This window comes from Mixophyes fleayi, chromosome 5 (assembly GCF_038048845.1).
Source record: "Mixophyes fleayi isolate aMixFle1 chromosome 5, aMixFle1.hap1, whole genome shotgun sequence".
In the NCBI taxonomy this organism is placed as follows: domain Eukaryota; kingdom Metazoa; phylum Chordata; class Amphibia; order Anura; family Limnodynastidae; genus Mixophyes; species Mixophyes fleayi.
Window position 1 is genome coordinate 279,727,305 of NC_134406.1, and position 144,179 is coordinate 279,871,483.

Sequence of the window (144,179 nt, forward strand, 5' to 3'; positions counted from 1 at the left end):
TGTTCTTACCTGTTTTTCACTGTCCCCACTATCTCACTGTTCTGTTACTCTCTCTCCCTACTATGCCTCCCCGCTCTCACTCCATACCCATACTCTCCCCCCGCCCTACCTCTCCCGCTCCTCCCCGCCATCCCCCGCGCGCTGCTCACCTTGCTAACTTCATCCCCATTTCCCCCCTCTCCTCTCCCCCTTTCTTCTGTGCCCTCTGGAATGCCAGATCCGTCCGCAACAAGCTGACTGCTATCCACGACCTCTTTCTATTCAACTCCTTTAACCTTCTTGCCGTTACTGAAACCTGGCTCTCCGATTCTGATACTACTTCCCCCGCTGCCCTCTCCTATGGTGGCCTCTCTTTCACCCACTCCGCCAGGCCTGGTGCCCGCCCTGGCGGTGGAGTTGGCCTCCTCCTCTCCTCCACCTGTACTTTTCGTGTCATTCCCCCTGAACCCTCCCTCTCCTTCTCCTCTTTTGAAGCTCACTCCATCCGCCTCTTCTACCCCATCCATCTCTGCGTCACTGTCATCTACCGCCCCCCTGGCCCCACCTCCCTCTTCCTTGACAACTTTGCTAGCTGGCTTCCTCACTACCTCTCCTCCGATCTCCCCTCGATCATTCTCGGTGACTTTAATATCCCCATCGACAACCCCACCTACCCTGCTTCCAGCAAACTGCTCAACCTCACTTCCTCCCTTGGTCTCACCCAATGGACCTCCTCCTCTACCCACTGCCTAGGTCACTCCCTTGATCTTGTCTTCTCCTACCTATGTAATCTCTCCGACTTCTCCATCTCTCCCTTTCCTCTATCTGACCACCATCTTCTCTCCTTCTCTCTCTCCTCTTCTCCTGCTCCCCTCCCCCTGCCCAAACCTACTCTGTCCATACGCAACCTCGATGCTCTTGACTCTGCCTCTCTGTCCTCCTCTCTCGATACCCTCCTTTCTCCCCTTTCCTCCCAGGCCTGCCCCAACCAGGCGGTCTCCCTCTACAATCACACCCTCACCTCCGCTCTGGACGCGGTCGCCCCTGCCCACTCTGTCCACCCCCGCTGCTCCAAACCCCAACCTTGGCACTCCAAATTTACCCGCTTTCTCCAAAAATGCTCCCGTTCCGCCGAACGTCACTGGAGAAAATCCCGCTCCCTGGCTGACTTCCTTCACTTTAAATTCATCCTTTCATCCTACAGCTCTGCCCTCTCACTCGCTAAACAATCTTTCTTTAAATCCCTCATCTCTTCCCAGTCCTCTAGCCCCCGCCGCCTCTTTGCCACCTTCAGCACTCTCTTGGCCCCCTCCCCTCCCCCCACCCCCTCCTCCCTGACTGCCTCTGATTTCGCCTCCTTCTTCTCCTCTAAAATCGAGGCCATCCGACTTGAAATCTCCTCCTCCACTCTCTCTTCCACCCCTCCCACTCTTCTGTCCTCCCCCCTCAACCACCTTCCCCTTCACTCCTTCCGTCCCACCACCGGCGAGGAAGTCCACTCTCTCATTTTATCCTCCCCCCCCACTACCTGCCCCCTGGATCCCATCCCCTCCCACCTTCTTCGCTCCCTTTTCCCCACCACCTGCTCCCACCTCGCTCACCTCTTTAATCTCTCCCACTCCACTGGCATCTTCCCCTCCTCCTTCAAACATGCTCTCGTATCCCCCATTCTTAAGAAACCTAATCTCGACCCCACTTCTCTCTCGAACTATCGCCCCATATCTCTTCTCCCTTTTGCCTCCAAAATTCTCGAGAGGCTCGTCTACAGCCGTCTCACCTCCTACCTTTCTGAATACTCCCTCCTTGATCCTCTCCAGTCTGGTTTCCGCCCCCTCCACTCCACTGAAACTGCCCTGGCTAAAGTCACCAATGACCTCCTCTCTGCAAAAGCCAGGGGCCACTTCTCCCTTCTCATCCTCCTTGACCTCTCTGCAGCCTTTGACACCGTTGACCACCCCCTCCTCCTTCACACCCTCCAGTCTTTCGGCCTCTCCGGCCCAGTCCTGTCCTGGTTCACCTCTTACCTTACTCACCGTTCCTTCTCTGTCACCACCTCTGGGTCTCTCTCCCCCCATCCACCCTTCCAGTCGGGGTCCCTCAGGGCTCTGTTCTGGGACCCTTACTCTTCTCTCTATACACCTCCTCCCTGGGTGAACTCATCAGCTCCTTCGGCTTCAGCTACCACCTTTACGCTGACGACACTCAACTATACCTCTCCTCTCCTGATCTCTCTCCCTCCCTCCTCTCTAGGGTGTCCGCCTGCCTCTCTGCCATCTCCTCCTGGATGTCCTCTCGATTCCTCAAACTTAACCTTGCCAAAACTGAGCTCATAGTTTTTCCTCCCTCTCATATCCCATCCCCCTCTGACCTCTCCATCACTGTCGACAACACCTCTATCTCCCCTGTCCCCCAACTTCGCTGCCTTGGTGTCATCCTCGACTCCTCTCTCTCCTTTGGCCCCCACATCCTCTCTCTTGCTAAATCCTGCCGCTTCCAGCTGCGCAACATCGCTCGCATCCGGCCCTTCCTCTCCCAAGATGCCACCAAATGCCTTATCCACTCTCTGATCATCTCCCGCCTGGACTACTGCAACCTCCTCCTCACTGGCCTCCCCCACTCTCATCTCGATCCCCTTCGATCCGTCCTTAACGCTGCAGCTAGGCTTATTTTCCTCTCTCGCCGCTCCTCTTTTGTCTCCCCCCTCTACCTAGCCCTTCACTGGCTCCCATTCCCCTTCAGAATCCTCTTTAAGCTCCTCACACTCACCTACAAGGCCCTCGCCAACTCCACTGCGCCCTACATCTCCACCCTCCTCTCTATTCATGCTCCATCCCGCCCTCTCCGTTCTGCCTCTGACCGTCGCCTCTCTTCCCCCCTTATAACCTCCTCCCACGCGCGTATCCAAACCTTCGCCCGCGCTGCCCCCCTCCACTGGAACAAGCTCCCTCCCTCCATCAGAACTTCCCCTAATCTGTCCAGCTTCAAACGGGCCCTAAAAACCCACCTTTTTCTTAAAGCCTTTCTGTCTCCCACTTAACTTCCTACCTTATCTTCTTCCTCTGTCCCGCTACTCTCCCTCTCTCCTGCGTCTCTCTGTCTGTCCACCCCTCCCCTTAGATTGTACGCTCCTCTGAGCAGGGCCATCTCTCCTACTGTTTCCACCACTTCTAACTCTGCTCTCCAGCTACTTAGCCCTCCTCCTCGAGGGTCCTCCACCCCACGTCCACTCTCGCTCCCTCCTCCCCCCTGGGGGTCTCCCTGTCTTCCGCGCCCTCCTTCTTGGCCCCCGTCGTTTGCGGATCCTCCCTCCCCCTTCCCCGCCCTCTCTAGCTGTGCATTGAGCGTACTGAGTTGCTGTGTTTACTGTACTGTGCTGTCTCCCATTGTATTGTGATTTTGTTTGTCTCTGTACGGCGCTGCGGATGCCTTGTGGCGCCTTATAAATAAATATTAATAATAATAATAATATTGTTCAAGTGTAACACTGTACTGTATATAATCATAGCTGCACACACCCTGGCCTTCAGTCAACTCTGACACAGTATTCTAACAGATATACTGTCCACTGGGTCCCGTGGGTGTGCAGCGTGCGCAAGCGATTGCATTGGTATGTACTTATCTTTTGGTATTGGCTGTGCTGTACTGTACTTTATCATAATATAATAATGTATTGAATTGTTGATTATTTACATCTGTTAAAATAAACCACCATGTGCTTTGGAAACACATACAATTGATTGGGCAATGCTTATTTTAAAACGATAGAATTACTTTAATAATTGGGGGCTCGTGAGTTTAGGAGTTACGTTATCGGCAGGTATGCAACGCTCACGGTATTCGGTTCCTCAACAAAGGGTGGATTGACGGACGCGTCGCATGGCAGGAAAGAACGTAATGTGTTCAAGACCTGTGGTTCACTTTGTGTTGAGAGACCGAATGTCCGTTGTTGCATAGACTGAAGGAACGCTAATTGGAATCTAGGGACAAGAAAGAAAAATGTTTCTTTTTATTGTTGTTTTACGTTTTAAAGTGTATTGCATTGCTGAGCGTATGTGTATTTCCTGCTGTGCGTACGCGAACGTCTGGTAGATTTGCCACGTGGTTAAACAATCGTCTTGATAGTTAGTATATGTGCATAGTATAATTACTTGTGAAAACCTCCGAGACATTATTACTGTTGTTGTGAACTTTCAATTTTCTGCGCAGAAAAGGTGTATAGTGTGTGATTTTGTAACGTAGATACACTGTTATTATTCATTGTACTCAGTTGCTGTCTGACTAGGCGGATTGCCCAACTGAAGGACGGTATACAGGGCAGGTATACCGAATGCAAAAACCGAGTTTTCGCAAAGCACTACCAATAGATCGCAAGGTTTGCTAATAATTAGTATTGGTAGGCTGTGCGATCTAACCGCATGACAACCATCAGTGCGAATTGGTGAAGCAGCTAGGAGGAATTATGTTGGAAAGGCTGGTTGATTGTATCGACTTTGTTCTCCCAGTTATAATAAACTCAGCAGATTTTTGTGGTTGAGCCAGGGTATCAAGGAGCTGATAGCCCTTGGGGCCCACAGTGATATTTCTGTATTAGGGATCCTCGCCTGGTGCGAGAAAAGCGAGTGAACGCGGCTAAAGGAAATACGTTCACCGAGCATTACAGATCTCTAGTGGTGATTGTAGCAACAGAGTTGAAATTGCAACATGGGTGCTAAGCATACGCTAGAGATGGCCATTGTACTGCCTAAGGAAGGTCTTATTGAGTCAGCGGGATTTCCCATGTGTGAAAAATATGGTGCATACGCAACTGTGTATTGTGACACGTGGGTCGAAATGACCAAAGATTGTGATAGGCCTTTCGCAACAACAGGGAGTCTTAATGCAGAGGTACTAAATACCGTAAAAGATAAAGTACGGTTGATTAAGTCAACGAAAGTGAGAAATGCACATAATCATTGTTTAAAATCGTGGCAAATAGAAGGTAACACGTGGCAGAGCAGAGAACGCACAGCGGAAGTGAGTGTAGCGAAAAACGCGTGTTCAGCGGAAGTAAGCGTACCGGAAACAAGCATTCCGGAATGTGCGTTGCAAAGTGTGGCGAACTGAGCGCAAACACGCCCCCGACAAATTCGGTCGGGGCGGGAAGTACAGCCAATACCAAAAATGTAAAAACTGTAACTAGTAACTTGTATGTTGTTTTAAGTAATGTTAAAAGTAATGTTTCAGGACAAAGAAGAGGGACGGTCCCACCAGCAGGGGCAGCGGCTGAAAGTGGTGAGAATAATGAAAAGGTTAACACAGGGGGAGACATCCATTGTACTGCAGCAGCAATTTCAGCAACTGGTTCAGAACATAGTCATTTGGTAGCCGTACATCCTGTCTGCACTACAACAGTTCCCAATGGGAAAGCGGACAGAGATGTTGACGTTCCCTTAAAACATGTAGCAAAGCATGATACATGCCCTAGGTCTGAACCATTTTCAATTTTGTCTGATTTCCCTGATCCTAGGAAAGATTTGACCAAATGTCAGCAGTTTATTAGATATTATGGTAATGTGTACGAGCCAACTAAAAACGATTGGCGAGTATTATTGAAGACCTGTCTTCCTCTCAATACTGATATACAAAAGTTCATTAAGGATTGTATGTTGGAGGAGGATGAATCCTTAACCGAAAATGATAATCAGGACAATATTAGACAAATAATCAAACGGTTGGCCATATATTTTCCAGTGATAGTGGACTGGAGTAAAATTTTTTACTATCAAGCAAAAAGATAGTCAAAAAGCAACAGACTATTTTTGCAGGGCTCTAATAGCGATGGCCAAATATACTGGGGTATCAGACATAAAAGATAGTGTACCCTACAGAGAGGTTGCTGTTAAAGTTCTAATGGATGGCCTCAGGGAAAACTTGAAAAGAAGGGTGCAAACTTCATTACCATACTGGAGAGGAAGTACTGTAAGTGTTCTCAGGGAGTCAGCTATAAGACATGATAAAAATATAGGTAAAGAGGAAAAAGCACTAAGTGATAGGGTAATGATGGTAAGTATCCCAGCATTAGAGGGATTGCACACACGACCACAGTGTAATAACACCTGGGTTAAGGAAAAGAAACAACATGAGTTGAGGAAGTGTTTTCAATGCAATAAAATAGGACACCTAGCAAAAGATTGTGCAGACATGACAAGGACGTGTTTTTACTGTCTTAAGAAGGGACACAGGAGTAGGAACTGTGTAGAGAAAAAAAAAAAAAAGGATACCTGGGTTGGGAACCACATAGACACCCACAAAGGAGGCGTACACAAGTTTCAGATGTTCCCCAACAATTGATTGCACACCCCATAGCCATTAATACTTTGGGGGAGAACTATAACCAACTCTAGAGTTCAGGTCAGACATTGCAGTCCTACAACCAGGGGGGTTTTAATCTATGGTAAGTATTAGTGTGTACTTTTAGGAAGAAACTGAGTTTAAAAAGTAATCTTTGTTGATTTTGTTTGTTTGTTTTATGTTGTCAAATGCTTGTTTTCCTAATCGCTGGCCGATGGTAAAGAATGAGAATGCTTGGTTTGTTTGTTGTTTAAAGATAACTATCTTGTCTTTTCTTCACAGATAAAGGCAGACAAAAGAAGTATAGACTAGTGTTTAAAAGGGGTGAGATAGAGAAATAGAAGAATTACTCTTGAAAGACTAATTAACAATAGACAAATGGAACACTCTTTGTTTTAGGCTGCAGTGTCTCATGATAATTTGTTTGGCTGAGAATCATTATCCAACAATGAAGTATATACATACTTTGCTCCAAAATATCGTTTATGTATCTCAGATGAGTCATCAACAGTTAATTTTTACATTTCTCTATTATAAGTTAGGAAAGTCCGTTGAAAAGGTATGTAGTCAATGAGATACCGAGTTCTTAATGAACAAATGACGGATGACACTGGATTGCACGGTTAAGACCCCCTAGTCATTCTTGGGAGGGATCATAGTTAAATGAATATAGCCATTTCCCCATAGAGTCAGAGTCCAATCCAGCTGTCATTTTGTTGTAAAAATCTCCCTTTCTGCATGTATGTTTGTATTCAAATCTTTATATCCCCATCATTCATTGCTTTCCTATTTCTCATTCTTTACACAAACGCTAGTACCTCTCTCTCTCTCTCTCTCTGCTCTGGTAGACATAAAATCAGACACAGTCTCAACAATGGGGCTAAAACATATTTTTATTTTTTACATAAGACAAATTCAGAGATACACACACTAGATTGACATGAGTTACAGAAACAGTCAGGGGTTTTGTGTTCATGTGTATAGAAACTGCTGATTTTAAGCAGAAAGGTTCTGTTGTGGAAATATGATTCATGTTTTATAGATTGCATATCTGTTTTGTGTTTTTTTTGTTTTATGATTCGTGCCTCCTGTACAAAAATGTGCCTTTATATGGAGGCACAAAGGGTGGATAGGAGATTGCTGGAGGTTAGGCATACAGATATGCATCTCTGTATAGAACATTGGAGTAGGATTTATACCACAAGATACGACATAATGTGAAACCCTAGAAAATGTAGAATTTTCATGTTTTATATTTTTTTCACTGTTAGACAGGCATGTACTAGATACTGTTATATTTGAAGAAAGTGTTATAGAAATAGACCCCTTTGCCTTTCCCACTTAGTCAAGTAGCTAAATGTGAGGTACTGAGAATGACATGTGAGTTGGCAGAGGGAAAATCGATTGGTATACATTGGTCTTCAGCATTTTTCTAGTCTAGGGGCGATGTTGAGGTGACTGAGAAATCGTTTTATAGCAATACCAGCACATGATTAGGACACTACATAGAGGACTTTATACAGTGACACAGTTACCAACTGAAGTAGCTGCTAGTAAAGTCCACACTTACACACACGACCATACATGGTTGTCACACCAGGGCGAACATAGCTGTCAAATAGACAGCAGGGTTTTATGTGACAGTAACAAATCTATGTTTTGTTTTGTTTTTCGTTGTATTGTTTTAGTTCTAAAATGTGAACACACACATGCACGCATACACATATTGGTTAATATATAAAGATTTGTGTTACCTGAGGAATAAACTGTCTGGACGGTGAAGAGATGTGGTGAGGAGTCTGGCGGACTCTGGAAAGATGGACAAGGTAGACCAATAGAGCCATCCCATATCCCTCCTGCTGATGGGTTTTCCTCCAGGTAAAACAAATACAAGTCATCCAATTACCACCATGCAGGATCCTCAAGTATACACTGGTGTACCAATGAAATATGTCTGGGTAAAGGTGTATTGAAATGTGTCTAATGTATTACTGCGTCATATCATCATCATCATCATCATTTATTTATATAGCGCCACTAATTCCGCAGCGCTGTACAGAGAACTCATTCACATCAGTCCCTGCCCCATTGGAGCTTACAGTCTAAATTCCCTACTATAGACACACACTCACACACAGACAGACAGAAAGACAGACAGAGAGAGAGAGAGACTAGGGTCAATTTTTTTTTTTTGATTGCAGCCAATTAACCTACCAGTATGTTTTTGGAGTGTAGGAGGAAACCAGAGCACCCGGAGGAAACCTACGCAAACACAGGGAGAACATACAAACTCCACACAGATAAGGCCATGGTTGGGAATCGAACTCATGACCCCAGTGCTGTGAGGCAGACGTGCTAACCACTACGCCACTGTGCCACTACTCAAAACTTTTGTTATTCAATGTGATAGTCCTAGAGTTATAATAGATGATAGGGGTATTCATGTTATTAATAATAGATGTATAATGTATGAGTAGTGGTAACAAATCACATACTTTCAATTAGCCATAAACCAGTGTGAACATAAAGTAACGGTACTCGGTAGAACGAATTGAATAGATTAAGAGTTGGAACTTGATTGAAGTGACTGATAGCTTCGGCCACTAGTCTTTTCCCGCTACCAAAAGATCACTCCTGGGCAGACTCCTAACCTGTCAGTTTTTGAAATGTTCTTGACCCCTCGTGAGAAGAGATTGTAACTGGGAGGCTAGGTTAGATCTTGAGAGAAGGTAAATAGTGAGACAGCAACAAAGAACGTTTAAAACACTGTTTCCTGAAAAGTCACACTAACTGTCAGGATGTTGGATCGGGAGAGTAAGTTGTGGAGCAGAAATTTCTTAAGCTTAGGTTATTTGACAGACAGGTACCAGGTGTAGGCTACCAGCATCACGGCTTCAAGGGTAGCAGAGACACACTGGTGCCCATTCCACCTACTGCAGAGGGGCCAACACTCAGAGAAGGGTCCAAGGGCACTCATGAGTCTGTACTGGAAGGCCTCGAATGCAGTTAGTAGCACCTGAGCCAAAGGCTAAGATTGTTGTCCAGCATGAAGTTGTAGTTTTTCCTGTTTTGTGTTCTCTCATTTCATTCTCTTCTCAGGGCGGTTAATTCTTTTGATTATTAGCAGGTGACAGAGACTGGTTCAGGTAATGATAAGGAGATATTGGGTAGGAAGAAGTTAGTAGCATAATCAGTCCAGCCAATTACTCTATTCAATTCAGGGGTAAAGGAAAATTTAGAAACCTTGGAGCTTGGAGAAAGTGCGAGGGGCTATTGTCTGAGTAGCATTACGTCTGTAAGTACGGCGACCCCATGGTTAAAAAAGAGATACACCCAGCGATGCCAGTCCAGTAATATTCGGACTTGAGCAGGCATCCTTGAGAATGATTATCATTCTTGGGAGGGTAAGGTTTTAGACCAAACAAAGTGCTGGGCGTGCTCACACGTGCCTCAGTGATTATATCAAGTAGGATTAGTTCTCTTTCCACTAAGTATTCTTGAAGTACCTAAACTATAGGCGGGAGGTCACTAAGGGAAAAAGTAGGACACCTAGGTCCCTTAGTCTGAAGTCTCCCAATGCTTTGCAAGCCGATCACTGTTAAATCTGAGTATTGAGAGACTGGGAAGAACGAACAGACAATAGCCCGCCCACAAGTGTTGATGAAAAGAACTGATGACATTATTAGAAGTGTGTATATTAACGCAGGCTGAAGGAGATTGCATATGACATTATTGATAGACATAGGATGATGCTATTGATGAACATTTAAACAACAAGTGTTTAAATGTATTCTGAGCTTAAAGACATGCGTTGGACAGAAGAACCTGTTAAACTTGAAGAACTGTAGTAGAGAATTCTGTATAGCTGATACATGTTCTATTGTACCTTGTACCTTTCCAAATAATGTATTAAGTGTTTTATTGTACCCTTGAAGGGCATGCAAAAGGTTATCTCCAAGCTCCAGAAGTGTACGGTTTATAGTAAAAGAAGAAATCGTTTAGAGGATTGAGACTCTCTCTTACGATAACTTGTTTAGATCTACAAACAGCGTGGTCATACACCAAGGGGGATTTGTATTACATAACAATGAAATGTGGTACTGAGATCCTGCATATAACATCTTTAAGGTGATAGTTTATTATACTATCAAAGGGTGGACTGTTGAAGTCGTATAATTGGATGAACGAAAGTATATTGGTTTAATATTGTTTAGTCATACAAATGCGATCCGTACGCCACGTGTTACGTGGCGTGGTGCATTCGCACGGTAAAATACGCACGCACACACTCGCATTACAACATTTAGTTATTTATATAATTTCATATTGGTTCTGTTACACTGTAATTCAGGAGCAGATAGTATTTGGTTTATTATTAGTCTATATATATATATATATATATATATATATATATAGTGATTATATGTACATTGTAGTGTTATTAAAGGTTTAGGTTATAGGAAAGGTGTCATGCCTGATATCATATTGATCCCCTAATCATCAGCAGCTGTCCGGTGCAGTCGGCGAAGAGATCGCACATTGCATACTTTAGTTATTGATATTAGGGAATAATCCTTTGTATGATGCTGGCTATGAAAGGAGCAGACCCCCTGGAGAGACGACCCCCACCTTTGGATTCCTTAGATTGAATCAACCTATGATCTGTTTACACTGGACCCACCCAACGTCTGGACCTATAGAAACAATCTACGTCATCTCTATTGTTCAAGTGTAACACTGTACTGTATATAATCATAGCTGCACACACTGGCCCTCAGTCAACTCTGACACAGTATTTTAACAGATATACTGTCCACCGGGTCCCGTGGGTGCGCAGCGTGCGCAAGCGATTGCATTGGTATGTACTTATCTTTTGGTATTGGCTGAGCTGTACTGTACTTTATCATAATATAAAAATGTATTGAATTGTTGATTATTTACATCTATTAAAATAAACCACCATATGCTTTGGAAACACATACAATTGATTGGGCAATGCTTATTTTAAAACGATAGAATTACTTTAATAGTCTAGTGGTACTGCTATATTACAAAGTTCACTGATTCAGCAGTATAAGTCCATTGGTACTGCTATATTACAAAGTTCACTGATTCAGCAGTATAAGTCTAGTGGTACTGCTATATTACAAAGTTCACTGATTCAGCAGTATAAGTCCATTGGTACTGCTATATTACAAAGTTCACTGATTCTGCAGTATAAGTCCATTGGTACTGCTATATTACAAAGTTCACTGATTCTGCAGTATAAGTCCAGTGGTACTGCAATATTACAAAGTTCACTGATTCAGCAGTATAAGTACAGTGGTACTGCTATGTTACTGGCAGGAAAAAAAAGGCAGTTTGGAAGCCCCTGTACAAACTGGCTCTATTTTACCTGAGTTGACCAACCCTCCAGTGTGTACTCAGAAAGAGTTTTTAGTGCAGCGGGGAACCTGGTCAGTGAGTGGCGAAGGAGGTTGTTTCCTCAGAACGTTGAAAAAATGATGTTCATAAAAATGAATTATCAAATCCTCAATCAAGTACAGCACTGCCCTCCATATAGTACAGAGGGACCTGTGGTTGTGGAGTCCAGCGGGGATGAATTGATAATGTGTGAGGAGGAGGAAGTACACACTGTAGGGGGAGAGGAATCAGAGGTTGAGGATGAGGACGACATCTTGCCTCAGTAGAGCCTGTTTAGTTTGTACAGGGAGAGATGAATAGCTTTTTTGGTGTGGGGGCCCAAACAAACCAATCATTTCAGCCACAGTTGTTTGGTAGGCCCTGTCGCTGAAATGATTGGTTTGTTAAAGTATGCATGTCCTATTTCAACAACATTAGGGTGGGTGGGAGGGCCCAAGGACAATTCCATCTTGCAACTCTTTTTTTGCCATTATGTGACCATTCAACAGTCGTTTGCCATGAGCACAAAGTAAAACAAAATTAAAACAAATTCAACAAATTAAACCAAAAGTAAAATGCACTGTCATAATCAAAAACAAGAGGTATTGACGTGCTTGAACTACTGTATTGTTTATAACTTATAAATACTACACTTGAAAGCTTGAGCCTTTATATGAAAAAGTCACTCTTCATTGCACAAATATTTGCAACAGGGACAATTTTTTGGTTAGCAAAGTCAACAAATAACACTTCGACGCTGTCTGTCTTTCACATACTTGATGGGATCTCAATGATGAATGCTCTGTACCATGGTCGTCTAAAACAAGAGTTATTGACATGCTATAACTACTGTCGTTTTTATAAATTATAAACACTACACTTGCAAGTTGGAGGGGGTATTGTGGCCCTGGTACCAAATTGGGTACCGGGGCCACTCTACTATGCAGTCCAGATAGAGGCGTATCAGATATTAAACAACCTTGACTGTTGCTGCCAAATCATAAATTAATGGAAATGACCTGTCATCGTCAAAAACAAGAGGTATTGACACGCTCGAACTACACTCTGTATATGCTGCAGAGGATGTAGTAGCAAGCAGCTGTGCAGTGGAATTCAGACCATTTGAAGGCGGAGGTATTGTGGCCCCGGTACCCAGGCCCGCGCTACCATTAGGCAGAGTTAGGCAGCTGCCTAGGGCGCCGGACCTTTGAGGGCGCCTCCCGCCCCCTAACCAATGAAAGCATAAAATAACATTTTAAAAAATATGAAGTTACACAGATGCCGGCACTGCTTTGCTGGGTTTCGCGCCGGCGCCATTATTCAGGCGCACTTCACCTGGAGGATGATACGATGTCGCTGCCGGCGGTTGGGTGTGTCCGGCAGTTCTCACTGTGATTGGCTGTATTTCGTACTGTCAGGGCATTGGTGACCTGTGATTGGCCTGTAAACTTGCCGCTCATGACCCCTCTGATCTCAGCGCGGCCGTTCAATCAGCGATCAATTCCGGAGGTGTCACGGAGCAGGGGCAGCTTTGTCAGCTGCTGCAACATAGTGTGTGTGGATAGTGTGAGCTGAAACTATTGCAGGAGCGGCAGCAGGTGCGCGTATGACAGGCACTGTGGGGAGGGGAGGTAAAGAGTCTCTCTCGGCATGTACTTAATCTGAAGGGGGAACAGGGGTCATCCAGCACCACATGATTTGCTAGGCTCCCCGCTCTGACACTCATCTGCATTTCTCCTCTGCTGGACGGTAGTGCTAAGCACCTCTCCTCCTTGCTCCTGCACATGATGCTGGCAGCCAGGGAATGAAAGTAAGTATGTATTTGTAAACAATGGAGTATCAGGCTTTTCAGTATGTTTAGTCCTTCTTACCCTCTGTCCTGTCAGTTCCATTCATTCTTTCCGCCCTTCCCCTTGCCTTTCTACCCTTCCCCTGATTTTGCCAGCCTCTCTGCTCTACCCTCATCTGCACCACCCACTCTGCCCTTTCCCCATCTGTGCCAGCTTCTCTGCCCTTACCCTGTCTGCGCCACCCCCTCCTCTGTGTGTGCCAGCCTCTCCTTCTACTGTCTGTGCCCCATCTGTCTCTCCTTTTACTGTCTGTGCCCCATCTGTCTCCCCTTCTCCTGCCTGTGCCAGTTTCTCCCCTTCCTCTTTCTGTGCCAGTCTCCGTCCCTCTGTCTCCTCATCTGGGCCTCTGGGGGGTGGTATTGGAGTAATGTGTGGGGAGAATAGTGGGGCACTTGCCAGCTTATTGCTATATGTTATATTTTTTATTTTAAATCTAACATTTGGAAACCCACCTCTAGATATCCAGTGTTTGCCCCTGGGACAGCGTTCTGCATCAGACATCGGCGCATCTGGACTGCAGACTTACCTGCCAACCAGGAGGAGGTAAGAGTTATTATATGTTTTTACAAAAGTCAAGTGTTTGAGGAAGTGGATATTGGAGGAGGGCGGTTGGTTGAAGCTTTGCCTAGGGCGCAGAGAATCCTTGCACCGGCCCTGCCGGTACCAAATTGTGTACCGGGACCACTGCACTATGCAGTCCAGAAAGCTACCTAGGTGAAACGTTTTGTACTAAAAACAATATTGTGAGGTGTGAGGTGTTCAGAATAGACTGGGAATTAGTGGAAATGATTGTTATTGAATGTTATTGAGGTTACTAATAGCGTAGGAGTGAAAATAAACCAAAAAAACTTGATTTGAACACTTTTTATATTTTTTTCAAAATAAATCCGAATCCAAAACCTTAAATCCGAACCAAAATCTTTCGTCAGGTGTTTTGCGAAACAAATCCGAACCCAAAACCTCAAGCAAATCCGAATCCAAAACACAAAACACGAGACACCAAAAGTGGCCGGTGCACATCCCTAGTTAAAACATGTTCATTCTGGGTTGACCGTGTGCAGGGCCGGTGCAAGCGTCCTCAGTGCCCTAGGCAGCTGCCTAATGCTGCCTAATGGTAGCGCCGGGCCTGACCGTGTGCAGGGCCGGTGCAAGGGTCCTCAGCGCCCTAGGCAGCTGCCTAATGCTGCCTAATGGTAGCGCCGGGCCTGACCGTGTGCAGGGCCGGTGCAAGGGTCCTCAGCGCCCTAGGCAGCTGCCTAATGCTGCCTAATGGTAGCGCCGGGCCTGACCGTGTGCCAACAGGCTAAGACTTGTTCAACTTGTTTTGAATTTAGTTTTGTTTCTTAATATCTGAACTATACAAATTCTAGATATTCTATTATTAACCCTATTTTTACAACCCTAATTTTAGAACCTATTCATCAAAGTGTGTTTAATAATCAATATGTGGCCAGTACACATACAATTCAAAATAAACCCTTAAATGCGTCCACTGAGGACGTTTGACGTTTAAAGTTTATGTGGCAGCATAATGCTGACAACATTTATCATCGCCAACTTGAATGAAGTTTATACATGAAAAAAAAATGTTCCTCTACTCCACCAAAAATGTTCCCAGCACCAGTCCTCAAAGCCATTGATAAAAACTATCAATGAATTACATTCTGTCAATCATGTTCACTCTGATTGTATATCACAGTGGGTGCAACCCTACTATACAGAACATTAATATGAGTGTGATGCTGATAGGCACCATGTCAGTAGCATTGTGACTCCTCAAGGCTTGGCCGGTTCCAGGATTTTCTTATCGCTTTACAAATGGATTACAAGTAAGTAAGAAGAAAGAAAAGGACCTCTCCCTGGATTTATTTGAGAGAGGTCACTTTTTGAGGAGCTGATTTGCCCAGGGAGTTCAGCTCTGTACTGATTAGGCTAGGGCTGGTTGAGTTTATGGTGGGGGGACCCCATGCTAGCCTAGAGCTGGTAGCCTGGGGTACTCCACGCTGTTTGTCGCAACCAGCCCAGGCCATTAGTGCTGGTGCAGGGTGGAGGGGAATTGGACATATAACTTTTTTGTTTCAAATATTTATGTAAACAGTTATTTAACACTATAAAGGTCTGTGCTGATGATGACTAGCAGCAGCGCACATCTTGCACCAGGGAACGAGCACCTGAACAGGAAAGCCTTCTGATGATCGTATGAGTGGCTGTGTTGATCTCTAAGTACACAGCAAGTATGTGAGCACTCCTTATGTCCACCTACCCTACATCGAAAGGCCCCATCCCACACCTACCCCGCCAATTAACATGTAAGGAGGCACAGCTCAGAGATATGCAAATAGAGTAATATGGACACAAGGATACAAAAGAGATTATTTTACCCTTAAAACAAGGCCTTGCATCAAACTCTGAATGACCCCCCTCCTAATGTGTGTGTTTAATGTTGCTATAAACAATTTTGTATTTGATGAATGAAATAATGAAATGAAGAACACAAATATAACATAACAATGAATGCACATGTACCTACGTGGTGTATTGAGAATTATGTGCAGATGAAGATAAAAATACTCTTTACACCTTGGTTTCATAGAGATAAAAGGCTGATCCCATGAAAGCTACAAAAGTCAATCATCCATGCTTCTGTTCCATGTAATTTTCGATGCATATGTCAAATAAGGCAAATCAAAGCAGCATTTAAACTCCTCAATAAAGTTTTCCACTTTAATCTTGCTCCACAAACTTAAAAGCGATTATTTTGAAGTTTAACTTCTGTCAAGCTAAAACTCTATAAAATGAGCTTCTCTCTCTCAGTGACTAAATTCAGCAATTACCCGATCCAGAGATTTCAGGTTACATCAATACATCAATGATGTTCGTTTTGGTTCTAGGAGGAACCTGACAATTCTGTGAGTTTTTCTTCTTATGCCTGAAGCTATCACACAGACACACCTATCTCCTCCCATCCAAGCATCTTATAAACCAAAGTGTCTCATCATTGATGCTCTGGAGTTGGACTGCTGAGACTGATAAGGTGAAATCCAGCAGCAGATAACAGGTACGAGAAGGGGACTTGCTTTTGTGCTTATATATATATATGTGAAGTGAGACCCTCAAAGGGTGTGATGAATTCTATAGGCTATGTTTAGACAATGTGTACAAATACGTGAAGAAGTTAAGTGAGCTGTGTGTTGATGTAGGTAGACACATTTGCAATGACTGATGTACATAACCAATCATAAAAATGTTGAGTGTGTACAGGATTGTTAGAGGGTATTGTTTAAAGTTTTACTGAGAGCAAAGAAAATGCCTTGTTAGCGATATATAGTGTAAGAGAAAAGAGTACTCTGTACTGAAATAGTGGAGAGACATGTTTGGGGAGTTAAATGATAGACACGGGAATATATTGACAAAATGAAGATAGTGCAGCAACAAAAGATGAAGGTGATACATGTTATCTATACACTGGGTAGAGTATGTTAGAAAGCACAACAGGACTATGGTTTTCATGCACAATTTAGGGACTGGTAGAGCATTACTGTAAAACATATTTTAGGAATGGTGTTCCCTTAAATTGCCTTTTCAGAAAGTAGTAAGTAAAAAAATCAATTTGCTAGTTTTCAAGTATTTTGTATTTTACAACATAAACAATGTTTTCTGGGCATTTAGATTCAGAGGTCAATTAATTCACATTGTTGAAGTTGTGAGCAGAGAGAAGACCCTGGGGTTGTGGAAAATGCCCGTTTATAGGGTTACGTATTAAATCCAGTAAGAAACAATTTGCATCCCTGATAAAACAGTTCAATGAGGAACAATGGGAGCAGATACCAAATGGTTTTTTTTGTGGATGTCGGGTTAGGGTACAATTTCCTTAGGCCAAGTAATATTGTTTTATTATTTATATTTGCCGCTGGAAATTAAAATATAGAATTGGTATTGGCAATACTACCACCTTCTGTGACTCATGAATATTTATGTACATACATTTATTTAGTTCGATTTCAATATATAATTTTTATTTTACTTAAAATAATACTTTTACTTTTCACTTCTGGAAAGAGAAGTAACTAATTGAAATGTGTTATTGTTCAGAGGTGTTGTTGTAATACTAAAGGTTGCATGTAAGATACCACCCATACACAGTGATATGTTTCATATTTGTTTACATCAAAATATTTACAACCACAATCTCATTCAGATCTGATTTCTTTCATTAATAGATGAAATTCCTTCCCACAATGCATTTCCTTCTACCTTATACTTCTCAAACTATCTGTAAAACAGACCTTCCCAGTACAATGATACTTCTGTGAACGCAACATATTATGCTGAAAATATCGTCCCTGTATTATGACATCAACATATGTTTGTAATAAGATTATTGCTGCTGAGTAAAATATGATATTTTTACATTTGAAAGCGGATTTCATTTTGAATATTTACTATTAATGCTACAATATTAATAATGTAATACTATCATGTTAAAAAATGACACAGGGGAGATAATATGAACTAAATGTCTAGGTTACCCCAATTAAAGCTTTTTTGGTATCTACAGTATATTGCAAGATAATAGTTCAGCCTGCTCAGGGGCAGATTGGGATCTTAAAGTGACCCTGGAAAAAAATCTGAATGTGGTCTCATATAGGCTGAACCAACTTAATGGTAGTGGGACCAATACAAAGTAGGCGGATTAAGCACACCATTAATCTTCCACACATCGATTTTAGGCAAGGCCAATGCAATACGCAATGGTCGGCAGAGTAGCAGCAGGTGGAGCCTATCACGGTTGGCAGAGCTAGTACATAAGAGACAAATCATTGCAATGGTGGGTGGAGCAGACACAAGAAGGCAGAGTCAGCACACCAGTGGGTGGAGTACATGCATAGGTTATGTGAGCAGAGCAAATGAATCCAGCAGCAGGGAGTTCCCAGGGTTAGCTTCCATTTCATAGTAGTAGTTTGGTCTCCCACCGGTTCAAAAGTTTCCATAGAAGTATAAATAAAAAAAATTAAAAAAACACATTGCCTCTGCCTAAGATGAAAAAAACCAGCATTGAAAATGGCTCAAAACCTAGATAAATACCAAAACAGTGAGCGGAAAATAAAAATAACAATACCATTTATTAAAATACATATCATAAATATACTTATAAAATGCACAATGTATTTGAAAACAAGGCTTACAGATGATAATAAATATATACCAAATTGCACTGGGAATCGCGTTACTGACAATTGCGACGGTGACATTTCTGTTTTTAAAGCTGCAATGCAAGGACCCGCTGCCTTTATAATTTAATCTAAGGGTTAGGGTCAGGTATAGGGATAACATTAGGGTTAGGGTTACAGGTTGTACATAATATTAGGGTTAGGTTTAGGATTAGGGTCAGGGATAGGGATAACATTAGGGTTAGGGTTACAGGTTGTCCATAATATTAGGGTTAGGGTTAGGGTTAGGGTTAGGGATAGGGATAACATTAGGGTTAGGGTTACAGGTTGTCCATAATATTAGGGTTATTGTTAGGGTTAGGGTTAGGGATAGGGATAACATTAGGGTTAGGGTTACAGGTTGTACATAATATTAGGGTTAGGTTTAGGATTAGGGTTAGGGATAGGGATAACATTAGGGTTAGGGTTACAGGTTGTACATAATATTAGGGTTAGGGTTAGGGTCAGGGATAGGGATAACATTAGGGTTAGGGTTACAGGTTGTACATATTATTAGGGTTAGGTTTAGGATTAGGGTTAGGGATAGGGATAACATTAGGGTTAGGGTTACAGGTTGTACATAATATTAGGGTTAGGGTTAGGGTCAGGGATAGGGATAACATTAGGGTTAGGGTTACAGGTTGTACATAATATTAGGGTTAGGGTTAGGGTTAGGGTTAGGGTTAGAGATAACATTAGGGTTAGGGTTACAGGTTGTCCATAATATTAGGGTTATTGTTAGGATTACAGGTTGTACATAATAGTTACGGCAGGTTCTTGCATTGCCGCTTTAAAACCAGAAATCTCACTGTCGCAATTGTCAGTGATGCGAATCCAAATGGCCGGCATTGATATCTGTGTGGGTGTGTTCTGGTAAGTCTATACATTGACCATGTCGGCTTTATCGTAATAGGTAATTTTTTGTAAGTAGGTAGTGTCGTTATTATCATTATCGAAAAATACTACCCCACCCCAATGCAGAGAGCATTCCTATAACCACCATACATTATAGAGAGAATTCCTATGACCGCCATACAATATAGAGATAATTCCTATGATCACCATAGAATACAGACAGCATTCCTATGACCACCATACATTATAGAGAGAATTCCTATGACCGCCATACAATATAGAGAGCATTCCTATGACAGCCATACAATACAGAGAGCATTCCTATGACCACCATAGAATACAGAGAGCATTCCTATGACCACCATAGAATACAGAGAGCATTTCTATGACGGTCATACAATACAGAGAGCATTCCTATGACCACCATAGAATACAGAGAGCATTCCTATGACCACCATACAATAGAAGACACTTTGCACAAAAACATAATAGCGATCCAAAACATTTAAAATTCATGGCTTTGGAAAAAGTAACATTAAATTCAAGGGGAGGAAATTTACAATGTAAACTCTCTCAACGAGAGATGTTTTGGATTTTTCAATTAGGCACCATGACTCCCTCCAGTCTCAATGAGAACTATGAGTTAGGCCCCTTTTTATAACTGTATTACAACTTATAATTTCTGATTTTAGTGTTACTATACTAGTTTAGATGTGGATTAATGGCATATTCTAGTTTGTTTATGCTAATTATATTGTGGCTCCTCCTTTTGCATCTAGTAGAAAACATCTTTTTGGTGATATAGTATATAATATACTTTTTGTTTTTAGATGAGGATGGAAGTCAGATACTATGTTGATGTGTAATCCCTCCCATTAATTGCATCCTTGCACATTGTCTATCACATAGTTTTTTTTTCTATACTTAATGGTTATGGAATTCACTCCTATGTACTAGTGAGTGAATATGGGGTATATTTTACCATGGTTACATTTGTAATTACATAAGTTTTATAGCCTTGTTTTCGAATTATTAAAATCGTATTTATTATAATGTTGGTGAAACCCATGTAATATAGTTGGGTTTACATACATATTTTTCACAATTTTTATGTTTTTGTGTCACTTTTATATATGTATCATAATTTGTGATATCTATCTAGTAGCAAACATGCTGCAGTGGTTATGTATATTGTGTCTACAGTGCACATTTTGAGATGTATGTACCTGTCAAGGTTGAAAAAGTTAATTTGACGCAATCGCTGTGATTAGCAGTAATAGTCCAAGGTGATGCCACCACTTTGTATGAGTAATGAATGTCTGCCATCACCATAGATATCTATCTAGCGCCGATTGGGCGCCATTATACTGTACATGTAGATTCCTTGTTTGTACTAACTGGATACAAGTTTTTTTGATATATGTCTTTGTCAATATCAATAAAGTTGTTTTGACGCATGCGCCGTGATGGGCGGCATCTGTGCATGCGCCAAGATGGCGCCTTTGCTTTATATAAGGCTGGAAACATACGCTTTACATATCTATGATTATTTTGCTCCTGAGGAAGTCCCGTTTTTACCGAGACGAAACGCGTCGAGCCTACCCTATCAGTGCTTATCTGCAATTCTTGTAAGTGCATCGTTTACTCTTTTTTTAATAAAGTGCTATTGTATTTTTATACCATACCTTTCTTATCATTTTCGCCGCCAATGAATGAGGCTGGGATGGAAACATTATACATTTGACCTATAAAGAAGCAACTACATGCCGCTACCTTGAGACCATCTGGTACGCAGTTTATAATCTTATAGATGGTTGTTTCACATTGGTGTCCCATATATTATACTCATCTTCACTCTGGCTTATGTGTTCCTTCACGCTAAGGAAGTCCAGTACTAGTAGGTGGTATATATATCCACAAGTGGTGTGGTTTCTACTTGACAATACTACTCTATGTTGCCTTTTTTTCTGGATTGTCCGATATTTCGAACAACTGGGAGGAACAGCCCATGAGGAGGATCTCCCATCTCTGACTAGACGACCTATTATTACCTCACGGTACGCAACACATTACATCTATTTATATCATACAATTGATAATACACATTGAGGCGCCCCGCCTGTCTTCTGTTGCAGTGTTTCCCTTTCCGGACTAACCATCTGGCTACAGGTCATCGTGGCTGCCGCTCATACTTGAGCTAACTACATATTTGGAACTTTTCCTTTGGATACTGCATCTTCAATTGATATATTTATATCATTGTTATTACATTGTGGTTACTAGCGCCAATATATATATCAATCTGTTGGTTTTATATATATATATATATATATATATATATATATATATATACAAGTTAACCCGTGCATGATACTCATGCATTTTTTGTCAAATAATGTCAGTATACCAAATTTCAGGTCATTCGGATGAGCCCTTTGTGAGAAAATAGTTTTTTTTCCACAGACACACACTAACACACGCCGCTACACATGCAGGGGCGGATCTAGACAATGTTTGTTCCCCGGGGGGATGTTAGGGCGGGGCGATTTAGGCCCCGCCCCCTTTCCGACTTCTGAGGCTGCCGGGGGCTGCACAGTATGTGCAGGTCCGCTCGGCAGTGACAGGCAGGGACAGTGTGTTTAAAACACAATCAGAGCAGCCGGGCAGCACACTGTCACTGCCAAACGGACCTGCACATACTGTGCAGCCGTCGGCAGCAAACCCCTGCTAGGGGGGGGGGGGGGCGATTGCCCTGATCGCACCTCCCTGGATCCGCCCCAGTACACATGTGTGTTCATGAGGTAAAATTACCTCACGAAAATGAGTTTGACCCCTCAACTCGTCAATAATGTCAGTATACCAAATTTCAGCCCTTTTTGAGGGGTTTTTTCCACACACACTAAGAATTTAGTAGGTCACCCCCGGCAACCACCAACCACTCCCAACTGTCACTTCTTCTTCAAGAAATATATAGGTCAGTGTATAACTCTGCCCAGCAGGTGGCGCTGCAGCTAGGTTGTTTTTTTTTCACACACACACAGACAGACTAACACACGCCACTAGACATTTATATTATAGATATATATATATATATATATATATATATATATATATTGTAACAAAAGGAGACATTTAGCTGGCAATATGCAGAGAAAGCAGGGAAGTAGAGTAAAACATTTGTGCAGTAATGCACCTAGATTGAATGTAAAGACCTATGTATGAAAAGCAATAGTTTAAATTTGGTTTAACTTACATGACTTGAAATCCTTCCTCTCAGCAAACATACAGGGTGTGTCTGTTTGAATTACAGAGCCAGTGATGGGCGTTTCCTTTTAAAGAGAAGGTGTGTGTGTCACCTGTCCATCAAGCTAAGGCTGGGGGAGGAGTATCAGGTATAAAAGCTTGTTTATATCATTTGTGCACTGAGATCAACGCTGGGTAAGCTGGCTGGTCTTGAGAGAGCTGAGCTATGTCTAGCTAGCGTTTAGGGTCTCCAAGTATTGCTGTGAAATCTGTACGGTGTCAAAACATTTACCATCCTGACAATAAAACTACATAAAAAGGAAGAAGTTGTTCGCGTGTGCTTCAGCAGTAGCGGGCTCTTGCCACAAGTGGTGTCAGAAGTGGGATGCTCCGGGAAGCAAGTTTCCGCTACCCAACCCGCGCAGACGTCAACATAGAGGAAGTACTGAGAACCCTCGTGAATGTAGCCGCTGCGCAGCAAGAACAGCAAGCTCAGATGCTACGAGTTGCCGAGGCACATGTGGAAAACACAAGGCTCTTAAGAGAAGAGTTAAGTCAGGTGAGACATGACAGAAATGAACCACTTGGTCCTGTTCTCCAGAAAATGTCGCCAGGTGATGACATAGAAGCATATCTGGTGTCCTTTGAGAGACTTGCAAAAAGGGCAAATGGCCTCCTAAAGATTGGGCTGAGAGACTGGCGCCATATCTGACTGGTGAAGCTCAGTGAGCTTATATGGATCTAGATGAGGAACGGGCCTCTGATTATCTGTGTCTAAAGTCTGAGATATTGGCTCGCATTGGAGTTTCCGGGCCAGGCCGAGCCCAGCGCTATCACCAATGGCGCTATGTTAAAGAAAAACCGGTCAGAGCACAAGTGGCTGAGCTTTCTAAAATTTTAAAGAAATGGCTGCAGCCTGAGGAGAATTCGCCTTCTCGGATTATTGAAGTTCTGGCGATAGATCACTGCATCCGAGGTCTGAACCGCGATTTGCAAAGGTGGGTTCTGCAATCAGACCCACAAATTTATGAAGAGCTTGCCACCGTGGTAGAAAGGTTTTGTGCGCTACAGCAAATGACTAAAGAACCTGCATTTGTGCCAAAGCCGCTGCCACGCCAAAAGCCAGGTTAGACAATCCTTGCTACAGAGCCCAATGGCATAACTGCTACGGACAGAGGGCCAGGTGCAAAGCTGTCTAATCTGAAGTGTTTTGAATGCAGAGTGCCCTAAACTAACCCATGGACTGTTCCGTGGCACATATTGGGCCTGCTTTTCCAAGCTGTTTTACCATGAGTCCCACATCAGGAAGTCCTTGTTTGTTCCGGGGGACTGTGCTAATCAACCAGAACCTTGTTCTGGCCTTGGTTGACTCGGGGAGTGAACTCTCATTGGTTTCCAGCTCTACCTTACCCGAAACCATAACTTCTCGGTTGCCCAAGGTGAAGGTTCTTTGCGTACATGGCACGACAGAGGAGTATGAAAGAACAATACTACCAGTCACACTCAAAGACAAAACTGTTATGGTGATAGCTGCCATAGCACCTAAACTCCTATATCCACTCATTTTGGGGCGAGACTTCCCACTGTTTAATGATGTCCTCGGTGAGCGGATCCGGCCGGACATGCCAGCAACTGATGCAACGGTCGGAAGCCCGGTCTTAAAGGAACCGCCTAAAGATCCACAACATCTGGACATCGATCTTTGGGAACCGCCAAACCGGAATGCCATCCTGGGAGTCACAGCAGGAGTTCCACAAAAGCATCCACCTGCGGGGAAACATGGACAGTCCAAACTAGCATTGGTCGGTGATGTCGCAGATGAGACCACCCCGCCTGTCAATGAGGATACGGACTGGTCCGCAATACCAATTTTGTTTCCTCTGCAGGACTTTGCTCGAGACCAACTTAATGATGCCACTTTGGAACATGCCTTTAAAAGTGTGACTGAGGTAAATGGGGTAGCGAAAGCCGCCCAGCCTGCAGAAGGTATACCATATTTTATTGTTAAAAATAATTTCCTGTATAGAGTTGCTAATGTGCAGGGGGAAAAAGTAGAACAATTAATGGTTCCTCAGGTCCATGTAACCCTAGTGTTAAAAGCAGCACACACACATGTCTGTGGGGGACAACTAGGGGAGGATAAAACACGGGAACGAGTTCTGCTTAGGTTTTACTGGCCCGGGGCACACATGGCCGTGAAAAAGTATTGCCGGTCCTGTCCCATTTGTCAGAGAACCTGTCCCAAACCCTTGCACAGGGCACCTCTCATTCCAATACCAATAGTACAAGTTCCCTTTGAACGGATAGCTATGGACCTTGTGGGGCCACTGGAAAAATCCGCACGTGGGCACCAATATAAACTAGTGGTGCTTGACTATGCAACCAGGTATCCAGAGGCAATTCCCCTAGGAAACATAAAGTCCAACACCATAGCTAGAGAACTTGTATTGATGTTTACACGCTTGGGAATACCCAAAGAAATTCTCACAGATCAGGGTACTCCATTCATGTCTAAACTGATGAAGGACATGTGCCAGTTTCTAGGGGTTAAGGCACTTCATACCTCTGTATACCATCCACAAACAGATGGCTTGGTGGAACGCTTTAACCGCACTTTAAAGCACATGCTCAGGAAAGCAGTGGCTCAAGAGAAAAAAGATTGGGACACTCTTATTCCCTATTTGATGTTTGCCATCCGTGAGGTACCTCAAGCTTCAACAGGGTTTAGTCCCTTTGAGTTATTGTTTGGGAGACAGCCCAGGGGTATCTTGGATATGTTAAAAGAAGGGTGGGAGCAGCAAGGTCCCAGGGAGCCAAATCTAGTACAATTTGTGTCCCAAATGTATGAGAGGCTAGGAAAGATAGGGCCCATTGTGCAGCAACATGTAAAAGAGGCTCAGGAACGACAGAGAAAAAGTTATGATAAAAGTGCTGTTGTTCGATCTTTCAAGCCTGGTGACAAGGTCCTAGTCCTGGTTCCCACCCAGGAAAGCAAATTTTTCGCCCATTGGCAGGGTCCATATGAAGTTCTAGAGGCTGTCGGTCCTGTCAATTACAGAGTCCGCCAGTTAGGTAGGAGAAGGGAGGAGCAAATATACCATGTTAACCTCCTTAAACCTTGGCATGATGAGGAAACCTCTCCTCAGGTAGTGAGTACTGCCATTGAAAAGTCTGAAGTGCCCATAGAGCCAGCTTTGTCCATTCAGCAGAGACAACAGACTGAAGAAATAATTCGCCGGAACAGGGATGTCTTCTCTTCCATTCCTGGGCGCACTACCTTAATCGAACACGACATTGTCACTGCGCCAGGAGTCATTGTAAAGCAGAAGCCGTATCGTATTCCCGAAGCCAGATGGGTGGACGTGAGAAAGGAGGTCGAGAAAATGCTCCAGTTAGATGTGAATGAAGAGTCCCCTAGTGAGTGGAATAGTCCCATTGTGCTTTTCCTGAAACCCAATGGGACAATTAGGTTCTGCAATGACTTTAGGCGCCTAAACAGTATGTCGCAGTTTGATGCCTATCCAATGCCACGTGTGGATGAACTAGTGAAAAATCTTGCTGGTAGCAATTATTTGACAACCCTTGATCTAACAAAGGGTTATTGGCAAGTTCCCCTGACTTCCACGGCCAAGCCAAAGACTGCTTTTTCCACCCCTGATGGTCTCTATCAATATAAAGTCCTACCCTTTGGATTGCATGGGGCACCTGCCACCTTCCAAAGGACCATGAATAAATTGCTACGACCTCACACAGCTTATGCAGCCGCTTACCTGGACGATATAGTGATTTATACCCCAGACTAGGGATCACATTTAGCCAAAGTTGAGGCGGTCTTAGCTTCATTAAGGTCAGCAGGGTTAACAGGTAACCCAGAGAAATGTGCCATAGCCATGAGAGAAGCCAAATATTTGGGGTACGTTGTTGGTCGAGGGCATGCCAAATCGCAGCTAGACAAAGTGGAGGCAGTCAAAAATTGGGCAAGACCGGAGAAAAAGTCACAGTTAAGAACCTTTTTAGGCTTAGTAGGTTACTACAGGCGGTTTGTAAGCCACTTCACCGCTAGAGCTGCTCCACTAACGGACATGTTAAAAAAAGGTTGACCAGATAGATTAACCTGGTCTGACTCTGCAGAAACCGCCTGGTCTGATCTTCGGTTAGCTCTTTGTTCCTCCCCAGTTCTACAAGCACCGGATTTTACCCGGAGGTTCTTCCTCCAAACTGATGCTTCTGGTGTTGGCTCAGGTGCAGTCCTGTCACAGGAGAAGAATGGAGTAGAAAATCCTGTCCTGTACCTAAGCCGTAAGTTGCTTCCAAGGGAACAAAAATATGCCACTGTGGAGAAAGAATGTCTCACCATAAAATGCGCTACAGAAGCTCTGCGCTATTATCTCCTAGGCAGAGAGTTCACCTTAATAACAGACCATGCACCATTGAGATGGATGCAGAACAACCGGGAGGTAAATGCCAAGGTAACCCGCTGGTTCTTGGCACTGCAACCTTTAAAGTTCTCAGTAGAACATAGACCCGGGATTCTACACAAAAATGCAGATCCGTTGTCACGAAAATATGCGCTCCTCGCGAAGTCCGCGTCCCGCTACTTGGAGACGCTAGGGGGAGGGATATGTAACAAAAGGAGGCATTTAGCTGCCAATATGCAGAGAAAGCAGGGAAGTAGAGTAAAACATTTGTGCAGTAATGCACCTAGATTGAATGCCTATGTATGAAAGGCAATTGTTTAAATTTGGTTTAACTTACATGACTTGAAATCCTTCCTCTCAGCAAACAGACAGGTTGTGTCTGTTTGAATTACAGAGCCAGTGATGGGCGTTTCCTTTTAAAGAGAAGGTGGGTGTGTCACCTGTCCATCAAGCTAAGGCTGGGGGAGGAGTATCAGGTATAAAAGCTTGTTTATATCATTTGTGCACTAAGATCAACGCTGGGTAAGCTGGCTGGTCTTGAGAGAGCTGAGCTATGTCTAGCTAGCGTTTAGGGTCTCCAAGTATTGCTGTGGAATCTGTATGGTGTCAAAACATTTACCATCCTAACAATAAAACTACATAAAAAGGAAGAAGTTGTGCGCATGTGCTTCAGCAGTAGCAGGCACTTGCCACAATATATATAAATGTATTTATTTTATATCTGAAATAAAGATAGAAATTCCAACTGGTGGCCTTCAAGCAGCCTCATCAGGCCACTGGCCTACTGGAAAAGTCCCGGTAGGGTCTAAGGTCAATCTGCCTCTGAGCCTAGTGCACCACCTAACCCTAATATGCTTGGTGCATCCCTAACTCTATGGGCTTGCTTCATTAGCGATCTTATCTTGTGCGTAAGTTGTGAATAGTATTTTAAGTAGAAATGTACACTGCGCTCAGATTCCAAGTTCCAAGAGAATACTACAGCAGCATTGGGACCAAGGTTTCCTTCTTGAATATTCCAATAAACTATAATTGCCAAACTGCACTCATAGTACACTTCTATTCAAATTGAGACAAAATGTACCAAATGAAAGGAAACAATATAAGCAACCTAAAAATGCTAATATAAAATTGTAATATTGTATTAAAATATATGGAAATTGGGCAATCCTAGAGAAGTGTTCTTACAACCAAAAACAGGACGCCCAGTGAAAAAGTCCAGTGACACAAGTAGACAGCGTCAATCAACATATGAATTGCAAGTCCCGGAATTCAGCATGGAATATGAAATGTGACGGAAGTCCAAAGACCACACTGTGAAGGCGGTGTCAAGAATCGGCAACGTTCAATAATCCTCAATAGTAGATATAGTCAATTATATGTTTTCCATTTATGTCAATAAATCCTGAGGCTGAAGCTCCCAACAACTTAGTAGAGACTAAAAAATGTTCTCAAAATGGTAGCATAGTAAATTCATGTAGTATATTCAACAGGTCTTGAAGATCGCAGTTCAGGTGCCCATTATCCACATGTGTTTAGCAGAGTCTTTTCTAGCCAACCCTATTTCACTGGGCGCCCTTTTTTGGTTGCATGAACGCTTCTCTAGGATTACCCCATTTCCATATATTTTAATACAATATTACAATTTTATATTTGCATTTTAGGTTGCTTATATTGTTTCCTTTCATTTGGTACATTTTGTCTCAATTTGAATAGACGTGTACTACAAGCGCAGTTGGGAAATTATAGTTTATTGGAATAGTATTTTATAAAAAAACAGGAAGTAAGAAAGTAACAATTCAACAAGGATCAGAAGTCCAGATACGAACAAAGATGAATCCCTGGAGATAAGAACAACTACAGAAATTAAGAAGTTCTTAACTCAGATTACAAACATTTTCTTACTGAAAGATATATCCGTATTATGGAACGGGAAAAGTGGGAGGTGCGAAGGGTTTGTTTACAAATGTTACAACACAATCTAGAGTGTATCGTGTTGAATTGTTGTTACCTAATTATTTGCATTAGCATTTATATAATTATATTACCTTGGACAAATGTATTTAAAGTGTTATTGCTAATATTAATTGCAAACACACACACCGGTCAGGGAAGGGCTAGAATGCTTTCATCACAGGGTAGGGAGGGGGATGAAAAAGCCCTCAGATTCCTAGGGAATGCTGTGGAAAGACCACCTTATTCACTGCACTCATAAGAAGGGGAAAATGTTAAAGTTGTACCTGCTACCCCCCTCTCAAACTTCATTATTACTAAAAATATATGGGAGTTAAGATCAGCACGTTACCTTAGTGGTTAGCACTTCTGTCTCACAACACTGGTGTCATGAGTGCAAATACCAAACATAACCTTAGCGTCTGTTTGCTGCTTATGGGCCTGAATCATTAAGGAAAGGAACACAAGATTAGCTTTGTCCACACCAGTGGATGTTTTTAATTAGCAAGGGGTAGTGTTCGGCTATTATTTAGCACATAAGGAAAGTAATGGATTTTTTCATGTAACATACAAACACTTGATAGCTTGATTTTTACTGTGACATTCAAAGTTGATCTATGACACGCTCTACCACAATTATAAATCTGTCCTCATATTTTAGATGTACCTCTCCAAATGAAGGGGGGGTTAATTTGGAAGGAACAGGCTCCTTTGAGGCTAATGCAACTATTGTCTGCCAAACCTTTTCTTCATCTTCCGCATTTATGTTATGTAGGTCAGCTTCCCTAAAAAACAATGCAGCCAACACTTGTGCACCAGGGTGGCTTAATGGCTACCACTTCTACATTACAGCACTGGGGTCAATTTTCTACCATGGCCTTATCTGTGTTCACTTTTTGGGCCTGAACAAGGGAAATCAATTTAACAAAAATAAACTTTGAACCATGCCCAAACCATGTTGTGACCCACGAAGAATAAAGCTTAATGTATGTGATTCATGTGTGATCATTATTTGCCAAAGTAACAAGAAGACGTGTTTTATAATTATGAAAAAAAAGGGGAAGGAGGGGAAAGGCGCCTAATAGTGCAGTATTGTTAAAACACCTTTATTTCAGTCAAAAAAATGTTGGCTAATGTGCGCACCAGATGATGGTAGGTATAGGTATATATCAAGTGATCAATCCCTCAGGTATACTTGAGATTCTTTGGAGATTTCTTGTCTCATAAAAAACAAATAGAGATCGATAATTGTGCAGTATCAGAGACTATAGGGAACCCAGCACCACACCATGCACTCCACATCTGTGCGTACCAGATAGAGAATAAAACTTGCTTATCGATATCTTTCAATGTTGTTCAGTCATCTTTAATATTCTTTACCACTTTCAAACAAAGCAAACAAGCCACATATGGTGTAGTATTTCCAAACAATTATACACTTTAATAACATACATAAATGCACTCACAATGTCACAGGTAAAATCAGCTTATCTGTATAAGTAGTTGTAAGCCAGAAGCCACCCTCTCTGTAACGGACTTACCCCGCCGCTCCAGAAGCCGCACTTCCGCATCCCAGACCACGTGACCGCACCCGGATGCGGTCACATGACCTCAACCTAGAGGCGGGGATTTTGAATCCCTGTCAGCATAAAAACCTCACTCTGACACTCGCTGAGTGTCAGAGCAACACTTACCTGTTCCTGGCTCCTGTGCTTCGTGGATTGCTGTGTCTTCCAGTCTCCTGTGTCTTCCTGTGTGCTGATCTCTGCCTGTTTGACTCCTCTGGCTCTCCTATCCCTGTGTACCGACCTGGCTTGCTGACCATTCCTCTGTTCTTGTGACCCGTGTACCTAACCTGGCTTGTTGACTCCGAGTTGCCTCCTGATTCTGCCTTCCTCCATTCCTGTGTACCGAACCGGCTTGTCTGACTCCGCAACCTCCGCTCCACTCCTCTGTACTACATCTTGGGGCGAACCTGAGGACCGCGACCTGCGACTCCTGGCAGCGAAGCCAGCCCCGCCTTGCGGCGGTTCTTGGTGAACACCGGGGAGATCGTTAGACTCCGCACCTCAGGTAAGCCAGCGCTAATCAAGATTAGTAGTAGAAGTATCCAGAATCTGTTACACTCTCGTCCAGCATCCCCACAGTTCCAGAGGAAGGATACAAAGATGTTCCACAATTTATCCAACAACTCTGGAGTGTCTTAAATAATTCCGCAGTTGTTCTCTAGATCTCAACGCTTTTCGTCTATATCTTAAGACTTCATCAGGAGATAAATCCCAAGTATACCCGAGGGATTGGTCACTTGATATATACCTACCATCATCTGGTGCGCACATTAGCTAACATTTTTTTGACTGGAATAAAGGTGTTTTAACAATACTGCACTATTAGGCGCCTATCCCCTCCTTCACCTTTTTTTTCATGTAGATTTCCAGACTAACCATCTGGAATTTGGAATAAGGCGGCTGCTTGTATATGTGGAGTGCATTAATAGAAAATTGTAAACTTTTTTTTTACCGGATTAATGAGTAAAGCACCACGTTGTATTTATCTCTGTGTACATGTTTTATAATTGCATTAAAAATATTAAACTCACATTTTATTTTTTTAATAAACAAAATTAAATTACAAAAACATGTTAAAAACAAATAACAAAACAAACCCAAATTAATTGATATTTTTTTATTTTTTTATTATATTTATAAATTTTTTCGATGAGCAAACCCACCGATGGTGGGTTCCCCTCCCCAGTTCTGGTGTCTTCTGTAGCTGTTAAAAACAAGGAAAAAAAACACAATTAGCATGCTTACATTATTTATCATACATTAATTACTTCTTGGGGTGCTGTTTGACGGAATCAACTTAGGTGTAAAGTTTGTGGTAAATTTATTCTGTCTGCAAAGGCTAATGGGATGCTGAACACATTAGTAGCCAGAGGACTAATACTTTTTGGTGGCATATAAATATATATCTCCAACGAGTTTCATCTCGTTGGAGATGTATCTCCCTGCAGGCATACTATCCATGGACTCGGCCAACACCTGCAGCTCAAATGCTTTACTTTCCAATAATATGCTCTATGATTGGTTCTCAGAGCACGTGTGGGCGAGCTCACGTCACTCACGGATCTCTTCCACACCTGTGTGCAAAATGTCTGCCTGTCATTCATTCATCGTATCCTAGCAAAGGGGGGGGGCAATCGATGGGAAATGTACTCAACTATTCGCAATTACAGGCACTTGATAGCAGGAACCTGTAATTACAGGCACTAGATTTATAAGTGTGGTAGTTCTTGTCCTAACTGAGTTGTAAATATAAGTGTAGAAATTAAGTTTAAAATTTTGGTGCCACTACCAGAAAAAGCAGACAGTAATTTACTTATGTTTAAAATTACAGACATATATTTTAAAACATTACTTTGTGAAATGGTTTTGCTAAGGTTCAAAGTTACAAATTTATTGGGACATAATTTCCTTTAGGAATCTGGTCCTCCTATCCTCATCACAAACCTACTGAGGAATTAATTTTTATGCAATACAGAGGGTATAGTGGTGTTATTGACATTGAGGGAGATTGGATGCCAGTTGGTGACTCTGGCATGAGTGACAATAGCTCCGTTTAGAACATGTTGAGCTTTAGGTACCGTTGTGACATCCATGGGGCACATGCTGAAAGACGGTGGTTTACAACAGATATTACTGAAAGAAATAGGTCAGGGAAAGCAATGTACATTTGGATGTCCTCAGCATAGAGGTGGTATTGGAGGCCAAATGAGCAAATTAGTACCCCAAGAGAAGAGGTGCACAATATTAAAGTACAACATTTAGAAGAAAAAAAAGCCTTGTGGAAACCACAATAGATAGTGGGATTGGAGGGGAGAATGTGCCATAGGTGGATACACTACAGGAGCGGTTCGAGAGGTAGGAAGTGAACCAGTAAATAACTCTGTCTAGATGGACAATGGAGTGAAGGATGTGTAGGCGTAGAGGGTATTAAACAGTATCCAAAGCAGCAGAGAGTTACAGGAGAATGAGTATTGAGAATTTAAAATATTAATATTTATATATAAACACATTTTCAGTTATCAAGTAAAACACATATTAAAAACAAACTGTAAATACAAAATCCTTTATGAAAAAAAAAGCAAAAAAATAACATCAAAGACAAACATATGGATGTTGTTTTTTCCCCCCATGGTTAGAGGTGTTGCAAGACAGGTCATTCTGGAACCCATAATTGCTGTCTTCTTTATCTGTTTAAAATATTATAGAAAAATAGATCAACATTAGGCCATTTTGAAATATAATATTACTTGACTGTGTGTACTTTGTACACACCTGTACTTTCCATTTCTAAAATCCACAATTTCTGATGCCTTAACTGTAACACAGGTCCCCCAATAACCTAAAAGGACTAACTATAGATACTTACATGCTTACAAAGGCAACTCCTTCATGTCCTGATCCTCCTCCATGAGATGATCCTGGCCGCACCTCCTTTGTGCTCCAGCTGACAGCTGGGTCATAAGGTCTGTTAGAATAAATTACACACATTTAGCTATTTACTAAAATGTCTGTTTCTCACTTATCCAAAAAATGAAAGATAATGTAAGGTATCTCCATTTGAACACATTGACAAATCAGTTCCTTAAAATCAATAAAGAGACACAACACTTACTTGATGTACTTCACCTGGGCAGGGACGAACATTCACATAATGAGTCGGGTATATGATTAACATAGACTATGGTTGATTGCTGAATAATTTCCAGGTGAGGCAGACATCTCCCAGCTAAGGCCTGGTAGTTCATCAATGAAAGCCTTTACTTTGGTCTTTTTTTCAGCTTAGCTCTAACAGTCAAACTTCAACATTATTTTTCTAAGTGCTATGGCTAGAAATCTCACGTCTGATAATCTCAGCAGGGGCAGAAGCAAACCCTTAGAGCCCGATTAGAAAATATTTGCAGATTTCAAAAGTAAAAAATGTGTTCAGTAAAATCTGTCTGGTGCATGCATTTGTATATGTTTAGAAAAATTAGACATGCCTTAACTTTCATCACCAAACAACAATTCTATTTTTAGGATCTTATAGAATTTAAAAAGTGTGCTATAAACCATATTAGAAAAAGATTTTACCTTGCAAATCAGTATGGAACCTGAAGTGGCCTGCCTCTACAGTTTCAGGAGAGCTGGGAATCTGTTTGATAAACATGTAACATGGGTAAGTGGCAAAACATATAAGATTCATCTTGAGATATTAGATTGAAAAGCTTCACAACACGCCCCAACACACACACACACACACACACACACGGGTTAAAGTTTATAATACAAACAACACACACATTAAAATGCACATTATATATGAAAATAGAGATGCACTGTTATTTTGAAACATAAAATATCTTACAGATACTAACTTTTAAAGTGTCTATAAAAGAGTACAAGCAAATATAACTCTCAATACAAATAAAAGTCCACTTTACAAATCCACACCCGTAAACTCCACTTTAGACTTCTAACTAACTTCAAGTGTGCATTTTATAGTGGATTGTAATGAGACAAGTGTATGCAGGTGTATGGGCCACTGTGGTATCAGATAACGAGATCTGATGCTGGGTCTATGCAACGCTGTTTACGGGTATCTCTTTGTAAAATTTATACTGATAAAATATGTTTACGTTTATTTCTGATTGCAATTTATTCTGAGTTGCATTTGCATAGACTTTTTTATTTTAAATAAAAATAAAAAAACATGATTCGTGTCGGTAATTAAGAAGGTGTGTGCAATTGTTGATTTAATTGCTCATTAACACTTTAGGTTTCCACTAGTGCCTGTGTTGTGTTGTATGTTTGTTTTGAGCACATAAAACAATCAAACAACATTTGTTTCATATGTGATTACATCATTATCATTTATTTATATAGCGCCACTAATTCCGCAGCGCTGTACAGAGAACTCATTTACATCAGTCCCTGCCTCATTGGAGCTTACAGTCTAAATTCCCTAATATAGACACACACAGACACAGACAGACAGAGGGGGAGACAGACAGCCAGAGGGGGAGACAAACAGACAGACAGAGGGGGAGACAGGCAGAGGGAGAGACACTAGGGTCAATTTTGATAGCAGCCAATTAACCTACCAGTATGTTTTTGGAGTGTGGGAGGAAACCGGAGCACCCAGAGGAAACCCACGTAAACACAGGGAGAATATACAAACTCCACACAGATAAGGCCATGGTCGGGAATCGAACTCATGACCCCAGTGCTGTGAGGCAGAAGTGCTAACCACTAGGCCACTAGCACCGGTCCTAGATCATGTGTAGCCATGGTGTATTGTTGTGCTTGTCGTTGTAGTCTGTATAATGTATGTCTTTTCCATCTGAATGTTGCCTTAGTGGATAGAAAATCCACCTTCCAACAGTAGGGTCATGAGTTCAAATCCTGAGTCACCCCCACATCTGTGTGCAGTTTGTATTTCCCCATGTTTCTGTATGTCACTTATAGAAGACTATGCTAGGATTTGTTTTTTCTTGCCTTTGTTTATACTGAGTATTGTATAATCTAAGTTTATTTATGCTTGCGAATTATTAGCCATAGAATTAGCATCCACAGTTATTTCCAATACAAAATTACAGAAAAAGCACTGTATATATATATATATATATATATATACAGTGCTTTTTTTGTAAAAAAAAAAAAAAAAAAGGTGGTGGAACTCACATCTTGTTAATATTTTATGATTTTTTTTATATTCATGTCTTAACATACCTTTATTGTATTATATGTATTGTATGTCCCCCTTCAGCTTTCATCCTGTGCCAGTGCCCCTAATAATTTTTATGTCCCCTTTCCGTTTTCATCCTGTGTCAGTGCCCCTAATAATTTTTTGGTCCCCCTTTAGTTTTCATCCTGTGTCAGTGCCCCTAATAATTATTTACCTGTGTCAGTGCCCCTAATAATTTTTTGGTCCCCCTTCAGTTTTCATCCTGTTCCAGTGCCCCTAATCATTTTTTGGTCCCCCTTGAGTTTTTATGCTGTGCCCTGGGCCTGCCCCTCTCATGCTGGCCTTTTTCCTTCTTCTTGTCACCATTTATTTTTCTGACCACTTTCTTTTAAACGCCGCCCCATTTTTCCTCTAACTTACCTTGCTTTCTATTGCCTCCTTTCTCCTCTTCACTTCTTTTCAGTTTTCTTTTCTGTCACGGCGCTCTTCTTCTTGTTGATTGCTCCTCACAGCTCCGTGAATGACTGTCGGGCGCGACGTGCGTGATGACATCACGCCCGACAGCCATTGGAAATAGAGAAGGGAGGAGGGCGCGGCCGCGCCGGCCAGATGGTATTGTTTACTTTTTTTTTTTTTATTGTGTGTGTTAAAGGCCGACGGAGAAGCCGCCGCAAAGCCAAAAAAAAAGGTCCAGGAACGCCGTTCCCAGCGTTCAATGGGAAAAAAAGCACTGTATATATATATATATATATATATATATATATATATATATATATATGTATATATATAAAATATCAGGCATGGTGTATGATGTTACAACCCCTTAATCTACTTCATACCTGAACTGCACTTTTCAGCCATGTTGTTATCAGGAAGTATCAGTGAGGTATCTATAACATATCCTTGGAAAAGTACTTCAGGGGTTAAATTGAACCTCCACAGGGAACACTCAGATGTCTAGTGAATTAAGATATCATTGTTATTTCTGTTTTCTATCCATTGTTCACTAGTGAGCTCTACAGCCAGCCAGGAGCCAGACCCAGTAGGTGTCACCTGATTGAAGACACCTGGGAAGGTAGGGAAGGGGGCTGTATAGTGTAAGCAGCTCACCAATCAAGACCTTTTCCAACTTCACTGGGCAGACAGATCCCAAAGGGGGATTTGGAGGTGATAAAAGAGGCTACCCGGGAAGCTGGACTTGTGTGATTAACTTTTGGCCAAGAGGTGATGCTCTGCCAGAGAGTTGCTGGGGATCATATCTCACTGGATTTATTTGAACTAATTTCCTCACTTGTTAGACCTGCTATCGTTAAGGAGCCGTGCTGCAGAATAAATCATCCTTCTATTTTTCCTCTAATACCGTGTCTGAGTGATTTGGGAACCACGTATCTTCATAATATATATTTATATATAATATATATATATATATATATATATATAAAAAAATATTCTGAGTGAAGTGTATTAAGATGTATATTGTGCATATTTAGTTGTGAGAAGGGGTATTTTAAACAAACAATGCTTTTTCAACAGTTTAGTGTTGTTATTCAGTGCTGCTGCTATAGCCTTTTTGGACTTAAACATGACCCTGAGCTTCTTTAAGTGTTAAGCATGAATTTAAGAAAAACGCTAAGTACTTCTTCTTATCGATCTGACGGATCACAAGGTAAATGCCTACTCTTTTTAAGTCTCTACGATCTCCGCCGATTCCCCACCCTTTCCCAACCCTTTTATCTTAAAAGGTCGGAGAGCTTTTAAAGTAAAGTTAAGAAGGATTTTGATCTTAACATAAGAAAAACTTAACTTAAGTGACATATTTTAGTTCTTATCTCCCTGTTCTGTGCATGTGCAGAGTGGATGTTCATATTATCCACACAAAATCGGCAGAAAAGAACGCTAATGGATCAGGCCCTTAGTGATGCCCTTCGGGCTTTGTAATGCACCTACGGTTTTCCAAAAGTTTATCAATAAGTTCTTCAGGGACATCCTGTAACATTTCGTGGTCATCTATTTGGATGATAGTCTCATATTATCACCTGACGTTGCCTCTCATTGCGAACATGTATCTACTGTTCTTCAGCGCCTCCGGCAACATCGATTGTTCTGTATACTAGAAAAATGTGTTTTTGAAAAGAACCAGCTTCCTTTTCTTGTCTTTATAGTGTATTGCTCTGGGCTTCAAATGGATCCTGAGAAACTCAAGCCCATCTTAGACTGGCCCCAACCCGTCGGTCTCAAAGTTGTCCAGTGATTTTTAGGATTCGCCAATTATTATAGACAATTTATTAGGGGATTCTCTTCTGTGGTTGCTCCAATAACCGCTTTAACCAACTAGTCTGCAATTTCTAACATTGGCCATCCGAAGCTGTTAAGGCTTTTGGCTTACTCAAAGAGGGATTTACCTCTGCTCCTATTCTACGACAACCAGATACCACCCTGCCTTTCTACCTAGAAGTAGATGCATCCTCTGTCAGAGTTGGCGTTGTGTTCTTAGAAATCCTCCTCTGGGAAATTGTTTCTGTGTGGATTTTCACTTGGAGGCTGACACTGCAGAGAGGAATTATGATATTGTATCTACAGAGCTTCTTGCAATTAAGTTAGCACTGGAAGAGTGGAGACATCTTTTAGAAGGAGCTCAATTCCCTGTGACAATCTACACAGATCATTAGAGACTTTTATATATATATTCAATCAGCGAACTGCTTGAACCCAGGGCAGGCTAGATGGTGTTTATTTTTCTCCCACTTCAATATCTGCATCACCTTCAGACCAGGATAAAAAAAAAAAAAAGTAGATGCTCTCTCCCGCTCATTTGACTCTACTGATTTGGAGGAACAAGATAAGCATACACCCATTCTAAATCCTGAATGTATTAAAGCAACTACATCCACGGACTTGGAAATTCCTCATGGGAAGACCTTTATACCTTCCCACCTACATGGTAAACTACTCAACTCATTTTGCCAGCCACGCTGGTATTAAGAAGATCAAGGAGTTAATATCCCGTAGCTACTGGTGGCTTTCCCTGCAGTCCGAGGTTGAGGAGTATGTTTCTGCTTGTCCGGTCTGTACTCAGAATAAGGTCCCCAGACAGTCTCCTTATGGCCTGTTGCATCATCTTCTCATTCCTGATCATCCCTGGAGCCATCTATTGATGGATTTCATTATTGACGTACCTCCTTTTAAAGGATGTTCTGTTTGAGTTGTCATGGATTGTCTCTCTTGTGCTGCTCACTTTGTACCGTTAAAAGGCTCTCCATCAGCTTCTACATTGGCTCAATAAATTATCAAGGAGATTTTCCGGTTACACAGATGTCCTGATGAGATTATTTCTGACTGTGGGACAAAATTTGCAGCCAGCTTTTGGAAAGCTTTCTGCTGCGCTTTTGGGATCAAGCTAAAATTCTCTTCCGCCTATCATCCCCAAATCAATGATCTTACTGAGAGGACTAATCAAAAATTGGAGAAGTTCCTCAGATGTTATATTTCTGCTAAACAGGACAACTGGGTCGACTTATTACCTTAGTCAGAGTTCGTCCATAGTAACCTGCATCACGAGTCCACTTCAGTTTCTCCTTTCTTTGCTCTCCAAGGCTTTCATCCGAAACTTCCTCCATTTTTGGGTCTTCCAGCCTGGGGAGTTCCTGCTGTGGCTCTCCTTCTCCAACACTTCTCCTCTCGATGGTCAAAAGTTCAGCAAAATGTAATCCTTGCTTCCAATTCCGTCAAGAAATTTTTTCACAAGAAGACCCGTCCTACCCCCTTACTTACCCCTGGAGACAACGTTTGGTTGTCCACTTGGAACCTTAGCCTTCAAGTAGCTTCCAGAAAATTTGTTTCACGTTTTATTGAACCCTTCAAAATCCTGGAAGTTATCAAGCCTGCGGCATTTAGGTTAAAATTAACCCCTACCTTAAGCATTCCCAAAGTATTTCCCGTTTCTCTTTTGAAACTGTTGGTCATTAATAAATTTTCCTCCACTTGGAAACCTCCTTTGGCTGTCTCTGTAAAAGACCAACAATAATACAAAATTATTGAGATTTTTAACTGTATCTCGCAAGGTTCTCTTCAAGTCTTGGTTGACTGGAAAGGATATGGCCCAGAAACACGCTCCTGGATTCCTGCTAGAGACCTTCATGCTCCTGACTTTCTGAAGCGTTTTCACAAGAGGTTTACTAACAAACCCTTTAGGGTGTCCAGAGTCCAGCCGTGGGAGGGATACTGTGAGGAACTTACCTGTTTCACGCTCCTGATCACAGGAATTTCTTTTATACTTCCTGCTTGTTGCTGCTATCATGTGACTTTGGGCGGGGATTTTGAAACTCCCTGCACTATATAAGATCACTCTGACACACTGTCTGTGTCAGAGCAACAGTTGGAGGGATCCGGCAAACCTCCTCCACGAGATCTCCTGGAGCATCTTATCGGTCGGGTAGAGGAGCAAGAGAAGACAGGTTGCTAACCTCTGCTTCTGGCTCCTGCTGTGCTTTCTGGTTCTCGACTCCTAGTGAATTCCTGGCTTGTCTGACTACATTTCCTGGATTAACCCTTCTTTCTTCAGTGTGTATCTGACCCAGCTTGTTTACTGACCTCGCTTTCTGGATTGTCATTGGTACCACATATTTCAGTGTGTATCCAACCCAGCTTGTTCACTAACCTCACTTTCTGGATTGTCCTTGGCACCGTGTACCTCAGAGTGTACCCTACCCGGCTTGGTATATTGACCACGACCTCTGTACCTGCCTGTGTTTATCCAACTTCATCTGACTATCTACCCTCTATCACAGGGGTGGGCAAACCTGTCCTCAAGGGCCATATCCAGTTCATGTTTTTAGGATTTCTTTAATCATGTACAGCTGAGTTAATCTATTTGGCTGGGTCAGTAATTATCCCACTTGTTTCTACAGACAGAAATCCTAAAAACATGAACTGGATATGGCCCTTGAGGACAGGTTTGCCCACCCCTGCTCTATCACATCAGCGGGTTACCCTGAGTGCCAAGACCTGCGGACTCCCAGCAGCAAAGTCCATCCTGCCTTGTGGCGGTTCTCGGTGAAGGCCGGGGGGCGGGGTCAGTTAGACTCCACGCCTCAGCAAGGCCTGCGCCGATCCTGATTGATAGTTGCCCTCAGTGATTGTACATAAATGATTTACACAGCACAGAGAGAACCCTCCTTGTGATAATTATAAGTAAATTGATATATACTCAAAGGGGGGTGCACTCACACATTAATAATCACAATTACAATGAAAAAAGAAGGGCAAAGGAAAATGTGTATCACTGAGGCACGCATTGGATAACTACATTTTAAATAAAAAATATCAATCTTTATTTGTATGCATTAAAATATTGCTGAATAGAAACTCTTTATTCATTTTCAAGCTTATAGCAAAATATTTAAATATTGATGAGTGAAAATAAACAAATTAAATTATACTGATAGTTAAAATGGAAGAAAAAAGCTGCCAACCACACCACTGTCGCAGATTATTGCTATATCTCACTTGAACCAAATAATCATCTGCTAATTTGTGATAATGCTAAAGCTTAATTAACAACCACCACTGGAATATATATTTGTATGTCTTAATTTAGTATATATAAATTTATTGTATCTATTTCATTGGTTGCTGTAAAAGGATAACCAAACAGATTCAAGTAATAGGTCAGCAAGAGTAATATCTATATAGGTAAATCATTTATAACATTCCATTTGTGCTTCTCCTCCTTATCACAGTAGCCCTATGAAATATCAAAAACCACTCCTATATTAAAAGATATATTTTCTCTATGATCTCAGTGGCCCTTTATTCCACTATGCGCTACTCCTGTTTAATAAAAAGCATAGGGTCTGATCACACCGCGATGTAATGTGTCTTGCATTGACAAAATCTTAAACTTAGAAAGAGATCGGTTTCCCTATATATATCATTCCCCCAAAGTGAGGCACACTGGTCCAGGAGCATATTACCCTACCACTGACCTAAACTACATTGTTTTTATCATTTTAAAGCTATAGTATACATTAGAATTTGCAGAGTGGCAACGTGCGTGGCAAGCCAAGGGCAGACTCTGACAGGACTTTATAGTGGAAACCCCACATTCTTCTGCGATGTCATGATGGTCTTGATGGTAGTCCATTACCTGGTGGCAGCTCATTGTGGGGTCCATGCATACTGAGTCCTTGTCTTACTATCTCATCATTTGCCCTTCTGTTCCACTAAACTTGGAGCATCCCTGTCTCCAACTCCATAATACCGAAATTGATTGGAACAGTTAAGAGATTGTTCGTTGGGATTCGTCCTGCTCCTCAACCTGTTTGACCCTGCCCATACGGTTGCTTCAGTCTTTCTGGGGATGTATTCTCCAAAAAGGCCCCTACATTGTGATTATGATTGCACAATAGAAGTGTCCCAGGCTCCAAACTGCCCAAGTGGAGATTGTGTTCTCTCTCAGTACCTGAAACACGGGCCATGGAAGAGTATGTGAAGGAGCATCTCCAAAAGGGCTTTGTTAGTTCCCTGTTTTTCAACCAATCCAATATAAAATTCTTATACTAACATACAAGGCCGTCAACAAGATTGCACCAACATACATCTCCTTACTTGTCTCAAAATATCTCCTAAATCGACACCTCTGTTCTGCACAAGATCTGTATCTAACTTCCACTCTGATCACATCCTACCATACCCATTTTGTGGAATTCCCTCCATCGCACAATAAGTCTTTCCTCTTGTCTTCAAATCTTCAAGCGTTCTCTGAAAACCCACCTCTTCATTCAAGCTTATGATATTCCTCAACCTGCATCTTAATCTCCCTTGGTTACCCTATTACCACCCTCCATACAGCTAGCACAAAACAACAACCCACTGACCAACATAGTTGTTTGACTGATCACACAACCCACTCAATACTTTTTACCTTTGCATTCTAGCTGGACCAATGTGCAGTATGATGTAGCACGTGCCCTTGTGTTTTAAACTCCCATTGTCCCATAGATTGTAAGCTTGCGAGCTGGACCCTCTTACCACTGTGTATGTATGTATTACCCAGTATTGATTATTAGCGTTTGTTCCCGATTGTAAAGCGCTACGGAATTGCTGGCACTATATAAATTAATAAATGATGATGATGATAATTATGTTAGGCCTTCTATGTTCCCTGTAGGAGCCGAATTCTTCTTTGTGTCCAAGAAGAACTCTGCGACCCTGCATAGACTTTCGTAGGTTAAATAAAATCACCATTAAAAACACCTACCCACTTCCGCTCATATCAGTTCTGTCTGATCAGTTTAGGGGTGCCACAGTGTTCACCAAGCTTGACCAACACGGAGCATACAAGTTTGCAAGCATTAGAGAGGGTGACGAATGGAAAACCGCTTTTAACACCAGTCAGGACTTTACGAGTACCTGGTTATACCCTTTGGCCTATGTAATTCTCCTGCACTTTTCCAGGACATAATCAATGATGTACTCCATGAATTCCTGGGTCATTTCGTTGTGGTAAACCTGGATGATATTCTGATTTATTCACAGTCCTTGGCTCAATACTGCCTTCATGTCAAACAAATCCTCTTAAAGCTCTGAGAGCACCAACCTTTCGTTAAGATGGAAATAAGGGAGTTTGAAGTCTAGAAGGTCTCTTTTCTAGGATATGTGATTTCTGCCACTGGGCTTCCTATGGACACTAGTAAGGTTCAGGCTATCTTTGATTGGGTGCGCCCAACCAATCTGAAGGCCATCCAAAGATTCTTGGGCTTTACAAAACTATTACCGGAGATTTATCCATACTGTCTCAAATCTGATGGCACAATAACTGCCTTAACCCGAAAGGGAGCTGATATTGCTAACTGAACCCTGATGCTATCGCTTCCTTCGAGGCTTCAAAGGCTACTTTCATCTCTGCTCCCATCCTGAGAAACCCTAATCCAAACTTACTTTTTGTGTTGGAAGTAGATGCCTCCGATATTAGCGTAGCTGCCATATTGTCTCAGAAGGACCCCTATGACCACAAGTGTCTACTTCTTGCGCAAATTCTCTTCAGCCGAGGCCAACTACTATATGGGCATCTGTGATCTTCTGCCAATAAAATGAGCTTTTGAAGAATGGCGTCACTAGTTAGGAAGGGCAGTGCATACCATCTCTGTCATTATGGATCATAATAATTTGTTATTCATTGAATTTTCTAAATGCCTGAACTCTAGGCAGGCATGCTGGGCATTGTTTTTCACCCGCTTCAGGTTCACCATTTTCTATTGACCTGGTTCTTAGAACATCAAAACCAATGCACTTTTCCGAAGTTTTGTTTTTATGCCATTCTCCAATGGCTGAACCTCTTCCCATCATTCAATCTTCTATAATTTATGCCGGGTTAGCCCAAGATCTCGGGGTACCTCTTTAACGATTCCAAAAACTGGCACCACCAGTGACCCGTAAAGGCAGGTTTTTTGTTCCAGTCCATCTCAGAAAGGCAGTACTACCTGACGCCCATGAAAGTAAAATCACTGGACATCCAGGTATTTCCAAGACCACTGAGATCCTTTCACGCTCCATCTGGTGGCCGTCCTTGTCTTCCGATGTGAAAGAAGTTACCCTCCGGGTCAACTTATGCCCTTGCTTAGTCCATAAAACCTTTGTCACATCTTTCAAGGAATGCTATAGTAGATCTACCTTGCTTATCTGGTCACAACACCATCTGGGGGGTTTAGAAAATTGGTCCACTTCGTTCCACTGACTAAGCTACCTAATGCTAAAACCTTAGTTTCACTGTTCAGCCGGCATATTTTTCATGTCCACGACCTGCCTGAAGAAATTGTCTCTGACTGTGGCTCTCAATTCCTCGCTCAGTTTTAGAGATCTTTCTCAACACTCCTTGGCATCAACATCAGCCTAACATCTGCATACCATCCGCAGTCAAATGGATAGACAGTAAGGGTTAACCAGTTCTTGGAACAATTTCTTTGGTTAGATATCTCCAAATTTTAAGACAATTGGTCGTCCTTGTTCCCGTGGGCTGAATTCGCCTATAATAATTCCTGCCATTCCTCTACCCACATGTCTCCATTCTTTTGTAATTTCAGCTTTTATTCCAGTGCTAATTCTCTTTCTTCCATTTCTCCTTCTGTTCTTCCTGGTATACATTCTACAGCCTCTTGCCTCAGTTATTTGGAAGAAGGCCCACTCTGTCTTGCTCCAGGCCTCTTTTCAATCGTCATCACAGGAATTTCTACCTCAAAATAGGTGACGAAATCTGGCTTTCCACCCACAACATTAGGCTCAGACAGCCCTGTAAGAAACATAGGCCTAGATTCATTGGACTCTTTTCCATTATAAAAAAGGTCAACCCCGTTGCCTTCAGGCTAAAACTTCCTCCTTTCTTGAAAATTTTAAACACGTTCCATTGTTCTCTGAAACCTATTGTCTCTTCTAGCAAGCTCAAATTTCACAGATCGCGAAGACCGCAGCAAGTCAATGTGGATGGGCACCACGAATTTCTTGTGGAGAAGATTCTTGACTCATAGTAACATAGTAACATAGTAACATAGTTGAAACACCTTTCCGCTAAAAATTTGTCTAACCCTTTCTTAAACATATCTATTGAATCTGCCATCACAACCTTCCCTGGCAATGAATTCCATATCTTGACTGCCCTTACTGTAAAGAACCCCTTCCTTTGCTGGTTGTGAAATTTCCTCTCCTCTAACCTTAGGGGGTGACCACATGTCCTGTGCATGGTCCTTGGGGTAAAAGTTCCCATGAAAGTTCTCTGTATTGACCCCTAATGTATTTGTAAATAGTAATCATATCTCCCCTTAGACGCCTCTTTTCTAAAGTAAACATGCCTATACTGGCTAACTTTTCCTCATAACTTAATGACTCCATACCCTTTATCAATTTTGTCGCCCTTCTCTGAACCCTTTCTAGTTCCAAATTATCTTTTTTATAGAGTGGTGCCCAGAACTATACTACATATTCAAGATGAGGTCTTACCAACGATTTATACAGTGGCAAAATTACACTGTCTTCCCTTGCATCTATGCCCCTTTTTATGCATGGCAATACTTTGTTTGTCCTTGCAGCTGCTGCTTGACATTGAGCACTATTGCTAAGTCTACTATCTACGAGCACTCCCAAATCCTTTTCCATTATAGATTCTCCTAAATTAATTCTATTTAATTTATAGATTGCGTTCTTGTTTTTGATCCCTGAATGCATAACCTTACATTTATCTGTGTTAAACCTCATATTCCATTTGGCCGCCCAATCCTCCAGTTTATTTAAGTCCCTCTGTAGAGAAGCTACATCTTGCTCTGATTTTATTACCTTACAGAGTTTAGTGTCATCTGCAAAAATAGAAACTTTACTCTCTAAACCATCACCAAGGTCATTAATAAATATATTAAAAAGGAGTGGCCCCAGCACTGAACCTTGAGGTACTCCACTTAAGACTTTTGACCAATTAGAAAATGTTTCATTTATCACAACTCTCTGTTCCCTATTCTCTAACCAGTTTTCGATCCAAGTACAAATGTTGATTCCTAGACCCAGTTCCCTTATTTTGTAAACCAACCTCTTGTGTGGCACTGTATCAAAGGCCTTTGCAAAATCTAAGTAGACCACATCTACTGTGCTGCCCTGGTCTAAGTTCCCACTAACGTCCTCGTAGAAACTAATTAGATTAGTTTGACAGGACCTATCCCTCACAAATCCCTGCTGATTCCCACTAATAATCTTATTGCGTACTAAGTAATCCTGAATACTATCCCTTATTATACCTTCCAGTAGTTTCCCCACAATTGATGTCAGGCTTACAGGTCTATAATTCTCTAGTTGTGATCTCGTCCCCTTTTTAAACAACGGCACCACATCTGCTATTCGCCAATCCCTTGGTACTGAGCCTGATGAGATTGAATCTCTGAAAATTAAGAATAGCGGTCTAGCTATTTCTGAGTTTAACTCCATAAGGACCCTTGGGTGTATGCCATCTGGACCTGGAGCTTTATTTATCTTAATATTCTTCATTCGCCTTTGGACTTCTTCCTCTGACAACCAAGTATTAATTAATGGCATGGTTTCATTTCCATTTTTATGTATTACTCCTGCCATTTGTTCCTCTCTGGTAAATACTGAAGAAAAGAAAGTGTTTAATACCTCTGCTTTTTCCTTAGTATCATTTATCAATTCACCCATCTCACTTCTTAGGGGTCCTATATTATATTTTTTAATCCTTTTGCCATTTATATACTTAAAAAACCTTTTGGGGTGTTATGCACGTTTTGTCGCTATCCAATAACGATTGTCGAATCTCGATTTTGTGTTTCCAACGCACAAATATTTATTCTCAAAAAGTAGCAGAATAATTCAAGCAAAATAATAGTAAGTACAGCCGTTACTTATCACAGACGCTCTGGATCCAGGAACAGTCATTCAGTCCTGAAGTCTGTGGACAAGATGTCTGAACACTACATGAAAAGCTCCTGCTTATATGCAAACAGAAATACAGTGAAACAATGCAGATGGTATGGCTTGCTTCTATTGGTCCAAACTTCAGGAAGGTCCAGGGGGTTGCAGATCATAGGCTGGTTTAATCTAAGGAATCCAAAAGTGGGGGTCATCTCTCCAGGGGATGAGCTCTGTTCTTCCCGCCAAAACTCCAATTACAACCAGTCCATTAGCATTTTACAGTCAGCATCATATTAAAGGTTTATTCCCTAACATCAATAACTAGAGTATGCAATGTGCGATCTCCTCGCCGAATGCACAGGACAGCTGCTGATGTAAAGGGGATCAATATGATATCAGACACGACACATTTCCTTTAACCTGAACCATATGTATCACTAATATGCATATAACTTATAATATTACATATAAACACTACTATATTTTGACATAAATAACTATGTGTTGCGACTACGATTAATGTGTACTATTTACAAATGTGTGTGTTTGTACGAATGTATATATTATTATTATTATTATTATTATTATTATTATTATTAATTTTTATTTATAGGGCGCCACAAAGTATCCGTAGCGCCGTACAAGGACAAACAATGGCACAGTACAAGGTGAAACAGCACAGTACAAGTAATAGTAAGCACTATAAGTCTGGGGGCTCAGGCACAGCATGCATGAAAGAGAGGGAGGGAGGGGAAAAGTGAGTATAGGCAGGTAACTATGGCCCAAGAGGGTGGGCACGGATGACAGGTTAAGAGTCACTGAGGGGAGCGAAGAGAAGCGAGAGGAGATAGAGGGCAGATGGACTGAGAGGAGGTGAGCTGAGTAGCTGGAGAGCGCAGTTAAAAGTGATGGAAACAGAAGGTAGCAGAGCCCTGCTCAAAGGAGCGAACAATCTAAAGGGAGGGGAAGACAGACAGACACATGGATGAGATGGAGAGACGGGAGAAACGGAGACGGAGTCGAGGAAGGGGGAGAAGGGAAGAAGGGATGAGAAAGAGAGGTAGCCGACCGGTGGGAGTTTAGGCATGAGACTGGAAGGCTTTAAGGAAAAGGTGTGTTTTTAATGTTCGTTTGAAAGAGGACAGATTAGGGGAAGTTCTGATGGAGCGGGGGAGCTTGTTCCTATGGAGGGGAGCGGCGCGGGAGAAGTCTTGGATACGTGCATGAGAGGAGGTAATCAGAGGGGAAGAGAGGCGACGATCGTTGGACGATCGCAGTGAGCGGGAGGGAGTGTGAATAGAGATAAGGTTAGAGATGTAGGGAGCAGTGGAGTTGGCGAGGGCCTTGTAAGTCAGAGTGAGGAGCTTGAAAAGGATTCTGTAGGGGAAGGGGAGCCAGTGAAGGGCTCGGTAGAGTGGGAATACAGAGGTGGAACGGCAAGAGAGGAAAATAAGCCTAGCAGCGGCGCTAAGTACAGATCTAAGGGGAGCGAGATGAGAGAGGGGGAGGCCGATAAGGAGAAGGTTGCAGTAGTCCAAGCGGGAGATAATCAGAGAGTGGACGAGAGATTTGGTGGCATCCTGGGAGAGGAAGGGCCGAATGCGGGCAATGTTGCGAAGCTGGAAACGGCAGGATTTGGCGAGAGAGTGAATGTGAGGGGCAAAGGAGAGAGAGGAGTTGAGGATGACACCTAGGCAGCAGAGTTGGGGAACAGGGGAGATAGATGAGTTGTCAACAGTGATGGAGAGGTCAGAGGGGAAAGAGGTACGAGAGGGAGGAAAGACAATGAGTTCAGTTTTAGCAAGATTGAGTTTAAGAAATCTAGAGGACATCCAGGAGGAGATGGCAGAGAGGCATGCGGATACCCTGGAAAGAAGGGAGGGAGAGAGATCAGGAGAGGAAAGGTAGAGTTGAGTGTCATCAGCATAAAGGGGGTACTTGAGGCCGAAGGAGCTGATGAGTGCACCCAGAGAAGAGGTGTATAGTGAGAATAGTAAGGGTCCAAGGACAGAGCCCTGAGGGACCCCGACTGGAAGGGAGGAAGAAGGGGAGAGAGAATCAGAGGTGGAAACAGAGAAGGAACGGTCGGCAAGGTAAGAGGTGAACCAGGAGAGGACGGTACCGGATATAAAAGTGTAAAAACTGTTATTGCCACGTGTTGCGGCTGGATACGCCCTTCCACGCCTTAGCATGCTCCATGCAAAATTTCAGACAACGACAATCAAGTTTGCTGGATATTAATTGAAATGACTTTATCCAATTTGCTGACTTTGACATGGGTTCGTCTTACTTTCTTTTGCAACGTGCCTTTCATTTTCTAATTTAACCAATCTAATTTCCTTTTTGCATGTTTTATTACATTCCTTGTACCTACGGAAGGACCCCTCTGACCCTTCAGACTTAAACAATTTAAATGCACGCTTCTTCCATTGCATTTCTTCCCTTACCCTTTTTATTTAGCCACATTGGTTTAGATTTAATTCTTTTACATTTATTTCCCATAGGAATGAACTTGTACGTGTATGTTTCCAACAACATTTTAAAGACAGCCCACTTTTCTTCCGTATTTTTTACTTCAAAGGCTTTGTCCCAGTCTATTCTCTTTATAGACTCCAAGTGTCCAGTGTAATTTGTTGGTGCATCAGTAGGGCTACGGCCCGGAGGAGCGTTCTTGGGTTCCGCAAAGGCACCTAAATGCTGACAAACTCATCAAGGAGTTAGAAAGTTTCCCAGAAAACCAGGATGTCAGGGTTCCTTAACTCCTCCTCAGGGAGGAGGGTGTACAATTTTGAGTTGCCGCTGCCACGGCTAATCTTCTGCTTGTAGGGTCTAACCCTAACCCTGGTTGTTACCCTGACAGATGGGACGACACTTCCGGGTTCCACATCCTGGCTGTTACCAGGGCACCAGCTGGGTCATTTGTGGCATGGCTAATCTGACAGCCGGGCACTCGTGCACCTGTCCGTTAATTAATCACAGCTCTAGGAGGCTGATTGCTATTCCCTGCATGGCCACTCTCTGATTGGCTAGTTCATGTATTTAAGGCAGGGAGGGCTTAGCCTTTCTGCCGGTTATAGCTTAAGTATGCTGCACAGACTGCTGACCTGCTCTGTCCTGTGGATACCTTGCTGTTCTTCACCTGTTTACCTGTTGTGAACTTTTGGCTTGTTTCTTGGACCCTGCTTGAACACCTGTGCCCCTTGACCTCTGCCTGTTTCTTGGAAATTCTGTGTCTGCACCCTGCCCTGACCCAGGGGCAGATCCAGAACTTAATTGTACCGGGGGCGATTTAGGGGGGGCGATTTAACCCCGCCCCCTTTTTGACACCTAAGGCTGCCAACGGCTGCACACTATGTGCAGGTCCGTTCGTCAGAGAGAGTTAGGGAGAGAGTCCTGCCCGGCAGCTCTGATTGTGTCAATCAGAGCAGTTGGGCAGGACTCTCTCCCTAACTCTCTCTGCCGAACGGACCTGCACATAGTGTGCAGCCGCCGGCAGCAAGCCCCTGCTAGGGGGGGCGATCGCCTCGATCGTCCCCCCCTGGATCCGCCACTGCCCTGACCTTTGGCCTATCCCTGGTTTCTGCCTCCACTATTCCGGTTTTCTCAACAATGCGCTATGGTTAAACTGATAAGCTTCTACTACCTTAGAATTTAAGTTGTGGGGGCATTTAAATGCCTCCAAACAATATCAGTTCTACGGGACAGGGAGCTACTAAAGGTGAAGATCTCTATTAGCTAGTTCTAAAAGCTTATCGAATTAGCCGTAGTCCCAACATTTGTAAAATGTAAAAAAGTTTTTCCTGAAATAATGAAAAGGATGGTGTAGTGTTGTGAACCTACGTTTGCTTTTTCCTACATTTGCCGAAACAGCAAAGAGAAGCTATTTTACTGCCTATTGAAGGTTTTAATATCTGGTAATGCAGGATCTATGTTTAGGGTATCTTTCCGTGTTAGAAGTATAGGCAGTGTTTTAAGAGAGTATTACAATTTGGTAAATAAGACAATTTTTTTTAAAAGTTTGCTCTTCCCAGATAGGGTAGCCAGAGACGACATCACACACTCAAGTTTCTGGGCATATTTCTTATTACTTTGGTTGTAAAAATTGTTATTATTTTCGGAGCTGAATATCTGAATAAGTTTTTGATAGCATTTTTTTGCCTGTTTAATTATAATATATTTGGCCCAATATGGATGAATGCGGCCTTTAAGTAACAGTACATTAAATTTATCAAAGTTAACATTGAACCCTGAACGGGAGCCAAGGCCTAAAGTTTCCTCAACAGAGGATAAATTGTCTCTTTTTGGTTTGAAATACAGTATACAATTAAATATCATCCGTGAATGCCAAAAACTGTAGAAAATTGAATTACTTTGTTCCATTTAGCTGAGTCCTGTCTTGAGAATTCGAGCACAGGGACTAATTCTAAGATAAAAAAATAAGGGGGACATAGAACATCCCTGGCATGTGCCTCTGAACATGTATACAAATCAGCCACAAAATTAAAACCACCTGCTTAATATTATGTAGGCCCCTCTTGTGCTGCAAAATCAGCTCTGACCCATCGGATCATGAACTCCACAAGACCTCTGAAGGTGTCCTGTGAAATCTGGCACCAAGAAGCTAGCAGCAAATCCTTTAATCCATGTAAGTTGTGAGGTGGTGCATCCGCGGCTCGGACTTGTTTATCCAGCACATCTAACAGGTCTCGATTGAGATCTGAGGAATTTGGAGGCCAAGTCAACACCTTGAACTTTTTTTCATGTTCCTCAGACCATTCCTGAACAATTCTTGCAGTGTTGCAGGGCGAATTATCCTGCTGACAGAGGCCACTGCCATCAGGGAATAGTATTACAATGAAATGGTGCACTTGGTCTGCAAAAATATTTAGGTAGGTGGTACGTGCCAAAGTAACATCCACATGAAAACCAGGACCCAAGGTTTCCCATCAGAACATTGCCCAGAGCATCACATTGCCTCTACCGGCTGCTTTCTTCTCATAGTGCATCCTGGTGCCAACTCTTCCCCAGGTAAACAAAGTGCACACAGCTGGCCGTCCGCGTGATGGAAAACACAACGTGATTCATCAGCCAGACCACCTTATTCTATTGCTCATAGATCCAGTTCTGACACTCACGTGCCCATTGCAGGTGTTTTTTGCGGGTTGATAGGGGTCAGCTTGGGCACTCTGACTGGTCTGCGGCTACGCACCCCATACGCAACAAGCTGCAATGCACAGTGTGTTCTGACACCTTTCTAATGTAGCCAGTATTAACTTTATCAGCAATTTGTGCTACAGTAGCTCTTCTCTGCGACTGTACCAGATGACCTAGCCTTGACTCCCCACGCGCATCAATGAGTTTTGTGCACCCATGACCCTCTTGCAGGATCTCTGGTTGTCGTTTCCTGGACCACATTTGGTAGGTACTAACCACTGCATACTGGGAACACCCCACAAGACCTGCCGTTTTGAAGATGCTCTGACCCAGTCATCTAACCATCACAATTTGACCGTTGTCAAAGTCACTGAGATCCTTAGGCTTGTAGATTTTTCCTGCTTCCAACACATCAACTTCAAGAACTGACTGTTCCATTGCTGCCTAATAAATCCCACTTAGTAGCATGTTAGTGGATTCAGTTTCTAGCAACAAAATAGTCACTACTGCAATGGCCATTCAAATACCTTTTACTAAAAGTGAGCCTGTTACAAAGCCTAATTGATGTTCAGTAAGAAGTGATGAGATACTTGATTGAAGGCTCCCAGCCATAATTTTTGCTAAATTGGGAACAGTTGTTGGATGGTGTTATGTCGTTGAATGGGGATCTTCATCTGGTTTGGATTTTTGATAGAGTTCAAGTAATGTAGACATTCTCTCCTGTTGTAATATTTTATAATATTCAGAAGTGAACTTGAGGAATTGTTTGTATGCATACTTGATATAACGTTAAGAATTTCTTATCTATATCTAATATATCTTTGTGTGGTTGGAGAGTGGTAAGCTGCGCTTCAGAGTTGTAATTATGGAAAATGTCCAATAATTCCTTTGCTTTTGTAATAAGTGAGTTCAGATGACCATGTTTGATCGCAGTGATGTGGTTCCTTTATTTAACAGTTTTTGTCATAACAGCCAGAAGCTTCCTGGTGCAAATTTTAGAATTTATTTTTAGTATAGTCCAATTTAATTTAGATTTGGGAGGGGAAGAAACTTTCTAAAAGTGGGCACGCTTGATTATAGTTTGCTAATAAAGTGTTACTTGGGTTAGAGGAATAGATATTGTAACCGCTTAGCAGTGCTTGATGAAGGGATTTATATTTGACTCTATTGTCTTTGTTACCGTTGGATATCTAAGTTAAGATATGGCCTCTCATAATAGCTTTACATGTTTCCTAGAACAGTACAGGGTTGTCTCAGTGCTCTATATGATCATCTAAGTATTATGTACATTTGATCTTAATATACTGCTGGAAAAGCTCAGATTTGGATAAATAGAAGGAGAATCTCCAAAAATTAACATGTGTACCCGCTGAGGGCAATCAGATTGAGGCAGAGACCAGAACATGGTTCAATTTTATTATAAAACACACAAAGATATTTTTGGAGCAAAATATGGGGAGGAAAAGAATAGCCACTGCACGGGGTCTGCAACCCCGTAGATTCAACAATATATATAGCAAGACAAAATGCAGTGGACTATCGATTCCCCCCAAAAACTGGAATTGCAATGTGATGGATTAAAACAAATTTATTAAAACAATATTACATAGATATTTAAAACATTCCTCAATAGGCATGCAGAACCAGATAGGACCCAATTTAAAAAAAAATATCAGAAATAGGTGCACCTATATAGATTATACCAGATTAAATATTCAAGTCTGATAGTTAGTATTCCATTTGGGCCATACTTGTTAGGAGCTCATGTAGTTGATATCCATATATACAGTATGGTTGATAATAGAATTGCAAATAACCGGAATGAGGAGAGTCTCCAAACTGTTAGTGTCTCTATAAATTGTAACCATACATATAGCTGGGAACGGGAGAGTTATCGGCTTCTCTTGCACAATAATGTGCTAACACACGTACTCGGAGTAGCGGGCCGTTCAGAATGGTATAGTGTTAATGATCGGGATAATCCTCCTCAATACATAGGCATAAGTTCATTTGATGATATATAGCCCATCAGAGGGGTACTTGCTTACCCAAAATCGAGGTCTCTGTTGGAACACCCGCTCTGTGATCGTCCGTCTCTCGCGTGTCTGCTCCGAGTGCTGGTTAAGGTCTTCCTCCAAAATTGAGTGTTGTAAACTCAGTTCCCATCCGAGACAATGAGCTGTAAGTTCCCGTGGGGCCGATAAACGGTCAAAGGATGTAGATGTAATAAAGTCTCTGCTATATTGCGATGGACTTGTGGTTCCTGGAATACGAGACTTGCAGGCTAAAAACTCCCCATACAATTCCAGTTAATGAATTCATGAGCTCTACAATAGTAATCTCATGCACTTAGGGATAACTCCAAATGGTAAAGACACCAGACTAACGCGTTTCATTGTGTAATACAACTTCCTCAGAGTGTCATCTAAAAGGATCTGTAGATCCCTGAAATATAAAACATTTGTTTGCTGGATTAAAGAGTTTCCAAGGTTCCACCAAAGCATGATTTATTTTTCAATCTAGTTTACATTAAGGTTTAAGGGAACAGGTGACATGTTGTGGGTAATTGACTGCTGTTAAACTCTCCCCTGATTAATAAGATTTGGAGTATCTCTTTGCATTAAGATTTTAGACTTGCAGAAAATACTTGTGTGGGGCCATTTTGTGAGCATGGATATTAAGTAAGGTGAATTTGGTGTCATATATTTGAATATCCAGAAATATACATCTATTCTCAGGATCTAATAGTTTGTCTAAAACAGTATATTGCAAATTTTTAGTTATCGCTATGGCAATTGCTCTAGTATCAGTTTGATGTGAATCTGACTAATACATCTTTAAGAGTGGTGACAGCCCTCCAATGGGTCTCTTGGAGAAATATAGTTTCAGATTTAGCTTTCGTGACATATGATATAAAAAATTTTCTCTTAACTGAAGTATCTTAAACTCCATTAAGTGAAAGTGATGGAGGAGTATCTGTGGACGTATCTATAGTGGTGGTGGATTGAATGTCTACACTTTAACTAAGTTGGAAAATCCATGTGTAGCAGGTTGGTCTGAAGTTTGAGGTCACCCTCATCCCAGTGAGCAAGTGATAAAGTTTTCAAAACAGATTCTGGGCATTCTCCACGGCTCTGTGATGAGAGTTCAGTCAGCAAAGACTAGTGAACAGTGAAGGTAGAAAATTATTAAACAAATATTTTTCAACACATTTTGATAACTTCGTCCTTCTGAACAATCAGCAAGATAAACTCTGGAGGGTAAACTAATAGAAACAGGTATTCTATCATTTAACTGTCTTAACACCGTGAGGCATATTGCTAACATTTACCTATGCATGGTTTAACCTAGCTTCTGTATATGGTGGCTAGGGTAAAAGTTTTTGTTTTTTTAAAAAGGGCCATAGCCCATAGTGGTCTACAAAGTTAGAGATCCCTATTGTCAAGTTAGTTGGCAACCCCAGGTAAGGAGATATATTTCAAAAGTGGTGCTTAGCTGCAGAAGGATCATCAAAGACGTATGTTGGTCCATCATCAGTAACTCTCAGTTTTGCAGTAAAAAGTAGTACAAAACGCTTCTTGTTGTCCATCAAGTCTTTATGAATAGTGAAAATTCTTTTTGCTGTTTAGTCACCGGAAAATTAAGATTTTATTTTCATCAACTTTCAACAGTTTCTTCTTTTTATATGTTGACAGAATGGTTTTCTTGACTCTATTTGTGCCTCCCTCTCATTCCAGCCCCATACGATGTGACCTCTCAGCCTGCAATGTGTCCACTGTGGTATTTGTAGTTCCTGCTACTGTGTGTGTATTCAGCAGAGGCATACACTGTATCTTATTTTGTGCTGTATATAGATGGTGTATGAATCTATCATTCTTTGTAATATGTTTTCTGCAGTTCTGCAGTAAAGAGTCATACACCACTGTGTCATGGTTACTAAAGATTTTTATTTAAATATAAGTTATAGACTTAATAATGGCGACGAGAATTAAAATCTTCATCAGCATCGTTCTGGTGATCAGCGGAGTGCCAGCAGGACTGACACAGCAAGATTGTGGATTTTATAGGAGCAGTACATGCAGATTACCAGAATCATCCAGGCTGAACAAAGGGGCACCAAGTTATATCATTACTTCTCTAAGAACATAAACACAAAATGTCAGGATACATTGGTACAATAACTGCTTTTGATAGTGCTATAGAGGACTGGGTCGCATATAGTTTACTGAGGAGCTTATTAACTCCTGAAAAGCCAGCCAACAAATGATTTGCAGAGATAATGGATATTTTACAAAAGCTTTAAATCCTAAACTATTAATGATTGCTGAGAGATTTCTGTTTCACAGAAAAAGCCAAATTACGGATGAAAGTGGGGCAGAATACATTGCTGAGCTGAGACTGAACACAGTCAAGAGACTACTTAGTATGTGGTATAAAAAGTGAAAGTACACAAAACAAATTGCTGGCGGAGCCTGAACTGACCTTTGAATGGACATTGTCTATAGCTACTTCAATGGAGACTGTAACCAGGGATGTGTCAGAAATGCAAAAAGGGGCTAGAATGTAATACACACCAAATCCAATGGAACACAGCAATCTGTTTCTGCTGTGGGAAGTCCACACAAGGGGCCTGATTCCTTTTCGGGCATAAGTCCTGTTGCGTACCATATCTTGCGTTAAATTGCTCTGCACATGCCCACAAACGGACCTTACGTCAGTAAATGCAATTGCATGAAATTCATGTCAGAACGCAAATGACACCTCTGCCTAGGACTTGAAGGGCGGAACAAGAGAGGGAAGTGGCAGGTCCACCAAACATGGAGAATTGTGCCCCTCTGGCCATAGATCCATCAGCAACTTGGCGTAGATGTAGGGAACATTTTGGAGAGCTTATCAGGGGTGTAGTACCACCTGTAATACACTACAGGCAGTTTCCTTAATTTGTGTGGAGATGGAGCTAGTGGCAATCCTTTCCCTGACCTCCTCCCAACAAGACTTATCTGGGGTGGACCCAGGTCCCTCTTCCAGTCCCGCTCATGATGGCCCTAGGAGTCAAAGGTGATAGCGATCAACCAGTTGTAGACAGAAGAAATCATACCCTTGAAGAGTGAGAAGTGTAAGCATAGCCATTCAAGAAAAGGTAAAGGCACAGAGATTATCAGCCAGGGGGGAGAGATGGCAGAAAGTGTCAAACTTGGAAAAATTTAAAAAAGAGGGGGCAGAATGGGAAATATTTTTGTTGAATATCTGAGAGGGAGGTCCAGGCAGTGCCAGAAGTCAGGCCATACACTGCCCAAATCCCTGCTTGGAACCACTTTGTAAAGTGGGGAGCAGAAAATTCAGATTTTTCCATAATGGTGCCAAAGGGGAAATAAGGGAGAACAATAGGCCTGCAGAAATCCCAGATAGATAAGCCATATTTAAGAAAGGAGAGGGAGGTAGCCAAAGGAGGTTGGTCAGCCAGGAAATGAACCTCAACAAAATGCATTTCCAGGTCCACTCAAGCTATGGTCTTGTAGGGAGCATAAGTGACTGCCAACTGATGAGGTGCATAATAATAAAGCTTGACATCCCAAAATCTCCGCCCCCCCACAAATTCTGGGCTTCTTCAGGACTGTTGGGGAGATTCTGGGGGTTTTAACATTCCAGATAAATTTCAGAAAGAAAAAATTTCAACTTTTTAAATACCACATTGGGGACCTTAACAGGGAGGGTCTGGGATAAGTATAAGAGTTTAAGAGGCATGTTCATCTCAATAGCGATAATCCTCCCCAGCCACGAAATGAGATATCCCTTCCAGGTGAGGAGATCTTGTTTAATTCTGGTTAGGAGCAGGGGAAATTGTCTAGTTAGAGTCAGTCATAGTAAGAGGTTATATATATCCCGAGGTATTTGATTTTGTGTTTTGCCATTTCAAGGTGTATGTTGGTTGGATAGCAGCCTTCATCTGTGGGGGACATGCAGAAGCATGATCTCGGATTTAGAAAAGTTGATTTTGTAGCCAGATAGGGCCCCGTATGATTCCATAAGCTGGTAAAGAAGTGGTAAGGAGGTCTGAGAGTATGCGAGGGACAGCAGGATATCATCGGCAAACAAGAACATCTTGAATTCCTGGGGGCCCCACCTCCACTTTATGCACTTCGACAGACTGTCTAATCATCGCACCATCGCACATGGCTCAATGACCAGTACGAACACCAGGGGAGACAAAGGGCAAACCTGCCTGCTCCCATTGGAGGGAGAGAATGTATAGAAGAGGGAACAGTTAATCAGTATCCTGGCTGAGGGAGACTCATATAGGGTGGCAGTACCCGACAGAAATTCCGCCGAGAAGTAATATGCTTTCAGGGTCTGAAACATAGAACTCCATGATATTCGGTCAAATGCCTTTTCAGCAACTAGGGAAAGCATTATTTGGCGGGGTGTGTCTGCGATTAATAATCTGAATAAGGTCTACAGCCTTACGGGTATTATCCCTAGCCTGGTGCCCCGGTATTAAGTCCACCTGGTCGCAATGTACCAGAGTTGGGAACACCCTAGTATCTTGGCATACAACTTAATCATCATCATCATCACCATTTACTTATATAGCGCCACTGATTCCGCAACTTAATGTCTGTATTAAGGAGGGAGATAGGTCTGTAGCTGGAACAGTCATAGGGGTCCTATCCCTCCTTGTGAATAACCAGTATGGGAGCCTCTAACATAGTTTTGGGAAAGGGGCATCCTGAAGAACAGTTTTGAACTTGGAGTGGAGGCCACGGAGAATCCATCAGGGCCAGGGGCATTAGTGGTTTTTTGAGCTTTAATTATGACTGTGATTTCATCCTCTGAGATAGCTTCATTGAGATGTTGGGTAGACAGATGAGAAAATGTGGGCAGTTTGGCGCATTTATGGAAATCCATTATGACATCCACTGATGTACCGGGGTTCGGAGACTAATTATCCAGATTGTACATTTTGGAGTAAAATGAGTGGAATTCCCGCCCAATCGTAGTTGGGGGTTCTTGATGCAGCTTTGAGGGCCAATATATTATTTTGGGATCTATTCGCCCACAGCCGGGATGCCAAGTGTCCACTTTATCGCCCTTCTCGTAGAAGGTCTGCTTTAGCCGTTTCAGAGCCTTAGCAGTAGATTCAGAGAGAAGGAGATTCAGGTACGACCTGGTCCTGAGGAATTTAGCCAGAGTAGCCGGGTCTGGGGACAGCTTGTGTTAGCACTCCAGGTGTTGCAGTTGATTAGCCAGATATATGTGTTGTGAGGTGCACTTAACTTATTCTTGTGTTACGAGGCCAGGCTGATCAAGTGACCCCGCAGAACCGCCTTATGAGATTCCCACAGGGTCGAAGGGGAAGTATCAGGGAAGTCGTTAAGGAGAAAATATTTCTCCAAAAGAGTTCGTAGTTGTTGGGTAAGTTGTAGGTTGTGAGGGAGTCATTGAGCCTCCACGTGGAGGAGCGAAGGTGAGAGGCAATATCCCATAGGTCCGCTTGAAATGGGAGAGTGGTCTGACCATACCATCGGGTGAATGTGGGATGACTGATTGTCTGTCTTGTTCCCCCTTGCCCCATTGTGAGGTTGATCTGGTCACTGTAGTTTTGCAGTTGAATTTATCCATTCACCCTGGGGCGGTTTCTTTGACTTAGGATCAGTATTGAGTCACCAACTGAAATCCCTAGTTAGCCTGACATGTTCAGTTTGTCGCTTGCCAAAAAACATTGTCCAATGTGATTATCATGATTCCAATGCACAAAGAGATTTAATAGCCAATTAAAGCAGGAAGACAGCAAAGCAAGATAATGCATACAACATGATTTAAATAAAATATAATAGTAAACAGGAAATTATAAACCGAATACATTATGCTTGCCCATCCCCTGGGCCAAGGTTCAGTCATGTTGTCTGTTGTCAGGAAGAGAGACACAGAAACATTGTCCCAGGGAGCTTATATGCAGCTTGATTTAGCATAAACAATGAAGATGTCACAAATATACACAGATAACACCAAGAGAGGTCTTCATTGGTCCAGGGTTAACGATGTTCCAGTTGTCTGCTGTTCATAGGTCAGTTCATTTGATCTTTTCCAAGGGTGGGGGCAACTTTCTCCAACTGTTGCCTACGTGTCTTTCCGCCGAATAACCAGTTTAAACTGACCCATTAACAAAGTACTTTTGGGTATTAATATCATATTGCTCATAACTATAAATAAATGATGATAATGATGATAATAATAATAATAATAATAATAATAATAACTTGCGATTGCTAGGTGCGATCGATTCTCTGTCGAAACAGGGTTAACGCTGGTGAAATAAGCTTTAATATGAGACCAAACTCTTTACCTTTTAGAGGTCCTGAACAATAAATACCTTAACTTTAATATTATCTATGTATAATTAATCTCTAATACATTTTACTAATAAATAGATGTGGATAGGAACCTTAATAAATGTGTACTATTTACAAGTGTAAGTATGAATGAAAATGTGTGAGTTATTAATCTGTGCAATTCCTTCATTTCACGCGGCGTACTAATCACAATCACATGGCAAAACAATATTAATCAATTTAGTGTACTTCATCCAATTATTTGACTTCCACAAGGCATACATGTCCTCCCCGAGAGAAGCATGAAATTTCATTTTTGATATCTTGGTTGTGACACCACTGTTAATGTACAAGTACTTCTATAATGAAAACATTTACACAATAGTAATGGAGTGGGGGTGGGTATCTCAGGATTGAGAATACCTAGCAGGGGTGCTCAGTACAAAAAGCTGTGTGTTAATCAATACAATGAGTTGGTGGGTCCTATATTGCTCCCAACTTTAGCGTAAGCATAACTTTTTTTCAAAAAAGTTGCTTATGTGTATCCTATGTGCGTAATATTCAGTGTGCAGAGTTGAAGATGTGCCGGGTCTGAATCTATAGATGCTTACGCAACACCCCTCAGACACTTACGTCCAACCTGAGAACATGGACAAAAACCTTTAATTTTATATGTTACCACCACAATTGCTATGAAGCATCATGTAAACTTGAATGACCTAGCTAATACAGCAGGAGCAACTTCCCTACATGCATACAAAACAATTAAAGATTTTTTTTATCTTTGCTAGAACACGCTCTGCAAATCCTAATTTGGCCGGGCGACTAGTAAAGTATCACTAAGCATCTGCGAGTCATTTGCAAGCCTCTAATTACCAGTGTTTTGCTAATTGAGTTGATCATCATCATCTGCTGCTTACACTTTCCCCTGACAACCTGTTATACCCCTCTACACGAGGCAACACTTCTGGACAGAGCGGAGGTGCCGGCAGCCATCTCGGGCACAAGAACTACATGTCCCAGAATGCAGTGTAGCAGTAGATAACAGTTAAACAATCAATAAGGTCTGCTAGGAGACTCTGGGGGAAGTAAGCTATTGAAAGGAGGGTGTACTGTGACATATGAGAAAAGAATAAAAGATATACAGCAAGATAAAAAGAATTGTAGAAGCGATCAATGATTAAGATTGATTTCAGAATAAAGTTTTGCCCAAAGGACCTCATCCCATTCATCTAGTAAAACGAGTGACCTACTGTCACGAGCTGCGTGAACTAGCAGCCGGGCGTGTACTTTAGTTTCTGTGCTCTGTTATTATCCTTGTGGCATAGATGTTAGAGGGTGTAGGGACATCCTCCAACACCAGTGGGAGCTCTCATATGATTTAAACTGGTTCACTTATATCTTTATACATGCTTCCTGGTTATGTTATTACCTATGCTAGTTCTAGCTAGTAATTAATTAGCTGCCTCCTGAGGCTGATTGTCAGCCCTATCCTCCTCTGTCCTGATTGGCTCTTAGGACTATTTAAGGCAGTGAGATCTGGGCCTCACTGCCAGTTATAGCGTCCAGTTTGCCTGTCAGCCTAACCTGCTCCTGCTCCTGCTCCTGCTCCTGCTCCTGCTCCTGCTCCTGCTCCTGCTCCTGCTCCTGCGTTGTATTAGTGAATCCTGTTGGACTGATTGCCTGTGTATGACCCCTTGCCTGGATTTGGACCCTGCCTGTGTTTCTTGTGACCCCGACCTCTGGCGTGTTTACCGACCTTCCTGTTTGCTCGGGACCCTTGACCTCGGCCTGTTTACTGGATCTGCTGTCTGCTGCCAGCCCTTGACCCTTGCTTGGACTCCACTTCGCTTGCCTGGGTTCTCCCTAGTCGGTACACACTTCAGGACCCTCTGTCAGTCTGCAGCCAAGTCTGCCCTCACCACTAGGGGCTCCAGTGAACACCTGACTGGCGGAGCAGACTCCGGGTTGTGCTGTATCGGCTAGAGGGGTTCCTAACACCTACTATGATAAAAAGCTCAAAGCATTGAAGTTGTTTTTAAACTGATTAGTTACACTACGCAGTAGCTATAAGGGAAAAGAGAAAGTCTAGAAGTGTCAATTATATTATTCCATAGACTGAACAAAGCTTTTCCATGGGGCAAGGCTTTTATTCTGAAGTCAATCTTCATCATCCTAGTAGGCTAATTGAAACAAAATGATATATAAGTTACTTATCTGTTTCCCATAATGCGTCAGTGAACACATCTACAATCCATTCCATCCTCTTGTTGTATATTTTCTTTCTCTTTTCTCATATGTCAGAGTACACTCTCACTTCAATAGCTTACTTCCCCCAGAGTCTCTTACCAAACCTTTCCTTTTGACCATGTAATTGTCATATTACTCCTTCACTCTATTCTGGGACATGTGGCTCTAGAAGCCAAAATGGCTGCCGCAGCGTTCAGAAGTGTTACCTTGCGTAGTGGGGTATTATATATATATATATATATATATATAAAATATTAATATTTTGCAGGTTAACACCATTCTGTTTGGCAGCCATGCTGATCATATGTCTTTTGGGAATTTCACATATATAGTACCAAGAGTGTCCATAATTTTACCATTTATGATAGCTTTGACTATTTGATTTGTGTGACCTGTATGTTACATGTATGTGTTTGTTTCAGCATATGTCTCTGCACTTCTGTACACTAATTCCTCACTTGGGATATCACATGGTTAGCACAGTGGAAATAAAACCCCAAACGGGGCTCTACAGTGCATGGGTGCCCCCGGTGTATTAAGTACATAGACGTCCTCCCCAACACCACATTTTGTCATGGGCCCTGGCTATAATGCTTATTTATATTCTGTATTATTGGATTTAGTTGTAGCTAAAGTTGTAGCTAGTTTGATGTTAGCTTTGGAGCCTAATCTAATGTGTAACACATGTTTTCACAGTGTCAGAGAGTCATGCTTACTACCATCATCCTCCTCACTTGCTGTGTTTGTGCTGTGGACAGCCAGTTCCCCAGAGTCTGCGCTACTGAAGCTGCTTTTCGCACCAAGAGTTGTTGTCCACTTTGGAAGGACAAAAGCCCGTGTGGTTCTCTGTCAGGTCGTGGAAAATGCATCAATTGGGCGGTTTTCAGAGGAAGCAAAATTCCCCAGTATAATGATGATCGCCTGGATTGGCCAAGACACTATTACGACAATACCTGTGAGTGCCATGGAAACTTTAGTGGCTTTGACTGTGGTGACTGCAAATTTGGCTATCATGGTGAGAAATGTGATAGATATAAAGTAGTGGTTCGGAGAGAGCTCCGGGAACTGTCTTTTTTAGAGAAAAAGCAATTATTCAGTTACCTGGCTCTAGCAAAGACAACCAAAAGCAAAGATTTTGTCATCCTGAGCACAGGAGACAGACACCACCGTGAGACCTATCGCTTTGTGGACGCATCACATTATGATGTCTTTGTTTGGATGCATTATTATTCCATGAAAGCTATAATGATAAATAGCAAGTTTGATCCTGACAAAAATTATGCCCATCAGGGCCCTGTATTTCCTGGATGGCATCGTTTAAATCTCTTGTTCTTAGAAAGACAAATTCAACTCATGACGGGAGATGAGGATTTTGCTATTCCATATTATGATTGGCGGGGGGAGAAGAATTGTTCTATCTGTACTGATGAGCTATTGGGAAGTAACGATGCTCAAGGCGTCCTCAATCCATACTCGCACTTTTCCTTCTGGAAGGTGAGTAACATTGCAACATATTTATGTATTATCTAGTTGTCTTGCTGGTTAAATTGCAACTTTTGAATTGCACTTTCTATATTATTAAATAATATTTTAAATATTTTCATCTAAAGATTCTAATAATGTGTTTTCTCTATATACTTGTTTGCACATTTGGACGTATTATTCATTATATTAGTCTGTTGAGTATTGCACAGCACAGTAGCCCATCCAGTCAGTGTTCTTGATACATTTACACTGTTCTCTACATTGTCGAAACCTTTAGAACTGACTGCTAATCAGCCAAGGTAGGGGCAAGTGCAATAGAAACATACAGGTAAATGTGGCCTTCCAATCAGCTATTTAATAACAGTTTGTGAATGATATGCTATAATAAAACTGAAGGAAATGTTATATGCAGTATATGCAGGAGGCAAGCTTACTACCATCATCCTCCTCACTTGCTGCTTTCTCAACTTACTTTAGAGGTGATGCCTACATTATATGTGTGAAGCTGTAATTAATTGTATTTATCAGCATTACCTGTGGGTCTGACCATCAGACAGGAATGATGGCAACACACAATCAGGTAACAAACATGTAAAGATGAATAAAGCCATCTTATTCCATTTCATTTCCAACATTTGCCCCTCAATGATAGGATACCTTAAACTTTGCTAAATATTTAAAATAGATTGACATTATTTATGTGCTACTAAGCATACCAAACGTGACTTTACTTAAAGATAGAGCAGTATATGTATTATTTAATTATTTTGATTATCCTTATTTTATTATTATTGCCTGGAAAGTCCATACTATTGTATGACAAGTTTATAAATTAGCAGTGAATAACTTGTGGCATTCAAGGTAATTGCAAAATGAATCTGCACAAGGGTGTTATCTTCACCAATACATGTACTGTAAATGCAGTAACTTATACAAAACATGCTGACACATCCACCCACAGACTCAGCTAAAACTTACTACTCTTTATGATTAGAGAAGCGGAACATATAGGGCACGATTGCTGTATTCTGCTTAGAGTAATATTACTTGAAGGAACAAATATTGACACATTCTTTGCTAATGCTGTGCTTGCTGTATGTGAATGATAAACAGAGGGGGTGAAATGGATCAGCGCTCTATCACTATTGCTGTTGCAAGAACTGCATGATATTCAAGGTATCCCTTCTTGGCTATAACAAAATGCAAAAAAATCAACAATATTTCGCTCATTGTCTAGTTATAATTGAAATATCCAGCACCTCTTGTCACTGTAACCCATTTAAATAATAATGGTTAAAATAGTTGGTAGAAGAGGTATAGATTATGTTAACCTAATCTACCACTTGATACTTACTAACACTTATTATTGCTGCAAATTATTGTAACCATTATAATTTAAATTGGTTACAGTGACAAAGACATGAAACATTTCAATTACAACTAGACAATAGGTGCAGGAATGTTGAGTTGTTTGTGTGTGAATGATGCTGCTAATCAGACTAATATTACTAATATTATTGCACAGCTGAGGGTGGATTTTCCCTGTGAGTTGATTGCCATAAACTTTTCAATGATTAAGCAAAATAATAGTGAACTGTCAAGGATTATTATGCAAGGACTGAGATTGAAATGTCACATTTTATCGGTATAGCAAATGGGCCTAGGCTAATGCCTGCTGCAGTTTTGGTAGAAGGGTTAATAGATGCATTGAGAATCAGGCTTCAAATTGCTACTCCAGAATGAAGACAAAATATTTAGCAGAAATTAAAACTTGATTATTAATCGTGATGTTAATATTGGCAAGAAAAGGGAAGATTGGAAGCATAATTTTTTATAATTGTTCAATTAAAAACTTTACAGCAACAGGCAATGCTTAGGAATTATACTGACTCCCTTGTATGTGCTGTCATGTATTTTGGTGCACACTATATGAGTCCCCATAGCATTACTCACACTCATCTGTGCTACTTATCATCATCATCATTTATGTGAATTACCGCATGTATTTGTTGCTTGCTTCTGTATCCGGCACTATGGAACCTGTGGCAACTTCTTAATAAATATATAATAAATAATAATAATACCCAGTTTGATATTAAACATCATCCTAAAATGGCTATTCTTTGATTTGCATGTGGACAAGAAGGTCATTATTCTTATAATTGTTGTTCTTTTGGGAGTGGGTGAGCCAGAAGAAAAGGGGGTGTTAATATGAGGAGGTGGGGTATCTCTCTGCCCATATCTACAGTGGGGGAGTAGGGGGCGTGGTAAGCCATATTATGCAGGTCCTCACCCATCCCTCAAACAACTCAATTCTGTGCTATGCCTTCTAAATCATCTGACTACAACCAGCAAGGAGGAACAACGGCTTTTGAAAAATCGCATCTGCAGAATCCTGGACAGCAGCTTCAATATTCTTATCCACAATGTTGTTGTGGCCACACTCATACATTATTGAGCTTAGATGCTTCTGACACTGCAGATGTTGAGCCATTTATTTTATTGCATATTGGTATTCTGAAACACTAGTTTTAATAGATATTGGGCAACCAAATCAGTGTTAAATACCCCTGATATTGTACCATTATCTGATGACTTAATATGTACAGTAGGAGTTTAAGACATAGTGCAGCAGCTTCCATTAACCCAAACAGTGCAAGTAACTGTTGGTCCTTTGAGTACATAACATTCCTTCCTTTGTTAGAGAGAGATCTGATGTGTAAGTTATGTTGCGCCATTTATTGTACACTGGATTTTATAACTAGGGATGTTCATCCAGTTTAGGCCAAAGACTACAGCGAGCTGGTTGGATACTAAGCGACAGAGCAACGGCACAAACCTACCCTTATGTTGAATATTTAAAAGGACATTTACAATTTAACAAAACAAACACTTCAGCGACAAGGACTGACACTTTTGCATCTGAAGTGCTTGGTTTGTTTGGTCCCCAACAAAACAGCTAACAATGGGCTTAAGGCAGCTAACAGTGCTGTCAATGAATTATCCAGTGGCAACATGTTGTCATCATCCTCAGCCCCATCAGTGTGTACATCATCCTCACACAATATTAATTCATCCCGCTGGAATCCACCATTACAGAAGTCTCTGTACATTGATGTAATTGGCGGGAAAGGCCTTCCTTGTGGAATTTGTAGTTCATTTTGATGAACATCATCTTTTCCACATTTTTAGGAAGAGACCTCCTACGCCGATCGCTGACAAGAATTCCTGCTGTGCTGAAAACTCTTTCCGAGTACACACTGCAGCTTAGGTATTGCAAAAAGAGTTTGTACATGGGCCTCCAAATTGCCTTTTTTCCTCCCAGTATGTAAAGGGACTATCTGATGTGTCTATTTGTATGCTATTGTTAAAATAATCCTCCACCATTCTTTGGATGTTGATAGTAGGATCAGGTGGAGTTACGGCAGAGGTGTGACGATTTTTGGGCAATTCTTTTAGACCACAACAGATTTCAAATTGTTGTGCTTACTCATCTGCTTCACCCCTGGGTCTCTTGGAAAAGCTAAGGTTTTTCCCAGCAGCAGTTGCCTGAGAAACTGAAGGAGGAGATGTTGTCGTGTCATGTACCCCTTGAGCTATCAACTTGCTCACCAAGAGCTCATTGCATCTCTTGAGATCTGGGTCAGTTGGAAATAAAGGGAAGAAATAGCTCTTAAACCTAGGCTCAAGCACAGTCGCCAAAATGTAGTGATCCAATTTCAAGATGTTAATTGTCTGCTATCAAAATTGACCCTAGTCTGTCTCTCTATCTGTGTGTGCATGTAAGGGAATTTAGACTGTAAGCTCCACAGGGCAGGGACTGATGTGAATGAGTTCTCTGTACAGCGCTGCGGAATCAGTGGCGCTATATAAATAAATGGTGATGATGATGATGAAGCTGTTGATAACTCTAGGAACCTGGTGAAGCGAACAAAGTACTTGACATACTTAGCGGAATTGCTTTGCTTCATCTCCTTCATCAATTTCTTGAGCTGCTTTTCCAAAAGTCTAATTAAGGGAATCACTTGACTCAAGCTAGCAGTGTCTGACTCACTTCAGAGGTGACTTTGAATAGTTTCAGCACCTTGCACAACACAGAAAGTATTCTCCACTGTACTGGACTAAAGCTCATTCCCTCTCCTTTCCCATGGCTTGTTAAGTAAGCGAGTAAATGTTGTAAACTAGTAATAGTCATCTTCTTGTTCTGCTTCTGGGAAGAAGATCCACCCTCAGCAGCAGCAGCAGCAGCAGCAGTGGGGCTAACGCTCAAGAATTTTTCAGAAGAATCCTGGATTGGGGAGGAGTCATCTAGCTTTAGCAACTTGGATGCAGGAGTAACTCTGATCACTAGTGAGGATATTGATGATGAAGGTGTTGACGGTGTAGATTGCAGGTGTTGGAATCTGGCTGAGAGAAGGGAGCTAGCTGATGTTGGACTGCTTTAAGTGTCTGATTTTCCAAAAAAGCTTGCCATAAACTCTCTTCAAATGGCGAAACATGGATGAGGTTCCTAAATGGTTAAGGTCCCTACCTCTAATGACTGTGGCTTTACAAACGCTACAAATGGCTAGTCAACTGTTGTCAGGATTTGGGTAAAAATAATTCCACACATAAGAGGTGGATTTTTTGGTCTTATGCCCAGGCATGACAATGGCCTTCTTCTTACCACCGGCAAGAACTGCTTCCACCGGTGCAGGACTTACATGAACAACATCATAATCATCAACATCTTAATTAGCACCGTTGTCAGCTACACAAATATCCCCCTCATCCTGTTGAAAATCCAAAGTGGCATCCTCAGTTTCTAAATCACCAGCTACACTTGGGCTGCTCATCCACACATTTGCAGAAATTGGGAAAGGAGGCTTCTTTATGAGTACAGAAAGGTCAGCCTTAGACATAGCACACGTGGATAGACTCTACTCAGGGATTTGTGACATTTCTGAACATGCAGTTTCTTCTACAGCCTTACTGGTTTTTTCCAGCTCAGCTTTTACACATTACATTTTTTGCACCACTTTGTGACCTTAGAAGAAGATGCCTCACTGAAAGTTGCAGAACTAGCACTCATACATAAAGACGAAGGCCTGATTCTTTCCTTGCCACTGCGTGTGTAGAATGGCATGTTGGCAATTTTAGATTTTTCTACAGTTAACTTTCCCTTTATTAGAGGTGTTTTTTTCTTTACCAATGTAAAAGCTATTTTGAATTTTAGTTTCTGTGACTTAAACCCACTATGCACTTGAGCATAGGCTTTAGTAGATGACATAGAGGGACTAGAACTATCAACATGACTTGTGCCAGCAGCTGCTTCATGATCCTGCTTTTCTGTTGACTGATCATGATCCATATCGATGACACAAAGCAATGGCACTGGAGACTGACAAGAACACTGCTACCCCTCCTGTGTCTGTGTGAGCAATGGTCCATGGTTTTATTGACATCCAGGTATATTCTCCCAGGCACTGCATAATTGTCTTGTGGCTTTTATAGAGCAATGTGGTTCTGTATTGCTCCAATATGTTGATTACTTACTGTTGTTTTCTGCTTCTTTACCGTCATGCCTTGCAGATATCAGTTTTCTGTTAACATTCCTGGATCAAACTGGCCACAAGGTATCCAGAGACAAATTGCAACCTTGCCAGACTCAGGTTAAGTATTGGGTCATTAGTTGACAAAAGGACTGAGACATCTTTCCCCGGAAAGAGTGCAAGTTATTCTGTATATGCACTTGCCACAAAATAAATCACAAGTGTGTACATTTCTAGGTATATGTAGCTTTTGTAAGTATTGGATTCCTGGCTACACCATTTTGACTTTACCATTGCAAGTTCTAGTCTATTTATATTAGAGATGAGTGCACTCGGATTTCCTGAATCCGAGCCCACCCGAACGTTGCCGATCCGAGTCGGATCCGAGACAGATCCGGGTATTGGCGCCAAATGAAAACCTGAAACCGAGGCTCGGAGTCATAATCCCACTGTCGGATCTCGCGATACTCGGAACCTATAAATTCCCCGTTAGTCATCGCCATCTTCACTCGGGCATTGATCAGGGTAGAGGGAGGGTGTGTTAGGTGGTCCTCTGTCCTGGTAGATTTCGTGCTGTGCTTTTTAATTCTGTGCTGTGCTGTTTAGTTCTGTGCTGTGCTGTGCTGTGCTGTGCTGTGCTGTGCTGTGCTGTGCTGTGCTGTGTTCTGCAGTATCAGTCCAGTGGTGCTGTGTGCTGTGCTCTGTCAATTTTGAGTTCAGTGGTGCTGCTGGGTCCTGTGCTGTGTCCTGTTCAGTCCAGTGGTCCTGTGTCCTGAGCTCTGTGCTTCTAAGGGCATAGTTATTTCCCCAATATTCCCAAGTGTTTAAAAAATTAAAAAAAAGTTATAAAAAAAAATACAAAAAACTAATTATTTTTTTTTTTAATTACAACAAAATTTGCAAAACCAATCCTGCAGTATAAGCCCATTGGTACTGCAATATTACCAAGTTCACACATTCAGCAGTAAAAGTCGAGTGGTACTGCAATATTACAAAGTTCACACATTCAGCAGTATCAGTCCAGTGGTGTTGTGTGCTGTGCTCTGTCAATTTTGAGTTCAGTGGTGCTGCTGGGTCAAGTGCTGTGTCCTGTTCAGTCCAGTGGTGCTGTGTCCTGTGCTCTGTGCTTCTAAGGGCATAGTTATTTCCCCATTATTCCCAAGTGTTTAAAAAATTAAAAAAAAGTTATAAAAAAAAATACAAAAAAATAATTTTAAAAAAAATTAATTACAACAAAATTTGCAAAACCAATCCTGCAGTATAAGCCCATTGGTACTGCAATATTACCAAGTTCACTGATTCAGCAGTATAAGTCCAGTGGTACTGCTATTACAAAATTCACTGATTCAGCAGTATAAGTCCAGTGGTACTGCTATTACAAAGTTCACTGATTCAGCAGTATAAGTCCAGTGGTACTGCTATTACAAAGTTCACTGATTCAGCAGTATAAGTCCAGTGGTACTGCTATTACAAAGTTCACTGATTCAGCAGTATAAGTCCAGTGGTACTGCTATTACAAAGTTCACTGATTCAGCAGTATAAGTCCAGTGGTACTGTTATTACAAAGTTCACTGATTCAGCAGTATAAGTCCAGTGGTACTGATATATTACAAAGTTCACTGATTCAGCAGTATAAGTCCAGTGGTACTGCTATTACAAAGTTCACTGATTCAGCAGTATAAGTCCAGTGGTACTGTTATTACAAAGTTCACTGATTCAGCAGTATAAGTCCAGTGGTACTGTTATTACAAAGTTCACTGATTCAGCAGTATAAGTCCAGTGGTACTGATATATTACAAAGTTCACTGATTCAGCAGTATAAGTCCAGTGATACTGCTATTACAAAGTTCACTGATTCAGCAGTATAAGTCCAGTGGTACTCTCCTGTGCCGCATCAAATTTTTAAAGGCTTTGCCGAGTGTGTGTGGCTTAGGGGTACGCTCTCTTGTGCTACATATAATGGAAAACCAAAATTTGGAGTATAAAGTAGGGAAAGATCAAGACCCACTTCCTCCTAATGCTGAAGCTGCTGCCACTAGTCATGACATAGACGATGAAATGCCATCAACTTCGTCTGGCAAGCCCGATGCCCAATCTCCTAGTACAGGGCATGTAAAATCCAAAAAGCCCAAGTTCTCAAAAAATAGCAAAAAGAGAAACTTAAAATCATCTGAGGAGAAACGTAAAGTTGGCAATATGCCATTTACGACACGTAGTGGCAAGGAACGGCTTAGGCCCTGGCCCGTGTTCATGACTAGTGGTCCAGCTTCACCCAAGGATCTAAGCCCTCCTCCTCCTCCCCCCCCTACAAAAAATTTAAGAGAGTTATGCTGTCAGCAACAACAACAAAACAGCAAAGAACTCTGCCTTCTAAACAGATGACATCTCAAATCCCCAAGGCGAGTCCAAGGGTGTTGGTGGTTGTGAAGCCTGACCTTCCCATCACTGTATGGGAAGAGGTGACTCCATCCAGCATTTGCAGCACGCCCTCTGCATATGCTGGAAGGATCACCCACAGTCCAGTTACAGATTTGGCTAATGTAGGTGTGAATGTTGTACACCGGGAGGAGGATATTGATGTAGCTGGCGCTGAGGAGGATGTTGATGATTATGATGCAGACAGATACCAAATTGCCTTTCTCAATTTCTATTTATATTCTAGATTATATAACGGCTGAATAGTTTTCTATTTTACTCCTAGTGGAGAGGGGATCTGAAGCAGACAGATACCAAACTGCCTTTGTCCATTTCTTTGTATATTTGAATTTCTAGTTCTACAGTCTATGCAGGCTGCTTTTTTTATATTCAACTACAAGTGTAGGGCGGGGGGGGGGGGGGGGGGGGCATAGATAGCCACCAAAGTAACGTGGTCCATTTAATTTCACTTTCTAGCTCCACAGTCTGTGCAGCCTGCTTTTTTTTATCTTCACAGTGTTTACAAGCCTTGCAATCTAAATTAACTAGAGGTAGTGACGTGCTAGAACTCCACCCTCTATATGCTGCAGAGGATGGAGGAGCATCAAAAGGCCATTCAAGCCTACACAGCCACCTACGACATAGGAAAAGGAGTGGGGATGCGCCTGAGTCAAGCGCACTGGAGAATGATTTCCGTGTTGTGCAAGGTTCTGCAGCCATTTGAACTTGCCACACGAGAAGTCAGTTCCGACACTGCCAGCTTGAGTCAGGTGATTCCCCTGATCAGGCTTTTGCAGAAGCAGCTGGAGAAAGTGAGGGAGGAGCTGGTAAACCATTGGGATTCCACCAAGCATGTAGCTCTTGTGGATGAAGCCCTTCGTACGTTTTGCCAGGATCCGAGGGTGGTCAGTCTTTTAAAGTCATAGGAATACATTCTGCCCACCGTTCTCGATCCTCGGTTTAAAGCGTATGTTGTGTCTCTATTTCCGGCGGACACAAGTCTACAGCGGTGCAAAGACCTGCTGGTCAGGAGATTGTCCTCTGAAGAGGACCGTGATCTGCCAACAGCTCCACCTTCATTTTCATCACTGTTTGTGCAGTTCCAAAAAAGAGGAACTGACATTTATAGTACTACCTTCTTTCTTTCTCTATTTAAAAAAAAAAAAAAAATAACTGTCATTTCTAGTACTACCTTCTTTCTTTCTCTATTTAAAACAAAAACAAAAACTGTCATTTCTATTACTACGTTAATTGTTTGTGCAGTCACAAAAAAGAGGAACTGCGCCCTTAACTGCTATGTTGGTTTTAGACGTCCATCCGGTGTCCCCCATCTGTTCCCTGGAATTCTGATCAGTTGAGGGTGTATTTATTATATTGTGGCCCCGGTACCCAATTTGATACCAGGGCCACTACGCAGTCCAGATACTTGTTTGGTGGAATTCTGACCAGTTGAGGGTGTATTAATTATATTGTGGCCCCGGTATCAAATTGGGTACCGGGGCCACCCCACTACGCAGTCCAGATACTTGTTTGGTGGAATTCCGACCAGTTGAGGGTGTATTAATTATACTGTGGCCCCGATATCAAATTGGGTACCGGGGCCACCCCACTACGCAGTCCAGAATTTTTTTTGGGGAATTCAGACCCGTGGAGGGTTTTTTATTAATTATATTGTGGTGACCACTCCTCTACGCAGTCCAGATACATTTATTGGTGCGAATCATACAAGTTCAGGGTTTTTAATTTATATTGTGGTGACCACTCCTCTACGCAGTCTATGCTTTTTTCAAAAAAAATCCGAATCCAAAACCTTAAATCCGAACCAAAACCTTTCGGCAGGTGTTTTGCGAAACAAATCCGAACCCAAAACATCACGAAAATCCGAATCCAAAACACAAAACACGAGACACCAAAAGTCGCCGATGCACATCCCTAGTTTATATCTACCTGACTTGGTAAACCATACAGAGGAGACAGAAAATGCTTTTGATGCACTCAAAGCTGATGCCCCTGCATTAGGCATTCCAGATTATTCAAAGCCATTTATGTGCTACATGCTGCATTGATGAATTCAACACAAAAACGACACGTCTCCGCTGCCAGATTTACAAAATGGGAATTAGCTCTTATGGCTCCCCATCACCTTACCAGTCATTGGTGTACTACCCTTAATCCTGCTACGCTCTTACCTAGCGAGCATGATCATGTCCACAAGGTGGAACTGTGAAAGAAAGTTATATTTGAATGAAGTTAATCAAGTCTACATTTCATGTATTTATATAGCAACCAATTCTGCAACGCTGTACAGAGAATATATCTCATTCACATCAGTCCCTGTCACCATGCTGCCCTACATTTAATAGCAGTATGTAGAATTATTATAATTATCTTCTGTTTTTAAATGTTTAATGTACATGTTTATAATGATTAGAAAATTTAATTACCTTGTGGAATAAGGATAAATAGATTTGGTTAATTCTCAAAACTGTTGAAGAAATGAATTCCTTTTTCAGATGAATCTCCCAGAGTGCCAAGCAGTGAGCCATACACACAGGACAAGCCAACACTCATTCCTCTAGGTTAAGATATTAACCTACAGGAATGATCCTTGAAGATTTTGAAATGATAGGGCAGCACGGTGGCCTAGTGGTTAGCACTTCTGCCTCACAGCACTGGGGTCATGAGTTCGATTCCCGACCATGGCCTTATCTGTGTGGAGTTTGTATGTTCTCTCTGTGTTTGCGTGGGTTTCCTCCCACACTCCAAAAACATACTGGTAGGTTAATTGGCTACCATCAAAATTTACCCTAGTCTCTCCCTGTCTGTCTGTCTCCCTCTCTGTCTGTGTATGAGTGTGTGTCTACATTAGGGGATTTAGATTGTAAGCTCCAATGGGGCAGGGACTGATGTGAATGAGTTCTCTGTACAGCGCTGCGGAATTAGTGGCGCTATATAAATAAATGATGATGATGATGGAATTGTGATTATTTTAAACCACTCCTTTCTCTTGACTCTAACAAAAGAATCTGCTGTTAGGACAACTATTATTGTATTCAAAATTGAACAAGATATCACATGTGTTATATGTGCACACTATTATTTTTGTAAATAGAACCTTTATAGCATTTTAATGTTCTTTGCTTCTTTTTGTAATAACATTCAATTATTATTTTAATAAACTGTATGCTGGAAGATGCAGGCAAGTTGTGAGTATGAAATAATGGTAACAGGTAGGACCAGGGATACACAGGAACAAAATCACTGGTATGCAGAATGTCCAAGGCACAGGGCATATGGCACAGGGCATATGGCATGGGGCATCGGATACAAACAATCAATGACCTGCAAGGTACAGAGTGAGGCGTGGGACTAAATGGTCAGAGAAGCAGGTGCAGGTGATCACACAGGGAAGGAGATTAACTCCTGCAGGTGAGATGTAAATGTCTAAAGTTCATAACAGCAGCACCTATGGTAGCATAGAGGTACAGCAGACCTAATAAACATAGGAGTCCTAACACCAATACAGCATCACTGTATTGGTGAGTATATAGGTGAGCTGAAAGACAGATCTTAGGTAATGTAAATAAAATAAAATGCTTCAATACGTATAATGTAAATTATAAGAAAGAGTTATTATTATTTTTTTATTATTATTTATTGTAATATACCTATTAAGAAGAGATATTTTTTTTAAAAAATGTGCCGTGTAATGGGCTTTGCGTGTGAATGTGAAAATGTTTAATAATTAGAACTTTGCGGACCTCTTACAACCAGGAAAATACGTATAAAACTAGCCAAATGCTATTCTTATAAAGTTTTGTTTACGTGCACTTCTTTGCAATTGACTCCTTTTATTGACAGTCACTTGTCTAGTGGAGGGCAGTGGGCGATACAGGAAGCCGGAAGCAGACACAAGAACAGGAATGCAGCAGGTGAACAGTGGGAGTGACGGGACTATATGCAATATCAACATATTTACACTCGCAGTGAACCAAAATACTTTTCGTCCTTTTTTTAATCTACACTGAAAGGTCTGGCCTGTCCGCTGTGAGGAGAGCTGGAGCTTTACCATCCTTTGGGAAAAGTTAATCCCTTCCTGGACATGTGGCACACTCTCATGTCTGGCTAATTTATCCACTGAAACCTAATTTAAGAAATTTGAATTTCAACTTTGGATGGAAAGATTTACTCATCTATACCTGTAACCTGCAATTTTTTGAATGCTTCAATAAATAAAATTGAATGTTTATGTTGGGATTTTTTTTAGCAAGGTAACTCAGGCCTGACATGATAATTTGGCTGGGGAGATCATTCATAAAGCTGGAATCCTGGAAAGTGCCTGTAATGTAGCAATTTGTAGATTTTCCACCCATAAAAAGGTTCTTATATCTGTAGAAATCATCCAATTTTTTCGTTACCTTTTCTATTACTTTAATTCCTAACCCAAGGATTTGTTGATACTATTCTTCATTTTTTTAAATATTTCTAAACATCCCAATCCTAACCCATTAGAACAACATTTGAAGAATCATAAGCTGCTTGGTATTTAGGTCACCACCTCATGCTAATTCACTATGCATAGTTTGGCAAAATTCACAAATACTGTTCACGGGACCACAGCTATGAGCATTAATTAATGGTTTCATCAAAGTTACCGACACCAAGAATGGCGTTGCATCTTGTTCGCTGACTTGTAGTCATTGACGTGATATTACCTCTGTCCTGTTCGGTCTTTGATTGTTTTCTCTGTGACGGGCAATTTCCTGAGCAGTCAGATTTGCATGACAATGACAATCACGTTCTCCTTGGTCATCAGTCATAGTTTGTCGTCGGGCTTTATCCTGCTCCGCCCTTTGTCTTTTTGCTGCTTCTTGCTGTGCAGTTACTCCCACAACAGACATTTGCCTTTCTGGTGGCATCGCAGTTACACTTTATTACGTAAATTAATCAGCATATTTCTATTAATTTAACACTAAGTGCAAATCAAACGAATGGCTAGAAAATCAAGTCAATTTGGTATAGCAAAGGTCGTTACAAATGGTAACTGCCCCCCACCAAACCTCAATAAACTAAACAAAATAAGCCCAAGAAATGAGGACAATCTAGTCAGAAGGAAGAGTCAAGTGCCCATAAGAGTCAGATGCAAACATTTTACCAAATGTTTTTGTGTTTTGTGTGTGTATTTATAAAGGTGAGGAGCAGAGTTAGCCTTTTATAAATAGAGAGATGATTGGAGTGTGACACAGGTGAGGGTGTGACCTATAATAAAAAAGTAAAGGTAGAAAAGCAAAAATTCAGAGGCAGAAATAAATGTGAAGAATTATTGCAGAGTAATAGTCAGAGAAGAGTGGTAATGTTGTACAGTAGTGTGAAATAACTAAGGGGAAAGCTATTGACTGTGAACTAGGCTGAGGATGCCAACAATGCATAAGGCTTAGCCCTCCTGCATAAACATACAAGGGAGTTGATTAGTAATAAGTGTATAAAAATATCTTGTCCCCAAGATGACTTTTATATGAAGACCTGTATAAAGTAAGAGAGTAAGTGTAATTGGCTGGGTATTTTATAGTGACATAAAAATAATGTTTTGCTTATTTTGATAGAATAAAAATGTATATAACACTCATATGATCCAAGTCAACCCTTAGAAAATAACATTCTCTTTTTAGGCCATTTGCAGTGGGTTCAATTTCCCAGATGAATACTGTCCATTGGCCGACTCAGAATATAAAATGGAAAGACTACACAGAAAGCCGGGGACCACGCCCTATGCCCCCAATCTGCCCACATTTGAGGATGTGGAAAACACCTTGAAGATAAAAGACTTTGACACTTCCCCTTTTAATGAGACATCCAGACACAGCTTCAGAAATGCGTTGGAAGGTGGGTAATGTACTGGGCTCTCAAATTCTTTTCATTTCATTTATTTCTGGTTAATAAACCCACCTGTGAATTCATACTAAATGCAATTCATGCCAGAAAGCGCTTGTCTCGCTGAGTTGTCGATACGTTTGTCTACTGTATGATATTTCGAAAAAAGTAAATGTTAAAATAACAGAACAAAACAAACAAATATATATATATATTGTGACAGAGTCACTGGAAGGAGGCTAAATGACAGAGGTGCGTGTCCCAGGCTTCCAGCATTGTGTACGTTAAAACACCAGGGAAAATGTGTAGATGTCCGGGTAAAACTTCCCACAGGGTATTTCAATGCACTAGCAAAACATGGTAAGGGTCCATGGTGTTCAGGGGCGGATCTAGAGAATATTTGTACCCGGGGCGATGTAGGGGTGGCAATTTAGGCACCGCCCCTTTTTTTACATCTGAGGCTGCCGGCGGCTGCACACTATGTGCAGGTCCGTTCAGTAGTGACAGGCAGGGACAGTGTGCTCCCCGGATGCTCTGATTGTGTTTAAAACATATATATATTATAGTGCCGTTAATACTAATATTAATATTAATATTTAGCCTTTGGGATTTTGAGACCCAAGTGCGTGATTTTGTATTTTTTGGCATTAAACTGTAGTTGCCACTGTCTTGACCATTCCTCTAGTCTACCTAGATCATCAATCATTTGTTTTACCCCTCCTGGGGTGTCTACCCTGCTGCATATCTTTGTGTCATCTGCAAAAAGGCATAATATCCCTTCAATACCTCCGATAAAGATATTAACCAGCACTGGTCCAGGTACAGATCCTTGGGGTGCTCCATTGGTGACCTTTCCCTCCTGTGAATCTACTCCATTCACTATAACTCTCTGTTTTCTATCCTGCAACCAAGATCTTATCCATTCCACCATCTATACTTCAGCTATAAACATTAATAAAATGTCTATCAAAGAAATATAAAATATTAACTACAGTGATAACAACACGGAACAGATACCCGGCATACAGTAATAGTTCATTAAAGAATGGGATGAGGCTAAGTGGAGTAGTTGGACTTTTACAGCCAGATATCTCTCACATAAGTGATATTTTTTGCAATACAGGTTTTATTGGGGATTATTTGGAAGATTTAAACAGGTATTTATAAAACATGGCTGAGAATCAATCAGACCGTTTTAATAATTGATTATATGCTATAATGTTATGGTGGCTGCTTCATTGTGATTGGCTCCTACTCTGACATTGATTAGCCTGATTCTACTATGGATTATGTTTACTCTTCAAATCAGGGTAATATGTATATATATTTGTCTGAGCTGAATCTGTGGAATTAGCAGAAGCAATATGCTAAACTCTAAGAAATCTCAATGCTGCTCTGAGGGTCCAAACTTGGAAAAGAGAAGACATATAAGAATGTAATAACAAATGTCGTGTCTGAAGCAGATAGCCTTAGGGATTACTAATGTATTGCAAAAATTAAAATGATTAGAGGATTAATTTGTTGCTGACAGTGGGAGTGATTAAAGACATTTACATTTCTGTTTGGTGATGTAATGTACCCTAGCCCTAATATTCTGATTAGTTGATGGTGGATATGAAACACAACCATGTCTGATTATACAGATTAATGTAAACATGATATTTATTTTTTGCAGGATAAGATATTATACTGAGCTTTATGGCCTGTGGTTGTTCACACTTGAAGGGATTCTTGTTCTTTCAAGAGTTTGCAAAACTTTCAAGAGCATTATAATAATCAGTACTTGCATGTTTTTAACATTCAAAATCAGCAAAATATTCTAGAAACATTAAATTTACTGAAAATGGCACTCAGCAGTAAATATCACTTAAGGCATGGATCATAGGATACTTCAGATCTCACTTTTGACATGTCTAGAATATCAAGACGCTGTATCAAAGAATGGTTTTAGCAAACCACAATTTAAAATATGTCTTTTTGTGTCCTTTCCAAACTGTACCATTTATCAAAGCTAATATAGCACATTGAGATGTGTTTTTTCAAACCAGCAGGTTATTTGACCTGGCATCCATACAAACGGTGCAATGTATCAAGCGGTGGTTTGCAAATACCTATTGAAAACCGCACAAGAATAAACTTTTTTAAACATGGTCCTTATTGACAAGATTGGCCAAATGTATTTTGAGTATGATGAATGAACAAAATGCCTGATGTACAGTAGATAGTTAAAATGCACCCATAAAGTAGATGAGTAAATGAGTTTAGACATGTATGTTATGATATGTACAACTTTATATATAGTAAACAGATGCATCCAGAGCACAGTCATCAGCATCAATGCATAAACTTACTCTTACCCTAGGCCAGTGGGAATCACAGAATACATTTTAGTCACCCTTGGACGAACCTCAAACTTTTTGCATGATGTTTGGTTTGCAAAGCAGCAGTTTGTTGTAAATCACATGTGATTTGCGTCTTTTAAAGCCGCCCCACATCAGATGCAATTTTATGTCAACTGCAGAGTAATAAACATTGTGGTTTGCGTTTGAATACTGCATCCAATTAATGGCAGTTTTAAAATAACATAATAAAGTGCACTTTGATACATCTCCCCCTTTGGAGTAGATGATTTATTTAGATCTGACTCAATCATAACTCTATTATTTTTCTGCTGATTTTAAAACTCCTGTATCTATTACCTAAACTATTCCTGTGGTCTCCTTACAGGTTTCCTGGCACCAGATGGGGTGACACTAAAAAGGAGCATGCATAACCTGGTACACATATATCTGGGTGGCACCATGTCTCAGATCCCTATCTCCAGCAATGATCCCATCTTCATTTTACACCACAGTTTCGTGGATAAGTAAGTTTCAACAGATCAAAATATGAATAAGGAAGGTTACTCAAAAGATCACTGTGTGGCTATAATAATGTGCCAATAAGTCAGTAAAATAAAACAATATTGCCAGTTCATTGGCCATCTCAACCTGAATGAGCTTCCTGAAACTTAATATGTCTAAGACTGTAATCCTTGTCTTCCCCCCATCCAGAGTCCCCTTCCCTCCTCTACCTATATATTGACAGCACTACCTTCTTCTTTGTCTCTCAAGTCCGTATCCTGGGAGTCATTCTTGAATACTACCTCTTTTTTGCTCCCCACATGCAGTCCCTCTCCCAAAGCTTCCATTTTCACCTTCAGAATATCTCCAGGATCTGACCCATTTTCAGGGCTGCCACCAGAAATTGTGGTGTCTAGTAAAAGGAAACATGCAGGTCCTTCCCCTTCCTCTCCTTGACCATGGCCACCCTCCTCAGTCTTATAGACACAGAGGTATAGCATAGAGCCTTGAGACTCGGAGAAACAATATGCCCTCCAGACCTCCGCAAATGTTCTATACATGTCACTCAGGCCTCCCTACATGCCCTTAATGAGAGAGAAAGAAAGAGAGAGAGAGAGAGAGAAGATGAACACAACACAGAGAGAAATATCCTGTTGGAAAGGTTTTGCTAGTAATTACACAAGCCCATAGCCTCCACATAACATTAATACCTACCCCATGTATTATAAGTGACACTCTAGCCTATATTATTTAAAAAAAAACTCCCCCCGCCCACATAACATTAGTCTACCCTTGAAACTTATCGCTCTTCCAAAGCTGATGGAGACAGCCACACAGCCAGATGTAGCGACCGGAGGGATGGAGCAAAAAGGTCTAAAGGAGGGGAAGTAAGAGGAGAAAGGATGACTGGGACGGGAGAAGAGAGGTGGAGGATTGGAGACAGAGGGGAGAGGCAGGACTAGAAAGAGAGGCAGCTTATTGGTGACTGATCATGGGGGAGGAACCAGCCACTAGGCAGTACAGCAATGATGGGGCCTTCATTCTTTAGGACAGGGTCCTAAAGGACCTGCTAAACCAGGGGTGTCCAACCTTTTAGCTTCCCTGGGCCACATTGGAAGACGATGAGTTGGTTTGGGCCGCACATAAGATACACTAACAATAACGATAGCCGATCATCCAAAAAACCATAGAAAACATAGTTAACATATATATATGAGAAGAAAAAGTGATTATATATATATATATATCTATATATATAGATATATATATAGATATATCTATATCTATATATATAGATATATCTATATCTATATATATATATATATATATATATATATATATATATATCTATATCTATATCTATATCTATATATATATATATATATATATATATATATATATATATCTATATAACTTTTTTTTCAAATCCCCCTATACTTACCTTTCAATCGCCCTGTTCAAAAAATCCTCTCTAGTTATTATACTATAATCACTTTTTGTATTGTTTCGATGCAATATCAATAAAAGTGCATTTAAGCCAGGCATTGTATATCAGGATGCCCTGACCAGGCCTGCGGTATCTGACATATACATCACTGTGACCCCAAATTGTGACCTGTTTTGCTAATTACACCACTATGTTAGTTAAGGGATAACAACTTATAATGGGCCAAAGAGAATAATATATAATGCCCCATTAGTAATACAAGTAGAAGTATGTAGCAGGGAGATAAGGTCCATGATGCTCCAGGACCAGGTGACTTTTATTCACTGGTCAGCGTTCCTTGAAATAATAATAAAAAATTCCCCTTAACTTACCTTTTAATCGGCTTGTTCTCCTGTCCTCTTCTCTTCTTTTCTCCAATTCTGTGCTGCTGATTGTTCTTCTCGCATGGGTGACTCCTCTGTGCTGACATCACGCCCGACATTCACTGCGAGCATTCACTGCGAGCACCGCACGGAGGAGGAGACAAGGGAGGGAGCCGGAGTACCAGCTGACGTGACCGCAAGGTAAGTATTTTCTTTTCTTTTTTTTTAAGGATTTTTTTTTTCCATTAACAGTGCTGCCCTCTTGCCACAACCAAAACTCCTTCCTGGCCACATTTACAGGTGTGCTGGGCCGCATGTGGCCCGCGGGCCATGGGTTGGACAACCCTGTGCTAAACCTTTAAAAAGACTACCGTAAATAACAAAGAAAACTAAGCACTGACATTGGATGATGGGAACCCTGATGAGTCTGGGCCCCATATATATGTTCCTCCCATATCCCCCTAAAGTAGACCTGCCCTTTCTCACTATGGAAGCAGCCAAAACTCTCATTTACTCCCTTTTGCCTAGACTACTGTATTCTCCACCTTTCAGGCCTACCTACCTCCCACATTGACCCTCTACTGTCTGCCCTCAGTGCCACTGCCTGACTTAGTTTTCCTATCTCGATGCTATATACCTTACCTGCCCCTCTCTGCCAGTGACTACACTGTCTCCCTGTCTCCTACGGGAATCGATTTCAAACTCCTCTCCCTCTCTACAAAGTTTTCAGCCACTTCTTTCCTCCAACATCTCCAACCCTATATCTACTCACACTCCCTCCTGGCCCTTCCACTCTGCCAGTAACCACTGCTTTACAACCACAGCTCCTAGCACTCCCACCTCCAATACTTCTCCCGTGCTGCTCCACAACTGTGGAACACACTCCAACGATCTTCTAGTCTACAAGGCTACAAATGTGTCATAAAAAGACATCTCTTCATTGAAATCTACCAGTCCTCCTCCTATCTCTTTTGCCTCCACTTCCACCTCTACTCCCCCAATCAGTACCACACTACTTATGTGTGGTGGTCGAGTACTGATGGGATTTCCTTCCCTTACCTTGTCCTCCAGACACGAGTCAGGTTCTTTTTTATTCGGACATCCGGTGGTCAGGAGATAAATACTTCAATGAGAGGGACAAGGATTGGTCAAATAACTTGGGTTTAATAATAATGCGGTAAAGATAATTTTGGTAAGCCACCGCGCCACTGACCCCTTCAACTCAATGGCAATGACAAAACACTCATTTGATCAACATAGAGCACAATAGCATTTAACATATAATAATAAATCAATTTTCAGGTAAATCACTTAACATTAATATTCAACTAAAACATTTGGTGCACCAATATTATCTTGGTAACGTTACCATATTTTACACTCAGTCCTGGGTTGAACTGTGCACAGGAATTTAGTAGAAGTGCTGCACGTGGTTGGGGCCCATATATTACTTTTTCACGCCAAATAAACTGATGATCTTTTGTATTGCACAGTCTCTTTTGTGTGTATTCACAGACCTCTCTATTTTCTCTCCTCTCACACTGTTTTCAGTACATAGCTCAGTCTGTTTAGTGTGATGTCACAGATCTCTATACTGCTTATTTGTTTTCAGCACTTTCCTTTTTACTCACACCTCTCTTTGGCTCACTTCTTATCTTCTTCTCTCTCAATCTATGCAGACACAGGGATCTCTCTCCCTCAGAAGTCTAGAACTTTCCTCTTCCCACTGCCTTCTGGGAGTTCACAGTTATTACTAAAGTTAGTGGACTTGTTGCTATGCCACACACTCCTCCTTCCTGTTACTCCCGGCAACCACCAACCACTCCCAACTGTCACTTCTCCCCCAAGAAAATATATATATTTTTTTCAAATCTTTACAAACACTTCTAACAATCAACAAATCAAATTAACAAATCAAAAACATATAGATACACCCCAGGGTACTCAGATTTTGGGGCACCACATTCACCCCCGCTTTTTTCAGGTGCGTGTCCTCACGCATTAAGACATAAAGGTGGTTGTTCTTTATCAACTCAAATCACACATCTACAACATTTATAATAGCAAACATTTTCAATGACAACAGTTTTAATATACATTATATACATTATATACAACAGTTTCAGTGAGAAAGATCTCTAATCCTGATACTGCCAATAGTAGCTCGGAAGGGTCGGTGGGCAGCTGAGGCAAAGTCCCTCTTCTATCATCTGGTTCTTCGTCCCAGTCATTCCTTGATGTTTCTTCTTGAGGACGATGATTCCTTCTGACAGCCGATAGGCCTGTGCATCCCAGTCGTAGTCTTTCTGCTGCCGTTTGTAGAAGAACGGAGGAGGGCGTCTGCGCTGGACAGGTCTCTGCTGAGAGGACACTTCTTCTGCTCTCTCTCCCTCGCTCACTTGCTCTGTACTTACTTCCCCACCAGATTCTGCAGCATTCTCTCCTCTTGGCCGGTAGAAACGTCTGCAGAACCTTCGTCAGTAGGGTGCAAATCTGCTTCCTTTTACTGGTACACCACCAGGGCCAGTCACGTTTGCTGCCTCGGCACCCTTCTCTCCGTCCACAACATCAAATTCCACAGTCTCCCCATCTCCAACACTGCGCAGAAACTTCCGTGGGTTATTTCACTTTATTGCTGTTGGTGGACAAACACATCTTCTTTGGTGTCATTTCTGTTGATGAAGCCATATCCATTCCGCACATTAAACCACTTGACAGTGCCCGAAACCTTTACATGGGAATCAGTGGACTTTTGGTAACCTTGTAGGAGCCGAACAGTATGTTGAAAGGCCTGATGATCGGGGGAAGCCGTTTGGGTTAATTTACCCTTCAAAGTCGCCACTAGCTCATCCGGGCATCTTTGCAGCACATTCATCCCCAGGATGATGGGGGCTATGTTCCCTTCACAGGGGGCGGTGACAAGACAGCCTTGTTTTGGCAACAAGGTCGCTCCAATCTGGATGTCCGCTTCCCAATACCCTTCACACGCAATCTCAAGGCCGTTACTGGCGGTCAGCTGCAGCCAGGTTGGGGGTGGTGATAACAGCTGCTCTTTGCCCCAATACTTGTGGAATGTAGGTAGCCGGATGGTCGTAATCTGTGACCCCGTGTCAAGCATAGCCAGGGTCTCCACTTCATTAATTGTAACGGGTAATGTGGGACATTGTCCGATGAACTGGGGCCTCTAGTTTTCTGGATCCAGATCTATTCCCGGGGCTCGCCCCGAGATTCGGCCCTCAATCTCGGGGTGTCGGAGTTTAAATGTTCGTTTTGGTCGCAGTTTCGTTCTATGTGTCCTATCCCATTGCACCGGCGGCATATCGGGCGCCCCTGACTATCAAATTGGTTGGGCGATCGCCGTACATACTCGCGAGGTGGTTCCCACCTGCCTCGGGCTGGTCTTTGTCTTTCGGGCCTCCACTCTGGTTCCCCGTAGGTGGGTGCCGGTTGCCTCGCCATTTGGCGCATCTCTCGCTGGATTTCTGCCATTCCGACGGCCAGCTCCTCCATTTGCTCTTTGAGCGTTTGCATTGGGTCTCCGGTGGGATACTGACCGCTCTGTATTACCGATTCTTGGGCCAGTGTTGATTTTTCTGTGCTGCTTGCTAGGGCTCCCGTCGAGCTTGCGCTTTCTCTGAAGCCTACCAATTCTGGGTATTCTTCCTCCTTTCCCCGTTGGTTACCGACAATGGCGATGGCGGCCTCTTTAAACTCTCTGAAGGTTTTGCCTGGCATCTGTGCTTTCATCAGTCGTAGCTGAATCTTAACGCTTTCTTGGGCGACTCCTTCTACGAACTGTACGGTCAGGGCTTCGTCCGCGTTTCGTACTTCCTCTTTGTCAACTGCCTGAATGGCTCTTAGCATCTCTTGTAGGCTCAGGGCATAGTCCCGCAGTGTCTCGTTGGGTTGTTGCTTGCGAGCATATAATTTCATCTTCAACTCCGGAAGAGTTCTTGTCTCAAACGTTGTGGAAATTTTTTTTAAAACTTGCGCTGCTTCTTTCTTGTCATCCATCGGCCATGAGATTACTTCTCTGAGCGCCGACCCTGTGAGTTGCCCTATTAAGATCTCCACTTTCTGCTGTTCATTCAACGGGTATAGTCGGAACATGGATTCCAGTTTGTTCTCGAATTCTGTGAATGAAGTCTTCTGTAGCTTGTCGTCGTCCCCGCTGTACTTCGGGAGCCATGGGGCCCGAAATAGTATGGTAGGGTTATGGGCCCTGCCGGTTGTGCTGTTCCCCCGCCTTGTTGCTGATCCATTTTTCACTGTAGGTATTACTCTCCTGATGCACTCGGATCCTGTTCGGTTTGACGCCAAAGTTATGTGGTGGTCGAGTACTGATGGGATTTCCTTCCCTTACCTTGTCCTCCAGACACTAGTCAGGTTCTTTTTTATTCGGACATCCGGTGGTCAGGAGATAAATACTTCAATGAGAGGGACAAGGATAGGTGAAATAACTTGGGTTTAATAAAAATGCGGTAAAGATAATTTGTCTACTCTTTTCCTCTAGGACATGCCTAGCCAACCTGTAGCTCTCCAGTTGTTGTGAAACTACAAGCCCCAGCATGCTCTGCCAGCCAATAACAGAGCATTCTGGGATTTGTAGTTTCACATCTCCTAGGATATAAGGACTTAAGAGCAGGGCCCTCTTTCCTTGTGTTTTTCACTCTTATTGCACCTTCTGCCTTGTCCTCTTCACCTCTAGGCCTGTTTCACAAACCATTATTTCCTGTTTTTCAAGCCCATGCTCCTGGACATAGGCTTACTTCTCACGGGCACTACATATGCTCACTGTCTTTTCAGTAGTTTGTTTTGAAATATTACGTACTTAGTGGCTTGTTCATTGTATAATTATGTATTTTGCAATTATGCATAGCTATGTACGCATTGTATAATAATGTAAATGTCTACTCTGTTCACCCCCTATGTACAGTGCTGTGGTGCCTTGTAAATAATAGTAATAATAATAATACTAATAATGCTAATAATATTAATAATTGATTCAAAAATGCACTCAAATTGTATTATCAATAAAAAAACTGTAAAAATCCTCATTTACAGTAAAGCATCATTCAAATGTATCATCAAGCCTCTAAATAAGTCATATAGTACAAATATCATATTAAATTATGCTAAATTTTAATGTTCTAAATAGCACAGAGTTAAACAATATTTCTTGAACATTTTTATAACAACCAATAAATATAACTGGCCACAACCATGGTTGTAATAAAGAGGTAGTACTTGCAATGTGACAATATGCATTTCCAAACACAATTACTTGTCTGTCCAGCGTACATCAAGTTGACGCATATTCTCTGCTCTCGGTAGATATCTTGGCAAACTAGAAAATGCACCTAGGTCTATGGAAAGAGAGAGAAATCTAATGAGACGTACTGTGTAAAGGTCACATCAAGTCCAACCTCTGACCCCTTTAGAATAAACCCATCCGCTGCATAAATCTTTTACATTTTTATACTACAAATCTCCTCAGTTTGGTGACATTTATGGTTTAAAATAATCATGGAATTGAGGGGACATCAGTACTATTTTATTATGTCTCCTTTTTTTGTGTATGAGGCTTTATATTATATTGTTGGAGTGCTTCTAGGAATGCTCTTCTCCCCCAATATGCAAAATGAACGTGCAAGAGGCGTCCCATTAAAACATAAAAGGTATGAGATAAAGTGTAAGATATTGGTGCCTTTTTAATAAAGCCAATTTTCATGTCAATTCCCCAAACACGGCTGTGTTCGGGGAATAGACGCAAATTGAAGTATTTAACAAATCTATCAACAGTGCATTTTTTTCAAAATACATACAGTCAAGTCCATAAATATTGGGACATGGACACAATTCTTATATTTTGGGCTCTGTACACCACCACAATGGATATTAAATGAAACAAACAAGATGTGCTTTAACTGCAGTCTTTCAGCTTTAATTTGAGGGTATTTACATCCAAATCAGGTAAGGATGAGCGGTAATCAGAGCCCACCCGAACAGTGCGGATCCGACGGGATCCGAGCACTGTTCGGATGCTGCCGGCCGACAAACGAATCCAAAACGAGGCTATGACATCCAAGTCTCGCATCGGATCTCGCGAGACTCGGATGTCATAAATGCCCCGCTCGCGGCCGCCATCTTCATTCTCCCTGCGATCACTGTCGAGGGAGGTTGATATCCTGTGCTCTGTTATACTAATTTACAATATTCAAGTGGTCCTTTGTCCAGTGCTCTGTCCTGCTGAGTCCAGTAGTACTTTGTCCAGTGCTCTGTCCTGCTGATTCCAGTGGTGCTTTGGCCAGTGTCTGTCCTGCTGAGTCCAGTGGTGCTTTTCTCCTGAGTTTTTTTGGGCTAAGTCCATAGTAATTTTATAATTAAAATAAAATCTTCTAAAAATTAAAAAATAAAATAAAAAAAATAATTTAAAAAAAAATATAAAAAAATAATTTAAAAAGTATAAAAAATATTCTAGAGCAATATATTCCTGCAGCCCCAACAAATAGGAACTGCAATCTATATTACTACGTTCACTGTTTCTGCATTTCCAAAAATTAGGAACTGCAATCTATATTACTACGTTCACTGTTTCTGCAGTCTAAAAAAATAGGATCTGCAATCTATATTACTACGTTCACTGTTTCTGCAGTCCAAAAAATAGGAACTGCAATCAATATTACTACGTTCACTGTTTCTGCAGTCCAAAAAAATAGGAACTGCAATCTATATTACTATGTTCACTGTTTCAGCAGTCCCAAAGTGTGTGTGGTTTAAGGGTATGCTCTCTTGTGCTGCATATAATGGAGAACAACAATTTGGAGGATAAAGTAGGGAAAGATCAAGACCCACTTCCTCCTAATGCTGAAGCTGCTGCCACTAGTCATGACATAGACGATGAAATGCCATCAATGTCGTCTGCCAAGGGCGATGCCCAATCTCCTAGTACAGGGCATGTAAAATCCAAAAAGCCAAAGTTCACTACAATTAGTAAAAAAAGAAATTTCAAATCATCAGAGGAGAAACGTAAACTTGCCAATATGCCATTTACGACATGGAGTGGCAAGGAACGGCTTAGGCCCTGGCCCGTGTTCATGACTAGTGGTTCAGCTTCACCCAAGGATCTAAGCCCTCCTCCTCCTCCCCCCCCCTACAAAAAATTTAAGAGAGTTATGCTGTCAGCAACAACAACAAAACAGCAAAGAACTCTGCCTTCTAAACAGATGACATCACAAATCCCCAAGGCAAGTCCAAGGGTGTTGGTGGTTGTGAAGCCTGACCTTCCCATCATTGTACGGGAAGAGGTGGCTCCTTCCACCATTTGCAGCACACCCTCTGCATATGCTGGAAGGATCAACCACAGTCCAGTTAGAGATTTGGCTAATGAAGGTGTGAATGTTGTACACCGGGAGGAGGATATTGATGTAGCTGGCGCTGAGGAGGAACTTGACGAGGAGGGTGCTGATGTGGTTATCATAAATGAGCCACCAGGGGGGGAAACAGTTGTGGTCCATGGGATGAAAAAGCCCATCGTCATGCCTGGTCAGAAGACCAAAAAAATCCACCTCTTCTGTCTGGAGTTATTTTTATCCCAATCCGGACAACAAATGTATGGCCATATGTAGCTTATGTAAAGCTCAAATAAGCAGGGGTAAGGATCTTGGCCACCTTGGGACATCCTCCCTTATACGTCACCTGAAGAACCTTCATAATTCAGCGTTTAGTTCAGGACCTGTGGCTAGGACCGTCAGCAGTCCAGGGACATCTAAATCCCTTGGTCCTGTTGGATACACACCACCAACACCCTCCTCGTCAACTTCCTCTACGATCTCCATCAGATTTAGTCCTGCAGGACATGTCACCAGCCAGACTGAGTCCTCTTCAATACCGGATTCATCCGAGGAATCCTGCAGCGGTACGCCTACTACTGCCACTGCTGCTGCTCGTAGTCGGTCATCTTCCCAGAGGGGAAGTCGCAAGAACGCTACGTCTTTCACCAAACAGTTGACCGTCCAACAGTCGTTTGCCATGACCACAAAGTACGACAGTAGTCACCCTATTGCAAAGCAGATAACTGCGGCTGTAAAAGCTATGTTGGTGTTAGACGTGCGTCCGGTGTCCGCCATCAGTGGAGTGGGATTTAGACGGTTGATGGAGGTATTGTGTCCCCGGTACCAAATCCCGTCGAGATTCCACTTCACTAGGCAGGCAATACCCGGGATGTACAGAGAAGTACGAAAAAGTGTCCTCAGTGCTCTGAAAAATGCGGTTGTACTCACTGTCCACCTAACCACCGACATGTGGACAAGTGGTTCAGGGCAAACGAAGGACTTTAAATGACTGTGACAGCCCACTGGGTAGATGCATCGCCTTCCGCAGCAAAAGCAGCAGCTGCATCAGTAGCAGCATCTCCACAACGGCTGCTCGTTCCAAGGCAGGCAACGTTGTTTATCACCGTTTTAATAAGAGGCACAAAGCTGACAACCTCTTAGAGAAACTGAGGATGGAGGAGCAGCAAAAGGCCATTCAAGCCTACACAGCCACCTACGACCTAGGAAATGGAGTGGGGATGTGCCTTAGTCAAGCGCATTGGAGACTGATTTCCATGTTGTGCAAGGTTCTCCAGCCGTTTGAACTTGCCACACGAGAAGTCAGTTCCGACACTGCCAGCTTGAGTCAGGTGATACCCCTGATCAGGCTGTTGCAAAAGCAGCTGGAGAAAGTGAGGAAGGAGCTGGTAAAGCATTGCGATTCCACCAAGCATGTAGCTTTTGTGGATGAAGCCCTTCATACGCTTTGCCAGGATCCGAGGGTGGTCACTCTTTTAAAGTCAGAGGAATACATTCTGGCCACCGTGCTGGATCCTCGGTTTAAAGCGTATGTTGTGTCTCTGTTTCCGGCGGACACAAGTCTACAGAGATGCAAAGACCTGCTGGTCAGGAGATTGTCCTCTGAAGAGGACTGTGACATGCCAACAGCTCCTCCATTTTCTTCAACACCTGTGGCTGCGAGGAAAAAGCTCAGTTTTCCTAAAAGACCCGCTGGCGGGGATGCTGAGAACATCTGGTCCGGACTGAAGGACCTGCCAACCATTGCAGACATGTCTACTGTCGCTTCATTGGATGCTGTCACAATTGAAAAAATGGTGGAGGATTACTTTGCTGACACCATCTAAGTAGACATGTCAGACAGTCCATATTCTTACTGGCAGGAAAAAAAGCCAGTTTGGAAGCTCCTGTACAAACTGGCTCTATTTTGCCTGAGTTGTGCCCCCTCCAGTGTGTACTCGGAAAGAGTTTTTAGTGCAGCGGGGAACCTGGTCAGTGAGCGGCGAAGGAGGTTGCTTCCGCAAAACGTTGAAAAAATTATGTTCATAAAAATGAATTATCAATTCCTCAATCAAGAACAGCACTGCCCTCCAGAGACTACAGAGGGACCTGTAGTTGTGGAGTCCAGCGGGGACGAATTGATAATGTGTGAGGATGAGGAAGTACACACTGAAGGGGGCGAGGAATCAGAGGATGAGGATGAGGACGACATCTTGCCTCAGTAGAGCCAGTTTAGTTTGTACAGGGAGAGATGAACAGCTTTTTTTGTGTGGGGGCCCAAACAAACCAATCATTTCAGCCACAGTAGTTTGGTAGGCCCTGTCACTGAAATGATTGGTTTGTTAAAGTGTGCATGTCCTATTTCAACAACATAAGGGTGGGTGGGAGGGCCCAAGGACAATTCCATCTTGCACCTCTTTTTTTTCTTTGCCAGCTCGTTTTGTGGGGGTCCAAACAAACCAATCATTTCAGTCACAGTTTTGTAGGCCCTGTCGTTGAAATGATTGGTTTGTTAAAGTGCGCATGTCCTATTTCAACAACATCAGGGTGGGTGGGAGGGGCCAAGGACAATTCCATCTTGCTACTCTGTTTTTGGCATTATGTGACCGTCCAACAGTCGTTTGCCATGAGCACGAAGTACGACAGTAGTCATCCTATGGCAAAGCGGATAACTGCGGCCTTAACACCTATGTTGGTGTTAGACGTGCATCCGGTGTCCGCCATCTGTGCAGTGGAATTTAGACAGTTGAAGGAGGTATTGTGGCCCCGGTACCAAATTGGGTACCGGGGCCACTCCACTACGCAGTCCAGAAATCTTAAACTACGTTCACTGTTCCTGCTACATCAAAAAAGCATGAACATGCCCTGCCATCAACAAAAACAAGAGGTAGTGACGCGCTTGAACTCCACCCTCTATATGCTGCAGAGAATGGAGGAGCAGCCATCTGTGCAGTGGAATTTAGACAAGTTGAAGGAGGTATTGTGGCCCCGGTACCAAATTGGGTACCTGGGCCACTCCACTACGCAGTCCAGAAATCTTATTATCAGATATTAAACTACGTTCACTGTTCCTGCTACATCAAAAAAGCATGAACATGCCCTGCCATCAACAAAAACAAGAGGTAGTGACGCACTTGAACTCCACCCTCTATATGCTGCAGAGGATGGAGGAGCAGAAAAAGGCCATTCAAGCCTACACAGCCACCTACGATGGGCCACGTGTTTGTGCCGCCGACTTGTGTCACTTTGCTTAGACATCCAGCTACCTCGGTGCAACCTTTTGGACTAAAAACAATATTGTGAGGTGTGAGGTGTTCACAATAGACTGGAAATGAGTGGAAATGAATGTTATTGAGGTTAATAATAGTGTAGGAGTGAAAAAAAAACCGAAATATGGATTTTAGCACTTTGTATGCTTTTTTAAAAAAAAAATCAGAACCCAAAACCCAAAATCAGAACCAAAACCTTTCGTGGGGTGTTTTGGCAAAACAAATCAGAACCCAAAACCTCAAGCTAATCAGAACCCAAAACCCAAAACACCAAAAGTGCCCGGTGCACACCCTTAAAATCAGGTGAACAGTGTAAGAATTACAATGGTTTCTATATGTGCCTCCCACTTTTTAAGGGACCAAAAGTAGTGGGACAAACTAAACAATCCAACATCAAACTTTCACTTTTTAATACTTTGTTGCAAATCATTTGCAGTCAATTACAGCCTGAAGTCTGGAACACATAGACATCACCAGACGCTGGGTTTCATCCCTGGTGATGCTCTGCCAGGCCTCCACTGCAAATGTCTTCAGTTCCTGCTTGTTCTTGGGGCATTTTCCCTTCAGTTTTGTCTTCATCAAGTGAAATGCATGCTCAATCGGATTCAGGTCAGGTGATTGACTTGGCCATTGCATAACATTCCACTTGTTAGCCTTAAAAAACTCTTTGGTTGCTTTTGCAGTACGCTTCGGGTCATTGTCCATCTGCACTGTGAAGCGCCGTCCAATGAGTTCTGAAGCATTTGACTGAATATGAGCAGATAATATTGTCCAAAACACTTCAGAATTCATCCTGCTGCTTTTGTCAGCAGTCACATCATCAATAAATACAAGGGAACCAGGTCCATTGGCAGCCATACATGCCCACGCCATGACACTACCACCACCATGTTTCACTGATGAGGTGGTATGTTTTGGATCATGAGCAGTTCCTTTCCTTCTCCATACTCTTCTCTTCCCATCACTCTGGTACGAGTTGATCTTTGTCTCATCTGTCCATAGGATGTTGTTCCAGAACTGTAATGGCTTTTTTAGATGTTGTTTGCCAAACTCTAATCTGGTCTCCCTGTTTTTGTGGCTCACAAATGGTTTACATCTTGTGGTGAACCCTCTGTATTCACTCTTGTGAAGTCTTCTCTTGATTGTTGACTTTGACACATATACAGCTACCTCCTGGAGAGTGTTCTTGATTTGGCCAACTGTTGTGAAGGGGTTTTTCTTCACCAGGGAAAAAATTCTTCTGTCATCCACCACAGGTATTTTCATAACTGCTGTTCCTGTGGAGGTTTTTTAATAAATATGAAAGATAGTTCAATCCTTATTTATGCAATGAGGATTGAAAACTATCTTTCATACAATTCGTTCATCCTTAAATATGCCCCATTGTGTAAGATAAAGTAAAGTATGAGATAAAGGGGTATATGCATCAATAAGATGTGGTACCAGCAAATATGCATTGCTGCAAATCGCAGTGATGCATATTTATGTATCGCTGAAATGCATCATGCTGTGGCTACTCTGGGAAGTGATCCCTCTGACGCGGTTACTTATTCCTGCTTACCGGCAGCCTTCCACTGTATTTAATTCTGTAAAGCCAGAGAGGCTTCAGCAGAATCCCATAGGAAAAGACAGGTAATGCCATCTTGAGATGGCGTTACCTGTCTGTGCAATGCAATGCTTATCAAAGCTTCATGCATTGCTGTACACCGCAGTCCCCATATAATCTATGGGGACTGTGATGCTGCACGGTATTTACCTGTATTTTCTGTGAAATCCGTTAGGCATGTAATTCATAGCAACCATAATTAAAAGATGCGAAAGCAGCCGTTTCCGCATCTTTAAGTGTCAACTATGCTTGATGCATAGCCCCCAAAGTGTAAGATAAAGTGTGGTGAAATGAGGTATTAATATCACCCTAACCAGCCTGTCCCTCGTTTCTCACAAAATGTGGATTATAGCATGTACTTTTTATAGCCCTTGTATTTGTTCCCCAACTGTACAACTGCAGTGTCTAATTACATGTGGATAAGTGGACATTGTAGCCATGCCTAGATAAAAGACTTCTTCTTTCTATGTTACCCAGTGTAAAAACGTGTTGGTTGTTAATTCAGTGATGCTGTTATGCATTGTTCTCAAATTGAAGCCAGGTGGGCTATGGGTAAAGATCACGTGGTGTCCAGGATACAGGTGAGGGGGCTAGAGCTGCATTCATTCTCCTCCCTCCTTTCTCTACAAGAAGCATGGAACAGCTGGAGACCCTGTGACATAATAAGGTAGTGTAAGGGGTTAATTTTAGGAGGGTCTAACTGCTACCCTATCTTTGGAGGTGGGGGAGGCCAATTAGTATCCATTGTTCTCCTTAGGACTAGTCCAGACGTTTTGTCTGCATCCCAGCAGGGGGCTTCTGTAGAAACACAGCTCATCTCCACTCCCCCCTCCAACCCCCTGATCCAGGACCCACCAATGTGGATAGAGAGCCAGGGGTTTGCCCAGAGAGCGGAAAGCACTGTGGAAACTTGACTCTAGATATAAGGAGCCACTCCAGGGGTTGAAGGTGATATTCATTCTGAGGATTGATTCATGGAAGGTGCAGTGTAGCTGGTTTTGAGTTTTTGTTCTCTTCCAATGGACTACAGCTGCAGCTAAGAGAAAAACTCCATGGGTTTTTAAGTCAGGACATCCAGGTGACTGTAGCTCCTTAAGTTAGAGGGGTAAGGGACAGATGGTGTGGTAAACCTGCCTGGCATTTATTTACTGTGTGTACATAATAATCTAGTGATTGTTTTTATTACAATAAATGTACTGTTGTACTTTTCTAACTGCATTTGCCTGAGTGACTAATAAGAACCTTAGAAGGTACTGGATAGACTTCCCTCACCTAGGAAGGCATCCGTGGGTGGCCAGCCAGAGTGAAGTGGGTAGAATTGGGCCAGATAACCCAGTATCTTCACATAAAGTATAAGCAGGATAAAAGCTCTCATGACCCTAACCCTAACCCCAAGGTTTCTGGCCACCCTAGGCTAATACACCCATAAGGCCCACCCCCTGATAATCATTAAAGGAAAATTCAGGAGAATTCTTCAGCAAAAACGTTTAGATAGATTCTCTTACCTGTTCTTTCTTGCTTGTTCTTGCAGCTTTGATGTCATTTAGCAGTCTTCTGAATAGTTGGGGTCCTGTATTGAATATGTGCAAACATTACAAACCCTCAATGGTTACATTCTTTAGAGAGCATCCTCATGAACGCCACGCAATACAGAGATCATGCCCCTCCACCAGCCATTTCCTCAACCACCAGCGACCTTCATGTCTCCCCTGGCAATTTTATCACCCACTTTCCAGGTTATTTCATTACTTACCTGTCTTCAGTCTTCTTCTCTTCTCTTCTCTTCTCATCTGCCGGCAGTGAGTTCCACTCACAGCAGCTCCTTTCTAAAAATTTGAAAAAAAATATCTTGCAGTCACTGCGCCTCCCAGGTCCCAGCACCCTAGGCTGCAGCCTTGGGGGCTGGGACCTGGTGGGCTTGGTCCTGGGGGGGACCTATTGGTTGATCAGGCCCTGCCCCTCATAATGTTATGGAGCCGCTAAGGAGGGGCTGGCTTGTTCAATCCCAAAATCAATGATTTGGGCTGGCATCTTTGTAGGCTGGAACGCACTTTCTGTTGCTTTAAACAGACAGTGCTGCCTAATGGTGTCCCTTCCCCAGCCACTGCTAGTACTCTATTCTACCCCCCCTTTCCTTCCTCCCAGTGGCTTCCTCTATGGACTGGGACTTTGGACTGCATGGTTCCAGCACAAGCCAGAAAGCAGAATGCTGATTTCAATGTAAGTATCTTCCCCTCTCCTGCTTCCATTAACCACTGATGTGTGTTCACCAATCGTTTGTGTTTGTGGCTCTCTGCCAGTGGAGTGGCCCCGGTAGTAAACGTTGTGAGGAAGCAACCTCCTTCGCCGCTCACTGACCAGGTTACCCGCTGCACTAAAAACTCTTTCCGAGTACACACTGGAGGGGGGACAACTCAGGTAAAATAGAGCCAGTTTGTACAGGGGCTTCCAAACTGGCTTTTTTTCCTGCCAGTAACAATATGGACTGTCTGACATGTCTACTTGGATGGTGTCAGCAAAGTAATCCACCATTTTTTCAATTGTGACAGCATCCAATGCAGCGACAGTAGACATGTCTGCAATGGTTGGCAGGTCCTTCAGTCCGGACCAGATGTTATCAGCATCCCCGCCAGCGCCTCTTTTAGGAAAACTGAGCTTTTTCCTCGCCGCCATAGATGTGGAAGAAAATGAGGGTTTCCTATGTCGTAGGTGGCTGTGTAGGCTTGAATGGCCTTTTGATGCTCCTCCATCCTCTGCAGCATATAGAGGGTGGAGTTCTAGCACGTCACTACCTCTTGTTAATTTAGATTGCAAGGCTTGTAAATACTTTGAAGATAAAAAAAAGCAGGCTGCACAAACTGTGGAGCTAGAAAGTTAAATTAAATAGACCACGTTTTTTTGGTGGCTAGTATCTATGCCCCCCCCCCCTACACTTGTAGTTGAATATAAAAAAAGCAGCCTGCATAGACTGTAGAACTAGAAATTCAAATATACAAAGAAATGGACAAAGGCAGTTTGGTATCTGTCTGCATCAGATCCCCTCTCCACTAGGAGTAAAATAGAAAACTATTCAGCCGTTATGCAATCTAGAATATAAATAGAAATTGAGAAAGGCAATTTGGTATCTGTCTGCATCATAATCATCAACATCCTCCTCACCCCCAGCTACATCAATATCCTCCTCCCGGTGTACAACATTCACACTTTCATTAGCCAAATCTGTAACTGGACTGTGGGTGATCCTTCCAGCATATGCAGAGGGCGTGCTGCAAATGGTGGAAGGAGTCACCTCTTCCCGTACAGTGATGGGAAGGTCAGGCTTCGCAACCACCAACAGCCTTGTACTCGCCTTGGGGATTTGTGATAATTTCTCTTTAGAAGGCAGAGTTGTTTGCTGTTTTGTTGCTGACACCATAACTCTCTTCAATTTTTTGTAGGGGGGGGAGGAGGAGGAGGGCTAAGATCCTTGGGTGAAGCTGAACCACTAGTCATGAACACGGGCCAGGGCCTAAGCCATTCCTTGCCACTCCGTGTCGTAAATGGCATATTGGCAACTTTACGTTTCTCCGCAGATGATTTTAAGTTTCTCTTTTTGCTACTTTTACTTAACTTGGGCTTTTTGGATTTTACATGCCCTATACTAGGAGATTGGGCATCGGGCTTGGAAGACGACGTTGATGGCATTTCATCGTCTATGTCATAACTAGTGGCAGCAGCTTCAGCATTAGGAGGAAGTGGGTCTTGATCTTTCCCTACTTTATCCTCCAAATTTTTGGTCTCCATTATATGTAGCACAAGATACTGCAGAATGTGTGAACTTGGTAATATTGCAGTACCAATGGACTTATACTGCTGGATTGGTTTTGCAAATTTGGTTATAATTATTTATTTATTTATTTTTTTTATAACTTTTTTTTTAATAATGGGGAAATAACTATGCCCTTAGAAGCACAGAGCACAGGACACAGCACCACTGGACTGAACAGGACACAGCACTTGACCCAGCAGCACCACTGAACTCAAAATTGACAGAGCACAGCACACAACACCACTGGACTGATACTGCTGAATGTGTGAACTTTGTAATATTGCAGTACCACTGGACTTTTACTGCTGAATGTGTGAACTTGGTAATATTGCAGTACCAATGGGCTTATACTGCAGGATTGGTTGTGCAAATTTTTTTGTAATTAAAAAAAAATTAAATTAGTTTTTTGTATTTTTTTTAATAACTTTTTTTTATTTTTTTAAACACTTGGGAATAATGGGGAAATAACTATGCCCTTAGAAGCACAGAGCACAGGACACAGCACCACTGGACTGAACAGGACACAGCACAGGACCCAGCAGCACCACTGAACTCAGAAGGACAGAGCACAGGACACAGCACCACTGGACTGAAGTGAACAGGACACAGCACAGGACCCAGCAGCACCACTGAACTCAGAAGGACAGAGCACAGGACACAGCACCACTGGACTGAGCACAGCACAGCACAGCACAGCACAGGATATAGCAGGGCAGAGGACCACCTAAAACAACCTCCCTCTACCCTGATCAATGCCTGAGTGAAGATGGCGGCGGCCAGCGGGAAATTTATAGAATCCGAGTATTGCGAGATCCGACAACGGGATTATGACTCGGAGCCTCGCTTTCAGTTTTGCAATTGGCGGGAATACCCGGATCTGTCTCGGATCGGGCTCGGATCGGCAAGGTTCGGGTGGGCTCGGATTTCAGATATCTGAGCCCGCTCATCCCTATTTAAAACGCACGTAAATCAGCGCTGCTTACTCCCGAATTCAAGGAGCGGATGTGAAGATACGTGCACTGATGAATTTAGGTCTAGGTCTGCTCTACTCTACTACACAAGACGCTGCAGAATATATCCAATACCTTTGTGGATTATAAACTCGTAAATGAACACATAGAAAAAAATTATTGTCACCTCTTTATAATATAGGCATTAGTGAGAAAACATTATTACATTTATTAGATGTTCTTAATATCTACTAAACATAGTATACATCACTGGTACTCAGAACTTAGACTAGCACTTTGAGATGCCCAGAAAATGATTTGGACGTGGCTGAGTGCGCTTGAGTTTGGCACGCCCTTACTGCACGTTGACTACAGCCAAATGCCCCTTTCCCACCCCGTTCACTTCTGCAAATTGTGGGTTGTAGTAATTGTCCTTTGTGTACAAAGACAGAGAGGACAGGGCTGCATTGACTGGCATATGGTCAGGTTCTGGGCATGCCTGGAGTGATTTTGCAAGCAATACACTCAAAATCGGCAGATACATGTATAGATGAATCAGGCCCTGTGTCTCCAATTTTGTATGAGTATCTTTCTCTCTGTTTCCCAGTCCCACTTTTGTGTGTTCCTCTTCTGCCCACGTGTACGCCTCTGTCCTACACTTTGTGTGTATGTGGTGGTCGAGTACTGATGGGAAATTCTTCCCTTACCTTGTCTCCCAGATACGAGTCAGGTTCTTTTCTCTTTTGAATATCCGGTGGTCAGGAGATAAATACTTCAATGAAAGGGACAAAGATTGGTCAAACAACTTGGGTTTATTGAGAATGCGGTAAGAATAGTTTCGGTAAGCCACCGTGCCACTGACCCCTTCAGCTCAAAAGAAATGACAAAATAATGCGTCTGATCAGCATAGAGAACAATAGCATTTAACATATAACATACACCTGGTGAGTATAAGGCAGAATAACGATAACATCTTCAATACACATTGTCTAATAAGGCACACTGGTAATCACAGTTACTACTTTCACGTTAATAATATCTGACTGGTGATGATGCAATAACCATCAATAATAACCCATCAAGACTCTTACGGTCACTACCGCGCCCACTAGAGGGCTACTTCTTATTCAGGTGTTTGGGGTACCGTGCTATTCCCTATGTGTCAGGTGCCCCAATTTTAGCATCTACTGCTGATTTAACTTGAATTGCAGCGGTACCACTAACACTGAATGTCACACCTTCAATATTAATAAATCAATTCTTAGGTAAATCACATAACATTAACATCATCTCAAACATTTGGTGCACCAATATTATCCCCGGTAACATTACCATATTTTCCCACTCAGTCCTGGGCTGACCTGTGCACAGGAATCTGGGTAGTGTTCCAATGTCCTGCAGAGGTTTCCATCAAGGGTTAAGTATTATTGTAGAAAGCAGAGCTGTTGCTCATTTCAGCCACAAGATGGCGCTGTTCTCTCAACAGTCAATGAATCTCTATCAGCACATGTACTCTGCAGCAGGGTATAATGTCCAGATATCAGCACACACACACACACACACAGGATATAGCTGAAACGACCGTCTTAATTGTTCCCTGCAGCCTGTGTATAGGTATGATCTGGGGGAAAAGCTCTCACAGTCCTTCCTTTTACAAGAATGCAATGTCAGTTTTGGATAAATTCTCTCATCACTCTTCCTTCTCACACTGGAGGCTGAGGTTTTACCTTGAAAAGAGTTCTGTAGTTAGTGAATACTGTCTTTGGCGCCCCGCTGCGTGTCCCCAGCTGTTCTCCGTCCGCTTTGCTGGCAATTTCACAGTTCTGGCAGCAGCTTATCTTCTCTCTGCTCGGCTGCACATTCTCCCCCTTGTTCCTTCTACCATGCTGCTCTCTTTCTCCTCCTTCCTGCACAACCTCTTCCTGTTACTCCCCCAGCCAATCAGGGCATTCATCCTCCTCCTGTCAATCACTCCTGGGCACAAGTTTTCAGGAGCACAATTAACCCCTTGTAGCCCTGCTTTTTAAAAGTGTTTATGCACTCCTTTGTGCTGTTCAACAGGGCTTTGGGGTACCACATTCACCCCCGCTTTTTCAGGTGCGTGTCCTCACGCATTAAGACATAAAGGTGGTTGTTCTTTATCAACTCAAATCACACATCTACAACAGTTGTAATGGCAAACATTTTCAATGACAGCAGTTTTAATATACATTATATACAACAGTTTCAGTAGATCTCTAATCCTGATACCGCCAATAGTAGCTCGAAAGGGTCAGTGGGCAGTTGAGGCAAAGTCCCTTCGCCATCGTCTGGCTCTTCGTCCCAGTCATCCCTTGATGTTTCTTCTGGCCCTTGGTCTGGCCTGGGGCGGAGCTTGATATGGGTTCGGCCGTATCCACATACAGGTTCAACTTCCACTTGGGATCCAGCTTACTCCGGGGTCGATTATTCTTCTTGAGGACGATGCTCCTTTCTGGCAGCCGACAGGCCTGCACATCCCAGTCGTAGTCATTCTTCTGCCGTTTGTAGAAGAACGGAGGAGGGCGCCTGCACTGAACAGGTCTCTGCTGAGGGGACACTTTCTCTGCTCTCACTCCCTCGCTCACTTGCTCTGCACTTACTTCTCCACCAGATTCTGCAGCATTCTCTCCTCTTGGCCGGTAGAAACGTCTGCGGAACCTTCGTTGGTAGGGTGCAAATCTGCTTCCTTTTACTGGTACACCACCAGGGCCAGTCACGTTTGCTGCCTCGGCACCCTTCTCTCCCTCCACAACATCAAATTCCACAGTCTCCCCGTCTCCAACACTGCGCAGAAACTTCCGTGGGTTATTTCGCTTTATTGCTGTCTGGTGGACAAACACATCTTCTTTGGTGTCATTTCTGTTGATGAAGCCATATCCATTCCGCACATTAAACCACTTGGCAGTGCCCAAAACCTTTACGTGGGGACCAGCGGACTTTTGATGACCTTATAGGAGCCGAACAGTATGTTGAAAGGCCTGATGACCGCGGGACGCCGCTTGGGTTAATTTACCCTTCAAAGTCGCCACTAGCTCATCCGGGCATCTTTGCAGTACAATTATCCCCAGGATGATAGGGGCTATGTTCCCTTCACAGGGGGCAGTGACGAGACAGCCTTGTCTTGACAACAAGGTCGCTTAGATCTGGATGTCCGCTTCCCAATAACCTTCACACGCAATCTCGAGGCCGTTACTGACGGTCAGCCGCAGCCAGGTTGGGGGTGGTGATAACAGCTGCTCTTTGCCCCAATACTTGTGGAATGTAGGTAGCCGGATGGTCGTAATCTGCGTCCCCGTGTCAAGCATAGCCAGGGTCTCCACTCCATTAAATTGTAACGGGTAACGTGGGACATTGTCCGATGAACTGGGGCCTTCAGTTTTCTGGATCCTGATCTATTCCCGGGGCTCGCCCTGAGATTCGGCCCTCAATCTCGGGGTGTCGGAGTTTAAATGTTCGTTTTGGTCACGGTTTCGTTCTATGTGTCCTATCCCATTGCACCGGCGGCATATCAGGCGCCCTTGACTATCGAATTGGTTGGGCGATCGCCGTACATACTCGCGAGGTGGTTCCCACCTGCCTCGGGCTGGTCTTTGTCTTTCGGACCGCCACTCTGGTTCCCCGTAGGTGGGTGCCGGTGGCCTCGCCATTTGGCGCATCTTTCGCTAAATTTCTGCCATTCCGACGGCCAGCTCCTCCATTTGCTCTTTGAGGGTTTGCATTGGGTCTCCGGTGGGATACTGACCGCTCTGTATTACCGATTCTTGGGCCCGTGTGGATTTTTCTGTGGTGCTTGCCATGGCTCCCCTCGAGCTTGCGCTTTCTCTGAAGCCCACCAATTCTGGGTATTCTTCCTCCCTTCTCCGTTGGTTACCGACAATGGCGATGGCGGTCTCTTTAAACTCTCGGAAGGTTTTGCCTGGCATCTGTGCCTTCATCAGTCGTAGCTGAATCTTAACGCTTTCTTGGGCGACTCCTTCTACGAACTGTACGGTCAGGGCTTCGTCCGCGTTTCGTACTTCCTCTTTGTCCACTGCCTGAATGGCTCTTAGCATCTCTTGTAGGCTCAGGGCATAGTCCCGCAGTGTCTCGTTCGGTTGTTGCTTGCGAGCATATAGTTTCATCTTCAGCTCCGGAAGAGTTCTTGTCTCAAACGTTGTGGAATTTTTTTTTAAAACTTGTGCCGCTTCTTTCTTGTCGTTCCTCGGCCATGAGATTACTTCTCTGAGCGCCGACCCTGTGAGTTGCCTTATTAAGATCTCCACTTTCTGCTGTTCATTCAATGGGTATAGCTGGAACATGGATTCAGTTTGTTCTTGAATTCTGTGAATGAAGTCGTCTGTAGCTTGTCGTTGTCTCCGCTGTACTTCGGGAGCCATGGGGCCCCGAAATAGTACGGTAGGGTTATGGGCATATTTGGTGTTACTGCTGGGGCGGCCTGTTCTGGGTTTTGTGGCCCTGCCGGTTGCTGATCCATTTTTCACTGAGGGTAATACTCTCCTGATGCACTCAGATCCTGTTCGGTTTGACGCCAAAGTTTATGTGGTGGTTGAGTACTGATGGGAAGTCCTTCCCTTACCTTGTCTCCCAGATACGAGTCAAGTTCTTTTCTCTTTTGGATATCCGGTGGTCAGGAGATAAATACTTCAATGAAAGGGACAAAGATTGGTCAAACAACTTTATTTTATTGAGAATGCGGTAAGGATAGTTTTGGTAAGCCACCGCGCCACTGACCCCTTCAGCTCAATAGTAATGACAAAATAATGCGTCTGATCAGCATAGAGCACAATAGCATTTAACATATAACATACACCTGGTGAGTATAAGGCAGAATAACGATAACATCTTCAATACACATTGTCAAATAATCACTTAATTGTCACTGGTAATCACAGTTACTACTTTCACGTTAACAATATCTGACTGGTGATGATGCAATAACCATCAATAATAACCCATCAAGACTCTTACGGTCACTACCACGCCCACTAGAGGGCTACTTCTTATTCAGGTGTTTGGGGTACCGTGCTATTCCCTATGTGTCAGGCGCCTCACTTTTAGCATCTACTGCTGAGTTAACTTGAATTGCAGCGGTACCACTAACACTGAATGTCACACCTTCAATATTAATAAATCAATTCTTAGGTAAATAAAATAACATTAACATCATCTAAAACATTTGGTGCACCAATATTATCCCCGGTAACGCTACCATATTTTCCACTCAGTCCTGGGCTGACCTGTGCACAGGAATTTGGGTAGTGTCCCAATGTCCTGCAGAGGTTTCCATCAAGGGTTAAGTATTATAGTAGAAAGCAGAGCTGTTGCTCATTTCAGCCACAGGATGGCGCTGTTCTCTCAACAGTCAATGAATCTCTATTAGCACATGTACTCTGCAGCAGGGTATAATGTCCAGATATCAGCACACACACACACACACACACACACACACACAGGATATAGCTGAAACGACCGCCTTAATTGTTCCCTGCAGCCTGTATATATGTATGGTCTGGGGGAAAAGCTTCCACAATCCTTCCTTGTACAAGAATGCAATGTCAGTTTTGGATAGATTCTCTCATCACTCTTCCCTCTGACACTGGGGTGTGTGCAATACACTGCAGGCTGAGGTTTTACCTTGAAAAGAGTTCTGTAGTTAGTGAATACTGTCTTTGGCGCCCCGCTGCGTGTCCCCAGCTGTTCTCCGTCCGCTTTGCTGCCAATGTCACAGTTCTGGCAGCAGCTTATCTTATCTCTGCTCGGCTGCACATTCTCCCCCTTGTTCCTTCTACCATGCTGCTCTCTCTCTCCTCCTTCCTGCACAACCTCTTCCTGTTACTCCCCCAGCCAATCAGGGCCTTCATCCTCCTCCTGTCAATCACTCCTGGGCACAAGTTTTCAGGAGCACAATTAACCCCTTGTAGCCCTGCTTTTTAAAAGCGTTTATGCACTCCTCTGTGCTGTTCAGCAGGGCTTTGGGGTACCACATGTACACCACAGTCAACCCTTTATGTGTCCAGTTTTGTATGTGTAACAATTTCTCGCCACCTGTCTCTCTCTCCCCATGTGTGTTTCTCTCTGTCAGCCAGAACTACCATTGGTACGACAGGTGCGTAGCACCGGGGCCAATGAAGATAATGGGGCCCGCTGCATGGCAGATGCAGAGGGTTGGGTGCCGCAGTCCCCTCCTCCCCATCTCTCTGCACCGGGGCCCACAACTCGCTAGTTCAGCCTTTGTGTCAGCTACTCCTAATCAGGGCCTGATTAGATAATAGGCTGACTAGGCTGCAGCATAGAGTGCAAGGCTTTTTGGCGGAGTGTACATTTTTTTAGGGAGCAAACTTGTGACAGGGAGAGGTATAAACTAAAATTCATTTTGAAATATAAGCTAAATGTTATTCTCCAAAGTAAAAAGAAAGCACAATAGAAAAATGAAGTGAGGTTTTAATCTCATATTGCCATGTTAAAGGATGAAGACAATGAGTCATCCTTGGGTGCACGCTAGAGGATAAGCGAGTAGGAAAGACAAGAATGATGAAAGGTGTAGGCATGACAGCCCCCTTTACCTTCACTTCTTCACCATTAGTAGCTCTAGTTCTTGCCTCTGTTCTGCTATACAGTTCTGATTTTAGTGAAAACAAAATGAGTGACAAAAATTGCCGTAACACTTTTAAAAAGTAGCGTTTCGAAAATACTTGAACATATACATTGGTGGTGGGGGATGAAGTCAGATTTTAATTTAAGGACTGGTTGTTTGTACCTATTGCGTATTAGCCTGGTGTGGAAGGCGAAAATGCGCTACGAGCTTATTGGCCTAGGACGACCTAAACTCTTAATCACTCATTGCAGTAGCTTCCATGCTAAAGTGAATGCATAAGGTTATATGATGATTATAATCTAAGGGAGAAAACTAAGTGTGAATCTGTGTTATACATTCTTACTAGGTGTTAAAAAGCAGGTGTGAAGAGAAACTAGGAGGAGGGGATGAATCTGAAAGCTATCTAAGATTCTATATAAAAAATAGGTGCTTTTAATATCTTTATTGGTGACATTGGCTTTTTGCAGATGACACAAATATATGCAACAGGGTAAACAACCCAGGAGGGGTAAAACAAATGATTGATGTTCTAGGTCAGGGGTCAGCAAGACTTGGCACACGGACCACTTTTATCTGGCACGCCAGAGCCTTGAGATGTCTAACTAAAGAAGCCGAAGATGGTCGAAACTGAGCTGCTGCGCAGAGAAAGGAAAGAGGGGGCATGATATAAACTTTCAAATATATCCAGGGCTTTAACAAGGTACAAGAGGGAGACATCCTTCAAAGGGAGAGAAGTACTAGAACACAAGGACATGCACTGACACTGGAGGGAAGTAGGTTCAAAGTAAATTTGAGGAAAAACTACTTCACAGAAAGGGTAGTGTATAAGTGGAATAGCCTCCTATCAGAGGTGGTAGAGGTTAATATAGTAGAGCAATTTCTACATGCTTGGGATAGACATAAGGATATCCTTACAAAGAACTAACAATCAAATAGGGTTTGAGGTTACCATAAGTTAAAAAATGAGCAGTGGGTTAGGGTTAGATGGTTGTTATATCCCATCAAATGTAATATTTCTATGTTATCAGGCCCATCCCTAATTGTTGTGTCTGTCTCCAAATTATGAGTGCCTGCCCATTTATTTCCCCCCCTTTGTGTCTATGCATGCCTTTGTCCCACCACCCAATCTGTCCCTCTCTCTTTTCTCCCAAATTTCTCAACCCCCACAACCAATTTGCACCAAAATTTCCCCCCCTTGTATTCCACTTACCCCCTCTTTACGCCTTTTCTTCCTCCTTCTCTGCTCGAGTTACGTTGTGATAGTAGAAGTGACATAGACGAATAGAAGCACAACCGTGTCCTCTGCCATATAACTGAACCTAAGGATGGCAGATAAGCACAATTTTCGAATTTTTTTGTTTCAATAATAAACTTTTGTTACATTATCATCTTACTCATCATGCTCACAAAACCCTTAGTACACACGCTAATGGGTTTTTGAGAAACTGCTGGTCAGGGATTCCTGACTGCAGATTTTGCCTGCAGTGGAGGGCTGATTTAGAGCGAAAAGCCCTTTAATATATTAACAGAACTTTTTCTCAATTCAAAAATACTTCTGGCGATAATGCTGCTATCACTAGTGATAACCCAAACCGATGGATATTGCCTTTGCATGGGGAATCCTATTTAACAAGTTTCTGGCAGTTAATTGTATTACCACAATACTATATCTATTATCGCCATCTCAGGTGTTGTCCCAACTTTCCACCGCTGTGGCTACAGCTAAAGGTCTTCTAACCCCGCCTACTTTTTGTTGCCCCACATACAGTTGCTTTGGTTCCACCTTCTGATTACATTCAGAATATTTTCCAGGGCCATATAAGTTTTGAATTCACCCCTGAGTATAAGGAAAACTAAGAGCTAAAGTATGAGATAAAGTAATAAAATGTGAGGTAAAATTAAGTCAAATTGTATGGTGCTATGTAGGTAACACACAAAGAGGAGAGCTCCATTGCTCCATTGCTAATTATCATTGCTGAAATAGAAATAATAGAGCTGTCAGTGTTCTTCAAAATCTGCAGTTACATTTTACTGTGCCATAGCTCACTCAGAAACAGGAGAGGTGTCAGGGTTTAGTGCTGAAATAGAAATTGTAATAATAGACCTGTCAGTGTTCTTAAAAGTCTCCAGTGACATTCTACTGTGTCATAGCTCATACAGAAACAGGAGAGGTGGCATTGTTCTTGTCACTCTCCAGTCTCAGTCATGATGATACTAATCCCTCTACCTCATATGCTAAAGCCTATGTTCAAGTGCATAGTGATTTTAAGTTAGGGAAACAAAAATGTAAATAAAAAGCTTGTACCTTTTTAAAGAAAATTGCTAACATGCCATTCTACCCAAAATATAACCAAGCATACCAGCATCAGCTAGCTCCCTTCTCCCAGCTAGATCTCAGCACCTGCAATTTACACTGTCATCATATTCACCCTCATCAGTGTGTACATCATCCTCAAACAATACTAATTCATCCCCGCTGGAATCCACCATCACAGAAGTCTGTGTACTTTGATGTAATTGCCGGTAATGGCCTTCCTCATGGAATTTGTAGTTCATTTTACGGAATAGCTGTCAGGATTTTTGTGCAATTCTTTTAGACCAGACCAAATGTCAAAATGTTGTGCAGACTCATCTGCATCACCACTGGGTGTCTTGGAAAAGCTAAGTTTTTTCCTAGCAGCAATTTCCAGGAAACTGAAGGAGAAGACATCATTGTGTCATGTACCACTTGAGTTGTCAGCTTGCTGACTAGGAGCTCATTGCATCTGTTGACATCTGGATCAGTTGGAAAGAAAGAGAAGACATAGCTCTTAAACCTAGGATCAAGCACAATTGCCAAAATGTAATGATCCGATTTCAAGATGTTGATAACTCTTGGATCCTGGCAAACGGAATAAAGCACTTAATCTACAAGTCCAACATAATTAGCGGAATTGCTTTGTTTCATTTCCTTCTTCAATTTCTCTTGCTGCTTTTCAAAAAGTCTAATTAGAGGACTCACTTGATTCAAGCTAACAGTGTCTGCTCTCTCTTCAAAGGTGACGACTTGGTGGTTTCAGCACCTTGCACAACACAGAAAGTATTCTCCACTGTGCTGGACTAAAGTACATTCCCCCTAAATTCTATTCTTCTTGCAGCTGCTGCATTCTTCTACATGCTGTTGCAGAATGACCCTAAATATTTTGGGACACAGACAGCATCTCCTGCATGTCATTGTCATTTTTTAAAAAGTTCTGTACCACCAAGTTGATTGTGTGAGCAAAACAGGGAATGTGATAAAATTCCCCCCGCTGTAATTCTTTAACAATATTGGTGGCGTTATCAGAAATCACATATCCTCAGGAGAGTCCAAGCAGAATAATCCATGTTGCAATGACATCCCTTAGTTGTCAGCGGTATTACCTCTGACCTGCGCTTTGCCTCATCTTTGACAACCACCTCTCACTGCCACCTTCAAGACTTATCCCGTGCTGCTCTCCACTTATGGAATTCCGTACAACGCTCAAACAGACTTTCCCACAACCTTCAAGTCTTTAGATAATCTTTGAAAACCCATCTCTTTTTTAGAGGTGACCTTATCCTCGATAAATCTATTCACACTAATGCACCCTCACAACTATCCCAATCTCCACTCTAAGCCACACTCCCTCCTCTTGTTTCAGCTGTACCCTCTTCTCTTTAGGATGCAAGCTCTCTAATGAGCAGGGTCCTCCATACCCTTTGTTTTCATGTCTCCATCAATTTTGTCTGCCTTGTCTGTTCTTGTTTTACGTATGTCCTGTTTTATGTATGTCCTTGTCTTCCCTACTGTACGATGCTGAAAGGCACTGTGGTGCCTTTCTTAATTTACGATGATAATAATAATAATAATAATAATAATAATAATATGCCTCTTAGTGAAGCAGATGATACACAGAGTAGTCTGCCTCTGAAAAATGTGACATTCTTGAGTACATGCTGCTGCTGTCCCTGCTGGTGAAGGTGAATCACCAACCCAGTGTGCTGTCACATTCATATAATTTTTAGTTTGCCCAGTTCCACTTGTCCACATATCTGTGGTTAGGTGTACATTGGGAGGAATGGCATTTTGTAGCCCAATAATTACATTTTTACAAACCTTCTGGTAGAAGTGAGGAATAGCTTTTCTAGTAAAATGGTGTGATGTTGGAATTTGGTAATGGGGACAGAAGACCTCAAGTAACTGTTTAAAACCAGCTGCATTAATAGTGGATATTGGACACAGATCTAATACTAGCATAGTCGCCATGGCGTCTGTGATCTTCTTTGCGACTGGGTGACAAGTTTCATACTTGCTTCCTCTTGCAAAGGATTGTTTAACAGTCAATTGTTGTAAACTACTAGTAGTCTTCCTCTTGGTCTGCTTCTGGGTTGATGATCCACCCCCAGCAGCAGTGGGCCTAAAGCTCCAGGATTCTTCTGAGGAGTCCTGGATAGGGGAGCCTTCTCGCCTTAGAAACTTGAATGCAGGACTAACTCCGATCCCTTGTGAGGATATTTCCATTACCAAAATGCACACAATATCAAATAGAAGTACATTTGCGAATATATAAATAAGCGCCCTGCACTATTTCCTTTAAATAATTTTATACCATAAGTTATTTATAAGTAATCCAGTCACAGCCTGATTCTTTCCTTGCCACTGCGTGTGTAGAATGTCATGTTTGCAATTTAATTTTTTTCTGCAGTTAACTTTGCCTTGATTACAGGTGTTTTTTTCTTTACAAAGGTAAAAGGTGTTTTTTACATTTTTGCTTCCCTGGCTTAAAAACACTATGCACTTTAACATATCCTTTACCAGTAGAGGGATTACTATCATCATCAGGAACGCTGAGAGGGGGGGTGGGGCAAGTACAAATTACCGGGACTGGGGCCCCCTACGCATGTCGGGTCCCGGTAAAAATTATTTTTAAAAATGATTGTTAAAAGAACTGTCTGGGGGGTGACTCTTGCTATGTCTGGGGAGGACTCTTGCTATATCTGAGGGGGGGGCTTATGCTTTGTCTGAGGGGGACTCTTGCTATGTTTGGAGGAGAATTATGCTGTGTCTGGGGGGAGGAATTATGCTTTGTCGGGGGGGGGATTATGCTTTGTTTTAGGGAGGAATCATGCTGTGTCTGGGGGGATTATGCTGTGTCAGAGGGGGGATTATGCTTTGTCTGGGGGGGACTTAAGCTTTGTCTGGGGAGACTCATGCTGTGTCTGGGCAGGGGAATTATGCTGTTTCTGGGGGGGACTTATACTGTGTCTAGGCTGAACTTACGCTGTGTCTGTGGGGTTATGATGTTTCTGGAGGGGCTAAAAATTAAGTGGCGCTCAAAAACTGTTAAATAATATATATATATATATATATATATATATATATATATATATATATATATACACACACACACACATATTATTATTTTTTTATTGAAGGTGGAGATTCCTCCTGTAATTGCCGGCAATGTCCGCGTGCCACATCACTGGCAATTGAATCTCCTGCATGTTACTTTATAAATAAATTAGTCTGCAATTTAAAATTTTATGTAATTTTCTGTCATCATTATTAAGTTTATGTTGAAGGGTTGATGGAGCGCCTCTTAATTTTTATTGTGTTTTTATCTTTGTATGGGGTTGCAGAGCCCCTAGAAGCAGCCATTTCTCTTATACAGTTACACTTGTTTCATTTTATGACCATTTGAAGGGAAGCATGCCCCTCCCCTTCTCATCTATGGAGGGGGGGGGCAAAAACTTGCTGTACCGGGACCCCAAATTCCTCTTGGCGGCCCATATCATCATGACTGGTGCCAACAGCTGCTTGGTGCTCCTGCTCTTCTGTAGACTGATGTGAATCCATTTTGATGGCACAATAGAATGTGACTGGAGACTTTTAAGAACACTGACAGCCCTATTATTTGAATTGCTGTTTCAACACTGAACACTGCCACATCTCTTGTTTCTATGTGAGCTATATCTATGTAGAATGTCACTGGAGTCTTTGAAGAACACTGTCAGCCCTATAATTTGTCTTTCAGCACTGAAAACTGCCACCTTTCCTGTTTCTGTATGAGCTATAACTCTGTAGAATTTCACTGGAGACTTTGAAGAACTTTTCCACACCTCCTTTTTCTGTTCTAGCTATGACACTGCCCAACTGCGATGGAGAATGTCAACAATCCTGCTACCCCTTCTGTGTCTCTCTGTCAAATGATCTCCATGGAGGGCGGTACTTATAGAGACCAAAACTCGTGAGATCCAATGACACGACAATGATGTTTTGCCTTATTTTCAGTTCCGAGGGCGCGCGAAAGTACCGAGCCGGCTCGGCTCGGTACTCGGATCAGCTATGTTCAGGTGGGCTCGGTTTACCAAAAACCAAGCCCGAGCATCTCTAATTAAAATAAGATACTGCACATAGGGAGCTACATGATGTCGGAACTCATTACAGTATTCAAATTTAGACAAGTTGTGCCATTCTTTCTTACGTGATCTTGCAGTGTAAACTACCTAATGTTCTCTATTGCTTGTTCTTGGAGCTTTGTTGTCAGTTGCCAGGCTTCTATGTCCTGTATTGAGAATGTGCAAAAATTCTATTATAATGCAAAATGTTAACAAACCCAGACTAATTATGCTGTTCCAATATAACACTACATTATGGCTAAATACAACCCCTTAGAACAGGCATACATAGACAATAAAATATATGAAAATTATTCATAATTATATACTAAAATTCACCAGCCCCACGTGACTAGTATTTAGCATTCTAGTGACCGCTGAGACCACAGAGAGCATCCTCATGATCGCCACACAATATAGAGATCATGTCCCCTCACTAGTTATTTCATCACACCCCCAAACTATTTCATCACAGCCCCATTGGCCAATTTATGATCCGCCCCAGAGATATCATTAACCATCTAACCAGTTATTTCATCACTCATCCCCACAGCCAATTCAGCTCCTCCCATCTCAGCCATTTTATCAACCCACAGCCACCAAATCATAAGACCCCCAGCCATGTCTTCAACCATCCCCCCTGCCATTCCATCACTCACTCCCCCAGCCAATTAATCATTCACTCCCCACAGCCAATTCATGACCCAACCCCCCAGCCAATTTATCACCCCTCTCAGCTATTAACTACCAGGAGTCAATTCATGACCGGCCCACCAGCCATTTCATCGGAACTCAAATTGTCCAACTCTAGATTAGCCCCAATGTTGCTTAGACCACCAAATACAGTCCAATGAACTCATAATTCAAGTTTCATAGAATGCAATGCTAACTTTAAACAGTAGATGGCAATAGTAATCTAAGTATATATAGTCTCAGCACTCCCCTAACAGCACAAAATTTCCATTCAAATTCAAAATATCCAGTGAGGTTCTGCTCCAGTTTCTGCTCCAGAGAGGCTTCTGTCCCTCCAACCTGCTTCACAGAGGGTTCTGTCCTTCCAGCCTGTGGTTCCAGACTCTGTCTCTTTTTTCTAGTGGTCAGCCTCAGTTTTCAATTCCATTTCAATTTCAACCTCTATCTCCTATCTGATGATTCCAGCCTCAGTCTGCTGTTCCGAGGGTCCAGTAATTGCCTCCTGTTCTGATGGATCAGTCATTGCCTACTCTTCTGAGGATCCAGTTTTTACCTCCAGTTCTGAGGATCCAGTCATGCCTCCTGCCAGAGACAACAACCCAAAGACAGGCTAGTCTGAGGTGTCTGAGACGACTATCCAGTCCGAGGTTCCTGAGGCACAAGTGCTGCCCAAAGTTCCTGCGAATGCTGTCCTGGCCTTCATGCTTGAGGCAGCTCTTCCCTTTCTGCCTGTTCAGACAACTTCTTTTCTTTACCAAAGCACTGCCCGCGCATTGTCCTTACCATGCCAAGACTTCCAGCAGCACTCCCCTCCCTAGTTGTTCAGACCACAGCACTCCCTACACAAAGTCCTTACCATGCAGCACTCCCTTCCCTGCCTGCCAAGACAAAACCTCTCTCTTGTCACAGCACAGGTCACATAATGCCCTTACTAGTACCTTCCAGTAACAATCCCCTCCCTGCCTTTTGAAACACATCTTCTCCTTCACAACAGCACTGCCTGCACATTGCTGTAATAAGATGTATAGGCTCCGTGAGTGGCAATGTTTTCTCTGCAGATGGCACACAGGTTGTATAGATATAGATGGTGTTATTACCAGAGGGTTGCTGGTCAGACAATCTTAATTAGATGCGCCGTAGAAAAAAAAGCCTCGGCAGAGTGGAGGAGACCACACAAACAGCACACAAACAAGGAAGGCAATAACTAGAGTAAATGGAGTCAAGGTGATTAGATGTTGCTTTTTATTTTACAGTTCCTGAAGAAAAGTATGATTGCTGTAATTGATTATCACAATTTAAAACCAGACTTACTATAATTTAAACAGATCAGAAGGCCAATAAATAAATAATCGAATAATTGGAGCAGGTGCAATTGTAGAGGAATATATGATTCAAAATAAAAGAGAGTCAATAAATAAATAACTAATTACTTATCATTTAGCTGGAGATTGATCTTGGACCTAACTACTCACAAAGCCTCGGATAGTACAACTACTTCTTATGCAAGATGAACCTTAGACTATCTATGTGTCAGTATTGGGAACAAATATGAATGTAATCAACCAACTATGGATGACTTATCACTTTATGATAATTAATCCATAAACAAGCACTAAAACACAGTTGACACACTTATATGCTAACTTATAACTACATTTGTGCATGCGGTTGGGGACCTTATGTTGCTTTTATTTAAAAAAAAAAAAAAAAACACAGTTATCATTTGGATCATATCTTGTTTCTTGGATAAAAAAGTTTATCACAATCCATTAGAAAATGAGCAAATTGTGTGCATTGGTGATCAGGGAGTTGTGTTTATGAAGAGTACTTATCTCAAACCCTCGACTCCTAAAATCATTATGTCTCCCTGCTGATGAGGTAGGGAGATACCTCAGCAGTATGATCTGACCCGTCTTTCATTAATTCCTTAGTTTGTCTGCTCCGGATCTCGCCCGCGCTCTCTGATTTGGTTAATCCATGGCTCTTTCCTCACCTCTTCTACCTTTCAACATCCATTTTTCTCTCTTTCTGTACTTTTTGAATGCTTATACACCTCTTCGCCCTGTCTCTGTTCTGACACTCCTTGTCAGTTCTCCTCAGACCAACTGGGTCCAAGATGGCTGCCAGCACCTCTGCTGATCAGAATTGATACCTTGCGTAGCAGGGTATTACATTGTCCTTTGCAGCAGCATTCCCCTCCCTGCTTTTTCAGACTGTCCATTTAAGTGTATATTGAGATGTGTGAGTAAGTTCTATGTACATCGCTGCGGAATTAGTGGCACTATATAAATAAATGATGATGATGATAATATTGAGTCCCAGCATTTCTCATACTGCAATTCTACTCAGATTCTACTTGCTGAGCATTGCTGCAGGTTATACCTCATCTCTTTCTCCATAGCACTGCTTGCATTCTGTGCTTGCAATGAACAGTTTTCCAGCAACATTCCCCTACCTTCCTGTTCAGACACCTGCTCCTATTCACCGCAACACATTTAGCACACTGCACTTGCTATCCCCATTCGTCCAGCAGCACTACCAGAAGAGAAGAGGTCACTGTCCAGTGACCTCTTCTCGTTTACTACAGAATTGTATGCACACTGTTCTTCCCATGTCCAGTCTTCCAGCAGCTTTACCCTCCTGCCTATTCAGATATCGCCAGTTGTTTCACCTTACCCTGACAACTTTTCCAGCAGCACTTCCTTACCTTCCTGTCGACACACCTCTTCTCCTTCACCACTAAACTGCTGGTACACGGTCTCCACTAGTCTTGCAGTAGAGCTCCACTCCTTACCTGTTCAGATTGTCCATTGAAGTGTATAAGGAGATCCATTATTTCCCATAGTGCTGAAGCTCAGACTTTGGTTAGCATTGCTTCAGGTTACACCTCATCTCTTTTGCCACAACACTGACCACATAGTGTCTTTACCATGCCCCGTCTTCCAGCAGGACTCCCCTCCCTGTCTGTACAATGACCTCTTCCCCTTTACTAGGGAACTGTACGCACACTGTTCTTTCCATGTCCAGTCTTCCAGCAGCACTTCCTTCCATGCCTGTGTAGACACCACTTCTTATTCACCATAGCACACTGCCCACTGCACATTGCCCTTAACCTGCCTTGTCTTGTCAGCAACACTCACCTGTCTACCCAGACTGCAAATCTACACATATTCTACTTCCCTCCCTACCTGTTCAGACTCCTCCTCCCATTCACCAATTCACCACAGTACTTTCAAAGCACTCTCCCTACTAGTCGCACTCCCCACCCTGCTTGTTCAGACTGTTCATTTAAGTGTACAAGGAGGCCCATTATTTCTCATAGTGCTAATGAAGCTTAGATCTTGCTGAGCATAGCTGCAAGTTGCAACAACTTAGCCTGCAACCTGCCCTTACTTTACTGTCATCAGTAAAAGGCAATGGATGTTACCAGAATGATCACTGGTATTTTTGTGAAATATATACATAAACATTTGTTTGAAAATGAGAAATGAATATTTTTATAACACAGTTTTTGATTGGCCTTTTAAAAGCAGATACATGTTAATATAAAAACTCAAGATTCTCAAAAATGAAGATTCTATAACATAAAGAAAAACTTTAACCAGTATCTTCTCAAAGAGAATTCACAAACAATTGTTTTTTTGTAACTTTTTTATTTGACTGTAATTAGGTAATTGTAATGCATTTTAGCAGTAATAACACTTTTGTGGGTTTTGCACTATGTTTATATATTTTAGCTACACAATAAACATATTAGTAAACTTGGCGATATTATTAAACTTTAACTAAGTACCGACAAACGTTCAAATCTGCAAGTAGAATAAACTAACGTGTGATCTGTTTGTTTTTCACAGGATATTTGATACATGGATAGTCAGGTACAATGGATCACCACATTCATATCCTGAGAACAATGTTCTTGGTCAAGGTCCCAATGACTGTGCTACTCCATTCTTCCCATGTTACAAGAACAAAGACCTCATTCACAAGTCAACTACATTTGGATATAAATATTCTTCCTTCCATGGGAAATAGGAAAATAAGTGATGGTCTTCATTGACGGTTGGTGATTGCCTTCACACACAGTTCGAGATTTTTGAAATGTGCATTCTACAAACTGGGAGAGATTTTTCGTTGTTGACAAATATTTTTCTGTTTTCCAAGCCTATTAAAAGGATTTTACTTAGTCTAATAAATACCATATGATGTTGTTCTTGTACTATTTTACTGTATACAAATTGCTATAGAAATGTTTTTATTTTTTGCCAACTTTAAGTACATATCCTTTTTTCAGTCTGATAAATACAACAATAGGTGGCTCCACTACTTGTAACATAATTTACACATTCTACAGTGTTCTCAATTTGTTTTTACAATATATAGGGCAATATATATATATATATATATATATATATATATATATATATATATGTATGTATGTACAAATATAAAATATTATTTACAGTAATAAAAACTGTGAGAGTGATAGTTAGACATGTTTTCAACAATTGGTAACTTTTGATATGTCTACTGGCAAGAGACATATTGGTAGTATACACACAACATTTTTCCCCCCAGCACACTGCTATAGCCAGCAACAGATCTGCCATTTCTACTGTAGATAAAAATGCAAAAGTCTTTGTTGCACACATTTGCAAATGTATGTTTAAGCCATCCGCCACGCCAAGGCGCTTTTGCTAATAGGATGGTCCTACTCTAAACAATGAGAGTCCCATATATTTGGGCCATACATATGTGTTTTTAAATTGAGAGCCAACTTACCAAAGAGGTACCCCAGAAGCCTCCAAACAGCAATTCAGTGCCAGTACCCCCTCTCAGCTACTGACACCAACATGCCTCTCAGACAAATACAAAAGTGGAAACTGCTCAAATCAATTTATAGGCCATAACAGGTGCTTGAAAGGGTGGGGTTATCCTGCAAGGAACATACACAAAACATTTTTCCCCCAGCACACTGCTATAGCCAGCAACAGATCTGCCATTTCTACTGTAGATAAAAATGCAAAAGTCTTTTGTTGCACACATTTGCAAATGTATGTTTAAGCCATCCGCCACGCCAAGGCGCTTTTGCTAATAGCATGGTCCTACTCTAAACAATGAGAGTCCCATATATTTGGGCCATACATATGTGTTTTTAAATTGAGAGCCAACTTACAGATCTGCCATTTCTACTGTAGATAAAAAAAACCTTGGCTTGGCGGATGGCTTAAACATACATTTGCAAATGTGTGCAACAAAGACTTTTGCATTTTTATCTACAGTAGAAATGGCAGATCTGTTGCTGGCTATAGCAGTGTGCTGGGGGGAAAAATGTTGTGTGTATGTTCCTTGCAGGATAACCCCACCCTTTCAAGCACCTGTTATGGCCTATAAATTGATTTGAGCAGCTTCCACTTTTGTATTTGTCTGAGAGGCATGTTGGTGTCAGTAGCTGAGAGGGGGTACTGGCACTGAATTGCTGTTTGGAGGCTTCTGGGGTACCTCTTTGGTAAGTTGGCTCTCAATTTAAAAACACATTTGTATGGCCCAAATATATGGGACTCTCATTGTTTAGAGTAGGACCATCCTATTAGCAAAAGCGCCTTGGCGTGGCGGATGGCTTAAACATACATTTGCAAATGTGTGCAACAAAGACTTTTGCATTTTTATCTACAGTAGAAATGGCAGATCTGTTGCTGGCTATAGCAGTGTGCTGGGGGGAAAAATGTTGTGTGTATGTTCCTTGCAGGATAACCCCACCCTTTCAAGCACCTGTTATGGCCTATAAATTGATTTGAGCAGCTTCCACTTTTGTACATATTGGTAGTATGTAAGCAATCTGGGGCCAAGGCAGAAACAAAGCCAAAGTGGAATTTCATACCAGAATGACAATGATACATTAGGTATACATGTTTTTATAAGATAAATAAGTCTTAAAAAGGGTAAACTACCTTAATCAAGAAAAAAACATATACTCACTAAAGAGGACTGCTAACTAAAGTACTATTTTCTGGCATATAAACATGTACATGCATTATGTTCTTCATCCAGCCCATTTTCCCATTACTCTATTGAAAAATTCACAATCTCCAGTACACACAAAAAAAAAAACAGCTCCTTATTAGCCTTCCAAGTAGGAAGTTACATCTTCAAAGATAAGGAAAATTAAATAAATGTCATTATTGAGTATACAAATAAGAAAGGAAAACAATTCTTGTATATTCTTATTGCCCCTCATAATCCTTAATTGTAGGGTAGCAGAATGTAGGTGGCATTGTAGGGTGAAGATATAGAAGAGAACGTGGAAGAGGCATGATATAGCATAACTTGAAGACAGGAGTGGAGCAAAATTTGGAAGGGAAACACAGTAAGGGAAACACAAAATGGGACAGGGGAAAGAAGAGGAAGGACATCCTTGCTCATGAGTGCTTACATTCTATAGGGAAAGAGCAGGGTTCTCTTACCTCTCTGTCTGTATGTATTGCGCAGTATTGTCTTATCAATGTTTGTTCCCGATTGTAAAGCGCTACGGAATTTGCTAGCACTATATAAATAAATGTTGATGATGTTGATGAAGGCTTGTAGTAGAAGTCCAAAAGAGTGACACATAGGGGGGAAATAGGTGGGTGGAGAGGTTAGGCTGTGGTCTGGTATGCTTTGGTGAATAGGTTAGTTTTTAGGTTTATGGTTAGGCCGAGCAGAGGAACAGTGGAGGAAGATGAATTTGGAGATGTAGTGGGTAGAGGTGAGGGCCAGAACTTTGTAGGTTAGGCTGTGGAGTATGAATTGCATTCTAAAGAAGATGGGGAGACAGTGAATAGATTGGTAGAGATGAGAGGCAAATGCAGAGCATCGAGAGAGGAAGATCAGTTTTGCCACAGTGATTAGGATAGATTGAAGAGAAGAGAAGTGGATGAAGGGGAGGCCAAACTGGAGGGCAGACTTTCAAAGTTAGAGATAATAAGAGAGTGGACTAGAGTTTTGCTGGTGTCAAAGAAGAGGAAGGGTATAATTTTGGTGATGTTCTGTAGATGGAAACGACAGAAGCGGAGGTGACTGGATGCGAGTTAAGGAGAGTGAGGGGTCCAGACAGTGTGCTTGAGGAATTGAGGAGATTGTGGTGTTGTCAACATTGAGAGAAAGGTGGAGAGGGGAGGAGACTGAAGAGGGAGGGAATTTATTAAATTCAGTTTTGAACATATTAATTTTGAGTGTTGGGACATCCAGGAGGAGATGGGAGCAGCAGCCAAAGGCGGACACAGTGAAGGATCGGTTGGAGAGATAGGAGGTGAACCATGATAGTATAGTGTCACAAATATCCATGGAGGGAAGGGGGCACAGTAAGAACGGGTGGTCCAAAGCATCAAAGGCTGCAGAGAAGTCCAGAAAGATAAGCACCCAAGCTTTATCTCCAGAGAATTGTGTGAATTCCACTCTTGTAGTTAAATTTCTATATTTAAACTAGAGATGTGCACCGGCGACTTTTGGTGTCTCGTGTTTTGTGTTTTGGATTCAGATTTTCTTGAGGTTTTGGGTTCGGATTTGTTTTGCAAAACACCTACCGAAAGGTTTTGGTTCGGATTTAAGGTTTTGGTTTCTGATTTTTTTTGAAAAAAGCATAAAAAGTTCAAAAATCAAGGTTTTGGGCTTATTTTCACTCCTACGCTATTATTAACCTCAATAACATTCAATAACAATCATTTCCACTAACTTACAGTGTATTCTGAACACCTCACAATATTGTTATTAATCCAAAACGTTGCAACGAGGTATCTTTCTGGACTGCGTAGTGGAGTGGTCCCCACAATATAATAAGAATACCATCAACTGGTCTTAATTACACAAAAAATTGTATCTGGACTGCGTAGAGGAGTGGTCACCACAATATAATTTAAAAACCCTCAACTGGTCTGAATCGCACCAAAAAATGTACCTGGACTGCGTAGAGGAGTGGTCACCACAATATAATTTAAAAACCCTCAACTGGTCTGAATCGCACCAAAAAATGTACCTGGACTGCGTAGAGGAGTGGTCACCACAATATAATTTAAAAACCCTCAACTGGTCTGAATCGCACCAAAAAATGTTCCTGGACTGCGTAGAGGAGTGGTCACCACAATACAATAAGAAAACCATCAACTGGTCTTAATTACACCAAAAATTCTACCTGGACTGCGTAGAGGAGTGGTCACCACAATATAATAAGAAAACCCTCAACTGGTCTTAATTACACCAAAAATTGTACCTGGACTGAGTAGAGGAGTGGTCACCACAATATAATAAAAAAACCATCAACTGGTCTGAATCGCACCAAAAAATTTATCTGGTCTGCGTAGAGGAGTGGTCACCACAATATAATTTAAAAACCCTCAACTGGTCTGAATCTCACCAAAAATGTACCTGGACTGCGTAGAGGAGTGGTCACCACAATATAATAAGAAAACCATCAACTGGTGTTAGTTACACCAAAAATTGTACCTGGACTGCGTAGAGGAGTGGTCAGCACAATATAATAAGAAAACCATCAACTGGTCTGAATCGCACCAAAAAATGTATCTGGACTGCGTAGAGGAGTGGTCACCACAATATAATTAGAAAACCATCAACTGGTCTTAATTGCACCAAAAATTATACCTGGACTGCTTAGAGGAGTGGTCACCACAATATAATAAGAAAACCATCAACTGGTCTAAATCGCACCAAAAAATGTATCTGGACTGCGTAGAGGAGTGGTCACCACAATATAATTTAAAAACCCTCAACTGGTCTGAATCGCACCAAAAAATGTACCTGGACTGCGTAGAGGAGTGGTCACCACAATATAATAAGAAAACCATCAACTGGTCTTAATTACACCAAAAATTGTACCTGGACTGCGTAGAGGAGTGGTCACCACAATATAATTTAAAAACCCTCAACTGGTCTGAATCGCACCAAAAAATGTACCTGGACTGCGTAGAGGAGTGGTCACCACAATATAATAAGAAAACCGGCAACTGGTCTGAATCGCACCAAAAAAATGTATCTGGACTGCGTAGAGGAGTGGTCACCACAATATAATTTAAAAACCCTCAACTGGTCTGAATCGCACCAAAAAATGTACCTGGACTGCGTAGAGGAGTGGTCACCACAATATAATTTAAAAACCCTCAACTGGTCTGAATCGCACCAAAAAATGTACCTGGACTGCGTAGAGGAATGGTCACCACAATATAATAAGAAAACCATCAACTGGTCTGAATCGCACCAAAAAATGTATCTGGTCTGCGTAGAGGAGTGGTCACCACAATATAATTTAAAAACCCTCAACTGGTCTGAATAGCACCAAAACTGTACCTGGACTGCGTAGAGGAGTGGTCACCACAATATAATAAGAAAACCATCAACTGGTGTTAATTACACCAAAAATTGTACCTGGACTGCGTAGAGGAGTGGTCAGCACAATATAATAAGAAAACCATCAACTGGTCTGAATCGCAGCAAAAAATGTATCTGGACTGCGTAGTGGAGTGGTCCCCACAATATAATAAGAAAACCATCAACTGGTCTTAATTACACAAAAAATTGTATCTGGACTGCGTAGAGGAGTGGTCACCACAATATAATAAAAAAACCATCAACTGGTCTGAATCGCACCAAAAAATGTATCTGGTCTGCGTAGAGGAGTGGTCACCACAATATAATTTAAAAACCCTCAACTGGTCTGAATCGCACCAAAAATGTACCTGGACTGCGTAGAGGAGTGGTCACCACAATATAATAAGAAAACCATCAACTGGTGTTAGTTACACCAAAAATTGTACCTGGACTGCGTAGAGGAGTGGTCAGCACAATATAATAAGAAAACCATCAACTGGTCTGAATCGCACCAAAAATTGTATCTGGACTGCGTAGAGGAGTGGTCACCACAATATAATTTAAAAACCCTCAACTGGTCTGAATCGCATCAAAAAATGTACCTGGACTGCGTAGAGGAGTGGTCACCACAATATAATAAGAAAACCGGCAACTGGTCTGAATCGCACCAAAAAATGTATCTGGACTGCGTAGAGGAGTGGTCACTACAATATAATAAGAAAACCATCAACTGGTCTTAATTACACCAAAATTTGTACCTGGACTGCGTACAGGAGTGGTCACCACAATATAATAAGAAAACCATCAACTGGTCTGAATCGCACCAAAAAATGTACCTGGACTGCGTAGAGGAGTGGTCACCACAATAAAATTTAAAAACCCTCAACTGGTCTGAATCGCACCAAAAATGTACCTGGACTGCGTAGAGGAGTGGTCACCACAATATAATAAGAAAACCATCAACTGGTGTTAATTACACCAAAAATTGTACCTGGACTGCCTAGAGGAGTGGTCACCACAATATAATTTAAAAACCCTCAACTGGTCTGAATCGCACCAAAAATGTACCTGGACTGCGTAGAGGAGTCGTCACCACAATATAATAAGAAAACCATAAACTGGTGTTAATTACACCAAAAATTTTACCTGTACTGCGTAGAGGAGTGGTCAGCACAATATAATAAGAAAACTATCAACTGGTCTGAATCGCACCAAAAACAGTATCTGGTCTGCGTAGAGGAGTGGTCACCACAATATAATTAGAAATCCATCAACTGGTCTTAATTACACCAAAAATTATACCTGGACTGCGTAGAGGAGTGGTCACCACAATATAATAAGAAAACCATCAACTGGTCTGAATCGCACCAAAAAATGTATCGGGTCTGCGTAGAGGAGTGGTCACCACAATATAATTTAAAAACCCTCAACTGGTCTGAATCGCACCAAAAAATGTACCTGGACTGCGTAGAGGAGTGGTCACCACAATATAATAAGAAAACCGGCAACTGGTCTGAATCGCAGCAAAAAATGTATCTGGACTGCGTAGAGGAGTGGTCACCACAATATAATTTAAAAACCCTCAACTGGTCTGAATCGCACCAAAAAATGTACCTGGACTGCGTAGAGGAGTGGTCACCACAATATAATAAGAAAACCATCAACTGGTCTTAATTACACCAAAAATTGTACCTGGACTGCGTAGAGGAGTGGTCACCACAATATAATAAGAAAACCATCAACTGGTCTGAATCACACCAAAAAATGTATCTGGTCTGCGTAGAGGAGTGGTCACCACAATATAATTTAAAAACCCTCAACTGGTCTGAATCGCACCAAAAAATGTATCTGGACTGCGTAGAGGAGTGGTCACCACAATATAATTTAAAAACCCTCAACTGGTCTGAATCGCACCAAAAAATGTACCTGGACTGCGTAGAGGAGTGGTCACCAAAATATAATAAAAAACCATCAACTGGTGTTAATTACACCAAAAATTGTACCTGGACTGCGTAGAGGAGTGGTCACCACAATATAATAAGAAAACCATCAACTGGTCTGAATCGCACCAAAAAATGTATCTGGACTGCGTAGAGGAGTGGTCACCACAATATAATTTAAAAACCCTCAACTGGTCTGAATCGCACCAAAAATGTACCTGGACTGCGTAGAGGACTGGTCACCACAATATAATAAGAAAACCATCAACTGGTGTTAATTACACCAAAAATTTTACCTGTACTGCGTAGAGGAGTGGTCAGCACAATATAATAAGAAAACTATCAACTGGTCTGAATCGCACCAAAAAATGTATCTGGACTGCGTAGAGGAGTGGTCACCACAATATAATTAGAAATCCATCAACTGGTCTTAATTACACCAAAAATTATACCTGGACTGCGTAGAGGAGTGGTCACCACAATATAATAAGAAAACCATCAACTGGTCTGAATCGCACCAAAAAATGTATCGGGTCTGCATAGAGGAGTGGTCACCACAATATAATTTAAAAACCCTCAACTGGTCTGAATCGCACCAAAAAATGTACCTAGACTGCGTAGAGGAGTGGTCACCACAATATAATAAGAAAACCGGCAACTGGTCTAAATCGCACCAAAAAATGTATCTGGACTGTGTAGAGGAGTGGTCACCACAATATAATTTAAAAACCCTCAACTGGTCTGAATTGCACCAAAAAATGTACCTGGAATGCGTAGAGGAGTGGTCACCACAATATAATAAGAAAACCATCAACTGGTCTTAATTACACCAAAAATTGTACCTGGACTGCGTAGAGGAGTGGTCACCACAATGTAATTTAAAAACCCTCAACTGGTCTGAATCGCACCAAAAAATGTACCTGGACTGCGTAGAGGAGTGGTCACCACAATATAATAAGAAAACCATCAACTGGTCTGAATCGCACCAAAAAATGTACCTGGACTGCGTAGAGGAGTGGTCACCACAATATAATAAGAAAACCATCAACTGGTCTTAATTACACCAAAAATTGTACCTGGACTGCTTAGAGGAGTGGTCACCACAATATAAAAAGAAAACCATCAACTGGTCTGAATCGCACCAAAAAATGTATCTGGTCTGCGTAGAGGAGTGGTCACCACAATATAATTTAAAAACCTTCAACTGGTCTGAATCGCACCAAAAAATGTATCTGGACTGCGTAGAGGAGTGGTCACCACAATATAATTTAAAAACCCTCAACTGGTCTGAATCGCACCAAAAAATGTACCTGGACTGCGTAGAGGAGTGGTCACCAAAATATAATAAAAAAACCATCAACTGGTGTTAATTACACCAAAAATTGTACCTGGACTGCGTAGAGGAGTGGTCACCACAATATAATAAGAAAACCATCAACTGTTCTGAATCGCACCAAAAAATGTATCTGGACTGCGTAGAGGAGTGGTCACCACAATATAATTTAAAAACCCTAAACTGGTCTGAATCGCACCAAAAATGTACCTGGACTGCGTAGAGGACTGGTCACCACAATATAATAAGAAAACCATCAACTGGTGTTAATTACACCAAAAATTTTACCTGTACTGCGTAGAGGAGTGGTCAGCACAATATAATAAGAAAACTATCAACTGGTCTGAATCGCACCAAAAAATGTATCTGGACTGCGTAGAGGAGTGGTCACCACAATATAATTAGAAATCCATCAACTGGTCTTAATTACACCAAAAATTATACCTGGACTGCGTAAAGGAGTGGTCACCACAATATAATAAGAAAACCATCAACTGGTCTGAATCGCACCAAAAAATGGATCGGGTCTGCGTAGAGGAGTGGTCACCACAATATAATTTAAAAACCCTCAACTGGTCTGAATCGCACCAAAAAATGTATCTGGACTGCGTAGAGGAGTGGTCACCACAATATAATTTAAAAACCCTCAACTGGTCTGAATCGCACCAAAAAATGTACCTGGACTGCGTAGAGGAGTGGTCACCACAATATAATAAGAAAACCATCAACTGGTCTTAATTACACCAAAAATTGTACCTGGACTGCGTAGAGGATTGGTCACCACAATATAATTTAAAAACCCTCAACTGGTCTGAATCGCACCAAAAAATTTACCTGGACTGCGTAGAGGAGTGGTCACCACAATATAATAAGAAAACCGGCAACTGGTCTGAATCGCACCAAAAAATGTATCTGGACTGCGTAGAGGAGTGGTCACCACAATATAATTTAAAAACCCTCAACTGGTCTGAATCGCACCAAAAAATGTACCTGGACTGCGTAGAGGAGTGGTCACCACAATATAATAAGAAAACCATCAACTGGTCTTAATTACACCAAAAATTGTACCTGGACTGCCTAGAGGAGTGGTCACCGCAATATAATAAGAAAACCATCAACTGGTCTGAATCGCACCAAAAAATTTATCTGGTCTGCGTAGAGGAGTGGTCACCACAATATAATTTAAAAACCCTCAACTGGTCTGAATCGCACCAAAAATGTACCTGGACTGCGTAGAGGACTGGTCACCACAATATAATAAGAAAACCATCAACTGGTGTTAATTACACCAAAAATTTTACCTGTACTGCGTAGAGGAGTGGTCAGCACAATATAATAAGAAAACTATCAACTGGTCTGAATCGCACCAAAAAATGTATCTGGACTGCGTAGAGGAGTGGTCACCACAATATAATTAGAAATCCATCAACTGGTCTTAATTACACCAAAAATTATACCTGGACTGCGTAGAGGAGTGGTCACCACAATATAATAAGAAAACCATCAACTGGTCTGAATCGCACCAAAAAATGTATCGGGTCTGCGTAGAGGAGTGGTCACCACAATATAATTTAAAAACCCTCAACTGGTCTGAATCGCACCAAAAAATGTACCTGGACTGCGTAGAGGAGTGGTCACCACAATATAATAAGAAAACCGGCAACTGGTCTGAATCGCACCAAAAAATGTATCTGGACTGCGTAGAGGAGTGGTCACCACAATATAATTTAAAAACCCTCAACTGGTCTGAATCGCACCAAAAAATGTACCTGGACTGCGTAGAGGAGTGGTCACCACAATATAATAAGAAAACCATCAACTGGTCTTAATTACACCAAAAATTGTACCTGGACTGCGCAGAGGAGTGGTCACCACAATATAATTTAAAAACCCTCAACTGGTCTGAATCGCACCAAAAAATGTACCTGGACTGCGTAGAGGAGTGGTCACCACAATATAATAAGAAAACCGGCAACTGGTCTGAATCGCACCAAAAAATGTATCTGGACTGCGTAGAGGAGTGGTCACCACAATATAATTTAAAAACCCTCAACTGGTCTGAATCGCACCAAAAAATGTACCTGGACTGCGTAGAGGAGTGGTCACCACAATATAATAAGAAAACCATCAACTGGTCTTAATTACACCAAAAATTGTACCTGGACTGCCTAGAGGAGTGGTCACCACAATATAATAAGAAAACCATCAACTGGTCTGAATCGCACCAAAAAATTTATCTGGTCTGCGTAGAGGAGTGGTCACCACAATATAATTTAAAAACCCTCAACTGGTCTGAATCGCACCAAAAAATGTATCTGGACTGCGTAGAGGAGTGGTCACCACAATATAATTTAAAAACCCTCAACTGGTCTGAATCGCACCAAAAAATGTACCTGGACTGCGTAGAGGAGTGGTCACCACAATATAATAAGAAAACCGGCAACTGGTCTGAATCGCACCAAAAAATGTATCTGGACTGCGTAGAGGAGTGGTCACCACAATATAATAAGAAAACCATCAACTGGTCTTAATTACACCAAAAATTGTACCTGGACTGCGTAGAGGATTGGTCACCACAATATAATTTAAAAACCCTCAACTGGTCTGAATCGCACCAAAAAATTTACCTGGACTGCGTAGAGGAGTGGTCACCACAATATAATAAGAAAACCGGCAACTGGTCTGAATCGCACCAAAAAATGTATCTGGACTGCGTAGAGGAGTGGTCACCACAATATAATTTAAAAACCCTCAACTGGTCTGAATCGCACCAAAAAATGTACCTGGACTGCGTAGAGGAGTGGTCACCACAATATAATAAGAAAACCATCAACTGGTCTTAATTACACCAAAAATTGTACCTGGACTGCCTAGAGGAGTGGTCACCGCAATATAATAAGAAAACCATCAACTGGTCTGAATCGCACCAAAAAATTTATCTGGTCTGCGTAGAGGAGTGGTCACCACAATATAATTTAAAAACCCTCAACTGGTCTGAATCGCACCAAAAATGTACCTGGACTGCGTAGAGGACTGGTCACCACAATATAATAAGAAAACCATCAACTGGTGTTAATTACACCAAAAATTTTACCTGTACTGCGTAGAGGAGTGGTCAGCACAATATAATAAGAAAACTATCAACTGGTCTGAATCGCACCAAAAAATGTATCTGGACTGCGTAGAGGAGTGGTCACCACAATATAATTAGAAATCCATCAACTGGTCTTAATTACACCAAAAATTATACCTGGACTGCGTAGAGGAGTGGTCACCACAATATAATAAGAAAACCATCAACTGGTCTGAATCGCACCAAAAAATGTATCGGGTCTGCGTAGAGGAGTGGTCACCACAATATAATTTAAAAACCCTCAACTGGTCTGAATCGCACCAAAAAATGTACCTGGACTGCGTAGAGGAGTGGTCACCACAATATAATAAGAAAACCGGCAACTGGTCTGAATCGCACCAAAAAATGTATCTGGACTGCGTAGAGGAGTGGTCACCACAATATAATTTAAAAACCCTCAACTGGTCTGAATCGCACCAAAAAATGTACCTGGACTGCGTAGAGGAGTGGTCACCACAATATAATAAGAAAACCATCAACTGGTCTTAATTACACCAAAAATTGTACCTGGACTGCGCAGAGGAGTGGTCACCACAATATAATTTAAAAACCCTCAACTGGTCTGAATCGCACCAAAAAATGTACCTGGACTGCGTAGAGGAGTGGTCACCACAATATAATAAGAAAACCGGCAACTGGTCTGAATCGCACCAAAAAATGTATCTGGACTGCGTAGAGGAGTGGTCACCACAATATAATTTAAAAACCCTCAACTGGTCTGAATCGCACCAAAAAATGTACCTGGACTGCGTAGAGGAGTGGTCACCACAATATAATAAGAAAACCATCAACTGGTCTTAATTACACCAAAAATTGTACCTGGACTGCCTAGAGGAGTGGTCACCACAATATAATAAGAAAACCATCAACTGGTCTGAATCGCACCAAAAAATTTATCTGGTCTGCGTAGAGGAGTGGTCACCACAATATAATTTAAAAACCCTCAACTGGTCTGAATCGCACCAAAAATGTACCTGGACTGCGTAGAGGAGTGGTCACCACAATATAATAAGAAAACCATCAACTGGTGTTAATTACACCAAAAATTGTACCTGGACTGCCTAGAGGAGTGGTCACCACAATATAATTTAAAAACCCTCAACTGGTCTGAATCGCACCAAAAATGTACCTGGACTGCGTAGAGGAGTCGTCACCACAATATAATAAGAAAACCATAAACTGGTGTTAATTACACCAAAAATTTTACCTGTACTGCGTAGAGGAGTGGTCAGCACAATATAATAAGAAAACTATCAACTGGTCTGAATCGCACCAAAAACAGTATCTGGTCTGCGTAGAGGAGTGGTCACCACAATATAATTAGAAATCCATCAACTGGTCTTAATTACACCAAAAATTATACCTGGACTGCGTAGAGGAGTGGTCACCACAATATAATAAGAAAACCATCAACTGGTCTGAATCGCACCAAAAAATGTATCGGGTCTGCGTAGAGGAGTGGTCACCACAATATAATTTAAAAACCCTCAACTGGTCTGAATCGCACCAAAAAATGTACCTGGACTGCGTAGAGGAGTGGTCACCACAATATAATAAGAAAACCGGCAACTGGTCTGAATCGCAGCAAAAAATGTATCTGGACTGCGTAGAGGAGTGGTCACCACAATATAATTTAAAAACCCTCAACTGGTCTGAATCGCACCAAAAAATGTACCTGGACTGCGTAGAGGAGTGGTCACCACAATATAATAAGAAAACCATCAACTGGTCTTAATTACACCAAAAATTGTACCTGGACTGCGTAGAGGAGTGGTCACCACAATATAATAAGAAAACCATCAACTGGTCTGAATCACACCAAAAAATGTATCTGGTCTGCGTAGAGGAGTGGTCACCACAATATAATTTAAAAACCCTCAACTGGTCTGAATCGCACCAAAAAATGTATCTGGACTGCGTAGAGGAGTGGTCACCACAATATAATTTAAAAACCCTCAACTGGTCTGAATCGCACCAAAAAATGTACCTGGACTGCGTAGAGGAGTGGTCACCAAAATATAATAAAAAACCATCAACTGGTGTTAATTACACCAAAAATTGTACCTGGACTGCGTAGAGGAGTGGTCACCACAATATAATAAGAAAACCATCAACTGGTCTGAATCGCACCAAAAAATGTATCTGGACTGCGTAGAGGAGTGGTCACCACAATATAATTTAAAAACCCTCAACTGGTCTGAATCGCACCAAAAATGTACCTGGACTGCGTAGAGGACTGGTCACCACAATATAATAAGAAAACCATCAACTGGTGTTAATTACACCAAAAATTTTACCTGTACTGCGTAGAGGAGTGGTCAGCACAATATAATAAGAAAACTATCAACTGGTCTGAATCGCACCAAAAAATGTATCTGGACTGCGTAGAGGAGTGGTCACCACAATATAATTAGAAATCCATCAACTGGTCTTAATTACACCAAAAATTATACCTGGACTGCGTAGAGGAGTGGTCACCACAATATAATAAGAAAACCATCAACTGGTCTGAATCGCACCAAAAAATGTATCGGGTCTGCATAGAGGAGTGGTCACCACAATATAATTTAAAAATCCTCAACTGGTCTGAATCGCACCAAAAAATGTACCTAGACTGCGTAGAGGAGTGGTCACCACAATATAATAAGAAAACCGGCAACTGGTCTAAATCGCACCAAAAAATGTATCTGGACTGTGTAGAGGAGTGGTCACCACAATATAATTTAAAAACCCTCAACTGGTCTGAATTGCACCAAAAAATGTACCTGGAATGCGTAGAGGAGTGGTCACCACAATATAATAAGAAAACCATCAACTGGTCTTAATTACACCAAAAATTGTACCTGGACTGCGTAGAGGAGTGGTCACCACAATGTAATTTAAAAACCCTCAACTGGTCTGAATCGCACCAAAAAATGTACCTGGACTGCGTAGAGGAGTGGTCACCACAATATAATAAGAAAACCATCAACTGGTCTGAATCGCACCAAAAAATGTACCTGGACTGCGTAGAGGAGTGGTCACCACAATATAATAAGAAAACCATCAACTGGTCTTAATTACACCAAAAATTGTACCTGGACTGCTTAGAGGAGTGGTCACCACAATATAAAAAGAAAACCATCAACTGGTCTGAATCGCACCAAAAAATGTATCTGGTCTGCGTAGAGGAGTGGTCACCACAATATAATTTAAAAACCTTCAACTGGTCTGAATCGCACCAAAAAATGTATCTGGACTGCGTAGAGGAGTGGTCACCACAATATAATTTAAAAACCCTCAACTGGTCTGAATCGCACCAAAAAATGTACCTGGACTGCGTAGAGGAGTGGTCACCAAAATATAATAAAAAAACCATCAACTGGTGTTAATTACACCAAAAATTGTACCTGGACTGCGTAGAGGAGTGGTCACCACAATATAATAAGAAAACCATCAACTGTTCTGAATCGCACCAAAAAATGTATCTGGACTGCGTAGAGGAGTGGTCACCACAATATAATTTAAAAACCCTAAACTGGTCTGAATCGCACCAAAAATGTACCTGGACTGCGTAGAGGACTGGTCACCACAATATAATAAGAAAACCATCAACTGGTGTTAATTACACCAAAAATTTTACCTGTACTGCGTAGAGGAGTGGTCAGCACAATATAATAAGAAAACTATCAACTGGTCTGAATCGCACCAAAAAATGTATCTGGACTGCGTAGAGGAGTGGTCACCACAATATAATTAGAAATCCATCAACTGGTCTTAATTACACCAAAAATTATACCTGGACTGCGTAAAGGAGTGGTCACCACAATATAATAAGAAAACCATCAACTGGTCTGAATCGCACCAAAAAATGGATCGGGTCTGCGTAGAGGAGTGGTCACCACAATATAATTTAAAAACCCTCAACTGGTCTGAATCGCACCAAAAAATGTATCTGGACTGCGTAGAGGAGTGGTCACCACAATATAATTTAAAAACCCTCAACTGGTCTGAATCGCACCAAAAAATGTACCTGGACTGCGTAGAGGAGTGGTCACCACAATATAATAAGAAAACCATCAACTGGTCTTAATTACACCAAAAATTGTACCTGGACTGCGTAGAGGATTGGTCACCACAATATAATTTAAAAACCCTCAACTGGTCTGAATCGCACCAAAAAATTTACCTGGACTGCGTAGAGGAGTGGTCACCACAATATAATAAGAAAACCGGCAACTGGTCTGAATCGCACCAAAAAATGTATCTGGACTGCGTAGAGGAGTGGTCACCACAATATAATTTAAAAACCCTCAACTGGTCTGAATCGCACCAAAAAATGTACCTGGACTGCGTAGAGGAGTGGTCACCACAATATAATAAGAAAACCATCAACTGGTCTTAATTACACCAAAAATTGTACCTGGACTGCCTAGAGGAGTGGTCACCGCAATATAATAAGAAAACCATCAACTGGTCTGAATCGCACCAAAAAATTTATCTGGTCTGCGTAGAGGAGTGGTCACCACAATATAATTTAAAAACCCTCAACTGGTCTGAATCGCACCAAAAATGTACCTGGACTGCGTAGAGGACTGGTCACCACAATATAATAAGAAAACCATCAACTGGTGTTAATTACACCAAAAATTTTACCTGTACTGCGTAGAGGAGTGGTCAGCACAATATAATAAGAAAACTATCAACTGGTCTGAATCGCACCAAAAAATGTATCTGGACTGCGTAGAGGAGTGGTCACCACAATATAATTAGAAATCCATCAACTGGTCTTAATTACACCAAAAATTATACCTGGACTGCGTAGAGGAGTGGTCACCACAATATAATAAGAAAACCATCAACTGGTCTGAATCGCACCAAAAAATGTATCGGGTCTGCGTAGAGGAGTGGTCACCACAATATAATTTAAAAACCCTCAACTGGTCTGAATCGCACCAAAAAATGTACCTGGACTGCGTAGAGGAGTGGTCACCACAATATAATAAGAAAACCGGCAACTGGTCTGAATCGCACCAAAAAATGTATCTGGACTGCGTAGAGGAGTGGTCACCACAATATAATTTAAAAACCCTCAACTGGTCTGAATCGCACCAAAAAATGTACCTGGACTGCGTAGAGGAGTGGTCACCACAATATAATAAGAAAACCATCAACTGGTCTTAATTACACCAAAAATTGTACCTGGACTGCGCAGAGGAGTGGTCACCACAATATAATTTAAAAACCCTCAACTGGTCTGAATCGCACCAAAAAATGTACCTGGACTGCGTAGAGGAGTGGTCACCACAATATAATAAGAAAACCGGCAACTGGTCTGAATCGCACCAAAAAATGTATCTGGACTGCGTAGAGGAGTGGTCACCACAATATAATTTAAAAACCCTCAACTGGTCTGAATCGCACCAAAAAATGTACCTGGACTGCGTAGAGGAGTGGTCACCACAATATAATAAGAAAACCATCAACTGGTCTTAATTACACCAAAAATTGTACCTGGACTGCCTAGAGGAGTGGTCACCACAATATAATAAGAAAACCATCAACTGGTCTGAATCGCACCAAAAAATTTATCTGGTCTGCGTAGAGGAGTGGTCACCACAATATAATTTAAAAACCCTCAACTGGTCTGAATCGCACCAAAAAATGTATCTGGACTGCGTAGAGGAGTGGTCACCACAATATAATTTAAAAACCCTCAACTGGTCTGAATCGCACCAAAAAATGTACCTGGACTGCGTAGAGGAGTGGTCACCACAATATAATAAGAAAACCGGCAACTGGTCTGAATCGCACCAAAAAATGTATCTGGACTGCGTAGAGGAGTGGTCACCACAATATAATAAGAAAACCATCAACTGGTCTTAATTACACCAAAAATTGTACCTGGACTGCGTAGAGGATTGGTCACCACAATATAATTTAAAAACCCTCAACTGGTCTGAATCGCACCAAAAAATTTACCTGGACTGCGTAGAGGAGTGGTCACCACAATATAATAAGAAAACCGGCAACTGGTCTGAATCGCACCAAAAAATGTATCTGGACTGCGTAGAGGAGTGGTCACCACAATATAATTTAAAAACCCTCAACTGGTCTGAATCGCACCAAAAAATGTACCTGGACTGCGTAGAGGAGTGGTCACCACAATATAATAAGAAAACCATCAACTGGTCTTAATTACACCAAAAATTGTACCTGGACTGCCTAGAGGAGTGGTCACCGCAATATAATAAGAAAACCATCAACTGGTCTGAATCGCACCAAAAAATTTATCTGGTCTGCGTAGAGGAGTGGTCACCACAATATAATTTAAAAACCCTCAACTGGTCTGAATCGCACCAAAAATGTACCTGGACTGCGTAGAGGACTGGTCACCACAATATAATAAGAAAACCATCAACTGGTGTTAATTACACCAAAAATTTTACCTGTACTGCGTAGAGGAGTGGTCAGCACAATATAATAAGAAAACTATCAACTGGTCTGAATCGCACCAAAAAATGTATCTGGACTGCGTAGAGGAGTGGTCACCACAATATAATTAGAAATCCATCAACTGGTCTTAATTACACCAAAAATTATACCTGGACTGCGTAGAGGAGTGGTCACCACAATATAATAAGAAAACCATCAACTGGTCTGAATCGCACCAAAAAATGTATCGGGTCTGCGTAGAGGAGTGGTCACCACAATATAATTTAAAAACCCTCAACTGGTCTGAATCGCACCAAAAAATGTACCTGGACTGCGTAGAGGAGTGGTCACCACAATATAATAAGAAAACCGGCAACTGGTCTGAATCGCACCAAAAAATGTATCTGGACTGCGTAGAGGAGTGGTCACCACAATATAATTTAAAAACCCTCAACTGGTCTGAATCGCACCAAAAAATGTACCTGGACTGCGTAGAGGAGTGGTCACCACAATATAATAAGAAAACCATCAACTGGTCTTAATTACACCAAAAATTGTACCTGGACTGCGCAGAGGAGTGGTCACCACAATATAATTTAAAAACCCTCAACTGGTCTGAATCGCACCAAAAAATGTACCTGGACTGCGTAGAGGAGTGGTCACCACAATATAATAAGAAAACCGGCAACTGGTCTGAATCGCACCAAAAAATGTATCTGGACTGCGTAGAGGAGTGGTCACCACAATATAATTTAAAAACCCTCAACTGGTCTGAATCGCACCAAAAAATGTACCTGGACTGCGTAGAGGAGTGGTCACCACAATATAATAAGAAAACCATCAACTGGTCTTAATTACACCAAAAATTGTACCTGGACTGCCTAGAGGAGTGGTCACCACAATATAATAAGAAAACCATCAACTGGTCTGAATCGCACCAAAAAATTTATCTGGTCTGCGTAGAGGAGTGGTCACCACAATATAATTTAAAAACCCTCAACTGGTCTGAATCGCACCAAAAAATGTATCTGGACTGCGTAGAGGAGTGGTCACCACAATATAATTTAAAAACCCTCAACTGGTCTGAATCGCACCAAAAAATGTACCTGGACTGCGTAGAGGAGTGGTCACCACAATATAATAAGAAAACCGGCAACTGGTCTGAATCGCACCAAAAAATGTATCTGGACTGCGTAGAGGAGTGGTCACCACAATATAATTTAAAAACCCTCAACTGGTCTGAATCGCACCAAAAAATGTACCTGGACTGCGTAGAGGAGTGGTCACCACAATATAATAAGAAAACCATCAACTGGTCTTAATTACACCAAAAATTGTACCTGGACTGCCTAGAGGAGTGGTCACCACAATATAATAAGAAAACCATCAACTGGTCTGAATCGCACCAAAAAATTTATCTGGTCTGCGTAGAGGAGTGGTCACCACAATATAATTTAAAAACCCTCAACTGGTCTGAATCGCACCAAAAAATGTATCTGGACTGCGTAGAGGAGTGGTCACCACAATATAATTTAAAAACCCTCAACTGGTCTGAATCGCACCAAAAAATGTACCTGGACTGCGTAGAGGAGTGGTCACCACAATATAATAAGAAAACCATCAACTGGTCTTAATTACACCAAAAATTGTACCTGGACTGCGTAGAGGAGTGGTCACCACAATATAATAAGAAAACCATCAACTGGTCTGAATCGCACCAAAAAATGTATCTGGACTGCGTAGAGGAGTGGTCACCACAATATAATTTAAAAACCCTCAACTGGTCTGAATCGCACCAAAAATGTACCTGGACTGCGTAGAGGAGTGGTCACCACAATATAATAAGAAAACCATCAACTGGTGTTAATTACACCAAAAACTTTACCTGTACTGCGTAGAGGAGTGGTCAGCACAATATAATAAGAAAACTATCAACTGGTCTGAATCGCACCAAAAAATGTATCTGGACTGCGTAGAGGAGTGGTCACCACAATATAATTAGAAATCCATCAACTGGTCTTAATTACACCAAAAATTATACCTGGACTGCGTAGAGGAGTGGTCACCACAATATAATAAGAAAACCATCAACTGGTCTGAATCGCACCAAAAAATGTATCGGGTCTGCGTAGAGGAGTGGTCACCACAATATAATTTAAAAACCCTCAACTGGTGTGAATCGCACCAAAAAATGTACCTGGACTGCGTAGAGGAGTGGTCACCACAATATAATAAGAAAACCATCAACTGGTCTTAATTACACCAAAAATTGTACCTGGACTGCGTAGAGGAGTGGTCACCACAATATAATAAGAAAACCATCAACTGGTCTGAATTGCACCAAAAAATGTACCTGGACTGCGTAGAGGAGTGGTCACCACAATATAATAAGAAAACCGGCAACTGGTCTGAATCGCACCAAAAAATGTATCTGGACTGCGTAGAGGAGTGATCACCACAATATAATTTAAAAACCCTCAACTGGTCTGAATCGCACCAAAAAATGTACCTGGACTGCGTAGAGGAGTGGTCACCACAATATAATAAGAAAACCATCAACTGGTCTTAATTACACCAAAAATTGTACCTGAACTGCGTAGAGGAGTGGTCACCACAATATAATAATAAAAAACCATCAACTGGTCTGAATCGCACCAAAAAATGTACCTGGACTGCGTAGAGGAGTGGTCACCACAATATAATTTAAAAACCCTCAACTGGTCTGAATCGCACAAAAATTGTACCTGGACTGCGTAGAAGAGTGGTCACCACAATATAATAAGAAAACCATCAACTGGTCTGAATCGCACCAAAAAATGTATCTGGACTGCGTAGAGGAGTGGTCACCACAATATAATTTAAAAACCCTCAACTGGTCTGAATCGCACCAAAAAATGTACCTGGACTGCGTAGAGGAGTCGTCACCACAATATAATAAGAAAACCGGCAACTGGTCTCAATTGCACCAAAAAATGTATCTGGACTGCGTAGAGGAGTGGTCACCACAATATAATTTAAAAACCCTCAACTGGTCTGAATCGCACCAAAAAATGTACCTGGACTGCGTAGAGGAGTGGTCACCACAATATAATAAGAAAACCATCAACTGGTCTTAATTACACCAAAAATTGTACCTGGACTGCGTAGAGGAGTGGTCACCACAATATAATAAGAAAACCATCAACTGGTCTGAATCGCACCAAAAAATGTACCTGGACTGCGTAGAGGAGTGGTCACCACAATAGAATTTAAAAACCCTCAACTGGTCTGAATCGCACCAAAAATGTACCTGGACTGCGTAGAGGAGTGGTCACCACAATATAATAAGAAAACTATCAACTGGTGTTAATTACACCAAAAATTGTACCTGGACTGCCTAGAGGAGTGGTCACCACAATATAATAAGAAAACCATCAACTGGTCTGAATCGCACCAATAAATGTATCTGGACTGCGTAGAGGAGTGGTCACCACAATATAATTTAAAAACCCTCAACTGGTCTGAATCGCACCAAAAAATGTACCTGGACTGCGTAGAGGAGTGGTCACCAAAATATAATAAGAAAACCATCAACTGGTGTTAATCACACCAAAAATTGTACCTGGACTGCATAGAGGAGTGGTCACCACAATATAATAAGAAAACCATCAACTGGTCTGAATCGCACCAAAAAATGTATCTGGACTGCGTAGAGGAGTGGTCACCACAATATAATTTAAAAACCCTCAACTGGTCTGAATCGCACCAAAAAAAGTACCTGGACTGCGTAGAGGAGTGGTCCCCACAATATAATAAGAAAACCGGCATCAACTGGTCTTAATTACACCAAAAATTGTATCTGGACTGCGTAGAGGAGTGGTCCCTACAATATAATTAACAAATCCTCCACGGGTCTGAATTCCAAAAAAAAAGTTTCTTGACTGCGTAGTGGGGTGGCCCCGGTACACAATTTTTTACCGGGGCCACAATATAATTAAAAAACCCTTCACGGGTCTGAATTCCACCAAAAAAGTTTATGGACTGCATAGTGTAGTGTTCCCCACAATATTATTTAAAAATTTTGCAGCAACAGTCAACATTGTTTAATATCTGATACACCTCTATCTGGACTGCATAGTGGAGTAGACCCGGTACTAAATTTGGTACCGGGGCCACAATACCTCCTCCAACTTCCAAGCGTAGTGTTTATAACATATAAACACTACAGTAATTCTAGCACGTCAATACCTCTTGTTTTAAATAATGACAGGGCATTTTACTTTTGGTTTAATTTTTTGAATTTGTTGACATTTTGTTTTACTTTTTGAACATGGCAAACGACTGTTGAATGGTCACATAATGCCAAAAAAAGAGTTGCAAGATGGAATTGTCCTTGGGCCCTCCCACCCACCCTTATGTTATTGAAATAGGACATGCACACTATAACAAACCAATCATTTTAGCGACAGGGCCTACCAAACAACTGTGGCTGAAACGATTGGTTTGTTTGGGCCCTCGCACCAAAAAAACAATTCATCTCTCCCTGTACAAACTAAACAGGCTCTACTGAGGAAAGATGTCGTCCTCATCCTCAACCTCTGATTCCTCTCCCCCTACAGTGTGTACTTCCTCCTCCTCACACATTATCAACTCGTCCCTGCTGGACTTCACAACCACAGGTCCCTCTGTACTATCTGGAGGGCAGTGCTGTACTTCATTGAGGAATTGATTATTAATTTTTATTAGAGATGGTCACTGACCCCCGTGTTTTGGTTTTGGATTCGGTTTTGGATCTGGATTACCGTCGTGTTTTGGTTTTGGTTTTGGTTTTGCAAAACTGCCATTGCGTGTTTTGGTTTTGGTTTTGGTTTTGTTTGGTTTTGTTTTGCTATTTTTTTGGAAAATCCATGTTTTTGGGCCTAAATTAACCCAATTTAGTGCTCCAACTGTTTTAGAGACAAGTAATCTAATTGTTGAGGTAATAAATCATCCAAAAAAACAGTTTAATTCTTCGTTGGTAGGCCTATTCTACACACAAAACAGATTGTCTTCCTCTCCATCTATGCATATTGGCAATGCAGCCATCGTCTTTGAATGTATATTACACCCTACACTTATAGTTAAATATGTAAAGAAATGGAAAAAGCCAGTTTGGTTTCTGTCTCTCAAGGCCCCCCTCCACTTGTATAAAATACCAAAAAATTCAGCCATTATAGACTGTACAATATTAATTGACATGGAGAAAGCCAGTTTGGTTTCTGTCTCTCTAGGCCCCCCTCCACTTGTATAAAATACTAAAAAATTCAGCCATTATAGACTGTACAATATTAATTGACATGGAGAAAGCCAGTTTGGTTTCTGTCTCTCTAGGCCCCCCTCCACTTGTATAAAATACAAAAAAATCCAGCCGTTATAGACTGTACAATATTAATTGACATGGAGAAAGCCAGTTTGGTTTCTGTCTCTCTAGGCCCCCCTCCACTTGTATAAAATACTAATAAATTCAGCCGTTATATACTGTACAATATAAATTGAAATGGACAAAGGCAGTTTGGTATCTGTCTGCATCAGATCCTCTCTCCACTAGGAGTAAAATAGAAAACTATTCAGCCGTTATATAATCTAGAATATAAATAGAAATTGAGAAAGGCAATTTGGTATCTGTCTGCATTATAATCATCAACATCATCATTAGCGCCCTCGTCGCCTACACAAATCTCCCCCTCATCCTCTTCTAATTCCAAAGTGGCATCCTCAATTTGGGTATCACCGGCTACACTCGGGCTATTAAGGCACACATCAGCAGAATGCTCACGATTAGACATCCCACTGTTGGATGGACTCTCCACAGGGATTGTTGTCATTTGTGAATCAGAGCAAATATTATCCTGTAATGCCTCACTGTTATCTTGCAGCTCGGCTTTGACGCGTAACAGTAGTTGTGCACCAATTGTAGGCTGGGTAACTTTTTGGGATCTGCCACTAATAGCCAAAGGTGAAGGCCTCATTCTCTCTTTGCCACTGCGTGTGTAGAATGGCATGCTTGCAATTTTTTTTTTTATCGTCACTTAACTTTTGCTCAGTTACACTTCTTTTTCGCTTCAATACAGTAAATTTTTTTTTGGTTTTTGTTTTTTGCACTAATTTGAAAACACTCTGTTGTTTGACATCGCCTTGGCCAGATGACGTACTGGGAACACTAACATCAGGACTGGTGACAGAACCTGGTTGCTCATTCAGATCATATGTGGACTGCTTTGAATCCATTCTGAGCGCAAACCACTGGGGAGTGCTAAAAATTATTTAGTAGATACTGCTGACAGATATGACTTTTGACAGCCAGAAATATTAATGCACAATTAGGGAGGACACCCCAAAAGCACTGAGGAGTGCTAAAAATTATTTAGTAGATACTGCTGACAGATATGACTTTTGACAGCCAGAAATATTAATGCACAATTAGGGAGGACACCCCAAAAGCACTGAGGAGTGCTAAAAATTATTTAGTAGATACTGCTGACAGATATGACTTTTGACAGCCAGAAATATTAATGCACAATTAAGGAGGACACCCCAAAAGCACTAAGGAGTGCTAAAAATTATTTAGTAGATACTGCTGACAGTTATGACTTTTGACAGCCAGAAATATTAATGCACAATTAGGGAGGACACCCCAAAAGCACTGAGGAGTGCTAAAAATTATTTAGTAGATACTGCTGACAGATATGACTTTTGACAGCCAGAAATATTTATGCACAATTATGGGGGACACCCCAAAAGCGCTGGGGAGTGCCAAATATGAAGAAAAAATAATAAACCTCTATCCTCCTCTCTGCACTAGCGATTTTGGTTAGAGCAATTGCAAGAACAATATTGTATTCTCTGTCCCTGCTCTAATTAGCCTATGACTACACCCTGCTCTCTCCCTCTGTCAAATGGCGATGGATTGCTGTGGAGGCGTGTATTTATAAAGTTGAAGTATCGCGAGAACCGAGCCCCGAGATCCGACGACGTCACAATGACGTTCGGCCTCGATTTGGATTCGGAATGGGCGGGAGAGTACCGAGCTGCTCAGCTCGGTACTCGGATACCCAAAGTTCGGGTGGGTTCGGTTCTCGGAGAACCGGACCCGCCCATCTCTAATTTTTATAAACATCATTTTTTCAACGTTGTGAGGAAGCAACCTCTTTCGCCGCTCACTGACCAGGTTCCCCGCTGCACTAAAAACTCTTTCCGAGTACACAATGGATGGGGGACAACTCAGGTAAAATAGAGCCAGTTTGTACAGGGGCTTCCGAACTGCCTTTTTTTCCTGCCAGTAACAATATGGACTGTCTGACATGTCTATTTGGATGGTGTCAGCAAAATAATCCTCCACCATTTTTTCAATTGTGACAGTATCCAATGCAGCGACAGTAGACATGTCTGCAATGGTTGGCAGGTCCTTCAGTCCGGACCAGATGTTATCAGCATCCCCGCCAGCGGCTCTTTTAGGAAAACTGAGCTTTTTCCTCGCAGCCATAGATGTGGAAGAAAATGAGGGTGGAGCTGTTGGCATGTCACGGTCCTCTTCAGAGGACAATCTCCTGACCAGCAGGTCTTTGCACCGCTGTAGACTTGTGTCCGCCGGAAACAGAGACACAACATACACTTTAAACCGAGGATCGAGCACGGTGGCCAGAATGTATTCCTCAGACTTTAAAAGAGTGACCACCCTCGGATCCTGGCAAAGCGTACGAAGGGCTACATCCACAAGAGCTACATGCTTGGTGTAATCGCAATGGTTTACCAGCTCCTCCCTCACTTTCTCCAGCTGCTTCTGCAACAGCCTGATCAGGGGAATGACCTGACTCAAGCTGGCAGTGTCGGAACTGACTTCTCGTGTGGCAAGTTCAAACGGCTGGAGAACCTTGCAGAACACGGAAATCAGTCTCCACTGCGCTTGACTCAGGCACATCTCCACTCCTTTGCCTATGTCGTAGGTGGCTGTGTAGGCCTGAATGGCCTTTTGCTGCTCCTCCATCCTCAACAGCATATAGAGGGTGGAGTTCCAGCGCGTCACAACCTCTTGTTTGAGGTGATGACAGGGCAGGTTCATGGTTTTTTGATGTGCCTCTAGTCTGCGGTAGGCACTGGCTGAATGCCGAAAATGTCCAGCAATTTTGCGCGCCACCGCAAGCATCTCCTGCACACCCCTGTCACTCTTGAGGTAATGCTGCACCACCAAATTAATGGTGTGGGCAAAACATGGGACGTGCTGGAAATTGCCCATATTTAATGCCCGCACAAT

General features: G+C 42.0%; 1 protein-coding gene across 2 annotated transcripts; it reads left to right on the forward strand.

Moving 5' to 3' along the window:
- The first annotated feature begins 16,459 nt into the window (after positions 1-16,459).
- On the forward strand, positions 16,460-118,082 carry LOC142157928 (tyrosinase-like). 2 transcript variants are annotated; one of them, XM_075211438.1, is made up of 5 exons: positions 16,460-16,620; positions 63,804-64,601; positions 78,208-78,421; positions 81,137-81,275; positions 117,588-118,082. In XM_075211438.1, the coding sequence occupies exons 2-5, from the start codon at positions 63,816-63,818 to the stop codon at positions 117,766-117,768; spliced, it is 1,320 nt and encodes a 439-aa protein (XP_075067539.1). In that variant the 5' UTR covers positions 16,460-16,620; positions 63,804-63,815; the 3' UTR covers positions 117,769-118,082. The 2 variants fall into 2 exon arrangements, with proteins under 2 accessions (XP_075067539.1, XP_075067538.1); XM_075211437.1 differs by lacking the exon at positions 16,460-16,620 and adding an exon at positions 62,517-63,035.
- Positions 118,083-144,179: the final 26,097 nt, after the last annotated feature.

What these genes read in the sequence shown, in the direction of transcription:
- LOC142157928 (XM_075211438.1), top strand. Translation starts at nt 63,816, where the DNA reads ATGCTTACTACCATCATCCTCCTCACTTGCTGTGTTTGTGCTGTGGAC. An exon ending in CGCACTTTTCCTTCTGGAAG is followed by an intron (nt 64,602 to 78,207) that starts GTGAGTAACATT and finishes TTCTCTTTTTAG; the next exon opens with GCCATTTGCAGTGGGTTCAA. An exon ending in CACCACAGTTTCGTGGATAA is followed by an intron (nt 81,276 to 117,587) that starts GTAAGTTTCAAC and finishes TGTTTTTCACAG; the next exon opens with GATATTTGATACATGGATAG.